At 55.0% G+C, this 136,972-nt stretch overlaps 7 protein-coding genes across 17 annotated transcripts in view; 3 read left to right on the top strand and 4 right to left on the bottom strand.

Moving 5' to 3' along the window:
• The window catches only part of CD300E (CD300e molecule), a 7,244-nt gene extending 4,150 nt beyond the window's left edge, over nucleotides 1-3,094 (bottom strand). The window contains exons 1-2 of one of the 2 annotated variants that reach the window (XR_013961172.1): nucleotides 2,912-3,070; nucleotides 384-731 (exon numbers count right to left, since the gene is read on the bottom strand). Coding sequence is in view for 1 of the 2 variants with exons in the window: in XM_080679659.1 (XP_080535785.1) it covers nucleotides 384-731; nucleotides 2,912-3,032 (469 nt within the window). In the remaining variant the exon portion in view is untranslated. Of the gene's footprint in view, nucleotides 1-383; nucleotides 732-2,911 lie in introns of both variants that reach the window. The other variant, XM_080679659.1, reaches the window with a different exon arrangement.
• Nucleotides 3,095-16,789: 13,695 nt separating this feature from the next.
• On the top strand, nucleotides 16,790-73,369 carry RAB37 (RAB37, member RAS oncogene family). Of its 5 annotated transcripts, XM_080679936.1 has the most exons (11): nucleotides 17,829-18,142; nucleotides 62,091-62,201; nucleotides 67,522-67,632; nucleotides 68,583-68,624; nucleotides 69,117-69,183; nucleotides 69,261-69,313; nucleotides 70,640-70,705; nucleotides 71,310-71,366; nucleotides 71,445-71,521; nucleotides 71,707-72,654; nucleotides 73,168-73,369. In XM_080679936.1, the coding sequence occupies exons 1-10, from the start codon at nucleotides 18,071-18,073 to the stop codon at nucleotides 71,810-71,812; spliced, it is 762 nt and encodes a 253-aa protein (XP_080536062.1). In that variant the 5' UTR covers nucleotides 17,829-18,070; the 3' UTR covers nucleotides 71,813-72,654; nucleotides 73,168-73,369. The 5 variants fall into 5 exon arrangements, with proteins under 5 accessions (XP_080536061.1, XP_080536064.1, XP_080536062.1 ...); XM_080679935.1 differs by having other exon boundaries at nucleotides 16,790-18,142; nucleotides 71,707-73,369; XM_080679939.1 differs by lacking the exon at nucleotides 17,829-18,142 and adding an exon at nucleotides 41,878-41,911 and having other exon boundaries at nucleotides 71,707-73,369.
• Nucleotides 27,330-38,690, bottom strand: LOC308254061 (CMRF35-like molecule 1). Its single transcript, XM_080679934.1, has 7 exons — nucleotides 38,536-38,690; nucleotides 35,498-35,827; nucleotides 34,058-34,181; nucleotides 31,781-31,893; nucleotides 30,843-30,865; nucleotides 30,399-30,548; nucleotides 27,330-29,937 (listed from the first exon to the last, which is right to left on the bottom strand). Exons 1-7 carry the CDS (start codon nucleotides 38,582-38,584, stop codon nucleotides 29,782-29,784), a joined length of 945 nt encoding a protein of 314 aa, XP_080536060.1. The 5' UTR covers nucleotides 38,585-38,690; the 3' UTR covers nucleotides 27,330-29,781.
• On the bottom strand, nucleotides 46,991-55,700 carry LOC308254158 (CMRF35-like molecule 1; the record flags this gene model as incomplete). The annotated part of the gene is made up of 7 exons (XM_080680092.1): nucleotides 46,991-47,146; nucleotides 47,610-47,759; nucleotides 48,062-48,084; nucleotides 49,735-49,847; nucleotides 51,525-51,588; nucleotides 52,853-53,182; nucleotides 55,658-55,700. 7 exons carry the CDS (start codon nucleotides 55,698-55,700, stop codon nucleotides 46,991-46,993), a joined length of 879 nt encoding a protein of 292 aa, XP_080536218.1.
• Nucleotides 73,370-74,386: 1,017 nt separating the features above from the next.
• Nucleotides 74,387-90,660, top strand: NHERF1 (NHERF family PDZ scaffold protein 1). Its single transcript, XM_080680524.1, has 6 exons — nucleotides 74,387-75,072; nucleotides 85,231-85,392; nucleotides 86,194-86,347; nucleotides 88,545-88,585; nucleotides 89,676-89,765; nucleotides 89,995-90,660. The coding sequence occupies exons 1-6, from the start codon at nucleotides 74,611-74,613 to the stop codon at nucleotides 90,181-90,183; spliced, it is 1,098 nt and encodes a 365-aa protein (XP_080536650.1). The 5' UTR covers nucleotides 74,387-74,610; the 3' UTR covers nucleotides 90,184-90,660.
• A 1,557-nt stretch (nucleotides 90,661-92,217) lies between these two features.
• Nucleotides 92,218-96,453, bottom strand: NAT9 (N-acetyltransferase 9). Of its 3 annotated transcripts, none has more exons than XM_080680525.1 (7): nucleotides 96,330-96,450; nucleotides 95,729-95,814; nucleotides 94,745-94,854; nucleotides 94,073-94,216; nucleotides 93,413-93,472; nucleotides 93,100-93,194; nucleotides 92,218-92,999 (listed from the first exon to the last, which is right to left on the bottom strand). In XM_080680525.1, the coding sequence occupies exons 2-7, from the start codon at nucleotides 95,803-95,805 to the stop codon at nucleotides 92,739-92,741; spliced, it is 747 nt and encodes a 248-aa protein (XP_080536651.1). In that variant the 5' UTR covers nucleotides 95,806-95,814; nucleotides 96,330-96,450; the 3' UTR covers nucleotides 92,218-92,738. The 3 variants fall into 3 exon arrangements, 2 of the variants coding, with proteins under 2 accessions (XP_080536651.1, XP_080536652.1); XR_013961227.1 differs by having other exon boundaries at nucleotides 92,221-92,999; nucleotides 93,100-93,222; nucleotides 96,330-96,453; XM_080680526.1 differs by lacking the exon at nucleotides 93,100-93,194 and having other exon boundaries at nucleotides 92,221-92,999.
• Nucleotides 96,454-96,559: 106 nt separating this feature from the next.
• Nucleotides 96,560-136,391, top strand: TMEM104 (transmembrane protein 104). Of its 4 annotated transcripts, none has more exons than XM_080678721.1 (10): nucleotides 96,560-96,673; nucleotides 97,288-97,406; nucleotides 101,572-101,693; nucleotides 104,356-104,437; nucleotides 104,896-104,992; nucleotides 105,574-105,654; nucleotides 109,013-109,112; nucleotides 109,503-109,608; nucleotides 125,878-125,971; nucleotides 133,976-136,390. In XM_080678721.1, exons 2-10 carry the CDS (start codon nucleotides 97,362-97,364, stop codon nucleotides 134,734-134,736), a joined length of 1,488 nt encoding a protein of 495 aa, XP_080534847.1. In that variant the 5' UTR covers nucleotides 96,560-96,673; nucleotides 97,288-97,361; the 3' UTR covers nucleotides 134,737-136,390. The 4 variants fall into 4 exon arrangements, with proteins under 4 accessions (XP_080534847.1, XP_080534846.1, XP_080534845.1 ...); XM_080678720.1 differs by having other exon boundaries at nucleotides 109,500-109,608; XM_080678719.1 differs by lacking the exon at nucleotides 125,878-125,971 and having other exon boundaries at nucleotides 104,896-104,988; nucleotides 133,976-136,391.
• The last annotated feature ends 581 nt before the right edge of the window (nucleotides 136,392-136,972 follow it).

Raw genomic sequence — 136,972 nt, 5'->3', positions numbered from 1 at the left:
GCAGAAAGGAGGGAAAAGAGAAATGGTGGCAGGTGGAGGAGGCTGCAGGATTACCAGCTGACACATGTGAAAGGCCAAGGCAAAGAGCAGTGATGAGGAAGAGGCTGGGGAGAGGGGAGGGTGTGGATAATGGATGGAGAAAGGCTATGGATGGCAAAGAGGGGATTTGGCCCACGGGGATGGGAGGCAAGGAGCCATGGGGTGAGAAGCCAGTCACAGGATTATTGCTCTTGAACTGGAGGAGAAAACTTTACCCTCAACCTAAAAGAGAAAGAGGGAAGACTGGGTTAGGCTGCACGGAAGTGTGCAGGTGAAGAGGAAAGAAATCGAGAGTGAGTCTGATAGCCCATGAGGTCTACTGTTGGAGCAAGGGGAGCTCTTACCTGGGGAAACAGACACCTGAACCTGGAACGAGGGGTCACGTGACCACTCATCCAGGATCCACACTGTCTGAATTTTACACCAGTAGGATCCGGCGTCGCCTGCGTGGAGGCTCTCCATGGTCACTGTGAGGGTGAGGTCAGCAGCGTCATCTCTGATGGACACACGGCCATTTCTCTCTTCTCTCTCTGTTCCCTGGGTCTCCACAATCTTGTCACAGTCGGTGTCATACTGTCCTCGGCACCAGTATTTATTATACCCCTTGTAATCCTCCTCATACTGACACTGTATGGTCAGGGAAGTCCCCGTGGTGCCGGTCACAAATCTGGGACCCACCAGGGACAAGCAGCCTGGAAAACACAAACCACATCCCAGGACTCCATCCTGATGGCCCCCAGTAACAGCAGCAGCAGCAGCAGCTGCCTGAAAGCCCCAGGGGGAAGGTGCCAGGGAGGTGTGGACGGTTCTGGGCTCGGGTGTGGCGACCTGGAAGGACACCTGAGCTTAGACCGAAGCCAGAGGGTCTGGGGACGGCAGTCAACAGGAGGAGGAGAAGCCTGTGCTCTGGGTGCCCAGAGACAAGGAGTAACCACACGGGACCCTGTCCCTTGGGGACAGGCAGAGTTGCACCACAGCTGGAGGTGGGAGCAGAGAGAGCTGGCTGTCCTGCCCTGTGCTTAGCCTGCAGCCTCTGCTGGGAGGGAGGGGGGAGATTCGGTCATCACCCAAACTTCCCTTTGGAGTGAGGCCTCTGCATGCTGGGCTTCCTGCAACTCGGACCTGTCCTTTAAGAGTCCACATCTGTTTACTCCACTCTCTGTGTGTCCTCGAGGGAGGAAAACTAAATCTCTGGCTCTCCGGGACTCTCTAGGGAGGATCAACACACTCTGTCACACCCCTGGCCGCTGAGAAGGGGCGGGTCCCCAAGGAGGCCCTATTAGGCTTCCTGACACAGGTTTGGGGTGTGAGCTGGTCACCCAAAATCAGGGTCCACAGGGCCTGGAAAGACAGGAGCGGGGATGAAGAAGGAGACTGGACATGTAAGTCTGTCCAAGTGACTTTGAAGTTTTCATTTGAGCCCCAGCTGCAAAGGGCCCTGGAGGGAAAGGTGAGCTTGTGGGGTTGCGGAGGTCAGCCAGCTGTGCGCGAAGGGGTGGGACGTGCTTTCCGTCATCCGTTTCACTGCACCCAGGCTAGGGCACTTAGGTAATTTTATCTCATTGAAGCAAGTAGATTAAAACAAGCAGTGACAAAGCTGATAACCAGCTCTCTGCAGGGGAAGAGGGAAAGAAGGCCTGATTTGAAGCATTGACCGATTTCCCTGGTGTAAATACTCTCACTATGACTGATTTCAAGCTAACCACATGCTGTCACTGAACATGAAGTTGGGAAAACACACTCATCATCGACTCTCATGAGCCCGTGCAAGCTGGCTCCAGCCAAGACTGCTCTGCGTGCCCATCCTGTCCACAATGGTGATTCACAAAATGTCTATCCATGAACATCATTGTCATCATCTTTTAAGACATTTCGAGCACCTCCCAGGTGTACGGAAATACATCTCTTTGAAATGTCGTTCTACGTCTAAGACTTGGATTATGAGGGCCTTAGGACACCTCGAAGGTCAGCCAGTCCACTCATTCATTCCACTTATTAGGAAACCACACAAGGTCAGTGTCACCCAGCTGGTTTCTTCTTTGAAATCTCTGCCTTCCCACCCAGTTTCTGAAAGAGTCTGTCATTGTGTTGGGCAGGTTCTATGCTTCGTAAGGAAACCCAACCATAAAATTATTCTACAAACATGAAGACTGCCCTCTCATTTTTATTCTAAACTTACTTCCCACAGAGGGGAAAAAAAAAAAAGTGCCCTCAGGCATTTGCAATAGCTTATCTAAGAGTTGCTCTTCTAAAAGTCCAGCCTGAGATGAACAATTTCATTTACTTGCTTACATCACACCACACCTTGACTCTAAAAGAAAATTTAAGGTAAATGCTGAAAATGGCATTTTAGACCCCCCATTAATTCTTTCTAGCAAATCTTTCCAACTCCTTTCAACTGGACTCCAACAAAACAGAACCACTGCCAATTCTGAACCTTCCACGATCTCTCTAGCGCCACATTTTACGTAACCTAGTCCCCTTTCCACTCATTCTTCAAGACCAACGTCCAGTGAGGCCTTGGCAAAGTCTAGTGTCCTTCCAACAGGAGAGTTAGGGGTCTCTTCTTTAACGGGTTCCACGTTGTTTTGGAACTACTTGACTTCCTCATTCTACCATGAGCCCCTGAGTGCAGAAAGTGTTCTTAATTACAGCATCTGGAACAGTCCTGGCACTCAGTTGGTACTCAATAAGTGTATGTAGGATCTGGCGACAAATGTTTAAATGCATAGCAGAATATTCAGGTGGATGGATGGATGTGTCCTTCCCATTTCTGCTTTTGCTTTGCCTCTGGCTTGAACCCAGGGCACACCTTCTACCTTCTGTCCTGCCTCCTGTAATAGCAGGCTCCCCAAGCCCCAGGCCCGCTCACCTGGGAGGCAGAGAAGAAGCAGAGCTGGAGGCAGCCACATGGTCCTATATCCCTGGCTGGTGTCCCCTGCAAATCCAAGTCCCAGTTGGAATTCAGATGTTTGCAACAGAGTGTGGCTCATCAGCCCTCTCCTCCTTCAAGTTTCCTATGTGTTTCTGTGTCATCTGCTTCCTTTTCAATCTCTAAGCTACTTCCTAATTTGAAGCCTTACTTAGAAAAATGGGAGGAGGGGCAAGAGACATGCCAGAGAATGGACTAAGCACAACAAGGAAAATCTGCTGACTTTTTCCCCTACTTAGTAGCAGTATAATGTTTGGGCCACACCCTGAACCTTCATGAAAGTCAATCCCAGAGAAACCAAGATGGCGGCATAGGTAAACACCTAAGCTGCTGCCTCTCACAACAATATCTAAACTACAACTAAAAGACAAAATGGACACCATCCAGAACCACAGGAAAGCTGGCTGAGTGGGAATTCTACAACTAGAAGAAAAGAGGAAAGCACATTGAGACTCAGAGGAGCTGCAAAAGGCTGAGTTATGGAGGCTCGCACGCAGAGAGGACGGCTGTGTGCATGGGCGGCTGAGTGCGCAGCTGGCTTTCTAAAGTGGGAGGGAGATGGAAGTTCCCGACTGCACTGAACTCCAGTCCTGGGCGAGACGCTGGGAAACCAGACTCATTCGGGGGGAATCTGGACAGTCAGGAAAAGAGAAAGCACACTGAGACTCGGGAGCTATGAAAGGCAGAGGTCCAGAGGCGCGCACATGCAGAAAGGACTGACTGCTGAATGCATGGGCGGCTGAGTGAACAGCTGGCTTTCTAAAGCAGGAGGAAGACAGAAGCTCCCGACTGCACTGAACTCCATTTCTGGGCAAGTTTCTGGGAACCCTGACTCATTCAGGGAGAAACTGGACTGTCTGGCAGCGGGTGAAACTCGAGGGCAGCTTTCTTTCAGAGCTGCTTGCAGCGATTACCGAGGGACACTGAGACCCAGGGGCTTCATAGGGCAGGGCTGATGGGAAACCAAGGCTGTCTGCTCTGCCCTGAAACTCCACCCCATCCAAGCTGAGCACAGAGGCTTTTGCAATTTTGCAAGTCTTGTCTCATAAGAGTGTCTTCAGCACAGAAGTTCTCCCAGTGTAGACACAATTGGCCTGGAGGTCAATTCCTCCCAGTGATACTAACAACAGTCAAGACTTAACTACAACAAGGCTGAGCACACAGTCCACAAAGGGGTGCACCAAGAGTGTCCACCTCAGGTAACTGGGGAGGCTGAGCCACTGGGCCCTATAGGACACCTACCACACAAAGCTACTCTACCAACTCAGGGAAGCAACGAAAATGCGGAGACAAAGAAACAGATCACAAATGAAAGAAATGGAGGAAAGCAAATGACTAGATATAGAGTTCAAAACCACGGATATAAGGTTTTTCAAGAATTTCCTAGAAAAGGCCAATAAAATTTAGTGAGACCCTCGAGGATATGAAAAAGGACCAACTAGAAATTAAACATACACTGACTGAAATAAAAAATATTATACAGAGACCTAACAGCAGACTAGAGGACCACAAGAATCAAGTCAAAGATTTGAAATACAAAGAAGCAAAAAACACTCAACCAGAAAAGCAAAAAGAAAAAAGAATCCAAAAATTTGAAGATAGTGTAAGGAGCCTCTGGGACAACCTCAAGGGTACCAACATCCGAATTATGGGGGTGCCAGAAGAAGAGAGAGAGCAAGATACTGAAAACCTATTTGAAGAAAGAATGACCAAAAACTTCCCCCACCTGGTGAAAGAAATAGACTTACAAGTCCAGGAAGTGCACAGAACCCCAAACAAAAGGAATCCAAAGAGGACCACACCAAGACACATCATAATTAAAATGCCAAGAGCAAAAGACAAAGAGAGAATATTAAAAGCAGCAAGAGAAAAACAATTAATTACCTACAAGGGATCACCCATACGATTGTCAGCTGATTTCTCAACAGAAACTATGCAGGCCAGATGAAGAAATATTCAAAGTGATGAATAGCAAGAACCTACAACCAAGATTACTCTAACCAGCAAAGCTATCATTCAAAATTGAAGGTCAGATAAAGAGCTTCACAGATAAGAAAAAAGCTAAAGGAGTTCATCACCACCAAACCAGTATTATATGAAATGCTGAAAGGTATTCTTTAAGAAGAGGAAGAAGAAGAAAAAGGTAAAGATAAAAATCATGAACAACAAATACATGTCTATCAACAAGTGAATCTAAAAATCAAGTGAATAAAAAATCTGATGAACAGAATAAACTGGTGAATATAATAGAATCAGGGGCATAGAAAGGGAGTGGACTGACAATTCTCGGGGGAAGAGGGGTGTGGGGGTGCAGGAAGAGACTGGACAAAAAGCGTACACCTATGGATGAGGACAGTAGGGGGGAGGTAAGAACAGAGGGTGGGATGGGAACCGGGTGGAGGGGAGCTATGGGGGAAAAAAAGAAGAACAATTGTAATAATCTGAACAATAAAGATTTATTAAATTAAAAAAATAAAACTCACACTTGAAAACTGAAAAAAGAAAAAAAAGGAAGTCAATCCCAATTATGCAAAACCTCGCACAGAGGAGATCCTGTGTCCCCCGACTCTCTCTTCCTGTCTGGGACTCTTTCTTGACCTAATCAGCTACCCCTTCTCTCTGGCTGCCTACTTCTACATCATAAAGCACCCCACTTAGAGACCACCTCCAAGCAGATGACCTCATACCTCTTCCTCAAACCTAATCTCCTTCCTAAGTTCCAGACCCAATTTTCCTTCTTCCCAAGGGGCCACTCCTCCTAGTTGTACACTATTAATCTAATCCTATATAATAAAAGTTTAATATGCTAAGTGTCCAGTCAACCATTCAACCAATCAAAGCGTAATATGCTAATGATATGCTAAGGCCGCTCAACCGCTCGCTATGATGTGCACTGGCCACCAGGGGGCAGATGCTCCAACCTGTAGGTTAGCTTGCTGTTGGTGTCCGGCCGATTGGGACTGAGTGAGGTGGGCCAGACACGCCCTGGAGCCCTCCCAAGATCCCTCCCCAGCTGGCCAACTTCCCGCATCTCTCCCTGGCCCTGATCCTGCACTGGTGGGGTCCCTCAGCCTGGCCTGCGCCCTCTCACAATCCGGGACCCCTTGGGTGATGTCAGAGAGCTGGTTTCAGCCCAATCCCGCAGCCCAGGCTGAGGGACCCCACTGGTGCACAAATTCATGCACCGCGCCTCTAGTTCAGTGTTGGTTAAGAACATAGATTTGAGCACAGACTAAAATCCCATCTCCATCCTTTACTAACCATGTGCCCTTGGGCATGTTGCTAAATCGTGCTCATCCTCAGTTTCTTCAGCCATAAAACGGAATAATAGTAATCATTCTTATCTCGTAGGAATAAATGAGTGAACACAAGTCAAGTGCTTAGCACAGAGCCTGGAACCTAGTGACTTCTCAGCAAATGCTAAATATCTTTGGAATAGTCGTGGACATGAAAAATAGCTTCTCATCTGGTCTCTCGGCCAGTTATACATTCCCTCCACTCCAGCTTACATATCGGAAGTGTGTTTTTCTCTAGGACACAGGTGCCTGAAAATATAATCCAGTGACGAGCCCCGTCAGTGGCTTCTACTTTTCCCTCTATTTCCTCAGAGATCGATATTTATAGCCTTAAACTTCACTCTCTTTTATAACTCTCTGCCCATTCATCTGCCATTTCTAACTTCTGCTGTAAGGCACGACTTCTTATCTTCCCTCTTTCGCCATATCTGGTGAAAGATGGTATGTAGGTTGAGCCCTAGACCCAACAACAAAGCACATGGGTACTGACAGCATGCTATTTCTTGACCTCATTGGTAGTTATATAAACACGGCTTCAAAATTATTCTGCAAATACATGTGTGTTATATGCTGTCTTCTCTAGGAATTATATATTTTATAATTAAATGCATACATGTGTGTACCTGATATACTATATGCAATTAAGTAGACATATATATGCAATAGAGTAACGTCTATGGTATTTTGAAAGAAAAGAATCAATGCCCAAGAATGTTATATCTCATAGAGAAAAAGAGACATTTTAAAAATGCAACGACTCCAAAGGTACACCCTCCATGTACACTGTCTTTTCTTAAAAATGACTCATAGCCCTTGCCAATGTGTTCAGTGGTTAGAGCACCAGTCCACACACCATTCACAGGTTCAATTTCCAGTCAAGAGCACATACGTACATACGTATGTGGGTTGCAGGTTTGATCCCCAGACCTGGTCAGGGTGCATGCAGGAGGCAACCAATCGATGTCTCTCTCACATAGATGTTTCTCTCTCTGTGTCTCTCCCCCCACAACACCCCCCAGCCCTGCTTCCATTGTCTCTAAAAATCAGTGGGGAAAAAACATCCTCCAGTGAGAATTAACTAAAATTACTCATAGTACTCCACCCAACTGAGAAATCAACCAAAGAATTCACATTTGAGGAAGATGTGGTATACAGGCAATAACAGTGGAAAAAACTAGTTAAACTTTAACATGTAAACTTTACTTTTTTATCTTTACTGTTGAGACTATTACAGATGCTCCCTTCTTCTCCCCCTTATTGCTCCCTTTCACCTCGTTCCCAACCCGCCGCAGGACTTCACCACCCTACTGTCTGTGTCCATAGGTAAGATCATTGGTTAATCTCTTCCTACCCCCCTCCCCACTTCCCTCTGAGATTCATCAGTCTATTCCATGCTTCCATGCCTCTGATTCTATTTTACTCACCAGTTTATTTTGTTCATTAGATTTCTTGTGTGTAGGAAACACCCCTATGGAGCAGGACTTGCTTCAGTGGGGCTTTGGTGCTCACTGAGTCTGCCTGTTGAGTGTGTTGCTCATGAATGTGTAGAGTTGTAATCTGCTATGGTCTGAAGCTGTCCACGGGGTGCACTGGCTCTAGGGCCTCCAGGGAGGTGCAGTCAGCCACTGCCTGGGGCCACCCTGCAGGAGCTATTCGTATTGGGCTTGGAGGCGCCCAGAGGAGGCCCAGCTGGGAAGCAAAGCAGGCTCGTGCTAGTGCCGGGTCTTGGGCCTTTTACTGATAGGCTTGGGGCACTCTGACCCAGCTGCAGCTTGTTTAGAGATTTTAGCAGTCTGAAGCCGGAGCAAGGACAGGCCATTAATATGCAAAAGCTGCTGCAAACAGGTTGGGTGAGGCTTCAAATCAGATGGGGCTATAAATTGGATGGGGCGGGGTCTCAGGGAATCACTAGGGCAGAGCAAACAGAGATGGCTGCCAGTCAGCCCTGGGACCAGGGAGGTCCCAGAACAGGAGCAATGACCCCAGCAAGCACCTCCATTTTGGAGAAAGCCCCCCGGAGTTCCTGCCCCGATGCCAGACAATCCAGTTCCTTCCGGTATGTGTCTGGGTTCCCCAGAGCCTCGCCCTGGTGCTGGAGCTTAGAGGAAGTGGGACCTTGTAAATTGAGGATGTACGCCAGTCCTTTAAAAGGAACACCTGTGTCTCTAGCAACCTCCACGTCACTGAGCCCCAACCCCCGCTAGTTTTTACAGTTAGGGGACTTTTCTTCCCAGGGGGTCTGGTATGGGGCTGGGACCCCTGGCTCCTCATGGGCGGCCTCCGCAGAAGTGATCTCCCTCCCGTTCAGACAGCTTTCAGGCAGTTCTGAATGATGGTTGTTCTGTATTTTAGTTGTAATTTTGATGTGGTTGTGAGGAGTTGCGGTGAGTTCAGGCATTTACCTACGCCACCACCTTCTCCTCTCTTAAAATGTAAGCTTTAAAATGAGGTTTGGAAAGAGGCTTCTCCTGCAGGGGTATGTGGGATGAACTGAAAAGAGGCGAGTCTAGTAATAAAACTCCAAATCTTGAGAGTGGCTATGAGAATTGACAAAACAAGGAAAATGTGAGAGCTACGAAATAAAGGTAGAATTGACAAGATTTTTGATCCCTGGGAGGTGAAGAATAAGGAGCTAAAAATAATCTAGAACATCGAGCTTTGGGGCTGGGGACACCATGAACTGAGTGAGGGAAGCCAGGGAGAACAGGCTGGGAGGGAAATGAGTTGGAGGAGCTTCAGAAATGGTCATGAAAAGATCTCCAGGTCGAGGTCCAAGAGAGAGGTGGAAGGTTGACACACTAATTGGAGAGTTTGACAGAGGGGCTTAGTAAGACCAGTAGAATGGATGAGACAGTGGTGAAAAGAATGTTCTCCAACTTAAGTGTATGTACTGCTCAGAGAATCTGTACTGCAGACCAAGAAGAAGACAGGAATGTTGGAGGACCTGACATTTAAGGGGTTGGCTGAGGAAGAGGAGTCAATGAAGAAAAACAAGAAGTTAATTTCAGAAAAACAAAAGAACCAAGGGACATGATATGGCGAAGTTTTCCAAAGGGAGCAGCCAACAATGGCAAATGAGAAAGAAGGGAAAGTTGGCCTTCGGGTGCAGCAGGAGGATGTCGCGAGAGATTTTTTTTAAAAATATATTTTTTTATTGATTTCAGAGAGGAAGGGAGAGGGAAGAGAGAGCTAGAAACATCAATGATGAAAGAGAATCATTGATTGGCTGCCTCCTGCAGGCCCCATGCTGGGGATCGAGTCAGCAACCCAAGCATGTATCCTGACCGGGAATTGAACCATGACCTCCTGGTTCATAGATCAGTGCTCAACCACTGAGCCACGATAGCTGGGCGTCACTGGAAATCTTAATTTCCAAAGGTCGCTTCAGCTCCTCAGGTCCCACAGCCTTGTCCCACACTCAGGGTCACAGCGGTCATTTGACCTGGTCCCTCCAACCCTTGTTGTTCCAGCCTGTGATGCAAACCCTGCCTGGACCCACCTTGTGGAGGTTCGTACTGGACAGTGTTGCTACTCCTTCCTCCACCTCTGCTTCCATCAGGATATCCCTGGACAACTTGGAACATGGACACTGGCCTCTTTCCCCACCCCCATGACTTGATTCCTCCCCAGAGGAGCTCAGCAGAAGAGGAAGCCAGCAATGCTGAAATGTGGCACATTCCCACACTCTGGTTTCTGGTGGACTCCTGCAGCTCCTCACAAGCCCAATGTGCCCAAAAACTAAACCCAAGGCAAAGGTTTATGTCCACAGGCTGTCCCGGGGAAAACATCTGAGCCACAGCAGTTCCAGATATCTCTGGGCACATGTGTGAGCAGCCCCTGCAGATCCTGCTTTTCCAGTTGGTGAACCCCATAGAAGAACACATAAAATGCTCACATTCAAATACAAAGAGCTTTCACACATTCCCACTTATGTTCACATACACAGTCCACTAGTCAGCAAGAAAATGACGAATACAAGCTTCTAACTAGGAGTCAGTCACAAAGAACCACACAAGCAATAACTCTTAGAAACTGCCCAGCATTGCACACTTCCTGCTAAACTGACTGCAGTTTCAATTCCTAGATTCACAGAAGTTTCGATGTGAGCTCATAACATGCATAAGGGCAAGTGTCCCAGAAAACTGAGGGGTGTAAACAATGGGGAGATGCAGACACAAAGGCAGCTCAAGGCTTCCTGTGGTCATTGATTAAGAGGTTGCAAGTTAAAGAGTGTGTTGTTCCCCTAAATCTACAGGCGAGACTAGACTAAGAGATCATTGAAACTGTTTAGATTCACTGCAGAAGGTAAATGGAACTTAGCCAGTACTACCACTCGCCCAAGGTAGCACAGAGTGGGGCTGAACTAGCCAGTTGCAACCTCTTTTGAGGAGAAAAGAGAGAGTAGTGAGTGAGTGTCCAGCTTCACCAGCTATGGGGGACACTGCTGGAGAAACCCGGTTTCCTTCTGCAGCCACCAGAATATTGAGGCAGAACCTCCATGACTGGAACAAGGCAGATAAGAATATCAACGGGCATTAAAGAAATGGCATTCAGAACTCCAGCAAGAAACTCACTCATGAGCTCGTTGGATAACCTCATCCAAGGATCCTCCAATCTGGCCACCCCCAATGGCCCGTGTTGAGCCTACACCTCCCCCAACTCTGCAGCCAAATCTTTGTGCACGTGTTGAGTGTGGTGGCAATATACAGTCTGGTAGACAGGGAAGGAGTGTGCTCAGAAAACAGGCCGGGCTCTGTGGAAAGGAAAACCACAAACTTGAGCTATAGCACCACCTTCTGGAAAACAAAAGAGGCTCCCAACAGCCAGCCTACTAAATTGTAAGGTAGAGAGAAAATATACAAGCTTAAGAATTCTGCCAAAAGAGGGAGCAAAAAGCAGATATATTCATACAAGGTTGGAGAAAGTTCCAGATATAGACAAAACCAATGAAAAATATCTCCTACTTGAAGCCAATTAGTAAATATTGGAAGAGGTGACTTCTACTTCAAATGCAAAAACAGAATGCAATATGTCAGGGAACATGAAGAATCAAAGAACCAGGATATCACACATACAAAAAAACTAATAATAATCTTCTGGTAAATAAACTCAAAGACATAAAACTTTGCAATCTACCTGATAAAGAATTCAAAATAAATGTTTTGAGGACTCAAAAAAAAAAGACAATTTAACAAAATCAGGTAAACTCTACATGAACAAATGAGAAATTTAATAAAGAGATAGAAATCACAAAAAGAAACCAAATAGAAATTATAGAACTGAAGAATTAAGTGAATAAATTTTTTAAAAAATGTTATAAAGAGCATCAGTAGCAGAATAGACCAAACAGAAGATAGAATCAGTGAGCTAGAGGATAGGAATTTTAACATAATCTGGTCAGAGGAGATCAAAGAAAAAAAGAAGGAAAAAAAGCAAAGTAAGCCGACATGATCTATAGGACACCATCAGAAGTACAAACATCAGAATAATTGGAATTGCAGAAGGAGAAGAGAGGGAGAAGAGGGCAAAGTTTATTCGAAGAAATAATAGCTGAGAACTTCCCAAACCTGGGGAGAGAGACTTGGACATGCAATTTCCAGAAGCTAATAGATCATCATTATCTCAATGTGAAATGATCTTCTCCAAGACAAATTATAATAAAACTGTCAAAATTTGAAGACAAAGAGAGAACTCTAAAAGCAGGGAGGGGGAGAAAATATTGTAAACTACAAAGGAATGCCCATTAATTTATCAGTGGATTCTTCAGCAGAAAGTCTACAGGTCAGGAGAAAGTAGGATAGTATAGTCAACATGTTTAAAGAAAAAAAAAATGCAGCCAAGACTACTCTGTCTGGCAAAGTTATCCTTCAGAAATGAGAGAGAAATAAAGATATTATCAGACCCAAAAAAAGCTGAGGCAGTTCAACACCACTTTCAGCTGAAAGGAGTACTTCAAGCTGAAATGAAAATATGCTAAGTAACAGCATGAAAATATGCAAAATATATAATATACTGGTAAATGTAAATATATAGTTAGATTTAGAAAACCCTAATTCTGCAATATGATGGTGAGGTAACCATTACCTATAGTATAAATGTTAAAAGAAAGGAGTATTAAAAATAACTATAACTACTGTGTTTTTTTTAACAAATACACAAAATAGCAGGTAAAATGTGACATCAAATCCATAAAAAGGGTGAAGCAAAAGGGTAAAGCTTTTGTATGTGATCAGAGTTGAGTTGCTATCCGCTTAAAATGGACTGCTTTGTCTATAAGATGTCTTATGAAAGCCCCATGGTAACCACAGGCAAAAACACTATAGTAGGTTCACAAAAGATAAAGAGAGGGCAATGACAGCATATTCACAAAGATAAGCAGAAAGAGAGGGGGGGAATGAAAAATAGAAAACAGCCAGGAAGCAGTTAATAAGAAGGCATTCGTAAGTCCTTACGTATCAATTCTTACTCTAAATGTAAATGGATTGAATTCTCTAATCATTAAGGCATCGACTGGCTGGCTGGATAAAAATACAAGACCCAACTACATGCTGCCTACAAGAGATTCTTTCAGGGCACACATAGGCTCAAAGTGAAGGATGGAAAAATATATTCCATGCAAAGGGAAACCAAAAGAAATCGGGGGTAGCTATACTTATATCAGACAAAACAGAGTTTATGCCAACAATAGTAGCAAGAGTCAAGAGGACATTGTAAATGAGGCTAGCCTTCAGGGAACCCCTGCTTCAATTAAGACTGCTTCCAGATTAAATTTTATTAAACAAGAGGTCCTACGACTGAAAAAAAAATAGTGTTAAAATATTTTATACAAAACATATATACCACCTATAAATAAATGATAAAGAGTAATAAAATGCACACCTGTGTGTGCCCGCCATCCAGCTTAAGAAAGAGCATTTCTTGTTTTTTATAAATTTTGTTTCCTGGTTTAAATGCATATTTTCTATATTCACTATAGAAATTTTGCAAGCTCCAGAAGACTGAGAAAATAAAAATTACCACAATCTCTTTACCTTACTACTAATGTGCTGGTAACAATGCTTCCCTTTTTATTCCGAATGTATCGTCTACATCTGAAATTGATGCCTTCTTATACAAATTGTCCCCTTTTCTCATCATGACCATTTTCCGTGGGCCAACTCATTTCTTAGTATCCTTCCACCTCCAAGAAAATGATCCTCAGATACACTTATTTTTCGAATTGAGGGTTGTTTTTCCAAAAAGAAGCAAAAGCAGGAATTGATGGATGGGTGGAGTCTTTCTTGTCTGGCTTCTACCTGAAACATAAACTAAATTAAGAGGCTGATAAAGCACATCCTGTGGTGTCTGGCACAGGGCAGTATCTGGAGAGCAAATGTTGATTGATGACTGTGTCTCACGAGGCTAAAAGCATCCCTGGAGATAAGACAGAAAACAAAGGCCAGCGCTTTGGGGATAAACAAAAATGCCAGAGAAACCTTCTCTACAGCCCAAGCCGAGTTCAGGATCCAGGGTGGGTCTCAACCCATATCAGGAGTGTTTGTTTCCTATGCTTTGTCGTTGTGTCTTTACTTAATTATTATTTATCCAGAGGATAGTCACAGTTCTGGGTGTTTTGAGGAAGGCCACAAAGAAGCCAACATGCTAGTAGCGGGTGTGCAGGAAGCAGCGGATCAATGATTCTCTCTCATCATTGATGTTTCTCTCTCCCCCTCTCCTTCCTCTCTGAAATGAATAAAAATATTTTTTTAAAAAAGAGGCCAACATGGCCCTAGCCTATTTGGCTCAGTGGATAGAGCATCAGCCCGGGGACTGAAGAGTCCCGGGTTCGATTCCGGTCAAGGGTACGTACCTTGGTTACAGGTTCCCAGTCCTGGTCGGGGTGTGTGCAGGAGGCAACCAATCGATGTCTATCTCTCACATCGATGTTTCTCTCTGTCTCTCCCTCTCCCTTGCACTCTCTCCAAAAAAAAAATCAATGGAAAAATATCCTTGGGTAAGGATTAACAACAACAACAACAAAAAAAAAGCCAACCTGTGTATTGCTCTCAGGGAGTTAACAATCTAGTGGGGAGGAAGGACATGCAGACAAATGACTCTAGGTTAAGAGCCTCTTTGTGGCCCAGCTCCCTGTACACAGTAGGTGTTCAAGAACACTCTATTACACAGTGGCAGGAGAATCACAGAGCTCTACTACTGGAAGGATCTGAGAGTAGAAAGAGACCTCAGTGCAAGTTCTGACTCTTACTTTTACTAGCAATTTGTTAAATGGGACCAACCATCTGTGTCTCCTTTGATGTTATGAGGAGTAAAAAGGATAATGAACATAAGCTATAAAGGTCTTCCCAATGTAAGGTGTCTGGGAAATATCCTTCTCACCCCACCCCAAATCCAATTTGAGCAATGGGGAGACTGAGACTCAGAAGAGAAATGACATGTCTTGCCCAGTACATTGGAGGCAAAGTAAATATTGGAATTCTGGTTTCTTAACCTCCAAGCCCAGAGTGAAACATTGGGTGTACTTGCTAAGAGCAGTAGATGATCCTTGGCTCCTACCTAACCCATCCCAAACTCATGTACTCCTTCTTTCCACTACTTCCTACGGATCTTGCTCCTGGCCCCTTGGATGGGCTACTGCACCATGGAAGCCAGGATAAACCCCAAAGGGTCAAAAAACGCTTCCTTAAATGAGCATTGGGGCTGTAGGTCTCCCACCACTCTACCCAACCTCATTGATCATAAGCACTCTACCTGGGGGTGTGGGGTGCTTCTCAGCATACACCTTCCTGCTCTGGGTCCACAGCCAGCTGGAAATGTGCTGCTGGGGAGCTCACTCCCCCAAATGGAGATTCCTGCTAAAAATACAAATGGCTTCTAAAAAGGTTTCCAACAAGTTAGGCACTTTTTAAACTTAACATTTCAAGTGCTTTATGATTTGGGTGGTGCTTGAACAGATGATTGGTTAATCCCCTTAGGACCATGTGTGCAGGCAGGTAGGTTTTGTTGCTCCCATTGTGTGAGTGAGGAAACTGAGGCTTAGGGACTGGGGCTTGATCAAGGTCCCATGGCTTGATCGAGTGTTGGAGTCAGATGCAAATCCAAGCACTTTCTTAGAATCTTCCCCAAAGAAAAATGCTCTCTCCTATGTCTACTGCCCATCTTACCTCCATTCCTACCAAGACTCTCTCCTAGAAGGAAACAAAGACCTATTTGAATTATATTTTCAGGCATATCCATCAGTCTTGAACCAAGCAGAAATCCCAGCAACCCCATGACCTCTTTTTGAAGTCAGATATCCCCTTCTCCATGCCTCATGCTATAGGAAAATTGCGGGGCAGGCAATGAGATCATGTAATGACTGGATATATAACAGACATAGCCCTAGACTGTGGAGATTATTCCAGGTGGACCCTATTTAGTCTCACAGCCATTGCTCACCTGGCAGACTATGAGGCCATCGCTGATAGGACAGGACAAAATAGCTCTGCCACCTGCATCGTCCTCCTGGAAATGGGAAGAGCATAGGACCAAAGTCCCATCCTCAGAGCTTCTCTTGGCAATAGGTTCCCCCTCTAGTTCAGCCACAGCCATGGCCTGGTGACCTCACTTTAAATATGGCTGTGGGGTGTTGAGCTGCTGACACTCACCTGACTGTCACACATCCCTGTCCTTTGTCACACTCTCCCTGTTGAGTGCAGAATTTTTCTCCCCATTTATGCCTGGTTTTCAGACCTTCCATCTGTTCCTAGTTCTAAAATACAAGGTGTAAGAAATACTCTCTTAATTAAAAGCTTTCCATGTGGAACCTTTAACATGAAGGTTGCCCTTGACTCTTTCCTCTCTTCCTTTCTTCTCCTAAAATTCCTCTCCATTCCACTCAACTTCATGTCCACTCTACTCTCATTCTATGTTACCACCATCCCTCTATTATCCATCTCCTTTCCTTCCCACGATCAAGGCTCCAAGAGAGGCACCTGGGGCACAAAACTTAAGGCATGAAGGATCCTCAGAGTGGGGCATTGGGTGTACTTGCTACAAGTAGTAGATGATCCTCAGAGTGACTGTCCCTAGGCACCTATCTTGCCTCATCCTGTTCACCCTCTCCCCACGTCTGCTTTACATATTCAGACAAGTCTCTTTCTCCCATCCTTCCCTACTCTTTTGACCATAGTGTTTACTTTTTATACACAAAGCAACTATATTATTTAGAATACCCACTCAGCTATTGTATTAAAAACCAATGTTACCATGCTATACACACGATGGAAATGTATGTATCTTTGCTCTGACATCCAAGGGTAAGCAGTCCAAGGCTGACGTGGCGGCTCCATGGGCCTCAGATCCCTTGTAGCTGGAGCTCTATGATCCTCAGCACTTGTCTTGCATCTTGGATGGAAGACGGCTGCTCCAGCTCCCACCACCACCTTCACTGGTCGGGGGAACAGGTGGCTGCATGTACAGGCTGTTCCTTCCCTCCTGCGTACTTCTCACTCACGCCAACAGCCCAGAGCCTGGCCAGGGGAGCAGTGCCAAGCCCTTCACTAGAGGAGAAATATCGCTGGGTTTTTAGTGCAAGAAAGGCCATCCCACCTCGCCATTTCATCATTTTATGCAGCATCCAGTCCGCATAGAGTTTATTCTGGATATTTTATTTAAATCCATTGAACCTAGCAGTTCCCTTGTTTCCCATTTGGTACTATGATGAATAGATTACTTCCTGAGGGATCCTAAATGAAACTGCCACTTAATCACCACATGAGGGTCAACTCAAAATTTCAGAATAAAAATAGTATATTGGTTAAAAGGGTGAAATCTGAAGTCAGCTATTCCTTGGTTCCAAGTCCAACTAGCTACACCAGTTTTTTTTTAAAACCCCTGAAGCCTCAGTTTCTATTCCTGTAAAATGGATACACTAGTAACTATCTCATAGAATTATTGGTCAGATTAATGAGATAATGTCTAAAACATTTTGCTTAGTAACCTGGCACAACTAAACCTTATCGGAGCCAAGGTTTGAATCCGGAGTCTGTGCTCTCAACCAACATCATTCTGCCTTTCCCAAGCCAGTTGTTCTTAACTTTTGGGGGGCCATGTGCATCCTAGAGAGTGTAATTTAAGGTCTGGATCCTCTCCCTAGGAAAATGCAGTTAAGGAGAATTTTGCAAAATATTTCAGAGACTTCAGGGGCTCCCTAAAGCCCATCATCTATCAGTCTCAGGCTTCACACCGCTATTTGTCTCATAGATGCTGGAGGGAACTGCCCAGGGAGAGCGGAGAAGCGGCGCCAGCGTCTCAGTACTTCGCCTCTGCAAACCCTGGGGGAGAGCTGAGCTGCGTGGTGTGACGAGGACGCTCGTTCACTGAGAATCAGGAACCGTGAGCTCCCGGACCGCAATGCCCTGCGAATGCAGCCGGATCGCTGAGCCTCCGGAGATCCCATAGCTGAATGAGATACGCACGGGCCACTGGCTAGACTGAAAGCTGGCGTCCCTCCCCGCATCCTGGAGTCACGAGACGGGACTCGGAGCAGACCAGGTGTCAGAACTCTGGTCCAGGGCACACAGGGGCGGTGTCGCTGTTCCTGGTGCTGAAACACAGAGGTCGTGGACCTGAGCTCCAGGTACTCCGCCAGGGCCGCCGCGGGAGCTGTCCAGTGCTGAACCCGGATGCAGCCCGGCCCGACCCGTGGGACTTAGACCCGAGCCTGCAGCACTCAGCTGAGCCTGGAGCCTGGAGCCTGGACCCAGCTTCCGGAAGCTCTGACGCAGAACGCGGGAGAGCGGGAGCAGCGGGCTCCAAGCCGGACATGGACCTGCAGAGACTCGATTCCTACCAGGGGGGAGCTGGCCCTGACTTCCATGAGCATGTCCTGCATAAGGTAAGATTCCCCTCCACGCTGGCGCCCTCACCAGGAGTTCTGTCTGTTCCCCTGACTTGGCTTGGGGACTTAAAAAAAACCTCGCCCCTATCTGTGAACCTAGGGAACCCTTTCTGTTGGATCCTGTTTACTGCTCAAACCAGAGATGCGTGTGCTCTGGGGGAGGGGCCGCCGCCAGAGGCTCAGGTTGTCAGGAGCTTCGTTCATTCATTTAAATCGCCGGTGTCCCTTTCTCATTCACCCCCTCCTGCCTCTCGTCCATTTGAACTCCTGTGTAACCGTTGAGGAGGCTGTTTGTCTTCCCACCCAGGCTCCAGCCCCGTTAGGTCCTATAGTTGTGGTCCAAAGCCTCAATTCCTGGCCAACTGGCTAAAATTAGACACAGAAATGATCTGCAGCAGGGAAAAAAAAATTGTTGTTTTCAAACCAGACTCCCTCGTGACTCCAGAAACCTGCCCTCCAGCCCTTAACTCACTCATAGCTGCCTGAAACTGTTAGCTCACTTCAAAGTTATTCGTCCGTGGCTTCCCTCATGCAAGTTCCTTATGCAACTCAGTCCTCAGTAATGTAGGTCTCCTCTTGAAATGATTATTGGCGAAAAGTGGCAGCCTCGCTCTAGGCGACACTTTTTAATCCAAAATCCATTGCTTTGAAAGAATCAGAACCTTATTTGTAAAGGGGCAGGATCTCAACACACTTGTCTTATTTTTAAAGTATATATAATAGAGCCTAAGGAATTCCTGCTGTTTCATTAGAACACATTGACTAAGGGATGTAGCCCCCACCCCCACCCCCCGCAACATTAGTTGCTAGGAAAAAGGGTTTTTAAATAAACTTTTATTGAAGGAAAAATAAACACAAGAAACAGAAGAAAAGCTCAAATCATACACCCTGATGGATTATTACAAAGTGGGCACCTCTGGGCAACCACTACCAAGATAAAGAGATGGGACCTTTCAGCTTCCCAGAACACCCTCACACATACCCTGTCCCACACACTCCCCCCTTCTTCCTCCCCAGAGGTTACCATTACGAAGGAGGAAGAATCATTTCATGTTTGGACAGAACAGCCAGATGTTATGTCAAATAGTCCTGGAAACTTGTCAGAAAAGAATTGCTGTATGGTGGAAAGAGTCTCCAGGCTTGGAATCAGACAGACCTTGATGTGACTTTGAACAACATCTGTGGGCCTTACTTTATTTACCCACAAATGGGGGGGGGGGGCGGGGAATGATGCCTGGCTTATTGTTTTTGGAGTGAAGCTATTAGATAATGTATTAGTTGTTGACCGGTTTGTTTTGCCAAGTTGAATATTTTCTTTTTCTGGGAAATATAGGAGGTGCGGTGTGGATGCCCTGAAACCTCTCGTTAAAATGTACTTATATGAAACCGTATGCCCAATATCATCCACCTTGCATGGCACTTGCACTTTAGCTGGTCCCAAGAGTTGGGAGTTGACCCAAATGAGCCTGAGTAGCTTTTAGAATATTCCGGGGGGGGGGGGTGGGCTGGAAGCTGGGAACTGCTTGGAAACATTGAGTTCATCCATCATATGCCTGGAGTTTTTAAATAGAGTTGCTGTTGTGCTCACAAATCTGAATATTTTATGCAACTAAATAATTTAAAACATGTGGACAACCTTGCTGCTCTTTCCCTCGGAGATGCCCCACCCGCTCTTGCTACCGGTACAGCTTTGAGAGCCATCAAGGGCAACGATGTGCGTTAGAGGCTCAGGAACAACCCAAGGGTTGGGTTCTTGCTGTGCCAGGCCTGACTGTGAGCTCTGGGAACATGAAGCACAGACAGGGGGCAGTGTTTGCCCAGATGCTAGTGAATCAGGACAAAGGAACTTCCGTTTAAGAGCTGTAACTCACGCCCAGCCAGTGCAGCTCAGTGTCTGAGCATCGACCTATGAACCTGGAGATCACGATTTCATTCCTGGTCAGGGCCCATGCCGGGTTTCAGACTTGGTCCCCAGTAGGGGGTGTGGGGGAGGCAACCGATCAATGATTCCTTCTCACCATTGATATTTCTATCCCTCCCCCTCTGCTTCCTCTCTGAAATCAATGAAAATATTTTTTAAATAGAGCTCTAACTCACTATCACCAGTGCTACAATCAGTCCCCTCCGTAGCATTTCAGAAAGACCAGCACGCGGGGGGCAGAAAGATGTGGACTGTCCATCCGTTCATCCAAGGTTTGGTCCCTGTTGGGAAAAAAAAAGGAATTATTGATGAGATAAGAACTGACAGTGTCTGTCCTACACGCGCTTTCCATTCCCTCTGACTCTGCTCTAACACGTCCTGTCTGTGAGAGGGAAAGGCAAGCAGGTCATCTCTACTTCTCTCCCTCTTCTCTTGCATTTGTCCTTCACTTCCCTCTTGTACTGCTCACCTTGTGATTTCTGCATCCACCAGGAGTCAATGTGCCTCACCTAGTCCTTCAGAAAACCTGTATCGAGCATTTCCAAAGTGTAAGAAACTATGCTGGGCATCATAAGAGAACACACACACACACCAAAAAAATAAAAATAAAAAATGGCTCTCATTCCAACCAGGGATTGAGCCTGAAATCTAGGCATGTGCCCTGACTTGGAATGGAACCGGCAACCTTTCGGCGCATGGAGCCACCCCAGCCAGGGCAAGTGGTGGGTTTTTTAAAAGAAAAAATACATGTAACCAAAATGAGAGCAGTATCTCCACTTGTTGCCACATTTCCATCCTCAGCTCAGCAACTAACAAGAAAGCACAGAAAAGTGAGCGGCTCCACCCCCTGTAGAATGTTTCCGGCAGCTTGTTTTCCTCTTGATGGAAAGCTGGGAGACTTTCAGATAAATAGATGAAGTGCAGGTTACATCACTGGTGATTGCTGGCTTATGGGTCCTGCCCAGACCCCAGGGCAGGCAGCTGGCATGGGGAGTGGCGCTGGCTGGTCCTCCTGGACAGTCTGAGCAGTAAAGGATGGTGACTCAGACCAACCCCCCAACGTCATTTTCCACACTCTGCAGGCTTCCCCCTCTCTGCGCTCCCCTCTCGTGTAGAGTCCCTGGGACCTTTCGTGAGAAAGTTCCTGAAACGCATGACTGTTGGTGTGCTGATGTTTCCTCTTATAAGCTGCTCTGGGGAAGGGCTCTGACTTCCTCCATTTTCAGGGCAGGAAACCCAGCTTGGCTGGAGGTAAACAGCCAGAGGTGAGCACCCGGCGGGGGAAGTGTTGAACAGACACTTGAAGTGGCTCTAAATTTACCCCGGCCTGCTCCTGTCTCCACCTCCCCGCTCAGGCCAGAGAAGCCCTCCCTGGAGCCCACAGGGGAGGATGGAGGTGGCAGCGCCTCTGCTCACCTGCAGAGCATGTAGGCAATGCCCTTCCCAGCTGGGCGCAGCCTGGGTCCATCCTCCCAGGGGAAATAATGGTATAATTGTTGAAATAAGTGGAGCTCCAGAGTCCCCCTAGCAAGTGGTTCCTATTCCCTGACCTTGATGCCAACGTCTGCTCCCTCCTCTTATTTGCATTTCTGCTCATCAGGGACAGCTTTTCCCATCCAGGTGGGGATGTTGTTTAACAACATCTGCTTCCGCAAATGCCTTTACATGGCTTGTATAACTTGTATGATTTTAGCTGTCTTGAACCAAGTCATGTTTAAGCTCATATTTCTTCTTGCTTTCTGCACCTCTGCCCCTGGCTGCCATCAGTACACACACACACACACACACACATACACACACACACACTCACACCCACCTCCTCTCACAAGGTATAAGCAGGGCCAGTGATGACATGTGCTTCCTCTCGGTCCCTCCTTCTCTTTTGTTGTTAAGGGCCTTTTAAAGGCAAAGCAAACCCCAGCGTAAAACATCTGAAGCAAAAAAAAAGAGAACTCATTGGCTCATGCAGCCTGGGGCTGCTTTCCAGTTGGATCTGGTGACTTGAGCAATGGCATGGGTATTGCTCTCTGGGTCTCTCAACCTCGATCCAATGTTCATTGGACTGAAATGCATCACATGCCCAGCCCTGAAGATGAGAGTGGAGGAGCTTGATTTCTGAGAGAAACAGGGTGGTGGTAGCTGTAGGTAACCATGCAGCCACAGCAGCTGCTCCCAGGGTAACCACAGGGGAGGCTGGGTCCCCATATTTTTATATCTTCAATGAGAAGTGACTGAAAAGGAAATAAACTTGTCATTCTCACACCTAAACTGGGCTAGTTGTGTCTCACACATGGTGTCATTTAAGAATGAATAACCAGCCCTAGCTGGTTTGGCTCAGTGGATAGAGCGTCAGCCTGCGGACTGAAGGGTCCCAGGTTCGATTCCGGTCAAGGGCACATGCCCAGGTTTGGTCTCCATCCCCAGTAAAGGGTGTGTAGGAGGCAGCCTATCAATGATTCCCTCTCATCATTGATGTTTCTATCTCTCTCACCCTCTCCCTTCCTCTCGGAAATCAATAAAAATATATTTTTTAAAAAAAGAATGAATAACCAGCCCTGGCCAGTGTGATTCAGTTGGTCGGGCATTGTCCGGTGCATCAAAGGGTTGCCAGGTTCGATTCCCAGTCCAGGCACTTACCTGGGTTGCAGGCTTGATCCCCGTGGGAGCATGCAGGAGGCAGCTGATCATGTTTCACTCTCACATCAATATTTCTATCTCTTCCTCTCCCTTCCCTCAAAAAAAAAAAAAAAAAAAAGACTGCGTAATCAGACTTAGGTTATTAAGAACTGGACTTTAGGCAATGAACTGATGTCACCCTATAAAATTACTGACTTATTGGGGCCCTGGAGCCAGACCTCACCCTTTGGGTGAGAGCAGACTTTCCTGTGGAGGGAATAGATGACCCAACTTTCAACCACCCCAGAAGAAGGTTGATGTGGGGACAGGGGACGAGGACACAGGAGGGGAGGCTCAGGCTAGAACTAGGGAAAGCTCTTTCTCCTCTTTTTGGGACCAGGGTGAGTTGGTGAAGGTACCTGGGTTTTTCCAGTGAGTATAAGGCATAAACAACCATGGTCACATGAAGGCTGGTGAGAAGTGAGGGGGATGCCTGCCAAACAAGGCTGGCTTCACAGGTGTCACACATGGCCCCACATTTAGAAGGGCCCCATGATCGGTTTAACACTCTGGGGTCACCATGTTGGAAATCTTAATAACTTTTGTACAAAGACATCGTGGAATTCTAGCACAGCCCTGGCGACAATCTCAACCTGGCCCAGGACAAACACCGGAGTCCGTGCCAGAGGGGGACACTCGTTCACATTGCAGATTCAAGACTCTGCCTCCGGAGCTGCTCAGATGCCCCTGCAAAGGAGGCTTGATGCAGTGAGTCACCCTTAATTGGGTCTTAGGAGCTGAGCAACATTATCCCCTGGGGATTTGGCTCCATCAAAGCCCAACTGCAGAATTACAGCCCCAGGGAAGCAAGCCAAGATGTACTGACATCAGGACTGCTCAGGGCAGAACCTCCTTCACTTAACCATCACCTGCGCTCACATCTGTTCTCGTGTCTCATCGTATTTTAAGATAAAATGCTTTCTCTCCCAGTTCTGCTTTCACTTGCCATGAGCCACACACAGCAAGGTGTTTCCATGGGAGGACACTGGGTCTCTGGGTTTAGTTCTTCTGCTTCTGTGGCTTATTCTCGTTAAACCTGCAAAGGCTGTGTGAAATTTGAAATGAGTACATCATCTGAACTTTGCAATTCCTTCCAGTGCTTTTCAAGTGACAAACCAGTCACCAGGTCCTTCAATAACACAGACATGATCGGGCATTGGGGCAGGGGGAGAAAAATATTAAAATAAGAAGAACTGCACAGACTTGTCAGTTTAGTACAGACTACCTCAGAATAGCCTGGCCCGCATGGTCCAGTGGTTGAGCATCAACCTATGAACCAGGAGGTTATGGTTTGATTCCCAGTCAAGGCACATGCCCAGGTTGTAGGCTTGATCACCAGTGTGGAGTGTATAGGAGGCAGCCGATCAGTGAGTCTCTCTCATCATTGATGTTTCTATCCCTCTCTCCCTCTTCCTTCCTCTCTGAAATCAATAAAAATATTTTTTAAAAGAATACCACAGCCAAAACCGGTTTGGCTCAGTGGATAGAGCGTCGGCCTGTGGACTGAAAGGTCCCGGGTTCGATTCCGGTCAAAGGCATGTACCTTAGTTGCAGGCACATCCCCAGTGGGAGGTGTGCAGGAGGTGGCTGATCGATGTTTCTCTCTCATCGATGTTTCTAGCTCTCTATCCCTCTCCCTTCCTCTCTGTGAAATATCAATAAAATATATTTTAAAAAAAAGAAAAAGAATACCACAGAATGCAGACCAGCTCATCTGATGACTTTACCCATTAATATGAAGGTGAGAATAGTGGGCCAAGGGCTGCAATGGACTGCTAGAGCTACCTATGCAACCATATTCCTCTTTGGAAGAAGAAAAAAAAGGCACATAATGAGCTGTGTGGCTTCAGTGGTATTTGTAATGTTCCATTTCTTCAGCACTATCCTTTATAACATGTATACACTTTATATAAGTATGTAGTATGCATCAGATATTTTATAACATAAAATGAAAAATTAATAAGCTAATAAATGGTAGGATTGGGGCCATCTGGGTTAGTGGCACAGAAGATAGGAAGGTGACAGGAAGGGATGTAGGAGACCTCAGAGACTCGCCAGGCTGGGATTTTCCCTCAGGGACCTGCAGGGAACACAAAGAAGACTCTCTTCCGCTCTGCTAAGAGCAGATTTTCTGCCGCACGAGGGTTCAGCATGTGCCTTGTCTGTTCCTGAGCCTTAGAAACGGAGTCTTACCCATTCCTTAATTCTGAACCTGTCCCCAGAGGTTCTTCAGCAAAACCAATGAGTCAGTCACCCTGCCTTGATGCAAGAACCCCGCACCCTCAGGGCAGGGCCATGTGAGTTTGAGATCACTGTGGGGAAGGGCTTGTGCTGGGCAGGGGGAATCTGGCATTGGGCCATAGGGCCCTCATGACTGACGGCCTGAGTCAGCATCCAGACGCCCAGGGTTACGAGAGGTGGTGAAGGGAATGCTAGACTACACCAGCTGGGACGTACTGAAGGGAATCAATGTCCAGAGGACAGTATGAATGAGATACACAACGTAAGTCCACATGGCATAAAGTCACCAATTATCTTTTCTTGGGAAACACTGACTGCTATTCTGACTTGGGGTCCTCAAATGTCCTTTCTCTTACGAAATTACGTTCATAACAGATGGTTCAGGGGAAACTTTCTTAACCAATCCCACTCTTGCTAGTTCAACCAACACCCTTTAGTCTCTTGGTGAAACATACTGACTTGGTCCCTGTGGCAAAGGGTAGATTCTTCTGTTCTCACCCCCTTGAGGCGCGCTTAACTAACAAGAGTCAACTGTGTTTGGGCCCAAACTTGCTTAGGCCTGTCGTGCACAGTAATCACAATGGTGTGATTTAATGCCTGCAGCCATAAGCTAGTCAACGAAGAGTATCCACAGAAAGGATACCAATGGAAAAGAGTGTAAGCGAAAGGAGAACTGTTATTTCTACAAAAACTAAATGGAATGCTTTGGAAAGACTCGATAAAAGCTCGTCATTTTTTTAATGCGGTCAAATTAGGAATGAGTGAGAGAACTGTGAAATATTCTGAGTAAAAAACAGGAAAATGAGACAGGGTTTTGCAATCCTATTGCTTCACAAGTGTCTCACGCGTCTTGCTCCACGTTAGACAAACTGGAACTGGACTCCAGCCCCACACCACATGTGTGCAGTTCATGCCACTGGCAACAGCCCTGAAAAGAAAGGCAAAGGAATGGCTCAGGTCTACAGCAAAATACACACTCAGATATTTGGAGTCAAAACAAAGCATTTAGAGAAGAAAATACCTCTTTCATCACTCCCTGATTTAACCAACTCTTTCAATGAACTGACCAATTACCGATTCCAATCACATTGGTGAAAAACGTACCTACTTGGTAAAATAAAAGGCCGGATCAGTCCCTCTGGATCTAAAAAACTGTTGATTACATGAAATCGACTTAGTCCAGCAGCCTGGCCCTCCCAAGGCTAAGCGGCTGCTGTTTTTTTGTTTGTTTGTTTTTTGTTTTAATTTCTTTATTGATTAAGGTATTACATATGTGTCCTTATCCCTCCATTAACTCCCCAACCTCCCCCCCGCCACTCATGCCTTCACCCCCCTGGTATCTGTGTCCATTGGTTAGGCTTATGTGCATGCATACAAGTCCTTTGGTTGATCTCTCCCCCTTACCCCCACCCTCCCCTGCCTTCCCTCTGGGGTTTGACGGTCTGATTGATGCTTCTCTGTCTCTGGATATCCAACACTTGTCTTTGTCATGCATTTTGTCAATCCAGCACTTACCTTCAGCATGCATTTTGAAGGTTACCAGTCCAGTACACCTGTCCCTGTCAACTGACTCTCAGAAAGGCTCAGTCTTCTGAAAGCACATCATTCTCAAAAGAAGACTGTCCAAACCCTACAACTTGGATAAAGTAGAATCTTTAAATATTAATAATTCAAAAGCCAGAGGAGGGAAGCCCAAGGAGCATTAGCCAGGCTGTGACTAATGAGGCCCTCTGCCAGAGTGGAGTGGTTAGATACCTCGGAGTTTGCCCTCACAGAAGTACGCTTTCCCGGAAACCGTACCGCAAACCGGCAAACACCACCGTCACTCACACCAGAGGAACCATGTCTGGACCTTCTCTCGCTTGCAGTAAAGGTGCTAGACCAGCACCCAAAATCTGCCTTAACATATTCATGGAGCAGCCGGATATGGCTGAGACAACACCGAGATGCCAATCTATAAACATTACGAAACAACTTCCTTTCATACCTCTTGCATATGTCTGCTTCCCTTCCCCGCCCCGGGCCCTGACCACTGCCTGACCACGGTCTAAACTCCAGTGCTGGCTTGAACAAATTGGACTGGCTTCGAGGTCGATTCCTGCAGTCAGGTCAACCTAAAGGACCCGGATGCTTCCCAGCAGGACCACAGCCAGCCGTCTGCTCCGTGCCGCTGTAGAACTGATTGGGCGGCTTTCCCAAATGCCATGAGCTAGTCAACCCCGTCTCTGAGGACACGAAAGGTCCCTTTAAAGACAGCCACCAATCCAGCAATATATCTGGTAGCCACCTTTATAAAAGCTTGAATAAAGCAATTGAAAGTGATCAGAGTGGATGTCTTTCTTTTTTAAAAAAAATATATAATTTTATTGACTTCAGAGAGGAAGGGAGAGGGAGAGAAAGACAGAAACACGAATGGTGAGAGAGAACCATAGATCGGATGCCTCCTGCACACCCCATACCGGGGATCAGGGTATCGAACCGTGACCTCCTAGTTCATAGGTCGATGCTCAACAATGAGCCACGCCAGCCGGGCATGGATCTGTCTGTCTAAGCTGGTTTATTTTCCCTCAGCTCAGCCAGGCTGCCAGAAACTTCCATTTCCAGCCTACATCCACTGTCCAGAAAAAAGGCAGAAGCATCCAAAGTCCTCCAGCCAAACTAAACTGAGCCGCATTCTAGTCTCCCCGGTGTTTCCCGATTTGTGGCAGGAGATTCATGGCAGGACTCTTCACTAGTCACCAGAAAGGATGAACTTTGAACTCCATACTACTGTCCGGCAAACCCAGGCACTGCACTGATGGGTTCTGCTTGGCGCTGGCTGCTTAAAAACTCAGCAGTAAAACCACGTTATACACAGAAGTTAAAATGGCACAGCGGTGCCCTGGCCCAAGGCTTTCTATTTTGACTTTTGTTTTTCTATTTTGACTCACTCTGATTTTGCTCGGCGTTGACCTTTTCCATTTAAAGATCTCTCTCTGTCGGCACTTCCTGTTCTGTGAAAATCCTAAAACAGCCGGGGTCACACAGTCTCTCTCTGACCCCAGCAGCATAAATGACCAGCCCAAGAATATGTAAGCTTGTCAGAGCTCTGCAAATTCCCCACGATCGTAAAGCTCTTGTCATGCTAGGGAATTCTCCCAGGAGTGAGAGCAGAATCATGCTGGGATGGCCACCTACCTCCCCAGACCCCTTGGGTGTCCACAGCTGTAAGAGGTGGGCCAGCCCCAGGACGCACTGGTAATAGCCCGCTAAACACTTCTAGGCCCCCGAACCTGAGGCAACCAATTGATGTGTTTCTCCCACATCGATGTTTTCTCTATCTCTATCTCTATCTCCTCCCCCTCCCTTCCACGCTCTCTAAGAAAATCAATAGAAAAAAATATATATCCTCAGGTGAGGATTAACAAGCCTTATTATGTTCCAAGGACAGCAGGAAGGCCCCTGGGATGAAGGACAGCGAGGGGCAGGGAGAGTTGGCAGAGACAGGGTCATAGGGGCAGGCAGGGACCATGGGTCCCGGTGGCCTCATAGGCTGCAGAAGAAGCCACCAAGGGTGATAAGCAGGGAGTGAGCAGGTCTGGCTACTGGGAAAATGGCCACAGATGGAAAGAGGGACTCCAGCCAGGGGACTGGATGGTAGCTTGGATGAGGCTGGTCACCATGGAGACAATGGGACTGGACAGGATTCAGGACATGCTCTGGAGAGAGGGCTACCGGGATTCTAGAAGAAGCATGGTGAGTCCGGAGTTTGTAAATATTCACTAACTATCCCTGTGTGAATGCACGTGCCTACAAACACACACACACACACACACACACACACACACACACACACACACACTATCCTCCCTAGACCCACAGTGCAGGGTGATGGCCCAGACTCTGGAGGCAAAATGCCCAAGTTCAAATTCCAACTCATCCGCTTGCTGGTGAAAACACTGGGTAAGTCACTGAACCGCTCTGGACCTCGACTCTTCATCTGTAAAATGGGGCAGTAATGGAGGCGCCCTGTTGTGAGGATTGAATGCATTACTCTAGGTAGAGCATTTAGGAAAGAGTGCCTGCCACAATAGGGTATCTGTTTCCAATGTTGCTTAATCCATTGCCTCCAATTTGGTGGCTCAATGAAAACATGTACATTTATTCCTACAGTTCTGGAGGCCAGAAGTTCCAAATCCCTTTCCCTGGGTTTAGGTGAGGGTCTTCGCGAGGCTGGTTCCTTCTGACAGATCCAGTCCTTGACTTTTGCAGCTTCTAGAGGCAACAGCTTTCCTTGGCTCCTGGCCGCATCATTCCAACCTCTGCTTCCATCATCACAGCGCCTTCTCTTGTGACCTTCTTGCCTCCCTTTTGTAAGGAAGAGCTTTGTGATTCTATTTAGGGCCTGCCAGGATGATGCAGAATAATCTCCCCATCTCCAAATCCTTCATTTCATTACATCTGCCCAGCCCCTATGGCCATAGAAGCTAATGCTCACGGGTTCTGGAGATTAGTACATACATAGCATTGGGAGCTGTTATTCAACCCACCACACATGGCAGCAATAAATAAAGGTTCGTTGCTATTATTGTCATGATCATCATTATTACTCCAACAGCTGCCACAGACCATAGCCCCAGCCTCTGGGAGAGGAAGGGATATGGGGAGACCCCGTTCCATTTCCCAGAAGCCCCCTGAGACTAGGCTTGGAGCCCAGTTCCGGTCTGGGGACGATGAGAGGACGGGGAGCAGAAAGCAGACGAGGCAGGAACGTGCTGACGGGCCTCCTGTGTGGTCGGACAGGGGGTCCTTAGCACAGCTAAGGCTTCCTGATGGCGCTGTATTGGATGAGCTCCTCCTGGCTCCTGCTGGGAAAGGAGGTGATGAGGTCCTGCGTGTTGATGTAGATTGAGTCCTGATCTGAGGTGTCCAGAGACAGAGCCGCATAGGAAATGTCTGTCCCCAGAAAGGGGGCCTGTAACAAAGACACACACAGGTCAGGGAGGCTGGGGGAGGGGGTGCTCATGAATGAAGAGGCCTCCCTGAGTCTGGGGGACACGCCCCTCAGGAACTCTGAAGTCCACTCCCAGGCCCTCCAGCCCCGCCTCCCTCCTCCCTGCAGGGCACCCTGAGCTCCAGCCACAGCAGGTGTCTCTCCCTCAACTCCATGCCAGGGCAGCACGTTCTGTGTGTGCTCTCAGGTCACTGGGCCAGTCTGGATCTCCACTGACCAGGCTCCCAGTCCCCCATGTGGAGACCTGATATGGAGACACTTCCAAAGACCAAGCGCCTTGGGGAGCTCAGCCGGCAAGTCTTTCAATGGCTGCGATTTTGCCCGGCACCCACCCTCCTCTGTGCCCACAGGGGCGGGAGCAAGTCCATCCTCAAAGCACGATGATGTATCCAAGGCCCACAGCAGCCCCACCAAGTACCCACCATGGTGATGTACTCCACCTCCCCCTGGTCGTCCTGGGCAGAGGAGGAGGGCTGTGTGGGGGCCCTCTTCCTGGGGGAGCTGGGCGAGGCTCCTGTCTGGCTCAGGTTCAGGTTGGCATAGCAGACGTTGTCCTCCGGGGACTGGAGCACCTGGGAGAGGAAGCCCGGGTTCCTCTTCCGCAAAAGGACACCAGCCCCTCTGCTGCCCTGGCCCCCCTCTCCCAGCTTCCCGTGCAGCCCCACATCTCTGTCTCCTTTGCCTTCCCCCTCCCGGCCCTCCACTCCTCTGGCTGTTTCCAGCACCCACCCACCCCCCCATCCATCCTTGCAGCTGGGAGGATCTAGACACTTGGGCACACAGTCTGCCTGATACCTTTGGACCTTGGGGCCCCTGGGAGACGGAAAATGAGGGAAAGGCTGGTCTGACCTCAGGGACTCTCTTACCTGCTCTGGGGATATCCCAGCAGCTAAAAGACAAAAACAGTCAGATTTTTAGTTTCAAAACTCTAGATACTATGGAGCACAGAGAGTACCTATAATGTGAGCCACGGACAAAGCACTTGGGAGAAAAGGTGATGAACAGGGCTAAGCTCCCTCCTCCCAGATTATAAGATCCCCCAGGCTGTGGGGAGGGAGGAGGGCTGGAGAGGACCCCATGAGAGAGAGCACAGGTCCCAGTGGGCTCTGAGAAGGGGACGGTGCCATTATGTGAGGATGTGGAAGTGGAGCCAGACAGGAAGAGGGTTTGCTTGGGGCCAAATCCCCTGTTGGATGATGCTGGCTTATAAGTAAATGGCTGGGACGGAGGAGGAGCAAAAGTAGGTATCTCAACCAACCTTTTTAAATAAAACCCAGAGGACTCTGTGTGTGACGCATATGCAAGCATGCATGTGTGTTTGCATATGTATAATCTCTGTGTGAACATATGGGTTAACTGTGTGTTCGTGTGTGTTGTGCACTTTGTTATATGTGTTCGGGCATGTGTGTGCACATTCCTTGCATATGTGTGTGTTTCTCCCTACCTCTGTGTCAGCTCAGTACCTCCTTGGCAACCATATGAATTTCACTAAGTGTCTGGGTTCTCAGAATGGGCCTATGGTCATGGCTGCTTCTGCCACCCAGAGTCAAGCCAGGAAACAGAGAAGGAGGTGGTGGGTCAGAGAGAAGAGAAGAGCAAGGAGGGGTGTGCAAGGCAGGCAGCTAATGCCCGCGCCTCCTGGGCTCAGCTACCAGTGGCCTTCGGGAAAACAACCCTTCCAAACGCCATGGGCAATCCCTTGGACCAACGGCTCCTGGATGACCATCCCAGCCATTGACCCACACACTCCCACCCAGCCCAGCCCCAGCCCAGCCCCAGCCAGGTCCTAGCCAGGTCCTCTCACCTTCCTTCTGCCGCTTCACCGTTCTCCACACCAACAGTGAGGCTGCCACCAAGAGAAGCAGCAACAGAGTAAGGAGGAGGGGCAGGACGATGAAGAGCTTCAGGGAGACGCCACTGGAAACAACAGAAGACACCTGTGAACCCTGCTCACCTCCTGCCTTGGGCCTTATCCCATCCACCCGGTAGCAGACAGGGCCACACACCTTTTGGCTTGCAGTTTCCAGCCTGGGAACCCCCACTCCTGGGCACCCTCAAAAATGGTTGTTTTTAAAAGAGAGGAGGGTTCCACAAGGGAGTTTCAATGGGTCTAGAAGCCTAAGAGAAGTGGTATGACAACAGGCATCAGAAAAATCTCCCTGCTTCCTCACTGGTCCTCTGACCTGGTTGCATAGTGTCCCCCCACCCCACAATTCATGTCACTCAGAACCTGGGAAGATGACCTATTTGGAAATAAGATCTTTGCAGATGTGATCAAGGTGATGTCATACTGGATTAGGGTGGGCCTAACCCAAGGACTAGTGTCCTTGTAAAAGGAAAATTTGGGCAACAGGGACACGGTCACAGAGACCATGTGACAACAGGGGCAGAGATTGGAGTGATTCAGCCACAGGCCAAGGAGTGCCAAGGATTGCCGGCCACCAACTGCCAAGACAGAGGCATGGGACAGGTTTTACCCTTGAGCCCCAAGGAGCCAACCCTATCAACACCTTGATTTCCGATTATGGACCTCCTGGGCTGTGAGAGAATAAACTTGTCTTATGTTAAGACACCCAGTTTGCAATTTCATTATGGCAGCCACAGGAAACTCATACATCCTCCAACACACACACACACACACACACACACACACACACACACACCCCACACTACAGTTCATCATCAGCACAGCAGCCAGGAAATGCTTTTAACCAAAGTTTCAGCACCTCCCTCCTGGGCTCAAAATCCCATAACAGCCCCATTTCAATCCAAGAAAATGGCCAAGGCTGACATTGGCCTACACTGCCTCCCACCCCCACCCCCCACTCTCCTCATTGCTTACTCTTCTCGCCCTTGCTTGCTCTTCTGGGAGGTAATGCCTGGGGTTCTTATAAGAAGAAGAAGATACTGGGCCACAGAGACACACACAAAGGGGAAACCATGGGAAGACACAGGGAGAAGACGGCCGTCTATAAGCCAAAGACAGAGGCCTCAGGAGGAACCAACCCAGCGACACCTTGACGGAGACTTCCGGCCTCCAGAACTTGAGAAAGTTGTTTAAGCTGACGCTGCTTTGTGATGGCAGCCCGAGCGGATGTATCTAAGGATGGTCTCTTACTCATCACTATTTACAGAAACTTGTAAAATAAACTCATCAATTAATTAAGTAACTCTATTTGGTACATTAATTACCTCTTGATTGTAAGGGCCTGGAGGGCAGACGGACAGCTTGAATTGTTCTGTGCATCTGATATCCCCCTGTGTTCCCTAAATCGGTGCTAGATATGAGGGGGGCTCCATAGCTACTTGTTGAATAAATGAATGCATTATCCCTGAGCAAAAAGCCCTAACTGGTACTTACGCCTGGCTTTGACTCACAAAATGAGAAGCTCCTTGCTATTACTTACTAAAAGCAGTCTGGTAGAAAGAAACTCTCCAAAGAGAAGTCCAATGGGTTAGGGGACTAAGGAGTCCCTGGTGTGGAAAGACTGAGGATGGGAATGTGCGTAGTCGTCCGCAGAGTCAAAGTACAAACAGAATAACAAGACAGGAAAGTCCTCCGTGAGCTGCCAGGGGCTCTAGAGACATGAGGGACTATCGGATCATGGCTGTTGCCATAACAGTAACTGGGGAAACAGGGTTTCCCCAGGCCCTTCCTGTTCTCCCAGAATTTGGACCAAAGGGCCTTGTGGCCCCATGACCCCGTGCCCACACACCCTGGCCATGCCCTCTGCCCTGAATGCCTGCTCCTCCATCTCCCACACTCTGAGCTCCATCGGGATGCTCCATGTCTGTGTGACCAGAGCTCAACACAGTGCCTGCCAAGGGGAATTTAACTCTGTGGAAGTGGGATGGATGCGTGAATGAACCAACAACCTCCGAACTGCACTGAGCTCCAGGACGCAGGATGGGGCGGGGCAGCGGGGGGGTGGGGGTGCTCACCAAGGACACTGTGCGATCTGAGAGCAAGTGGAAGGGCCCCTGGCATCCTGGCTGGGACGAGGGACTACAAAGGGTCTGCACACTGGAGAAGTCTGGGACAAGTGGGCCACAGGGAACTGCAGCATCCAAGTTGACTTACCTGCCATCAGAGTGGTGGCTGGTCACATTCAGGAAGCCTGTGGTGTCTTCTGGGGTGTCTGGTACTGTGAATGCGTTGGCAGTGGAGGTGATGTTGGAGGTGGGGGTCGGCACTGTAGTTGTTGCTTGTCATATAGAACAGATTACATTCGACTCTCCTGCTAACCCACCCGCAGCCCTGCACGTAGCTCGGAGCCGGGGAGGAATGTGGGCTGCCCTGGCTTGCAGAGCCTGGGGCAGGGCCATGGGAAGGGGCCTCCAACTGGACCACTCATATCTCCTTGGCTGTAGGAGACCTGGACACAGGTCCCAGGGGTCATCACACGGGCCCTGGAAGGCTCAGGGGCCCAGGAGTGCCTCAGGTCAATGGCAGCTGGAGTTCAGCTAAACTTTAAACACTCCTGCTGTTTATGGCCGGGCCTCCGCCAATACCTTTCCCATCTTACTCACCCCGCAAGGACAAGAGCAGAATGGGGACGTGCCAGGTAACTAACATACCCAAGAGCTATGACATCTCAGGTCAGGGCCAGCCCTGAGCAAAATCACGATGTTCAGGAAGAGCCTTTCCTTTGGACAAGTTTTTAAGTTTCTGTGATGGGGTAGCTCCTTCTCAGGATCCTTCTCGAGATCCCGTGAGACAAGGAACGTGCTACACTTGGCAGCTATCCAGGCCTCCGGGTTCCAGGTGTGGTGGGGCGCTATGAGTGTGTTGCCTCCCGGCCATAATTGCGCTGTGAGCTGGTGCTGGCTGTCCGAGGGTCGGCAGAAGCAGAGCCCAACAGATACACTTGTTCACACCCAGATGCTCCCAGGAGCGTCTATTCTAGAAGGTCTTAGGAAGAGAATGTCTCTGAGCCCAGATGCATCAATGGCTCATGAGGGGATTTCAGGTGCCCAGAATGCAACTGTTTGGCTGTGGAAGCCTTTCCAGACCTCAGGAGTGAACCACAGCACCCCACCTGTGCTGGGCCCCCTTCCCCCTGAGATCAGATATGGACAAGGGGTAGGAACAGCGGCTATGATCCCGGACCCCAAACTCCAGGAAGAGCAGGGACACCAGGGCACCAGAGGTGCCAGGGAAGCCTTGGCAGGAATGGAGTCTCTGGGATTCGTGGTAGACGGTTCCTTCCACCCATGAGCTAAAACTGGGGCCATCACCGTGGTCTCTATGGGCAATAGACTCAGGCAATGAGCTGTGCAGAGGAAAAATGTGCCCAGAAAGGCTTGATCCCTCCTGGGAAGGTCCTCGGAGCCCCAAGAGCATCTAAGAGAAACCCTGCACCTCCCAACCCAAGTGAGCAGCCGGGGTTCCCTGAGACCTCAGGACCAACCCCCCTCTGTGGCAGTTCATCTGAGTGAGTTCAATCACTGGAGAGGGACCTCAGGGACCAGGGCAGAGCCGGCCCCAAAGAGACACAGCCACACATGCACGTACCCTTACCTGGGTCAATGGTCACTTTAACAGAAACCGCAGGGTCAGTTCCACTTCTCTCAATCCCACACCAGTAAGTGTCTGTATCTTCTCGCCTGAGCTCCTTCATGGTCACGGTGAATGTGTGGTTTGTCTGATCGTCCCTGATGGACACACGCTCCATCACCCCAAATGCTGATCTATTGGTTTTAACAAGGATCTTGCAGCTACCCAATTTAGCCCCTCGACACCACCACTTCAGGTAGGTCTCCCAATATGGGTCATAGCGACACTGCACGGTCAAGACGCCCCACTCCAGACCTCTCACTGCTTCTGGACCCGTGATGGCAACTGATGAGCCTGGAAAACACAAATCCATGTACCTGTCACCTTACCCCCACTTCCCCACCCCGAGACCAGGGCCACAGCCGCCTGCACTGTGAGCAGCTCCAACAAGTCCGAGGCCTGATGAGTGGGACAGAGACAAGGAAGTAATTCACCTTCCACAACACAGACCATTGTCCTTCAAAGTTCCACTGGCTCAGAGCCACCTCAAAAATCACCTAACAGCGCCACTGCAGAGCTCAAGGAAACAAAAGCATTGACTCTCAGCAATAATTAACTCCTATAATTCACTCCCTCCCACTCCCTGTGGCCCGTAAATCTTTGTCCTTTTGCAGCATCTCAGTGTTAAACTGTTCTCATGGGGAGGAAGTGCCAGCGGACCCATTTCCACAGGAGTGTGATTGCTCCTGACCTGCGCTGACGGCCTCAGGAGGTCCAGCTGCTATGAACGTTCATATACACTTTTTTGCTTGGATGTGTGTCTTCAATTCTCTCAGCTATATACCTGGGAATGCAATTGCTGGTTCACAGGGTAACTCTGTGGAACTCCTCGGGCAACTGTTAGAGTTTTTCCTAAGAATTTACTTTTGAATACAGCTTTGGCTATGTTGCCTAAGTTTTGATATGTAGTATTTTCATTTTTCTTAAAACTTAATGAGTCTTTACCTGCCCGGTGTGGCTCAATGGTTGAGTGTCAACCTATGACCCAGGAGGTCATGGTTCAATCCAAGTCATGGCACATGCCCGGTTTTGAGCTTGATTTCCAGTAGGGGGTGCATAGGAGGCAGCTGATCAATGTTTCTCTCTCCCTCTCCCTTCCCCTCCGAAATCAATAAAAAGTATATTAAAAAAAAAAAAAAGAAGAGTGCTTTAAAAAATTTCATCGTATGGACAGGCCACATTATATTTATTTATGCATCAGTTGATGCACATGTGAGTTTTTCCCACTTTAGGGCTATTAGAGATAATGTTGCCATGAACATTTGCACCCAACTTTTTACATGGACATATATTTTCAATTCTCTTGGGTATTTACCCAGTAGTGTAATTGCTGGGTCACATGATAACCACATGTTTAGCATTTTCAAAAATGTCAAATTGTTTTCCAAAGTGGCCACCCCATTTTACATACGCATGAGCAATGCATATCCTCTCTAATGAATGTTAAGAGTCTCAATAGTTCAGTTCTGTGAAAGTAGAAAGATTTGGTTTGGGTGTGGGGTGGTTACAACAATCATATAGCTTTCTCTCCATTAGATACATTCACTCATTTAACTCATACTATTTGTCTAATCTGTACCTGGTATGGTTGTAGGTGCAAAAAATCCCTGCCCTCCTGAAGCTTATATGCAATCAAGGTGCGGGGAAGGGAGGAGACAAACAGGAAAAAAATGATGCAAAAAATTTGTTATTGTAATTAGAGTCATCAATGAAGGACTCCATGAGAAGCAAAGACTTGAAAGATGTGAGGGACTGTGGCTCAAGAGAATAGCAGTGCAAAGGCCCTGAGGCAGGAGTGTGCCTAACATGTTCAAAGAACATCTAAAAGTTCATTGTAGCTGAAGTGGGTTGAACCAGGGGGGGCAGAATAGAGAAGAGACCAAAGCAATGATGTGGTGGAAGAACGCAGATGGCGAGCACCTGGTAGCTCAGTAAGGAGCTGGATTTTTACTCTGAGTAGGATGGGAGGTCATTGGAAGGTTTTGACTAGGGGAGAGACAGGATGTGGCTTACATTGTCAAAGGGTCATTATGGGACAGGAGAGGAGATGGATGTCCCCAGGTTATGTCTGAGCACCTAGAAGGATGGAGGTTCCCAACACAAAGGTGGGACAGCAGGGAATTCAAGGGGGAAGGAGTGGTCAGGTCACATTTGAAATGTCAACATCTGAGTGAAGCTGTTCAATGGGCAATTGGGTAGAAGATTCTGGAATCTAGGAAGATGTCCAGGGACTAGGGATACAGGATTGGGAGTCATCTGTATACAGATAGCATTTAAAGCCAAGAGCGGAGAGGAGATCAAAAGGGAGGGACTCCACAGAGAGAAGCCCAAAGGCCAAGCCCTGAGGCCCTCCAACATTTCAAGACAATCCCCTTAATTTTTCATCAAACCGGTGGTATCTATCAACTTCAAGTTCACTTCAACCCTCTGTCCCCCTCCTTTCCTCTTCACCCTACCAAGATACCTCCTCCTGATTTTTCCAGTCCCTCGGCAACTTCTGCTACTTCCTTCTACCTCAAAGACCTGGAATCACCTCCTCCTCCCTGTCTGGCAACCTCCCTGCTTTCCTTCCCTCAAGCACCTTCCACCTTCACTTCTTTCCCAACGCCTCCCTTGCTTCGAACACAGTCACGAAGGTCCAGGAGCAAGCATCACCAGCAGCCAGAGCTCCTCTGCTTTGACCAATGGGCCCCATCCAGCTGTCCATCTTGAATTATCAGCCCCCGGGGTGGTTAGGAACTATGCCTTCTGCTGGGCTCAGTGTGAAAGCCATGCTGCGTATTTCTTCGTTGGCAACTGTAGCCCCTGAAACTCTGGTGATGAGCTGAGTGGATGAGCCGCACAGGCTCATGGCTTGGAGGATCTACTTAGAAATGGGGTCCACTTCTCAGCAGGACACCTTCTGGGCCCTTTTCTCTTCCTGCTGCCAGCCAGCTCCTCCTGCTGCCACCTCCTCCTGCCCATAAGCTTTTCCCACGAGGTCAGACCCAGATCCCACTCACCTGGACCCCAAAAGAGGAGGGGAAAGAGCAGCAGCAGGTACATTTTCATCCTCGCACGGGTCCCCCTCAGTCAAGCCCCTCAGCAAGACCAAACTACAGGCTCGGCTCCTTCATCCTCCAACCCTTATGCTTGCACTCACAGTCACTCTCACACTTCCTCCTCCAGCCACTTCCCATGCTTGAATAGAACTAAAAGAGGAAGTAGGTGTACTGGGCAAGATGTCATAGTTATTGTGAATAAGATTTTAAGTAATACCTCCCTGCCCAGAGCCACGAGAGTTCTCTAAAGAGAGAACTTGCGGTGCTGCTTGTCTTCTAGAAATTGCAGACACAAACCCAACAGCTCAGGTTGGCTCTTACTCAACCCTCTGGACTGGAGGCGGGGAACCCAGCTCCAACAGAGAGCCAAGCATTGGACACAATATCCTAAACCTGGAATTTCAGGTGTAGCCAGATTCTCAGGAGCCCAGAAGGTCAGGAGTTCAACTGGGTGAAGGAGGACTTGGGGCCAAAGTCAGAAAGTCAGGGGAGAGATTCTGGACCAGAGATTGGGATGAAGATCAGGCCGAGGGGCTATCAAAACCCATCCTGCAAAGAAAGGGGCTCAAAGACAGGGCTCCTGCTGTCCAAGGGGCAAGGGGGCCTCTGTCCTGAGGACATCCCGGAAACTCACTGCTGTGCCCCCACCCTCCAGGTAAGGGCCCATGGATATCAACCCCAGCCTGAATCTTCCAGAAACTTGTCAGTAATGCCAAGGGCTCCTTAATGAAGAAACCAGTTCATTGTGCCCTGGCCGTTGGCTCAATTGATTGGTCTCTCTCTCTCTCTCTCTCTCTCTCTCTCTCTCTCTCTCTCTCTCTCTCTCTCTCAAAAGCAATCAATAAATAATTTTTTAAAAAAGGAAAACAAACCAGCACATTGCTCTTGGCCATCCTCTCTCGCTCCTCACACCCCCACCCATTATAAAACCTATTGCTGTTGCTTCCTTTAAGACACATTCTGTAGGTCTTACTCCCTTTTTCCTGCAACTCGGTGCCCATACCCCAACTTCCTCCCGCTTTGGGATCCCAGCAAGCCCTAGGTGGGGCTCAGAGTTTAGGAAAAGACAGAGCCTTTCTCATATTTCACTCCTGGAGCCACTTTTGCCATGTGCCACACACACCCTGTGACATCTTGAGGAGCCACGGAGTCCCAAGGTGAGACCTACTGCCTTCCTACCCTAATCAGGAACAAATAGGAGAGCAGGGGGGTTATTTGCACAGAAAAACACAGCAGCTGACTAGCCAGGGCTTTTCCAGGAAGTGGCCAGAACTGGCCTTTCACTTCACAAGATCATCTATCCAATTGGGGTGAGAGCCTGCTCAGCCTTGTGGCCCCACTTCTCCGCAAGCACATCCTCTGCCCAGGGTCTCTGAAAACAGGGAGAGTGTTTAGTTTCTAGGGAAAATGGGGGCCCTGAGAAACCAAGGGGGCAGGAGCTTTCCTTGCCTTTCTTGGGCGTGGGAGCAGGGAGTGAACAGCCTCGGAGCTGCTCAGGGTTCTGCCTGTGGCCTGGCCCCCTGATCCTGGGCCCTCCTGCCCCCGCCCACCCGAGGAGGCTGCTCTTGGAGTCCAGAGCCGGGAGTTATTATGTGGTTGTCTCTGAGTGACGGCAAGACTGTACCTGTGTGTAAGAGTGTGTCTCTGTGTATCAGCCTACCCTCTGTCCATGTGAGCATCTGTGTGCATCTGTGTGAAAGTGTCTGTGTGTGGGTTTGTGTGTGTGCGCGCACATGTGTATGTGTATTTACAAGGAGCACACTGTCCCAGCCACAACACCATCTCAGAAACCTACTTCACACTGCAGCTCCCGCCTCTCCGTTGCTCCCTTCAGACCATCCTGGTGGGCGACAGTGGCGTGGGGAAGACATCTCTGCTGGTCCAGTTCAACCAGGGCAAGTTCATCCCCGGCTCCTTCTCGGCCACTGTGGGCATCGGATTCACAGTAGTTGTTCCCAGCCTCTGGGGCCCCGGTTTGCCTCTGTCAGGGTCCCAGCAGGAAGCAGGTGGTCATTCGCATTGGATCTTTCAAGGAGGTTTAATAAACAGACTATTGACCAAGGTGTAGGCAGGGTGCTGGGAAACCAGGAGGGATGATGGTGCAGTGTTTTGGGGTTGTTACTGGGCTTCCATCCCCCACCCTACTCCCCAGTCTAAGAGAGCTGAGAGGAGGGAACCATCACAGACCCAGGGACCAAGAAGGCTGTGTGCAGGGGGCTGGCGGGCAGGAGCTGTGACCATCAGTGGAGGAACACAGCAAAGCCTAGTAACCCTCCCCCCACACTGCCCTCCTCCTGCTCCCCCCATATCCTATGGGGCTCCCCATTGATGGCACACAACTGGAAGCTGGAAAGCAAGGGAATATATTGATACAGATTGTTCAGAAGGCAAAGTCATGGCTTGAAAGTTTAAAAACAGTGCAATCATGCCCGACCGGTGTGGCTCAATGGTTGGGTGTCGACCTATGAACCAGGAGGTCATGGTTTGATTCCCCATCAGGGCACATGCCAGGTAGCAGGCTCTATCCCCAGTAGAGGGTGTGCAGAAGGCAGCTGATCAATGATTCTCTCTCATCATTGATATGTCTCTCTCTCCCTCTACCTTCCTCTCTGAAATCAATAAAAAAATATTGAAAAAAATAAAAACAGTCTAATCATAGCATTGTGGTCCTAGGGCACTGGTAGGTCGAAGGTTAAAGTTCCGTTTTTAGCCCTTGGGCTCTCCCTGGACACAGCACGGGGACCACTGAGATTAGGGAAGCGGTCCCAATGTCCAGGGAGAGCGGAGAAGCAGCGCCAGGGTCTCAGGACTTCGCCTCTGCAAACCCTGGGGGAGAGCTGAGCTGCGTGGTGTGACAAGGACACTCATTCACTGAGAATCTGGAACCGTGAGCTCCGGGACCGCAATGCCCTGCGAATGCAGCCGGGTGGCAGAGCCTCCGGAGATCCCATAGCTGAATGAGATACCCACGGGCTGCTGGCTAGACTGAAAGCTGGCGTCCCTCCCGGCATCCTGGAGTCATGAGACAGACCAACCAGGTGTCAGAACTCCGGTCCGGACACACAAGGGCGGCATCGCTGTGCTGAAAGGCCAAGGTCTCAGACCTGCGCTCCAGGTAACCTCCACGGTGCCGCAGGAGCTGTCCAGTGCTGAACCAGGATGTGGCCGGGGCCCATGGGACTTAGCCCCAAGCCTGCAGCACCCAGCTGAGCCTGGACCCAGCTTCTGGAAGCTCTGACTCAGAACGCGGGAGAGCGGGAGCAGCGGGCTCCAAGCCAAACATGGACTCCTACCAGAGGGAGCTGGCCCTGACTTCCATGAGCATGTCCTGCATAAGGTAAGACTCCCCTCCAGGCCCCAACCCCCGTCCTAACGCTGGGAGAAGGCACCCTCACCAGGAGTTCTCTCTGTTCCCCTGACTTGGCTTAGAGACTTAAAAAGAAACTCGCCCCTATCTGTGAGCCTGGGGAATCCTTTCTGTTGGATCCTGTTTACTGCTCAAACCAGAGATGCGTGTGCTCTGGGGGAGGGGCCGCTGCCAGAGGTTCAGATCGCCAAGAGCTTCGTTCATTCATTTAAATCACCGGTGTCCCTTTCTCATTCACCCCCTCCTGCCTCTCATCCATTTGAACTCCCGTGTAACCGTTGAGGAGGCTGTTTGTCTTCCCACCCAGGCTCCAGCCCCGTTAGGTCCTATAGTTGTGGTCAAAGACCTCTCATGTGGCCCATGAAAACTTTCACTTCCAACTTAGTTAAAATTAGACACAGAAATGATCTGCAGCAGGGGAAAAAAATAGTTGTTTTCAAACCAGACTCCCTCGTGACTGCAGAAACCTGCCCTCCAGCCGTAACTTGCTCATATCCTCCTGAAACTGTTTGCTCATTTCCAAGTTCTCATTCATCCGTGGCCTCCCTCATTCAAGTTCCTTATGCAACTCAGTCCTCAGGAATGTAGGTGGACTCTTGAAGCGGTTGTTTAGGAAAGTGGCAGCCTCGCTCTAGGCAACACTTTTACATCCACCATCCATTGCTTTGAGAGAATCAGCACCTTCTATTTGCTGCAAGAAGTCACTGTGGATCCTCATTCCTCCTTATTCCATCCTTACCGTTTCTACTTTGCTAATATCACTTTATTCGTTGGTCCCCGGAGAGGCTGTGCATTGTCCTGTACTTGGAGATTTTTAAAAATCAAAATACCCTTCTGAAAATTCCATGATGCGCGCGCGCACACACACACACACACACACACACACACACACACACCCTTCCCTTGTTGCACAGTTTATATTTGAGGAAACTGAAGTCCAGAGAGCCAAAGTGACTTGTCCAAGGAAACCAGGTAGAACGTGGCAGAGCTGATACTAAAAGCCAGGAATTTTGACTCCGTGTCTAATATGTCTTCTCTGTACAAGTCCATAGAGCAGCAGCATTAGCATCGCCTGAGAGCTTGTGAGAGAGCTGAAACCTCAGTCTCCTCCCCGGATCTGCTGCATCTGCATCTGTAATTTAACAGGATCCTTAGGAAACAAATATAAACATTAAAGTTTTAGACGCTCAGCCCTGTGTCATGCTGGCTACTTCTTTTTTTTTAAATATATTTATTGATTTTTTACAGAGAGGAAGGGAGAGGGACAGAGAGTTAGAAACATCGATGAGAGAGAAACATCAATCAGCTGCCTCCTGCACACTCCCCACAGGGGATGTGCCCGCAACCAAGGTACATGCCCTTGACCGGAATCGAACCTGGGACCCTTCAGTCCGCAGGCCGACGCTCTATCCACTGAGCCAAACCGGTTAGGGCAATGCTGGCTACTTCTGACACAGATAAAGGAAGATTGGTTATTGGAAGGAGCAGGTCTATAGATTTGAACAGTCCATGTGACTTCTCCCTCCAGGCCTCTGAACCCATGGGGTATAGAAGAGGAGAATTTATAACAACTGCCCCAGTCTGAAAGTTTTAAAACCATTACAGTTTGAAGTAAACTATTACCAAATCTGTGTTTTTTGAGGTTATGCGTCTAGCCCTTATAGACAGTGTATGCAAGCAAAGGAACATAATTACCAGTCAATTACAAAAGCATCCTGGTGACCAGATATATGGGTCCAAGCTTAAGCCACTTATAAGGATAGAAATATTCCTTTTGAAAGGTTAAGACTTGGAGGTCACAGTTTTCAAATTGTTGATCAAGTAAGGTCTTTCCCACCTCAGTTACTCACACATGAAATGTGGGACGTGGCCCATGAGAACTTTCACTTCCTTTGGGCTTACTGATCAACACATTGGGAACTATCAACAAACTGCTAATAAATGCCCGGTGTTTTCAGCTTGGGTGTGAGCATCTTGAGAGAAGAAGCTGGCTTTAAACCTTCTGGGTGCCCAACAGAGTGACATATGTGGGTAGAAAGTTTTTCTTCCTGTGATAATGCTGACTACCTCCGCCTAATATTATTTCATTATTGTGCATGACTTTTTTTATTGTCATCCGCTTAAAAATCCATTTGTAAAAGGGGCAGGGTCTCAATGTATTTGTCTTAATTTTTTAAGTTTCCTGTATAGTAATTCCTGCTGTTTCATTAGGATGCAATGACCATGAGAGGTAGGCCCCCCTCCAACCATAGTTGCGAGGAAGAACGGTTTTTAAATAAACTTTTAATTGAAGTATAGCAACCACAAGAGAAGCTCAAATCATACAAGCACACCCTGATGGATTGTCACAAAGTGAGCACCTCTGGGCAACCACTACCAAGATAAAGAGATGGAACCTTCCAGCTTCCCAGAACTCCCCCCACATACCCACTTCCACACACTCCCTCCTTCTTCCTCCACAGAGGTTACCATTATGGAGGAGGAAGAACCATTTCATGTTTTGACAGAGCAGCCAGATGTTGTGTCAAAGAGTCCTAGAAACTTGCCAGAAGAGAAATGCTATATGGTGGAAAGCCCAGAAAAGTGAGCGGCTCCACCCCCTGTAGCATGTTTCCATCACTCCTTGTAGAATGTTTCCGGCAGCTTGTTTTCCTCTTGCTGGAAAGCTGGGAGACTTTCAGATAAATAGATGAAGTGCAGGTTACATCACTGGTGATTGCTGACTTGTGGGTCCTGCCCAGACCCCGGGGCAGGCAGCTGGCATGGGGAGTGGCGCTGGCTGGTCCTCCTGGACAGTCTGAGCAGTAAAGGATGGTGACTCAGACCAACCCCCCAACGTCATTTTCCACACTCTGCAGGCTTCCCCCTCTCTGTGCTCCCCTCTCGTGTAGTCCCTGGGACCTTTCGTGAGAAACGCATGACTGTTGGTGTGCTGATGTTTCCTCTTAGAAGCTGCTCTGGGGAAGGGCTCTGACTTCCTCCATTTTCAGGGCAGGAAACCCAGCTTGGCTGGAGGTAAACAGCCAGAGGTGAGCACCCGGCAGGGGAAGTGTTGAACGGACACTTGAAGTGGCTCTAAATTTACCCCGGCCTGCTCCTGTCTCCACCTCCCCGCTCAGGCCAGAGAAGCCCTCCCTGGAGCCCACAGGGGAGGATGGAGGTGGCAGCACCTCTGCTCACCTGCAGAGCATGGGGGCAATGCCCTGGGGGCGCAGCCTGGGTCCATCCTCCCAGGGGAAATAATGGTATAATTGTTGAAATAAGTGGAGCTCCAGAGTCCCCCTAGCAAGTAGTTTTTATTCCCTGACCTTGATGCCAATGTCTGCTCCCTCCTCTTATTTGCATTTCTGTGTGTGTGTGTGTGTGTGTGTGTGTGTGTGTGTGTGTGTCCCCATCTCTTCCACTATCTCTAAGAAAATCAATGGAAAAAAATATATGTCCTCGGGTGAGGATCAACAAACAAACAAAATTCATGAAGCAGCACATGCTATGAAGGAAGCGAAGCAGGGCAACGTGACAGAGAAAAATCAGAGGCATCGTGTGGACTACGCCTGCTAGGGTGGTCAGGGAAGGCCGCTCGGAGAGGGGACACTTGAGCTGAGATGTGATGATGAACAGTAGCTAACTATTCATCCAGCTGCAAGAAGAGGATTCTAGAAAGAAGGGCAGGCACCTGCCAACGCCCTGAGATGGGAACAAGCCTTATCCTGTTAGAAGGACAGCAGGAAGGCCCCTGGGATGAAGGACAGCGAGGGCAGGGAGAGTTGGCAGAGACAGGGTCATAGGGACAGGCAGGGACCATGGGTCCCGGTGGCCTCATAGGCTACAGAAGAAGCCACCCGAGGGTGATAAGCAGGGAGTGAGCAGGTCTGGCTGCTGGGAGAATGGACACAGATGGAAAGAAGAACTTCAGCCAGGGGACTGGATGGTAGCTTGGATGAGGCTGGTCACCATGGAGACACTGGGACTGGACAGGATTCAGGACATGCTCTGGAGAGAGGGCTATCGGGACTCTAGAAGAAGCATGGTGAGTCCGGAGTTTGTAAATATTCACTAACTATAGCTGTGTGAATGTATGTTCCTGAACGTGTACACACACACACACACACACACACACACACACACACACACACACTATCCTCCCTAGACCCACAGTGCAGGGTGGTGGCCCAGACTCTGGAGGCAAAATGCCCAAGTTCAAATTCCAACTCATCCGCTTGCTGGTGAAAACACTCGGTAAGTCACTGACCCTCTCTGGTCTGTAGAAGGGGGCAGTATGGAGGCGCCTGGTAGGGCTGCTGTGAGGAGGGAATGAGTTACTGTAGGGGGAGCACTTAGGAAAGAGTGCCTGCGGCAATAGGGCACTTGTGTCCAATGCTGCCGCATCCATTAGTGGCTTCATGTAAACAACGTACATTGATTCTCCTACGTTCCGTTCCGGAGTCAGGGTCTCCGCGAGGCTGGCTCCTTCTGACGGATCCAGTCCTTGACTTTTGCAGCTTCTAGAGGCAACAGCTTTCCTTGGCTCCTGGCCACATCATTCCAACCTCTGCTTCCATCGTCACAGCGCCTTCTCTTGTGACCTTCTTGCCTCCCTTTTGTAAGGAGGAGCTTTGTGATTCTATTTAGGGCCTGCCAGGATGATGCAGAATAATCTCCCCATCTCCAAATCCTTCATTTCATTACATCTGCCCAGCCCCTATGGCCATAGAAGCTAATGCTCACGGGTTCTGGAGATAGCACACATAGAACCATTATTCAGCCCACCACACACAGCAGCACTAAATAAAGGTTGGTTACTATTATTGTCATGATCATCATTATTCCTCCCTCAGCTGCCACAGACCATAGCCCCAGTCTCTTCCCAAACTATGAGGGAGAGGAAGGGATATGGGGAGACCCGTTTCCATTTCCCAGAAGCCCCCTGAGACCAGGCTTGGAGCCCAGTTCCGGTCTGAGGATGATGAGTGGACTGGGAGCAGAAAGCTGATGAGGCAGGAATGTGCTGACAAGCCTCCTGTGGGGTCGGACAGGGGGTCCTTAGCACAGCTAAGGCTTCCTGATGGCGCTGTATTGGATGAGCTCCTCCTGGCTCCTGCTGGGAAAGGGGGTGATGAAGTCCTGTGTGTTGCTGTAGATTGAGTCCTGATCCAAGGTGTCCAGAGACAGAGCCTCATAGGAAACGTTCGTCCCCAGAAAGGGGGCCTGTAACAAAGACACACGCAGGTCAGGGAAGCTGAGGTGGGAGGGGTGCTCATGAATGAGGAGGCCTCCCTGAGGCTGGGGGACACGCCCCTCAGGAACTCTGAAGTCCACTCCCAGGCCCTCCAGCCCCGCCTCCCTCCTCCCTGCAGGGCACCCTGAGCTCCAGCCACAGCAGAGACTCTCCCTCAACTCCATGCCAGGGCAGCACGTTCTGCGTGTGCTCTCAGGTCACTGGGCCAGTCTGGGTCTCCATTGACCAGGCTCCCAGTCCCCCATGTGGAGACCTGATATGGAGACACTTCCAAAAGCCAAGCGCCTTGGGGAGCTCAGCCAGCAAGTCTTTCAATGGCTGCGATTTTGCCCGGCACCCACCCTCCTCTGTGCCCACAGGGGTGGGAGAAAGTCCATCCTCAAAGCACGGATGATGTATCCAAGGCCCATAGCAGCCCCACCAAGTACCCACCATGGTAATGTACTCCACTTCCCCCTGGTCGTCCTGGGCAGAGGAGGAGGGCTGTGTGGGGGCCCTCTTCCTGGCGGAGCTGGGCAACGTTCCTGTCTGCTTCCAGGGCAGATTGGCATAGTAGACATTGTTCTCCGGGGGCTGGAGCACCTGGGAGAGGAAGCCCGGGTTGCTCTTCCACAGAAGGTCGCCAGCCACTCTGCTGCCCTGCCCCCCCCCTTCCAGCTTCCCCTGCAGCCCCCACCTCTCAGTCTCCCACACCTGCCCCTCCCTCCTGGCTGTTTCCAGCACCCCCTCCGTTCATCCAGGCCTTGCAGCTGGGAGGATCTGGACACTTGGGCACATGGTCTGTCTGACACATTTGAACCTCGGGGCCCCTGGGAGACGGAAAATAAGAAAAGAGGGGGAACATGCATCTGGTATATCCAGTCTGACCTCAGGGACTCTCTTACCTGCTCTGGGGGTATCCCAGCAGCTAAAAGACAAAAACAACTAGAATTAGAAAGCTCATCCTGAGAGTGGGAGGGTCCCCACTCTCCTCCCAAATTACAAGATCCCCCAGGATGTGGGGAGGGAGGAGGGCTGGAGAGGACCCCATGAGAGAGAGAGTGCAGGTCCCAGTGGGCTCTGAGAAGGGGGCGGTGCCATTATGTGGGGGATGTGGAAGTGGAGCCAGACAGGAAGAGGGTTTGTTGCGGAGAGAAAAAGAAAAGAGGTGAATGAGGCTCCAGAAGGGAGACCTCGTTCCAATTCTGACTCTTCGGATGACACAGTCTGTGACATGGGGCATTCCCCTCTCTGGGTTTCCATTTCTCGACTTGAAAAACAAGGGGACCTCAGCTCCTCTGTTCCCCTCTTCACAGAACTGTGACATCAACTGATTGGGGGGCCCAGCCAGCCATCAGCGTCCTGGGATTGTTTGCCTCACTGCCATCCCAGGATCATCCTGTAATGTCAACCAGAAGCTCTGCCTCTAATGCTACCAGGAGCTCTACCTCATCCATCATTCACACCGACCTTCCCCAGCCGCCCGGCTGTCTGATCCCCTCTCCCCAGCTCTCACGGCACTTGCTGTATGTCTGTCTCAGTGCCTGTGTCCCACCGAATTCTGGTTAGACTTCAGGTGGGCTGTGGGCTGCTGGGCGGCTAAGCCTGCCCTTCCTGGCATGGCCGGCGCCTGGCTGTGCCTGACACATGGGTGCCCATCAGTAAAAGTCATCTGTGGAGACCCAGGGGTGCTCAAGCTGGGTCAGTACCAGATGGACCGGCTTTCAGGTGTTCGCTGGTTCCTGTTTCTGTCTGTCCTTTGGCCCTCCCCTGGCCTCCCAGCTTTAGAGACAACAAAGAAACAAGATGTTTCCCCCCAAATTTTTAGCTTCAAACATCTAGATACTGAGGAGCCCAGAAAGTACCTACAACATGAGTCATGGACAATGCACTTGGGAGAAAACATGATGAACAGGGCCAGGTTTCCTCCTCCCAGATTACAAGATCCCCCAGGATGTGGGGAGGGAGGAGGGCTGGAGAGGACCCCATGAGAGAGAGAGTGCAGGTCCCAGTGGGCTCTGAGAAGGGGGCGGTGCCATTATGTGAGGAAGTGGAAGTGGAGCCAGACAGGAAGAGGGTTTGCTTGGGGCCAGATCCCCTGTTGGATGATGCTGGATTATGAGTGAATGGCTGGGGCAGAGGAGAAGCAAAAGTAGGAATTTCAACCAACCTTTTTTAAAAAAAACAACAGAGGACTCTGTGTAAGACCCGTGTGCATGCACGCATGTGTGTGCATACATGTAATCTGTGTTTACACATGTATGTGTTATCTGTGTGTGCACATGCCATGTGTTGTGTTGCATGCGTGTGTGTGTGCTCATGCAGGTGTGTGCACATTCACGTGTGTATGTCTGTGTGTGTGTGTGTGTGTGTGTGTGTGTGTGTTTTTCCCAACCCCCATGTCAGCTCAGTACCTCCTTGGCAACCATAGGAATTTCACTGAAGTGTCTGCGCACCTGATATGGGTGTGAGGTCATTGCCATTGGTCCACACACTTGAGCTCCAGGGAGCCAACCCTGTCGACATCGGCCCACACACTTCCACCCAGCCCAGGCCAGCCTCTGCCAGGTCCTCTCACCTTCCTTCTGTCGCTTCACCACTCTCCACACCAACAGTGAGACTGCCACCAAGAGAAGCAACACCAGAGCAATGAAGAGGGGCAGGGAGATGCAGAGCTTCAGGGAGACGCCACTGGAAACAACAGAAGACACCTGTGAACCCTGCTCACCTCCTGCCTTGGGCCTTATCCCATCCACCCGGTAGCAGACAGGGCCACACACCTTTTGGCTTGCAGTTTCCAGCCTGAGAACCCCCACTCCTGGGCGCCCTCAAAAATGGTTGTTGTTTTTAAAAGAGAGGAGGGTTCCACAAGGGAGTTTCAATGGGTCTAGAAGCCTAAGAGAAGTGGTATAACAACAGGCACCAGAAAAATCTCCCTGCTTCCTCACTGGTCCTCTGACCTGGTTGCATAGTGTCCCCCCACCCCACAATTCATGTCACTCAGAACCTGGGAAGATGACCTATTTGGAAATAAGATCTTTGCAGATGTGATCAAGGTGATGTCATACTGGATTAGGGTGGGCCTGACCCAAGGACTAGTGTCCTTATAAAAGGAAAATTTGGGCAAAGGGACACGGTCACAGAGACCATGTGACAACAGGGGCAGAGATTGGAGTGATTCAGCCACAGGCCAAGGAGTGCCAAGGACTGCCGGCCACCAACAGCCAAGAGAGCGGCATGGGACAGATTCTATCCCCACATCAGCTCAGTGCCTCCTTGGTAACCATAGGAATTTCACTGAAGTGTCTGTGCACCCGAAATGAGCCTAAGGTCATTGCCATCGGCCCACACACTTGAGCTCCAAGGAGCCAACCCTTTTGAAACCTTGATTTCAGATTATGGACCTCCTGGGCTGTGAGAGAATATACTTGTCCTGTGTTAAGCCACCCAGTTTGTGCTATTTCATTATGGCAGCCACAGGAAACTCATACATCCTCCAACACACACACACACACACACACACACACACACACACACACACACACACTACAGTTCATCATCAGCACAGCAGCCAGGGAATGCTTTTAACCAAAGTTCCAGCATCTCCCTCCTGTGCTCAAAATCCCATAACAGCCCCATTTCATTCTAAGAAAATGGCCAAGGCTGACATTGGCTTCCACTGTCCCTCAACCCCCACCCCCAGCTGCTCTCCTCATTTCTTACTCTTCTCGCCCTTGCTTGCTCTTCTGGGAAGGAAATGCCTGGGGTTCTTATAAGAAGAAGAAGAGATTGGGACACAGACACACACAAAGGGGAAACCAGGCAAGAAAGTCCTCTGTGAGCTGCCAGGTGGTCTAGAGACCCCAGGAATTGTCAGGATCCCCACTGTTGCCATAACAGTAACAAGGAATTCATAACAGAAATAGGGCTTCCCCAGACCCTCTCTGTTCTCCCAGAATTTGGACCGGGGGGCACTGTGGCCCCATGACCCTGTGCCCACACACCCTGGCCATGCCTTCTGCCCTGACTGCCTGCTCCTCCATCTCCCACACTCTGAGCTCTGCATGGGACGCTCTATATCTGTGTGACCTGAGCTCAACACAGTGCCTGCCAAGGGGAATTTAACTCTGTGGAAGTGGGATGGATGCGTGAATGAACCAACAACCTCCGAACTGCACTGAGCTCCAGGACACAGGATGGGGCGGGGCAGCGGGGGCGGGGGTGCTCACCAAGGACACTGTGCGATCTGAGAGCAAGTGGAAGGGACCCTGGCATCCTGGCTGGGACGTGGGACTACAAAGGGTCCACACACTGGAGAAGTCTGGGACAAGTGGGCCACAGGGAACAGCAGCATCCAAGCTGACTTACCTGCCTTCGGAGTGGTGGCTGGTCACAGTCGGGGAGCCTGTGGTGTCTTCTGGGGTGTCTGGTACTGTGAATACGTTGGCAGTGGAGGTGAGGGTAGGGGTGGGGGTCGGCACTGTAGTTGTTGCTTGTCATACAGAACAGATTACATTCCACTCTGCCTGCTAACCCACCCGCAGCCCTGCACGTAGCACGGAGCCGGGGAGGAATGTGGGCTGCCCTGGCTTGCAGAGCCTGGGGCAGGGCCAAGGGAAGGGACCTCCAACTGGACCAGTCATATCTCCTTGGCTGTAGGAGACCTGGGCACAGGTCCCAGGGGTCATCACACAGGCCCTGGAAGGCTCAGGGGCCCAGGAGTGCCTCAGGTCAATGGCAGCTGGAGTTCAGCTAAACTTTAAACACTCCCGCTGTTTATGGCAGGGCCTCCGCCAATACCTCCCCATCTTACTTACCCCACAAGGACAAGAGCAGAATGGTGATGTGCCAGGTAACTAGAGTACCCAAGAGCTATGACATCTCAGGTCAGGGCCAGCCCTGAGCAAAATCACGATGTTCAGGAAGAGCCTTTCCTTTGGACAAGTTTTTAAGTTTCTGTGATGGGGTAGCTCCTTCTCAGGATCCTTCTCGAGATCCCGTGAGACAAGGAACGTGCTGCACTTGGCAGCTATCCAGGCCTGAGACCAGATATGGACAAGGGGTGGAAACAGCGGCTATGAGCCCGGGCCCCAACCTTCAGGAAGAGCAGGGACACCAGGGCACCAGAAGAGGCTTCCTTCAGCCCATGAGTTAAAACTGGGGCCGCCCTGACCGGTTTGGCTCAGTGGATAGAGCGTTGGCCTGCCGACTCAAGGGTCCCGGGTTCGATTCCGGTCAAGGGCATGTGCCTTGGTTGCGGGCACATCCCCAGTGGGGGGTGTGCGGGAGGCGGCTGATCGATGTTTCTCTCTCATCGATGTTTCTAACTTTCTATCCCTCTCCCTTCCTCTCTGTGAAAAATCAATAAAAATATATTTTAAAAAAAAACAAAAAAAACTGGGGCCATCACCGTGCTCTCTATGGGCAATAGTCTCAGGTACTGAGCTGTGCAGAGAAAAAAAAATGTGCCCAGAAAGGCTTGATCCATCCTGGGGAGGTCCTGGGAGCCCCAAGAGTGTCTAAGAGAAACCCTACACCTCCCAACCCAAGTGAGCAGCCGGGGTTCCCTGAGACCTCAGGACCAACCCCACTCTGTGGCAGTTCATCCGAGTGAGTTCAGTCACTGGAGAGGGACCTCAGGGACCAGGGCAGAGCCGGCCCCGAAGAGACACAGCCACACATACATGTACTCTTACCTGGGTCAATGGTCACTTTAACAGGGACCCCAGAGTCAGATCCACTTCTCTCAATCCCACACCAGTAAGTGTCTGTATCTTCTCGCCTGAGCTCCTTCATGGTCACGGTGAACATGAGGCTTCTCGGATGGTCCCTGACGGACACACGGTTCTTCTTCACCTCCTCTGATCCATTGGTTATAACAAGGATCTCACAGCTAAACCAGTCATGCCCACGACACCACCACTTCCTGTAGGTCTCCCACCCTGGGTCATAGTGACACTGCACAGACAATGAGTGCCACTCCTGGCCTCTCACTTCTTTTGGTCCCGAGATGATATACGATGAGTCTGGAAAACACAAATCCATATATCTGTCACCTCCCGCACCACCGCCTCAGGGTCAGGCGGCAGCCTTCTGCACTGTGAATAGCACCAACAAGTCTAAGGCCTGATGAGTGGGACAGAGACAAGGAAGGAAATCACCTGCCACAACACAGACCTTTGTCCTTCTAAGTGCCACTGGCTCAGAGCCACCTCAAAATCACCTAACAGCGCCACTGCAGAGCTCAAGGAAACAAAAGCATTGACTGAGCAATAATTGTCGCCTATAATTCACTCCCTCCTGCTCCCTGTGGCCCGTAAATCTTTGTCCTTTTGCAGCATCTCAGTGTTAAACTGGCCTCATGGGGAGGAAGTGCCGGCGGACCCATTTCCACAGGAGTGTGATTGCTCCTGACCTGTGCTGACGGCCTCAGGAGGTCCAGCTGCTCCACCCGCTCCCCTGGCTGTGCAGAGGCTGCTCCTGGTGGGTCTGGTGGTTCCATAGCAAAGCACCCCGGCTGCAGGGCCTTTGACCTTGACCAAAGCAGTGATGCCAACTACGGAATCCATATCACACTGATCCCATGTTCTCCATTGAATTGCTTTGGTTTCTTTTTCAAAAAGTAAATATATGAGTTACTTGTAGATTTTCCTTGCTGACCCATTGATCCCTTTGTCTATCCTCATGTTAATCCATTGTATGGACAGACCACATTTTATTTATCCATCAGTTGATGCACATGTGAGTTGTTCCCACTTTAGGGCTATTTGGGATGAACATTTGCATGAACTTTTTACATGGACATATATTTTCAATTCTCTTGGGTATTTACCCAGGAGTGGAATTGCTAGGTCACATGATAACCATATGTTTAGCATTTTCAAGAATGTCAAACTGTTTTCCAAAGTGGCTGCACCATTTTACATACCCATGAGCAATGTGTGTCCTCTCTAATTAATGTTAAGAGTCTCAATAGTTCAGTTCTGTGAAAGTAGAAAGATTTGGTCTAGGGGTGGGGTGGTTTCAGCAGTCATATAGCTTCATTGCCATTGGATACATTCACTCATTCAACTCACTATTTGTCTAATCCATAGTTGGTATGTTTATAGGTGCAAAAATCCCTGCCCCCCTGATGCTTATATTCAATCAAGGTGGGGGAAGGGAGGAGACAGACAGTGGAGAAAAATGATGCAAAAGGATTGTTATTGTAATTAAGGTCATCAATGAAGGCCTCCATGAGAAGCAAAGATGTGAGGGACTGGAACCTGTGGCTCAAGAGAATAGCAGTGCAAAGGCCCTGAGGCAGGAGTGTGCCTAACATGTTCAAAGAACATCTAAAAGTTCATTGTAGCTGAAGTGGGTTGAACCAGGGGGGGGCAGAATAGAAAAGAGACCAGAGCAATGATGTGGTGGAAGAACTCAGATGGTGAGCACCTGGTAGCTCAGTAAGGAGCTAGATTTTTACTCTGAGTAGGATGGGAGGTCATTGGAAGGTTTTGACTAGGGGAGAGACAGAATGTGGCTTACATTGTCAAAGGGTCTTTATGGGATAGGAGAGGAGATGGATGTCCCCAGGTTTTGCCTGAGCACCTAGAAGGATGGAGGTTCCCAACACAAAGGTGGGACAGAAAGGAGTTGAAGGGGGAAGGAGTGGTCAGGTCACATTTGAAATGTCAACATCTAAGTGGAGTTGTTCAATGGGCAATTGGGTAGAAGATTCTGGAATCTAGGAAGATGTCCAGGGACTAGGGATACAGGATTGGGAGTCATCTGTATACAGATAGCATTTAAAGCCAAGAGCGGAGAGGAGATCAAAAGGGAGGGACTCCACAGAGAGAAGCCCAAAGGCCAAGCCCTGAGGCCCTCCAACATTTCAAGACAATCCCCTTAATTTTTAATCAAACCGGTGGTATCCATCAACTTCAAGTTCACTTCAACCCTCTGTCCCCCTCCTTTCCTCTTCACCCTACCAAGCTACCTCCTCTTGATTTTTCCAGTCCCTCGGCTACTTCCTTCTACCTCAAAGACCTGGAATCATCTCCTCCTCCCTGTCTGGCAACCTTCCTGCTTTCCTTCCCTCAAGTACCTTCCACCTTCACTTCTTTCCCAACGCCTCCCTTGCTTCGAATACAGTCACGAAGGTCCAGGAGCAAGCATCACCAGCTCTCCTGAGCAGCCAGAGCTCCTCTGCTTTGACCGATGGGCCCCATCCAGCTGTCCATCTTGAATTATTAGCCGCCGGGGTGGTTAGGAACTATGCCTTCTGCTGGGCTCAGTGTGAAAGCCATGCTGCATATTTCTTCGTTGGCAACTGTAGCCCCTGAAACTCTGGTGATGAGCTGAGTGGATGAGCCGCACAGGCTCATGGCTTGGAGGATCTACTTAGAAATGGGGTCCACTTCTCAGCAGGACACCTTCTGGGCCCCTTTCTCCTCCTGCGGCCAGCCAGCTCCTCCTGCCCATAAGCTTTTCCCACGAGTTCAGACCCAGCCCCCACTCACCTGGATACAAGAAGAACGGAGGGAAGACCATCAACAGGTACATTTTCAGCCTCGAACGCGTCCCCCTGGGTCTAGCCCCTCAGCAAGAGCAACCTACAGACTCACTTCCCACGGGTGAATAGAACTGAAAGAGAACTTGCAGTGCTGCTCGTCTTCTAGAAATTGCAGACACAAACCCACCAGGTCAGGCTGGCTCTTACTCAACCCTCTGGACTGGAGGCGGGGAACCCAGCTCCAACAGAGAGCCAAGCATTGGACACAATATCCTAAACCTGGAATTTCAGGTGTAGCCAGATTCTCAGGAGCCCAGAAGGTCAGGAGTTCAACCGGGTGAAGGAGGACTTGGGGCCAAAGTCAGAAAGTCAGGGGAGAGATTCTGGACCAGAGATTGGGATGAAGATTAGGCCGACGGGCTATCAAAACCCAGCTTGCAAAGAAAGGGGCTCAAAGACAGGGCCCCTGCTATCCAAGGGGCAAGGGGGCCTCTGTCCTGAGGACATCCCGGAAACTCACTGCTGTGCCCCCGCCCTCCAGGTAAGGGCCCATGGATATCAACCCCAGCCTGAATCTTCCAGAAACTTGTCAGTAATGCCAAGGGCTCCTTAATGAAGAAACCGGTTCATTGTGCCCTGGCTAGGTGGCTCAGTTGATTGGAGGGGAGTTCTGATATGCCTGGATTGGGGGTTTGATCCCAGTCAGGGCATATACAAGAGGTAACCAGGGAATGCATAAATAAATGAAACAACAAATCGATGTTTCTCCTCTCTCTCTCTTTCTCTCTCTCTCTCTCTCTCTCTCTCTCTCTCTCTCTCTCGCAATCAATCAATAATCGTTTAAAAAATAAAAGAAACCAGCTCATTACACTTGGCTATTCTCCCTCACCCCGCCCCCCCACCCCCTATAAAACCTATTTTGCTGATGTAGGGAGAGAAAAAGCACTGGTTCTTCAGGTCTTACTCCCTTTTTCCTACAACTCGGTGCCCATCCCCCTATTTCCCTCCCCCAGTGGGATCCCAGCAAGCCCTCAGGGTGGGGCTCAGAGGTTATGAAAAGATAAAGCCTTTCTCATATTTTGCTCCTGAAGCCACTTTTGCCATGTGTCACACACATCCTTTGATATCTTGAGGAGCCATTGAGTCCCGAGGGGAGACCTCAGGCCTTCCTTCGGAATCAGGAACAAATAGGAGAGCAGGAGGGTTCTTTGCACAGAAAATCGCAGCAGCTGACTAGCCAGGGCTTTTCCAGGAAGTGGCCAGAGCCCGCCTTTCACTTCAAAAGATTAACTACCCAATGGGGTGAGAAACCAAGGGGGCAGGAGCTTTCCTTGCCTTTCTTGGGCATGAGTACAGGGAGTGAACGGCCTCTGAGCTGCTCAGGGTTCTGCCTGTGGCCCGGCCCTTTGATCCCGGGCCACCCGGCCCCCACCCACCCGAGAAGGCTGCCCTTGGAGTCCAGAGCCGGGAGTTATTATCTGGTTGTCTCTGAGTGACGGCAAGACTGCTCCTCTAACCAAGTGCCTCTGGGGACTCCAGGAGAGGTGGGCTATGCTGGGGCCCCTGTGTCCTCAAAGACCCCTTTGAGGCCCTAGTTCAGGCTTGGCCATTGACTTCCCCAGGAGTCAGTTACCTCTGCAGGCTCACAGGTTCCCACAAAAAAGGAATGGAACGGGCCATCTGAGAGTCCTCCTGCACTAAGCACCTACGTGTATGTGTGCGTGCATGTGAGTGCTTGACGGTGGAGCCCCTCTCAGCTCTGCCCCGTGGCCTTCGAGCTTCCTACTTCTCTGTGAAAGTGAGGAAGAGGCAGATGTGCCCTGAGGCTGATGGAGCTTAACGGTCAGGTCAGCACTCCTCACTGGATCAGGCTCTTTCAAAGCCCCGTATCCAATGTTGTATTCATGATGTAGGTCCTCTTTCCTAAAAAGCGGCCTCAACATTGTATAAGCGTCAGGCCTGTGATAGATGGCCCCACCCTCTGCTCTTTACTCCATCTTTGTTGGCACTGAAGGGGAGGTTCTATCCCCTCCCCGTCGCACTCCCATCCCATCCTTGAGTCTGGACCAGACCTGTAACCTACTTTCCCAAGAAAACCCAGAAGTACCGGTGCACCAGTTCCAGACTCAGCCTGCGGAGGCCTCCTGGATTCCCTCTTGCTCTCATTCACCTCTGCCTCTGCCGTGACGACACAGGGGCTAGTGTTGGGTGGATGGAGACACATGTTGAACAGAGCCAAGCTGCCCCAGCCAACAGCCAGCCAACCCTCAACACCCAAGGGTGCCCGCCTGAGCCCAGAGGCACCACCCAGATCAGACTGCTCCCTCACAGACTCACTCTGTGCCCCTGTGTTTGGGACGGTTCATTGCAGCCTTCTTGTGGCAACAGAAAATGTAGAGAAGATCCTGCAAAACCTAGACCCGCCCTTCAGCAGCTGCCTCACCCTCCACTCTGCCCCTTAGCTGCCCCTGGCTTCGGTCCACCCAGCTGCTCTCTGCCCCTTTGACTTCCCCTCCCAGCTCCTCCAGGATGGCCCCCCCACCCACACCTCTTCCTCACATGTGGTTCAGAAGAGAACAGACCTTGTGTTACCGGTGGGGAGAGGTCCTCGTCTCCTCTCATTGCTCGTGGGAGTGAATTTTTTGCAATATCCCAAGAAAAGGCATTTTCTGAGACTTGTGTGGGAGAATGAGTGGTTTTTATTTGCATGGAATTAACTCCCAGAGTTTCCAAGGTCTCATTTCCCTTTGTCCCACCAAGGAAGAAGCGTAGCTGTGGCTTCCATTGCGCTGGTGTCCAGAGGTTCCTTGCTGGGTGCGTGCAGTGCAATTCAGAATCAGGCAGGCTTAGCTCGCGCTCCCCCTGCACCCATCAGTCCATTGCATGTGGGGTCCGCATGGTCGTGGGCCATACAGGCGAATGCAAGGAAGCCTAGAGCAGCAAGAGCCAACAGTCACAAGAGCCAACTCCTTTGCTAAGGGATTATGTATTCCCAAATTTTCCTGGGCTTGCCTACTGTGCCACCATCAAATTCCCCGACTACTGAGCCAGCCATGGAGAAGTTAGAAGACAACAGGACACTGTGTTCCTTGTGGATGTCATGGCCAACAAGCACCAGATCAAACAGGTGGTGAAGAAGCTCTATGGCATTGATATGGCCAAGGTCAACACCCTGATCAGGTCTGATGGAGAGAAGAAGGCATATGTTCAAGTGGCTCTTGGCTATGATGCTTTGATGTTGCCCACAAAATTGGGATCATCTAACCTGAGTCCATTGCCTAATTCCAAATATAAAAATTTTACACTGAAAAAAAAAAAACTAGCTAATTACAATGGTATCACTTGGACCACTAGAACCATCTGTGGCTTGTGATTCAAAACAAGAAGTTGGTCTAAATTACAAAAGCAATACATGTTCAAGTTAGGAAAATAAATTGTGAAACACACTATGAACAACTCTATTCCAACAAACTACTGTTGGAGGAAATGGACACATTCCTAGAAAAACACAACCTTCCAAAACTCAATCAGGAAGAATCTAAACATCTCAATAGGCCGGTAACTATGGAAGAAATTGAAGCAGTCATCAAAAAGCTTCCAGCAAACAAAAGCCTGGGGCCAGACGGCTTCACAGGGGAGTTTTACCAAACATTCAAAGAAGACCTAAAACCTATCCTCCTCAGACTATTACAAAAACTTCAAGAGGAAGGAACACTTCTAAGCTCATTCTAGGAAGCCAGCATCCCCCTAATACCAAAACCAGATAAAGACTACACAAAGAAAGAGAATTACAGGCTAATATCCCTTATGAACAACGATGCCAAAATCCTCAACAAAATTCTAGCAAATGAGATCCAACATTACATCAGAAAGAGCATACACCATGACCAAGTAGGATTTATCCCAGGGATGCAAGGATGGTACAATATCCGCAAATCAATAAACGTGATACATCACATAAACAAACTGAGAGATTTAAAAAAAATTGTGAAAATACAGATAAGGTAAAAAAAAAAAAAAAAAGATTTAATTGTCTCTAATCTCACCACCCCAAGATAATCACTTTTAACATCTTTTATCTCTTCCTGCAGAAATGCATGATTATTTCAGAAATCAAGCAGCGTCGCTGATGTGTTACATGAGTTCATGTCACTCATTGCTCAATAGATTTTTGTTGTCAACTTTGGGGAAAGATGTCCTATAAACAAATATTGTCAAGGTATTTGTCTCGGTGGAAATGCATACAGCGACTGCAAGCCCACACTCCTCTCGGTCAGTGTAGACTTGCCAACTACAGCTAAACTGCTATCAGAGCCCATTCTCTCCATAGGGGACGGAGCCTGGTTAGTTGCATCTCCTCCCACTCCGGATTATAGGGCTGTATCCCCAGTGGCTAAAACCACATTGGGCACATAGTAGTTGCTCAGTAAATAACTGATGGAAAATGAATGAACTATTTTTACTGCGTTGTTATTCTTCCCCTGGATGCTTGCCTTGCAAAGTAACTGTTGCCCATTTTGAAACTAAGGCATTTATCCACTCATTTATGGTATTCGTCCCTTCATTCACTCACTGAGAGACTGCTGGGTACCAGCCCTTGGGTGTGTGTACAGGGTGAGGCAAAAGTAGGTTTACAGTTGTGAGTACACGAAACACAGAGTTTATTTATTATTTTATTTTATTTATTTTATTTTTTTAATATATTTTATTGATATTTTACAGAGAGGAAGAGAGAGGGATAGAGAGCTAGAAACATCGATGAGAGAGAAACATCGATCAGCTGCCTCCTGCACACCTCCCACTGGGGATGTGCCCACAATCAAGGTACATGCCCTTGACCGGAATCGAACCCGGGACCCTTCAGTCCCCAGGCCGAAGCTCTATCCACTGAGCCAAACCGGTTTCGGCTATTTTATTTTTTTTAATCCTCACCTGAGGATATTTTTTCTATTTATTTTTAGAGAGAATGGAAGAGAGAGGGAAAGACAGAGAGAAATACTGATGTGAGAGAAACATCAATTGGTTGCCTTCTGCACAGAGCCTGGGCCGGGGAGGAGCCTGCAACTGAGGTACATGCTTTGGATGTACCCTGAGGCTTAACGGTCAGCACCGTTAAGGGACCCTTTGGTCCGCAGGCCAACGCTCCATTCCTTGAGCCAAACTGGCTAGGACCAGAGTTTATTCTTGTACTATTATTTATTAATTATTCGGCACCTGAACCTCCACCCTAATTCACTCCACTTCTTCGTCCCAGTACAATGTGTCCTTCCCCTCTTTTCCCAAACTCAGCTTCTCTTTGAAATGTTCTCCCCGAGGTCTTTGCCAGGGCCAAGTGCAAACTCCTTCTTCCCACGGCATATGGCCTGACATGCTGATCTTTCCTGTACACTCTTATTTTTTTAATATATTTTTATTGATTTCAGAGAGGAAGGGAGAGGGAGAGAAAGATAGAAACATCTGAACAGCAGGCTGTGTGGGGCGACAATGATATAGAGAATCATTGATTGGCTGCCTCCTACACGCCCCCTACTGGGGATCAAGCCCACAACCCAGGCATGTGCCCTTGATCGGAATCGAACCTGGGACCGTTCAGTCCAAAGGCCGACACTCTATTCATTGAGCCAAACCGGCTAGGGCTGTACACTCTTGTTTCAGACTTCCCCTTACCGAGGGCGCGCTGTGCTAGTCCAGGTCTCCCAGGAAGCAGGTGTGGAAAGGGAACTCAATGTGCAGGGACGGTATTAGGGGAAACACCAGGTAGAAACCAGGAGAGGCAGGGAGAGCCTGCAGACCATGGTCTGACCCCAAGTGAAGGTCAGAGGCCACCAGGCAGTCTCCCGACGGTTCTGTAAAACCATGAGGAGGTCCCCCAGCCGAAAGCAGTTATGAGGGGGGGGGCGTAGAGCCTGCTTCCGAGTCCCTGCCATGCTCCGCCTTTGGCTGGGATTGTCTGTGTGAAGTGGCCTCCGTGCAAACACACCAATGGTGGATTGCAGGGCCAGCGGCGGGGGATGGGGGGGAGGGGGCCGGGCAGTTATGCCCCTGAGGTTAGGAGCCTGAGAGGCACCTTCTCATGGTCACCTCAGACGTTTCTTAACTTGGGGTGAAACAACATTCCCTCTATGCTTTCCTGCCTTCTTCAGCAAATGTGCATCTGTGTGTATGAGTGTGTCTCCATGCGTGTGTGTGTTTGTGTGTGCACCCTATGTATGTGTATCTGCGTATAAGAGTGTGTCTCTGTACATGTTGAGTGTATGCACATACCCTCTGTCTATGTGTACATCTGTGTGCATCTGTGTGAATGTGTGTCTGTGTGTGGGTTTGTGTGTGTGTGCACACACGTGCATGTGTGTTTACAAGGAGCCCACTGTCCCAGCCACAACACCACCTCAGAAACCTACTTCACACTGCAGCTCCCGCCTCTCCGTTGCTCCCTTCAGACCATCCTGGTGGGCGACAGTGGCGTGGGGAAGACATCTCTGCTGGTCCAGTTCGACCAGGGCAAGTTCATCCCCGGCTCCTTCTCGGCCACTGTGGGCATCGGATTCACAGTAAGTGCCCCCCACCTCCGGGGCCCGGGTTGGCTCTGTCAGGGTCCCAGCAGGAAGCAGGTGGTCACTCGCATTGGATCTCTCAAGGAGGTTTAATAAACAGACTATTGACCAAGGTGTAGGCAGGGTGCTGGGAAACCAGGAGGGATGGTGCAGTGTTTTGGGGTTGTTACTGGGCTTCCATCCCCCACCCCACTCCCCAGCCTAAGAGAGCTGAGAGGAGGGAACCATCACAGACCCAGGGACCAAGAGGGCTGCGTGCAGGGGGCTGGCGGGCAGGAGCTGTGACCATCAGTGGAGGAGCACAGCAAAGCCTAGTAACCCTCCCCCCACACTGCCCTCCTCCTGCTCCCCCCATATCCTATGGGGCTCCCCATTGACGGCACACAACCGGAAGCTGGAAAAACAAGGACATGTGTTGATAGATTGCTCATGTCCACCTCCCAAGGCAATAAGAACCTGGAGAGGCAACGGTGTGGCTTAAAATGACAAAAACAGCCCAATCCTGGCATTGTGGTCCTAGGGCACTGGGAGGGCAAAGGTTAAAGTTCTTTTTTTTAATACTTGGTCTCTCCCTGGACACAGCACGGGGGTGGCTCCGATGAGGGAAGTGGTCCCAACCTGTAGCCCCTCGTGGGCCAGGAAGGCCTCCCTCCACCCGTCGCCCTCCGTCCACTCTCACCAGGACTGTGGCTCTCAGTAACCGCTGATCCTGGGAAGGCCTCCGAGGGGACTTGGCTCTGGGCTTGGACTGTCCTCAGGAGCTGCAGGGCCCTTCCTTGGGGTCTCCGGAGCCCTGGGGAGGAGCACATGGCATTGCTTGGGCGGCGTGGGCGTTTGGGAGGCCAGCCTCTGGGAGCGACAGAGCACAGGCCTGCGAGGCCACTCGGCTGGGACGCAGCAGAGTCACGCTTGTGGAAAGAGACAGGGGAACCTCAGACACTGAGCTTGCCTGGGTCACAGGGCGGAAGGCCAGGGCCACCACGGACAGGGCTTCCGAGTGAGGCTGAAATGGGAGCTCGGTCCCGGTGCAGAGCCCAGAATCCAACCTGACACACCAGTGCCCCCAGCTCCCCAGCCACTGGGAACAGCTGGACTCCGGAGTGCAGGGCTGAGCCCCAGGAGGGCGGGGCTGTCCTGACAGCGCCTGAGGCCTTCCACGAGGTGAACCAGGCTGGCTGGTGCTGGGCGTCCCCCACCCCGGGCACATGCCCCGCCTGCCCCCTCAGCACACAGGGCACACGGTGCCCTCATAGTCACACTCCCCGCCCTCTTCCCACATGTCAGACTCAGAGGGCAGAGTGTGGGCTGGGCATGGGTGTGGCTAAAGGTGCACAGACTCTCATTCACGCTCCTCAGATGCAGAGTGGGGCCTCCAAGTTTTGCCCCTGGCCTGTGAGAAGGAGGGAAGTGTGTGGTTCAATTGAGAGCCTGATGCTGCCTGAGACAGGACACACTTTCCTGGATGTCCCCGAGACTCTGCTCAAAATGCTTCACAACTTCATGAATTCATCTGATACCAAACGTTTAGGGCCTCCTAATTGCCAAAGGCGGAGGGCCACGCGGGAGAAGGCCAACCCTGCCTTCAGGAGCGCCACCTTAGACGCAGCCACAAAGGCACTGCGTCCCGGGAGTCCCAGGGTCTCAGGGCAAAGGGCGCGGGGAGGGGTGGCCCTCAGAACCCGCACAGGAATCCCCAGCCCACCTCGCAGGGCCCGTGAAGGGACATTCTGGAGGCAGCCCAACAGGTGAGGGAGAAATGAGAGGCGGTCTACGCTAAGGGTCAAAGTTCAAGCACCAACCAACGAGGGCCCGTGCGCTGCAAGGTGCAAATCGGTCAGTAACTAAAATACACTCCCACGAGCTCGGGCTGGGCTGGGCTGCGTCAGTAACAGTGAGGCTGCCTGGGCTATTTCCTCCGGACTCCAGCCCAGCACCGCGCAGGTCAGGGGGCGTCCCAGCCTCTCCCGGACCCCGCACCCGGGGCCACCTGTGGGCCGCCAGCTGGCGAGGCTCGGGCGCCGCCTGCTGGCCGCGCTGCGCAGCGACAGCGGAAACCCCGGCGCCGGTGCGCGGGCCCCAAGGATGCCAGACCTTCCGTACCAGGCCGGGTCCACAGGCACCGCTACCCGTGCGAACTTAACCCCGACGGCTGGCGACTTTGGGAAACCCGTCCTAGGGGTGGATTTGGCCCCTGCCTCAGAGCAAGAAGCCGGGTCAGTGTTGCTTCGGGGTCCCGCTGCCCCTCGGGCGCTGCCCCTGCGGAGCTGCGCGCCCTGGCGGGTGTGCGGGGTTGGCGGGGCAGAGGGAGGAGCCTGGCGGGGTCCCGGCAGGGGCGGGGGAGGGTAGAAGGAGTGGGTGGAGCGAAGGCGGAGCTGTTCCTGCTCCGTCCGTCGCGCGCCGCGGGCCCCAGCTCACCGCTGGTGCAGGACCATGACCGGCACGACCCGGGATGGCGAGGCCCCCGAGCTCTCGCCGCCCTGCAGCCCGAGCTACGATCTCGCGCGCAAGGTGGGTGGGCACTGCGTCCAGCGCTGGGGACTCCTGTGCGGGTGCTGAGGGCCACCCCTCCCCGCGCCCTTTAACCTGAGATCCTGGGGCTCCCGGGACCCTGCGCCTTTTCTGGCTGCGTCAGTCCTTCCCCCCAGCCAGGCAGCCGGTGTCCCCGAGTAGAGAGGGAGGGCCCATCCCAACTTCTAGGTATCTGAGCTGGCTCTGCCAGGCCTGGGAGAGGAAGCTGGGAAGTGACTCCCCAACCCAACTTTCTTCTGCCACACCCGGCTCATGTGAGTTCCCGGGGACCCCCATGCTCCTCGCTAAGGGTCAGCTCTCCTGGACGCAGGCACCCACCCTGGGTGCTAGGAAGCAGGATGCCCGGACACCCAGAGAAGCCGGCCCCTGGCGGCGAGCAACGGGGTGAATGCCCTTCTCCCAGCTAAGCGCTCAGCTGAGCCTTGACATGGGTTCCTTAGGCCCAGAACTCCAGCCGCCCCCAAGTTCTACCTCTTCCCTTCCCGCTGCTGCCTCGCACCTTCTTCCAGAACGCAGGCCCAGCCGCGGGTTACAGAACCTGAGCAAGATCTCAGTGATTGCTCATGGGTCCCCCCACCTGGCAGAGTGTAAGTCCGCTCTCTGGGCTCAGGGTGACGCGTACAGAAGCAGGTGAGGGTGGCAGTGGACGCTGGTCTGTGTGCCCTCCTCCTGGGCCCTGGAAGCAGCCGGGTACCAGGGACTCTGAAAGAGGTGCGAAGGGAACTCAGCCTCCCAGCCTTCCCCCAGGCTTGCCGCTAGGTAGGGCGAGGCGGGTGTCCTGTCTCCGGATGCACGGCCTTGAAAGAGACCCACTCTTTCTGTGCCTTGGTTTCCTCCCCACCTGCGGGGCTCACTCTAGCCAGGAGCGGGGGCCTCCACCCCCATGGTTTCAGAGGAAGCCACTCCGCAAGTCACCCGCCCAGAGCCGTTGAGATAGGCGTCCTGTGTGGGCTCTTGGCAGGAAATGGGCCCCTGGGCCTTCGGTGCGAGGGAAGCTGGGGAGAGCCAGCCCCAGGCTGGGGGGGGGCCCTGCCTGACCTCCTTGCCGGACAAGCCAATGAGCTGTTTGCCTAGGAGGTGGCAAGGTTGGGCAGCTGTTTGTGTTTAATGGTAGGTGGCTGGCAGCGTTTGCTCAGGGCAGCTGTGATCTGTAAAGTACACAGGAGCTCACCCTCCTTCTCTCCTCCTCGGGGCTGGGGCCTGCGAGCCCAGGAGCAGTGTGGCTACAGAGGGCTCCCAGCGCCTCCATCTGTCCCCGGGGCCAAGCGGCCTCCACCAGCCTGCGCGCCCCAGGCCTGCCCAGGAGACTGGGTCCAGGACAGCCTGGCAGGAGCCCCTGGGGCTGCCTTAGAAGGGGGGGGGGCTGCAGCAGGCAGTACCCCCCTGCACCCACTCTTCAGAAGTCTTGGGTGGTTCATGCAACATGATAGGTCCTGGCCATTAACAGGCTCTAGAAAGGCCTCAAAGAAAGTCCCCCTCCGTCCTTCTAGCCATGCCACAGTTCAGGAATCTTCCCAAAATCCCCCTTCACAAGTAAGCCCTTCACAAGCCGGGACCCAGCCTTCATCCACCTTTGGCTCAGCCCCCTTACCTTCCAGCAGAGTTAGCTCATCCCCGTATCCCACGTGCACAGCCTTTGTCAAGGTCAGAGCCTCAAGAAGAAGGCAGGCCTAGTCCTTCTCCAACCCATTAAGCATCTAATGGGCCAGCTGGGAAAATTCCAGCTTTAGGTCCAGACCTCTGTTCTCCAAGATTGAGGAATATCCGCCCAGGGGGCTCGCCTCCCCGACCCCTTGTGCTCCCCAGTGAAGATGAGCAGAAACTGGCCTAGCGATAAAGGGGCGGACGAACCCCTCGGCCCCACACCCCCTGCCCTACAGTGACCCACTGACGCCAATTTGTGGCCACTTGTCCCACTTTGAGGTTTCTGCTGAAAGAACTTCAGACTAAATGTCTCCCCACCTCAGTATAAAGTTGAATCTTTCCTGATTCATGCAATGTTTTTTAAAAAAAAAAATTTTATTATTTTAAAGAGAGAGGACGGGAAATAGATAGAAACATTGATGAGAGAGAAACATCAACTGATTGCCTCCAGCACCTCCCTTACCAGGAATCGAGCCTGGAACCCGGGCATGTGCCCTGACTAGTAATCAAACCGATGACCTCTTGGTTCATGGGTTGATTCTCAACCACTGAGCTACGCTGGCCAGGCCATGCAACCTTTTTATAAACATGTAACATCAAATAAAGAAAAGGAAAAAACAACAACATGTAACACCATCAGAAACTTCCAAATAAATGTGGGGACCAAGACAATAGTAACTTGAGAATGTGCCTTTGCAGACGTGGTGCCCCCGCCCATCAGATGCTGACACCTCCCTTGGCTGGGAATCCTGTCCCAAGTATTAACACTTCCTGATTTTTTTTTAACGTTTATTGCCTGCTTCCCTGCCCACGCATGCGCGCAGGCACAGCTGGAACACGCAGTGCGAGGGATGTGGGCACGGTGAGACAGATGGGGTGGTTCTCCAGGGCCAGGGAGCACATCTGGGGACCTGATGGTGCTGAGGTCTCAGCGCAAGCTTCCAGAGCGCTGGGTGAGGACCGAGGTCAGAGGGAGAGCCGAGAGGCGAGAGTGTGGAGGGAAGAGGCAGAGCAAAGGCAGCAGCAGCTGCCCCATGTCAGCATCCTCCCCTCGCCCTCTGCCCCTCTGTCCGGGGCTTCTCTCCCTGGAAGCCCAGAAATGCGCCCCAGCTCCCCATTAACTGCCTCTGCCCCCATCTCCTAGGTGATGCTTCTGGGAGACTCGGGCGTCGGGAAAACCTGTTTCCTGATCCAATTCAAAGACGGGGCCTTCCTGTCCGGGACCTTCCTAGCCACCGTCGGCATAGACTTCAGGGTGAGGTGGCCGCAGGCTCTGCCTCCCGCAGCGAGCCGGGCTGTGGCTCAGGCCTGGGCACTGCCCTGTCCCGCCTGTCCCGCGCTGCAGGACGGTGGCTCACTGCCCAGAGGGCGCAAGGGCTGTCCCAGGGAAGGGCCACTGCGGTGGACCCTGTGCGGAGGCCGGGCCTGGCTCCTGCCCGCTGCAGGCTGTGAACACTGAGAGACTGTCTTCAAGCTCGGCCCCCAGCGGGGCAGACACATGCCACGGCGTGAGCCCGGCTTCTTGCCCTCAACCCCCTTGCTCGGTGCCCCCTCGCCTGGGCCCTGGGCGAGGCCTCCGCCAGGCTTTCCTGGGGCTCCAGGTGGAGGAGCTGGGCTGGCCGGGCGGGGAGAGAGCAGCCTGCCAGGGCCCTCTTTGAGGATCTCACCTTCAGGGTCCTTCTTGACAAATCCACATCAGGACGCTGAGGCCTCTGAGCGCTGCTCACCCAAAGGGTCAGGGGAGTGAGGGCCCAACCCTGGCAGGGGTCCACCAGAGGTGGGGCGCCCCCTCCCATGGAGGGGAAGGAGGTCCACTTAGGAGGATTGGGGGGGCAGCCAGAGGAGGTCCCCGGGATGCTGGGGCATCTCATCTCTAAGAGCTTGGTTGCAGGATGGGACCCAGCTCCTGGAGAGGCAGATGGAAGAGGGGGAGGGGCGGGATCCCCAGTTCTCAGACCTTAGGCTCCCCTTAGCCACGTGTTGTGAGAAGAACAGATGGAGAAGAGAGGGCTCCTCAGAGGGACTCTCTGGGGACAGGGGCCCACGGCCCTGATGGGGTGATCTGGCTGCGACAGCTCTGAGGCTCACCACACCCCCTCCAGTCCTGGGGAGCGACCAGGACAAGACGCTCGTTCCTCGTAGGACGTCAGCAGGAGCCGGGGCTGCCCTGCCCTCTGGCCACCTGTGTGCCCTTTTCTCTTTCAGAACAAGGTGGTGACGGTGGATGGTGTGAGGGTGAAGCTGCAGGTGAGAGGAAGGCTTGGTGGGAGGGAGGGAGGGGAGGGGAAGGAGGGATGGAGGGGCCTGCGCTTGCTCTTCACCGAACCACAGGAGGCTGTGGCCCTGCCCCCTGCCCTCAGCCTGGGGCAATTTCCTGTGGGGCCCACAAGAAGAAACGGCGGCTTTTTTTCCTTTGATGTCTGCAGAAAAAGCAGTTCCCAGGCACCCTCTCTTCTAGCAAAGGCAGCTCAAGTGCTTCAGACAGGCTTCGGCTTGCTCCCTCCTCCCCTGCCTCCCGGCTCCCGGCTCCCATCCCCCGGGCTGGGGAAGGGGCCACAGCACTGAGTGAGCTTCAGGACCTGTCACAGGCAGGCATCGGCAGGTGCCAGGAGCCCGTGAGAAGCAGAGGAGCAAGGATGCCGCCTTCCCACACATCTCTCGCACCACAAGGCGGGTTTCCTCTGCCCACCACCGCCCCTGCGCCTGCCTCCTTCTGACCCTGTGCCCATCCCTTCCTAGATCTGGGACACGGCCGGGCAGGAGCGGTTCCGCAGTGTCACCCACGCTTACTACCGAGATGCCCAAGGTAAGGCCCTGGTGCAGGCCAACTCCTTCCCCAGCCCGCCCCTCTGCCCCCAGTGTGACCTCTCTCTCCCCCTGCAGCCTTGCTCCTGCTGTATGACATCACCAACAAGTCCTCCTTCGAAAACATCCGGGTATGTCGCTGTGTCCACCACCGCAGCAGCCAGGCAGGGCTGCGGAGTCCAGGGCTGCCTCCTGCTCTGGGGGGAGGGGGCGGGGCACAGAACACTGCTGCCTTCGCAGCATACCTGAGCTGTGACTCAGGTGCAATAAGCTGCCTCTGGGTATGTGATGGGCATGTGGGCATGGAGACTAGGCAGTGCTCAGCCTGACGGTGATTCATGAGCGCGCTTCGTGACAAACGTTCAGAAAGTACCCAGCTCCGCCCTGGACAATTAGCCACAGGGGCCAAGGGGAGAACAAGCAGAAAAGTTAGTCCAAGTTGCAAGGAAGTGACTCAGGTAGACAGAGTGCGTGGCTCTGTCCTCACAACCACACTGTTGAAGAAAACAGACGATCACTCAACAAATATAAGCACTGACCCCGTGTGCAACCCTGGAAAGGTTTCCCATGCTCTCTGACCCCAAGGGGTCGACAAGCAAAGTGGGGAACAAGACATACGGATATAAGACAGCTTATAAAGAGAATGGAGCCCTGGCGGGTGTGGCTCAGGCAGTACCAGAAGGTCGTGGGTTCGATTCCCAGTCAGGGCACATACCTAGGTTGCGGGTTCCTCCCCCGGTCAGGCGCATATGGGAGGCAACCAGTTGATGCTTCTCTCTCTCTCTCTCTCTCTCTCTCTCTCTCTCTCTCTCCCCCTCTCCCCCTCTTCGCTCCCTCTCTAAATTCAAACAAAAAAAGAGGATGGCACCCATATTGCCACTTCCAACCCCATGCTCATGGCAGACATTACTAATCAATCATAGTATTTTTGATCACTGAGCCCTTATGTGGCCCTAGAATCCTCAATGGGAAATTGCTGGTGACTACCAACTGATTTCTTTTTTTTTTTAATATATTTTATTGATATTTTACAGAGAGGAAGGGAGAGGGATAGAGAGTCAGAAACATCGATCAGCTGCCTCCTGCACACCTCCTACTGGGGATGTGCCCGCAACCAAGGTACATGCCCTCGACTGGAATCGAACCCGGGACCCTTCAGTCCGCAGGCCGACGCTCCATCCACTGAGCCAAACTGGTCAGGGCACCAACTGATTTCTGAGACAAAGCTTCTGCCATCTCTGTAGAACTAGGAGTCGCACTGTATGGGGTTTGGAGCCACTTAGGACTGGAGAGGCCAGAACAAGGATGCCGATAAGAGAATGAATAGGGCATCGGGGTTGGAGGGGGCAGTGAGTAGCCCAGGATAATCAAACAGGGCAGGAGAAGGAAGGGCAAAAGGGAGGGGAAGAATGGCCGGTGCGCAGCCTGCGCCCGGCTCAGCGCACCCTCTCCCACAGGCCTGGCTCACTGAGATTCATGAGTATGCCCAGAGGGATGTGGTGATCATGCTGCTAGGCAACAAGGTGAGTGGTCCATGGCAGGACCAGCCCACCTGCACCTCCTCTCCCGCTGCCACAGCATTACCTGCGCCCAGCCTCATCACTGCCCGAGTGTTAGCTGGCCATCCTTCCAGCAAAGGACTCTTCCCAGTCTCCAGTCCAGGGGGCGGACTGTCCTGGCGGCTCAGCCCATCTTCTCTGTCCTCCTTACGCTTTGGAATGGTCCTTGTGTGGAAAGCGCCAGCTGCTGCTTGTGAGATCCAAGGCTGCCCAGCTGCTCGGCCCCGATTAGATCATAGTAACCAGGGTCACGGATGCAGAGCCAAGAGCAGAAAGCTTAGCCCCAGCTACTGTCACCCCTCTGAGGCTGGGTCTCCGCGCCCTTGCCAAGGAGAGTTACCCACCTCCCCAAGAGGGAGGGAGATTCCAGGGCGGGCAGCTGGGGAACTCCTCCTGAACCAGGCGGAAACCCTGCCCGGTGCCAATCATACCGCCTGCAGTCCCCCAGGTCACCAGCAGAGGGCGGGCAGTGCCTACTCCTGGGGCAAAAGATGGGCCAGAAGGGGCTGGAGAGGGGCGGGCTGGGATCAAGGCTTCCTTCCCCAGAGTGACCCACCTGGGCTTGCAGGCAGATGTGAGCAGTGAGAGGGTGATTCGCTCGGAAGATGGAGAGACGCTAGCCAGGGTAAGTGGCTGCCTTGCGGGCAGGGTGACGGGTGGGGGCAACCGGAGGCTGGCCCTGAGCACACGCTCTCCCTGGCAGGAGTACGGAGTTCCCTTCCTGGAGACCAGCGCCAAGACGGGCATGAATGTGGAGTTAGCCTTTCTGGCCATTGCCAAGTGAGAGCTGAACGGGGAAGGGGAATGGCGCAGGGCCGGGTGGCACCCTCTGGGAATCCAGTAGGGCTCGGCCCCTGGGCTCAAGGGCACCTGCACTCTGAGGTCCCTTTGCCCCCAGCCCTGGGAGAGGGGAGGATGCTCCACGCCTGGCTCGCTGCCCAGCCCATTGCCTCTTCCTCTTCCAGGGAGCTGAAATACAGAGCCGGGCAGCAGGCTGGCGAGCGCAGCTTCCAGATCCGAGACTACGTGGAGGCCCAGAAGAAGCGGCCCGGCTGCTGCTCCTTCCTGTGAAACCCAAGGGGCTGAGAGACGGCTCCCGAGGCCCACGAGGATGCAGCCTTTTCCCCAAGACCGGGTTGATTCCGAGCAGCTAAGCCAATGCGGGGAGAGAGGTGGAGGCCTAATGCACAGCCCCTTCCCAATGGGGGGCTGTACCCCCACCCCTACCTTAGTTCCTGTAGCTTCCCTGCATCGCCAGGGAGGGTAAAATATTTGTATTTCACTTTAGTGATACCTAATGTAACACACACCCCTACACAAAAAGGGGGCACCAGAAAACAAAGGTAGGGACCTGATGGCCTTAGCCTTCCACTAGATACTAGGACTCGGGGGCTGGGCCTCCCTCCTAGCCATGAGGAGGCAGTAACGCTCCGGCTCACTACCAAGGAGCATGCGCTCCTGGGGCAGGAAGGCAGGCAGTGACCCTGTTCCCACCCTCAGTTCAGCTGGGGAGAGGCTGAGCAGACCCCAGACTTCATTTCCTCCAGCTCCCCAGGGAACAGTCTCCCCCAGAAGATCGGCCCTTGTGCTGGGAGCGAGACCAGAGCCTATCTCTTATCAGGGAAGATAAGAAACGTGGAGATTGGGCAGGGCTCCGCTCCCTCCCGGGGAGGGGGAGAGAGGAGTAGCAGAGATTGGGTCTGTGTGGCTACCTCCAGCCTTACCAGCCCCGCTCCAGGAGGTGCCCCTTCTCCTCCTGCTCACAAGCACCACCACGGGGCACTTGGGAGCCTTTGCTTGCTATTCTCTGGGCCTCCCCGGATCCCTGGTCTGACTTTCCTTTCTGCTATGCCGCCGGACACCTGAGGTCACGGTGAGGGAGAGCTGATTCTCTGGTCCCAACCCCTCGGCAGGTATGCAGCCCGCAGGCTATTTCTTCAAACAGCTGTAGTGCTTCTACTGGGGGAAAGGCCAGTTAAAGAGAAACCCCCTAACTCCAGAGCAGGTGGGAAGCAAACCTGAGCAAACCTCACCCCACGTGTATTCTCCTAAAGCCAAGTGCTGCCTGCCTCTCCCCTGACAATGCCCTTATGTTCTCAAACAGACCCCAGGGTCTCTCCACCTCCCCTCCTCCTGAGACAGGCTGGGGAAGGAAAGCCCACCCATGTCTGGGTTAACCAGAATGTGTGCAAAACAAGGTTGTGTGGGGAAGACTGGGGTGGGGGAAAGGGGCAGCAAGGAGTTTATGTGGGGCCGGGTCACACGTCTCCCAAAGCCCTGACCCCAGCAACTGGAAGGGGACAGGAGGCACGCGTGTCCCAACCTAGAGGCGCCTGTGCTCTGACTCTCTAGGCCAGGGGCAGAGGAGAGGGGCGAGAAAGAGGTGTGCACTGGACATTTCTGAGGCCGCTGCATTTGCTTTCAAGGCAGAAATCTCGCTGTCCCAGAGCAGAGTCAGCAGCTCCAACTTGGGCCCTGATAAGGAAGCTCTCCGAGGCCTCTCCCAGGCAGAGCAGGGAGGAGCCTGACCTTGCCCAGGGCAGGTCACTGGGGATCCAGTCACTCCGGCTGCTCTGGGCCGCTAGCATTTGTTTTTTTCAGAATTAAATTGCAGTATTTTGGAAAGTACATCCTGTCCGCTGCTTCTCTGAGATGCGCATGGGAGCGGGGATCATGTTGAAAGGAGGGTTCCTGCTGATTGGAGGAACTGCCCTTCAGTGCCAAAATCATTTGATCCTCATCCTTCAATGGCCCCAGCAAGTCACCTCACCCTTTAACAGACTGCCCAGCCTCTGTGACCAGCCTCTCCTCTGTGAGGAGCTGAAAGAAGGCTTATCTTAGGGTCCTAATCAGGTTTTCTTTATCGAAGAAAGCCAGGGCTCCTTTCCCTGTAGACTGTACTGCGGTTGGTTACCTGACTCTGTTCTGCCTGCCCCCACCCCAATTCTCCCGTGAAGCGCCCGAGGCCAATGCCCATGCCATTGCCCTAGCTGGCCTCTCTCCAGTGGGCAGTCCCGTGAAGTCCCTCTCCTGAGTCCTCACGCCGTCCCAGTGAGGATCAGAGCTCGCACCCCTATAAACAGGTCCTGGGACAGCACGAAGTGACTCCACCAGCCGAAGACCTCGTTATTCAAACAACTGTTGAGTCCGAGGTGGATCTCAGTCTTTTTTTTTGTAAGACCGCTGAGACCTCGCAGCCTCGTTCCGGAACGGAATCGGTTTCCCCAGCAACAGCCGCTCCCCCTTCCCCCCTCCTAAACCCCTGAATTGAAGCTGCACACAGGTTTTAGCTAAAGGCTGTTTAAAACGTTAGGGTCCCGGATTAGCTCTCCTCAATCCCCGCCACACACGGGTGGGAGCAATCAGAACCGAGCCAGCGGGCCCTTCGGCCCAGGACCGGGAACTCGCCCCGCCCCCGCCTCAACTCCGGCCACTTGGTAACAAACACTTCCACTTCCTGAGCCTCTTTCTTCTCCCGCCGCCGAGCGCCGCGCGGAGCGCAGGGTCCCGCCCCTGCGCGTTCTCATTGGCCAGCGTCGTTCACCCGGCCAGAGCGCCCCCTGCCTGTGGTCCCTGATTGGCTCAGGGTGCTCCACACCCTCGGCGCGGCCCCGCCCCCTAGAAAAAGGGGTCGGGGCGGGTGCTGGGAAGCTCAGACGCCGGGCGGGCGGGGATTGGTTCGCTCGCTGGTAGTTTAGCTCCCGGAGGTACGCGGCTGCCTTTCCCGGACCACCTGCTCACTCCGCCGGCGCGGAGAGTCCTCGCGGCGCTCCCTCCAGCTTCCTCGTCTGCGGGGAAAGGGCTGGGTCGTCCCGTCTCCGGCCCCCGACAAGACCCCGCGTCGAACCGCTGAGCCGTCGCAGAGCGAGATGAGCGCGGACGCGGCGGCCGGGGCGCCCCTACCCCGGCTCTGCTGCCTGGAGAAGGGTCCGAACGGCTACGGCTTCCACCTGCACGGGGAGAAGGGCAAGGTGGGCCAGTTCATCCGGCTGGTGGAGCCCGGCTCGCCGGCCGAGAAGGCAGGGCTGCTGGCCGGCGACCGGCTGGTGGAGGTGAACGGCGAGAACGTGGAGAAGGAGACCCACCAGCAGGTGGTGAGCCGCATCCGCGCCTCGCTCAACGCCGTGCGTCTGCTGGTGGTCGACCCGGAGACGGATGAGCGGCTGCAGAAGCTGGGCGTCCAGATCCGGGAGGAGCTGCTCCGCGCCCAGGAAGGGCCCGGGCAGGCCGAGCCGCCGGCCGCCGTCGAGGCGAAGGGGGCTGGCGGCGAAAATGAGCCGCAGGCCGCCGCGCCGGAACCCCGTGAGTCCGAGAAGAGCCATCCCGAGCGGGTAAGTGGGGGCCCGGGCCGGGCGTCGAGTCTGGAACGGGGCGAGGGGAGGGGAATCGGGGAGAGACCCAGGCGCCCGGACGCCCAGCCCCGCGCCCGCCTGGTCTTTTGGAAACTCGATCCTCGAGGGGGAAACTGCTTCCGCCCGCCTACCGGGCGCCCGGGCAGTTGCAGGCTTGGGGCTGCTTCCCACGACCCCCACCCCTTCTCCACACTGGGCTGGGACTCAGCTTTCTTTGCCACTTGTTCTTTGGCCTTGGGAAGCGGGAGGGAGGGCGGGCGGCCCAGTCCCCTTTTTCCTCTGCTCTGTTGGTGGTGGCTGCTCCCGTGTTTTGGGAAACCTCTAATCCCGCCCATCCCGGGGCCGGCTTCTCAGCCACCCGATTCCCAGCCTGCCCAGAGGTGCCAGCTTCCTCCGTGGCCCCAGTGGGTGGTAACGAGCTGGGATGAAGCAAGTGGGACCCGCGGAGCCCGGGCGCTGGGAGGGGAGGGGTGGCAGGCAGGGCTGTCTCCGCGCCTCCCCTCCAGCCCTGGGATGTGTATCACCAACTTCAGCCGGCTGGACTTCATCCTCCTCTTGAAGTCCGGTGTGACTTCTAAGAAAATTGAGGAAGCCCCACCAACCATGGGCGCTGTGGGGTGGAGTTCGGGGAGGAGGTGCAGAGGTCTCTCGGGGATGGTGGCGGCGGCTCTGCCTCCGAGGATTTATGATTCTCAGGAATGTGAGGAGTAAGCGCTAGCTGGTATCTGAGCGCGGGAGGGAGGATCTTGGAGGAGGAGAAAGATGGCTGGGGGAGGGAGGAGAGGGAGCGGTCCGTGGCACTGGGCCATGCAGGGGCCAGCAAGCAGCTTGGGGTAGGTGGTCCTGCCCAGGCATCCGCCTCACTCCAGTCCCCGGACGACAGGAAGTCTTAAGTTTCCCCAAACGATCCCAGCCTCGGTCAGCTGCACCATGAGCCGTGGCAAAACTGGAGTTGTGCTCAGCCTCTGTCCCCAAAGACTGAGGGGGGAGGCTCAGGGTGCAGACTGGGGGGGGATCAGGGCCTGGGCCCATTTGGTGGCTCTCCACCTGGTGGCAGCATGTGGCACAGGTGTTCGTGGTGCCAGCAGGAGCCTCTCCTGGACAGAGAAAGGGCACAGTTCAGCCTAAAGGTAGAAGGTGGAGCCAGAGAGGACCAACTGATTCAGTGGAAGTAACGGAAGTGAGGTCACTCAGAGCCCTGTCCAGCGGAGTGGAGTGCCAAGAATGCCAGGGCCACCAGGCTCCCATTTCCTGCCATTACCAGTGAGGCACTGGCAAGGGTGGAGCAGGGGCCAGAGCACCCCAGACAGGAGTCAGACACCAGGGAATTGGAGCCCGTGACCTCTGGTCCCAGGCAGAAATCTAGTTTGCTGAGTGCATCGATTTGCCATTCCCTTTTTTCTGGACTTTGGCACTCGCACAAGTAACCCGCCAACCCTCACCCCCCACCCCCGAAGTTGCATCAGGTCAAGCTCCTCCCATTACCCTTTTGTTTTTGCTGCCGGGTGTGGGAGGGCCTCCGGGGAGGACATGCCTCCCCTCCTCCCCCGTGCCATCTGAAAAGCAGCAGCGCTTGGCTTCCTGCTGGGGGGGGGGGGGGGGTGAGCACAGAACCCGAGTCCCCCAGGTGGTTTGTGTGCATCGTGTTAGGGAGGAGAACCAGCCCCCAGTCCTGGGGACACCGTCACCAGGCCTCTTGGGGTTTCAGGTCAACAAGCAAATCAGAACTTCCCTGAGCCTTAGTTCTCCCATCTGTAAAATGGGGGCCTTGGATTACATGATACCTGTCCTCTAGAATTCTACAAATAGCAGGAAGTCCTTGCACCTTTATGGGATGCTGAATTGAGCTCCTTTAGGCCCAGGCATTTGAATCCCAGCGCTAGGTAGCCACGGCCTTAAGCCTTGTGCACAGCCAATCAGCACCGGTAAATCCCTCCAGTAGGAAATTACCATGAAATCTGGCGTGGTGGACTTAAAGGTGACCCACCCTGTCACTGCAAAAATGTTAATAAACATCGTAAATTGTTTTTCCTAAAAGGCCTCTCTGTGGGGCTGTTTCGGTCTCTCCATTAGTTCTCATTCGTGGAAAAGCTGTTCCTTGGAAAGGGGAGTGGGTGGCAGGGGACATCTGATGGGGAAGGCGAGCCTGGGGCAGGAATGACACCGGCAGAGGGCGAGGGGGCCTGTCGCACTGTGTGGAAGGAGGTGGAGGTGTGCTTCCAGCTCTGCCCCCCTTTGTTGGTGGCTTTCCCCACCTCCACCCCCAGGGAGAGAGGCGAAGTCACAGGATGGGACCCAACCCCTTGAGCATGGCGCGCCTGGCACATGGACTCACAGCAGCGAACGGGCAGGCCTAAGCCAGCTCCATTGTACCGGTGGGGCCACCTCCTAGCCTCGCTAAGCCTCCATTTCCTCTTGTGTAAGTTGGGGGCGACAGCAGCAGGCTCGAAGGGTTGTCAGGATTACTTAAGGGTGTGTGTTAAGCTCCATGCCTGGCACCTAGTCGGTTGTTGGTATACGCATTAATAAATATTCCACGGCAATTGTTGCCCCATCCATGGGGCAATTAGCCCTGGATCAGCCTCCCGCGTTAGGCAAGTGCAGCTGCAGCCACACCTGGCCCGAAGTATGTGCTCAAGTAGGGGTGTCGCTCTTGTTGAATAATCACGTTCCACCACAACCTGGCAGCCTTCTCTCCCCACCTCCCCGCTGGTGTCCACCCAACCACACCAAGGGTCCAAACTCCCCGCGAGCACACCATGCTCGCTTGGCCTTTGAGCCTTCACGCCTGGTCCCCTTCAGCCCCTTCTCCACAGGGCACCCTCTCCGAGGCCGCTCGCTTCCCCAGGAGCCCGTCCTCGCCTCCTCCCACTCCCTGTCCTCACGTCTGTCATTGCTCTGGAGGTGCAGGATTTGAATTCTGTTTATGATCTCCGTCACTGTGTGGCGACGAGGCCCCAGGGCAACACCTGCCCTTATTTGTGTTTCTGTCCCCGGCCTTGTGCCTCGCACAGGGTAGGGAGGGGCTCAATCAAATTTTTTGAATTAGTGAATAAATGCCTAACAGTCACCGGGGACCTTTGTCCTAAGTCATCATCTCATTCCAGTACACCTGGGCCTGTTTACGCCCCAAAGCCTCTAACACACCCAGAGATCGGAATTCCAGAAGAATTTACCCACTCCTTTTTCTTGCCTTCTAGCGGCTTCCATTTTAAAATTAGAACACCACAAGTCAGGGCTTTGGGGTCAGATCTGCCAGGCCACTGGCTCTGGGCCCCTAATTGTCCATTGTTCCCTGAGAGCCTCAGCTTCTACGTCTCTGAGATGGGATGCCAGCACCCAGGGCTGCTGAGAGGGTTCAGTGGTGGGGTGCGGCTGTGTAAGTGCCCAGCTTGGGGTGGTTTCCACCAGACCTGACCCTGACCCCAGAGGCAGAGATGGTGCGGGCACCCCAGCTAACAAGGTGGGTGGGTGGGCTCAATTATCTGGCAACCTAGCAACCTCTCCCCATTTCCAGGAGGACGGAACAGGGTTTGAGCTGCAGGATGTTTGGGTGTGAAATGGACAGGGTGTGTGACCTTTTTGTGTAGGTTCCTCCTTCTAGGTCATGTTTTCGGGGTCTCTTTCTCCCCTAGGGTAGCCCCTGGCTCTTACTTTCAGGGGGGGGTGTCTTGGAACCCAGCTTGCTCTGACTCCAGTGTCTGCCTGCATATCCATTTGGCCACACCTTTGGATTGTGCTTGGGGGCCTGGCTGTCCAGCTGGTGTCTGCCCGTCACAGTGGTACAAATCCAGGCTGCTTGGACCATCTCCCTGCAAGGGTCCAGGTAGCTGAGCCCTTTGGGCCAGGACTTCCAGGTGCTCCTGTCCCCAACAGTGTCCTTCAAGCACCTGATGGAACACCTCCGCCCAGAAAGGGCAGACTCCTTGGACCCATCCATCCCTTCTCCTGAGATGGGCTGGGTGGGGAGTCTGGTGACTAAGTCTCTTACCTTCACCCTCGGGTCCTTAGAATCCACCCTTGCTATCTCTGGGCTGTCCTGAAGTACAAAGGGCTTCCCTGGAGGCTGATCTTGACTATTGGCCTTGGCCTTCCTTTCCCCATCCCTAGGCAACGGACAGCTCACCACGTCCCCAGACCCCTAGGCCATGTTTAGGTTCCTGCCCTAGAAAAAGACAAATGCTGCCGATTCCCCGAGGTCCAGGTTCAAGGTGCTGCTCTCTGCTGTGTGACTGAGCTCCCATCTCTCCTTGTGCCCTGTTATAAGGTCATGGGTGGGGATCTGGAAGTGTTTGGGGCTGACAGCCAAATGGGTGCGGATCTAAGCAGGCCATTGCACTGGCTAATGTGTGGCTCCTGGTACATGAAATGTGCTAGTCCACATTGAGAGGTGCTGTAAGCGTAAATGCCAGATTTTGAAGACCCATAAAAAGATGTAAAATAGCCCATTGCTAATCTTTTAAATGGATTACATGTTGAAATGTTGTGTTAAATAAGGTATTACAACTCGTTTCTCTTGTTTCTTTTTACTTTATTTTTTTAAATATATTTTATTGATTTTTCACAGAGAGGAAGGGAGAGGGATAGAGAGCTAGAAACATCGATGAGAGAGAAACATCGATTCAGCTGCCTCCTGCACACTCCCTTACTGGGGATGTGCCCGCAACCAAGGTACATGCCCTTGACCGGAATCGAACCTGGGACCCTTCAGTCCGCAGGCTGTTGCTCTATCCACTGAGCCAAACCGGTTAGGGCTCTTTTTACTTTTTAATGTGGCTAATAGAAAATTTTTAATTACCTCTGTTAAAAAACAAAATTCAACCAAGTAAATTTGAAGATCAAATGGGCTTTATTCGGTGATTCATGGGGTCATGACTACAAAACAATTGTATACAGGTGACGCATTATACAAATATACACCTGAGACCGATAAAATTTTATTTACCGATGTAACCCCAATACATTCACTTAATAAAACGACTCATCCCAATAGCAACCGGCAGGCTCACTGAGGGGCCATACAAAACGGAAGGATTTTATAGGAAGAAGGATGCGGCAACGGAAAGGGTGATTTGGGGCCTGCCATCTTTTCTTCGGGAAGGGTTTTTACCCTGCAGATTGCCTCTTTCTATGGGGAGAGGGCCCGAGTGACCGATTACCTTACTGGTGTTTGTCCAGAAAATTCCAGACTGATGATTAAGATTGTATTTCTTGGAGAGGGTGAAACTGCAGTTAGACCAGGTAGTATGTCTAGGTGTGGTGTCGTGGGTTATTAGCATGCGTGATGCCATATTGGGCCTGTGGTATGTTTTTTTCTTTAACGCCTAGATGACTGGCATTATATTCCTCTTGGATAATGCTGGTCTGGGTCTGATTTTGGAGCCTGCTCTCTTTGAACCTGAGTTTCTTCATCTGTGAAATGAGGGCAATAATACCTCCCTTGCAGGGTTATAGTCGAGTTTTAACGAGAAAATACACATAAAGTCCTAGTGCCGTGATAGGCGCATAGTAAGTGCTCAGTAAACAGTAGCTGCTCTGTGCTATTTCAGTCGAGCTCCAGTTTCACAAGCTCCCTGAAGGTTCTTACAAGTAACCTCATGACACAGCTCACAGGAGTTAAATCCAGCCACTTCTCTGTGGGAGAAGGGTGAGGGATCAGGGGGGCTGATGGTGGAGTGCCTGCTGGGCCGCGGGCATGGGGTGGCCAGCCTGGAAGGTGGCCAGCTAGACAGCAGCCCACGTACCAGCCTGCTCCATCCCAGCCTTGCCCAGCCCTGGGGAGACCTGAGCCAACCTCTCCCTCAGATGGGTCCCCGGACAGCACTGGGAGGAAAGAGCCAGAGGGGGGATCTGGCTCAGGGCCCTTACTGGGGGGTGTTGGAGAAGTGGCCGCCACTTTAGCTTATGTCTCCCTCCTGGATCCCACCCTGCTGGGCTCCCGAAAAGTTCCTCTCCACGGAGAAACAGCAGGAAGTTCAGGGTCAAGGGCTAGGAGCTGCTCGCTTTTTGCGAATGGAGGTGTCTGACATTCCTTAGACGGGAGGTCCTGTGGGGTGAAGTGGAGCCACCTCAGGGCATGCATGAGCCAGTGGCAGCCAAGTCTCTCCTCTCCTGGGGTGAGGAGAGGATCCATGAGCCTAGAGCTGTGGACACTGGCCAGTGGTCCGAGCTCCTGGTCACTTCCCAGCCTGCCCTGAGGACAATGCCTGCATGTTCCCCGTCACACGTCACCCCAGGCAGGGCCACCAGCTCTCCAACCTGGCTTCCTTGAAGAGCACCGAGCTGCTTCCCTGAGCAGCCGGGGTACTTAGCCCAGCACACCCTCTACCTACCCCACCAGAACAGCCAGGCCCTTCTCCTGCCCTGGGCTGGGCTCATTTCTCTGCGGGAGGCAGCTGGGCACCAATCTTACCTGCATAAACAGGAGCCCTGGGCTGGGTGGGGCTGGGGTGGGGGTGGGGGGATGGGCAGCCCTGGGAGGTGAGGGTCACCTCTATTGTTCCCCTAGCCACCTGGTAGTCTCCCCTCCTGCAGCCCGCCCCTGGCAGGAAGCTGCCTGCTGCTCTGTATGGGCTCTTCACCATGGCACCGGCCAGGGAGGGGCCAGGCCCAACGGGGCGTTGGCCCCCCAGCCATCCTCCCCTGGGCCTGATCCCCAGAGACAGTCGCTGGGATTAGGGTATCGACTTTCCCCAGCTTTCCAGGTGGCTGCTGGTGGTGCCTATTGAATTCCGTGCCCGCCATCCGCTCCCTGGGCTGCGGGGGTGGAGGTGACTGGGCGGCCACTTGGGGTGGGGCTGGGCTCCCTGGGAGAGAGGGGGGCAGGCCTGGGGCAGAATTTGGAGCAGCCCGAGAACCTGATGGCTCCATGAGTCTGGAGGCAGGTCTCCTGGCAGGGTCTTTTCCAGAAAGTGGGTCTGGAGTTTTCTGGAAGTGACTCAGGCTCATGCCGCGCCGCCCCAGCCCACTGGCCACCATTGCCTCACGTTCCTTCCTCTCACTGCGGATCCCTGCCAGTCTCCTCACTGAGCAGATCCTGATTTTCACTTCTGAGCTGTGCTCCCTGAGGCTCTGAACACCCTGAGACCGTGTTCCCGTTGTAGTGACCCCCACCCCAGCTCTGGGCCCCTCAAGCACCAGCACAAGGCTCCCCCTGAACCCGAGGCCACACCACCGGCCGGGGATGGCTTGGACTTGCCACTTCCCCCTCTCCCCAGGCCCTGCCCAGCTCTGGGGATACAGGCCCAGGAGCCACGGTGGCCAAGCTCCAGGCACCTGACCCCTCCCTCTTCTCTTCTCAGGGCCCGGCCAGCCCCAGGACCCCCAGGGAGGCTGCCCCCAGGGACTCCTGTCAGCACCAGCCTCCACCCAGGATGGGCTGGGCTGACTCAGCAGCTGGCGCTGACACCTCCTGGAGACAGCAGGGAGGGGGGGCGGGGAGAAACAAGCCAGTCTCCCGGGAAGAATGTGAAGCCTGCAGCTGGCCCTGGGAAGGAAGGAGCCTCTCTGGGGACCTGGGAAGGAGGGTGCGGGATGGGGCTCTGTGGGTGCCGAACACTTCAGAAGGGGTTTCCTGTCTGCCTGCCCAGAGGGCAGTGAGCAGGTCCCGGTGCAGAGGGAAGGGAAGAGAGCAGCAGGGCCCTGAGCCCCTCTGGCTGGGTCCCTTATTTCTTCCATCCTCGTGGCTCAGTGCGGCCCTCCGGCCTTAAGGACAGGTCACCAGGCAAGGCTCGGTAAGGGGAGCCTGCGACACAGAGCCCTGGGCAGCCCTGCGGCCGTGCCAACCTGGAGAGCACCCACGCTGCCCCCTGCCCCGCCCAGGCCCGGCCCAGGCCTGCTCCCTGTCCCTGTCCTCGCCTGTCCCAGGCCCAGGCTTCGCTCTGGCTGCAAGAACCTTTCGCGCACCCGGAAGGAAGGCTGTGGTTTCATCAGCTCCCAGGCCCCTCCCCGCAGAAGCTGCAGGCACCTCGGGGAGAGGGCTCCAGTGCTTGTGACCCTGCTGAGGCCCCAGCTCGAGGGTGGGGAGGGGGGTGCGCACCTCCCCATCTGAACTTGGGTCTTCAGGTGCCAGCCCACAGATGGTGGGAGGAACACGGGCTCCAAGTCAGAGACAGGGTTGGGGTTCGGGCTCCTCCCCTGTAAAGCCGTGTGACGTCGAGCAGTGGTCATGGCACTCGAGTCTCAGTTTCCCCATCTTGAAGCTGGGGGGCGACCAGCCCCGGCCAGGTTGCTCTGGGAAGGCTCTTTGGCGTGAGGGCAGGTGGGGAGAGGCAGAGACATAGGAGCACCCCCCCCACACCACGTTCTCAGGGCCGTGGTGGAGCCTGGCTGGGCAGAAAGCTGAGCCTGCCCAGGTGGCGGCAGCTGGTCAGACCTGTTCTGCTCACCTCGCCTGGGGGAGGGCGGCCGACAGCTTTGCGGAGGGATTAGCTTGAGGGGAGAAGCGTTTGTCTTACACCCGGAATGAGATCCCAGATCCCAGAGGGCTGTGCTGGCCGGATAAGCAGGCATCAGCTAGGCATGCTGGCGGGGCCCTGCCACGAGGAACGAGGCGGGTTGGGGGGAGAGGGGATGAGAACTCGAGAAAGGTGGCCCGGGCCTCTGGCCCAGATTAGGGTACCCGCAGGCCCAACTGTCAGCCCTCCTTCCTGTCTTGGCCTGTCCACACCCCCCACCAACATCCTGAAGCACAGAAAGATCCGCCCCAGCACTTAAAGGAGTCAAAGTCACCCTGAGAATGAGGGGTGGGGACTGAGCCTCGAAGCTCACTGACGGTGCTGCCTCCTGGGCTGACATGTAGGGACAGGTGGCCTGTGATCCCTCCTCACCTCCACTCCCAGCTGCCTACCGGGGTTTCAGAGCAACCTGGCCCCCCTCCCCAGAGCCCCAGAATCTCACTTCTCACTTTCGTTTGACTGTCCGTGCGTGTTCACAGCAGCGGGAAAGTCTACTCGGCTCAGGGGGACTGTACACTTGTCAGGTGCCCCCTTGTATGTTAATTGCCTCAGTGAGGAAACTGGGCCTCTGAGAAGGACACCGCTGCCCCGGGTCACACAGTGGGGCAGCTGGAACCTGGGCCAGGGCCTTGACTTCAGCCATGGCTCGTGGCCTGGTGTCCAGGGGTGACCCAGAGCTCAGAGGCTGGCTGCGGTGGCCCTGCCCCAGGCCGGGGAGGAGGGGGAGAGGGGCCCCAAGTCAGCCTGGTGCTCGGGCTGCAGTGTCCTGCCCCCTCACGCCCGATGCCCTGCATCATGTCCACGCATCTGGGGCTGCAGCCGCGAGCTCAGCTGCCTACGGCGGCCCGGGGATGGCGAGATGGTCCCGGCTGGTGTCTGTGTGCTCCTTGGGGACCAGCAGGATCTCTGAGCTTCTGCGAGACCATTCTTGGCTCCGCTGGTGGGGTTCTTATCCTGTCCAGGACCCCCGGCTGTGCCTTACCCGGGTCTGCGGTCATTGGCCACTCGGCTCCCTTTGGCTGGGCCACTTGGCTTGGCAGGGGAGAGACGGCAGCCCGCGTGAGGAACCTGCGTGGGGAGCGGCTTTACTGTAAACATGCTGTCAGCTTTCAGTAAACACGGGGCCTGCCTCCCTCCGCAGACAGGAGCCTGGGTGGCGAAGGGCCCTGGAACGCAGGGCTGGGCTGAGGGAACCCGTGTGGCTGCGGCCATGGCCGCCTATGAAAGGGCACGGGCAGAGCTCTTGTACTGAACCGGCTCTCACATCTTCTACAGAGGCCAGGGTTCCCCTCCCATGTCCGGTACCCACATGTCACCCCCCAGGAGGGCCAGACTGAGCCGCTGGTAGGAGGAACAAGGTATCAATCAAAACGACGAACCACAGAATGTCAAAAGGGGAGCGACTTGAGCTACTCGATCCCTATTTCTCATTTGCAGAAGAGGAAACTGAGGCTCGGAGAGGAGCCTTGTTGCCCAGGGTCACCCAGGCATTTCGCTGCAACGCGGCGTCTCCACACGCAGTGTTGGGAGCCCTGGGCCAGCGTTCTCCCCGGAGCGGGGTGGGATCGCAGCAGATTTGCCTATTATCAGATCTTCCTGGTGGGAGCCGGCGCCAGGCACAGGGCAGGGAGAGGGGGGACAAGGACACTAGAACGACACGGACTCTGCTTTGTCCCCACAGCGTGAGCTTCGGCCTCGGCTCTGCGCCATGAAGAGGGGTCCCAACGGCTACGGCTTCAACCTGCACAGCGACAAGTCCAAGCCAGGCCAGTTCATCCGGTCAGTGGACCCAGACTCGCCCGCTGAGGCCTCAGGGCTCCAGGCCCAGGACCGTATCGTGGAGGTAATGCCTCTCGCCTTCTCCCCAGGCTCCTCCATCCTGGCTACCTCCCTGAAGATACAGACAGCTCCTGGGGCGGCCATCACCCCAGCAGCTCCTTGGTTAGCCCCTGATGGGTAGATGCTGGAGGGAGGGATGGTGGGCGGGCAGGAGGGAAGGAAAGAAGGAAAGGTGGTGGTAGGCAAAGGGACCGACTTCCTCCCCGCCCCCACCTCCCCCGGGTGCCTCTTCACTGAGCAGACACACTTGGCAGTTCATGATTCACCCACCGATCCAGGTGGACATCCGGGGCCACCCCCAGAGCTTCCTGCCACCTGCGTCCTCCACGCCAGGCGCAGGGATGGAGTGCGAGGGCGAAATCCTTCTCCCCGGAGAGGCTCTTAGGCGGAGAGGAAACGCGAACCAATGCCTCGGGCAGGTTCCAGAATCTCAGTCTCAGAACCTTAGAGCTGATCTGCTCTCCGAGACTTCTCATTTTACACTGAGCAGGCCAGGGCCAGAGAGGGAGTCCGAGGGCAGGTCCACAGAGAAGCTGGGGCCCAACCAGGCGCCAGGCCTTGCCCGTCCGTCTTCCCCGCTGTTTGCTTAGTCTCCCGGATATTTTCCTTGGCTTTTCCCATGGGTCCTGTCTCCCATCTGACGATCCAGTGGAAGGACCCCTTGCCTCGTTCAGGACTCTCTGGGCGAGGGGGGCTCCGTGTCCCTGGATTGCCAACTGGCTGAGGACGAACAGGACCACTTGTACCTCCTCGCCCCACGCCCCCAGAACTGAGACCTGTGCTGGTAACCGTGCCCCGCCCACAGGTGAACGGCGTCTGCATGGAGGGCAAGCAGCACGGCGATGTGGTGTCTGCCATCAAGGCTGGCGGCGAGGAGACCAAGCTGCTGGTGGTGGACAAGGAGACTGATGAGTTCTTCAAGAAATGCAAAGTGATCCCGTCTCACGAGCACCTGCATGGTGAGCTGGGCGGGGTGGCTGGAGGCCCCCAAGTCAGGGACGTTGGCCAGAGTTCTGGACGTGACTGTGTCCCAGGTGTGGGGTGACAGCTTCCTGCTGCGATGCTCCCACCCTCCCCTTCAGCGGAGGCCAAGGGGTGTGGGTGGGGAGGGAGTGGGGGCCGAGCTAGTATCAACAGGAAGCAGGGGTCGGCCTTGGGTTTCTGAGGATGGCATATGACAGGTAAGCTGGCACAAGGGATGGTGAGATGGGACGGAGCTGCTGTTCCTGGGCCAGAGTGCAGCCCTAAAGGAAACCCAGCCCCTTCCCCCCACCACGTTCTCAGGGCAGGGCTGATGCCAGGAAAGGGTTAACTCTGGGGCTGCCGCCTGGTCAGATCAGAGTCCAGTGACAGGGGCCCAGTGCCTCCCCCTCCCTTCTCTCAGGTTGTCTTGGAAACCCAGGCTTGCTGGTTGGAGAGAGCAGTGGGTTCCCCCTTGGTCCCTGGGCCCCTGTCCTCCCCACCCCCACGGTCACCCTGCCAAGCCTGGCAGGCCCCTTGCTGGAGCCCAAGCTAAGTGGGGGCAGGGCTGCTACGCGGGGCAGGGAGGAGTTAAGCAGCGCTCTGCTCCCTGGTCTGCTCTGCTCCCTGGTCTGCGTTTTCTCCCTGGGAAGATGGCTGGAGGAGGGGGGAGGGGGGAGGGGGGAGAGCGAAGGGGGAAGGAGGGTCGGGTCAGGGATAGAATCTCTATGGTCTTTGCAATGGGCGGCCCCTCCCTGAAGGTGTCAGGGTTCTGTTTGTAAGGGGGGGTTCCACATGAAGGACATGACTTAGGCTTGGATCCCTGGCTGGAGGGGCTGAATGGGGAGGCCCCATCCTATCTAGCTCAATCTAGGGTGCTGGGGGTGCTGGAGTCGGGGGTTAACTAGAAATCCCTAGCAGACTCTTCATGGGGGTGGGATGCCACCTCAGCCTGTCTCAGTGAGGGGAAACTGAGGCCCAAGAAGCCCCAGCCTTGCTCTTGGGGACATGGCATGAGGGAGACACAGCAGAGGTCTGGATTCCTCAGATTCCTTCCCGGCCTCCTCCAGCACCTTCTCCCCTCAGTGCCAGGGCACCAGCCCGCACCTCCCTCCCTCTCTGTCTGGCTGGGCGGGAGGGGCCTCGAACAGGGTGACTGCAGCCCCTGCCCAGAGGACCTGCACTATGAGAGGCCCTGGCACAGGTCTCCGCAGTGTCCCTCCTGGTCTCTCCAGGATGGTGTCTCCCACCCGTTCAGCTTGTGGGTAGTGGGAGTGAGCGTCCCCGCGTCCTAACAGTCCCCTGCCGGCCACTGTGGGAAGGCCGAGGGTATTGGGAGGAAAGGGGAGAGTCCGGTATGCCTGGCTGTCCAGCCTGTGGTCCAGGGCGGGTGAGGGGATGTACATTGATGTTAAGCTAAGTTCAGAAGACATCCGCCCAGACTGACCAGTCCCCAGAGATGGAACAGCTCCCCCGGCAGCCACGTGGGGCCTCTGGCCTGAGTGAGCCCAGTGAGGGTGACCCCAGGCAGCGTCCGCTCCCTCTGACCTCTCCGGCCACCTCCCTGTTCCCATTGGCTGGGACACTGCCCTGAGCCCTCCTGTCCTCTCATCTCCACCTTGGCCAGTAGGCTGAGGCAGGGGCAGGTACTAACCACAGCCTGGCTGTGGTTCTAGTTCCGGTGACACCACCGTCTCCTAGGAAGCCTTTGGAACATTCCGATTCCCGGGCCGCTTCAGCCCCACTGGACCAGAGGCTCCGGTGCCAGAGCCCAGGAATCTGTACTCTTAACCAGTTTCCCTGGTGATTCTTGGGCGGGCGGCCGGCCTTTTCAGCCCTAACCGGGACAATGCTTTGCTCAAGCAGCTGATTCTCCATCAGCGGCTCGTGCGATTGTTTAGTAGGCAGAGACCAGCACATTCATTCTAAGGAAAGTGAGTAGAAAATGTCAGTGAGCATTGTGAGGCGCGAGGGAAGGTGGGGTGTGGTGAGGGCAGGTTGTTCATGAAACCTCTGTTACACTCACGCACAGGCTGTGTCGGGTCATCAGAAGGCAGCCGCACTTACAGTGGTTGCAGTCAAGAGACTGACTAGGGAACGAGATCGCTCCCAGCCCCACACCTCGTCCTCCTCCACGTCCCACCCGCCCGCGTGCCCAGAGCTTCTGGACTCACCTCTGCTTTTTCCCTTCACTAGGTCCCTTGCCCGAGCCCTTTACCAATGGGGAGATCCAGAAGGTAAAGGCGAACCCCTAACTGCTTCTCTGGTTCCTAGTCTGGGGGCTGCGGGAGGAGGGTGGAAGGGGGTGCGGTTGGGAGGACAGCCAGCTGGCCCAGGTTGAAACTCATTTCTGAGCTACTCCCTCCCGAGTCCACACTGTATACCTACTGGTGTGCCCTCGACCCCTGCCTGGGACCAAGGAGAGGCCTGGCACGCCCCTCTGCACCCTGCCATCCTGGTGACAAGCCCCGCCTCCAAGTCCCCCACACAGAAGAGGCCATTCTTCCCCCCAAGAACAGAGCAGCAGTGTCTGGCCGCCTGCTGCCCAACTACTTCCAGTCTGGGTTGGAAGAACAAAGCCCCCCGCGCCTCCTCCTTCCAGGCAGAAGGGAAGGGAAGGCAGTGGAGGCCGGAGCCGAGATGGCAGGGCCCGGTGCCAGCCCGGGCCCCAGGAACCCAGGCAGGGGCTGAGCGCCAAGCTGAAGGCCTGGCCAAGGCCTTCGCTCTGGGGTAGACTGACCACGGAGCGAGGCTCTCTGCAGGGTCTGCTCAGTCTCCTGCCAGGGGACACAGCAGGGGGCGTCCCTGGACCACCTGTCACTCCATTTGGGGTGCAGAATCTCACGCACCTTACTCCCTACTCCAAAGCCCTTTTTAGCTGCTTTGGGGCTAGTTTTAAGATTACTGGGTCAAATCCAACTAATTAGGTGGGCAACAGGAGATTCGGGGAGCATCACAGGGGTTTCCCACGCCAAGTCGAGGCCCCCGGTGTCCCCACGCCCCAGGAACCTCTCCTTGGTCACTGGCCCAAAAGGCAAGGCAGTCCTGAAGGCCTCCCTGGGAGGACTGGGAATGGGCAGTTCAGCTAATAATCCCCGGATGGTCCTCCCAGCCTGCACCCAGGCTCCCTCTGGTCCTTGGAGGAAAGTAACAATGGAAGTGCCCTGAGGGCCGTGGGCAGGCTCAGCCGTGGGTTCTGGGGAAGATGGCAAGGGCTCAGGTGAAGGTTCTCAGACAAGGCACCTGTCTTCCCTGGAATCTCCCTTTCCTGCTCAGGACTTCCCCAACCCACCCCCCGCCAACCCATACCTGTCCTCTCTCTGCCAGGAGAACAGTCATGAAGCCCTGGCCGAGGTGGCCTCCGAGAACCCCAGGCGAGCCCTGGCACGATCCACCTCCAGTGATACCAGCGAGGAGGTAGGCTGGCGGGTGGGCAAGGGGCGGCACTGGGTTAGTGGCACCCCATTCTCAGGCCATGCTCGTGCCTGGCACACCAGCCTGTCTCGAAGGTCACATGTTGAGCCGCTTTCTGTTCTTGTGACCTGGCTTCCCTGGGCACTGCCCCAAGGAGCCACCTCTCCGAGGCTGAGGACCAGGATGCCTCGCCTGGCACTGACTCCGGCTCTGCCTTCCCCTCTTCCTTCAGCTGAACTCCCAAGACAGCCCCAAGATGCAGGACTCCACGGCACCCTCGTCTACCTCCTCCTCTGACCCCATCCCAGACTTCAACATCTCCCTGGCCGTGGCCAAAGAGAGGGCCCACCAGAAGCGCAGCAACAAACGGGCCCCGCAGATGGACTGGAGCAAGAAAAACGAACTCTTCAGTAATCTCTGAGCGCCTCCCCGCGCCACCCAGCAAGCTGGAAGGGCTGGGCCCACACCCCACCCGACCCCCTCCCTACTCCCCACTGACCCCTGAATGGCAAACAAATCAGCACCAGCAGCCGCCTCTTGGCAAATGTGATTCTTCTAAAGAACTGTTGATTGATCAGGGACTGGGATTGCAGCGGCCACAGCATTTCAAGCGCTGTGGGTTGGGTATCTTGTTTTTGTTCATTGTTTTGTTTGGTTTTTTTTTTTTTTTTTTGAGTGCAGAGTAGAGGGATTTTTTGTCTCCTGATTAACATGATTTTTCAGGTTGCTGCATCCAGGACATAGCAGCGGCCTCAGCCTTAAACTTTCTTGTTTCTACTCCCACCGCCGGAACCCTGGCAGGTGGGGGAGGGTTTGGCCACTCCCTGGCCAGCCCTGAGCCAGGCACCACCATTGTAAGGAAACTCCACCAGAAATTCAACTGGTTTCTCCAAACCGCCTCAGCCTCTGTGTCTTCTTTAGAGCTCTGTCCTCCTGGCCTTGAGAGGTGGCAAACCTGTGTTCCCAGGGTAGCCTCTGGCTGAGAGGGTAGGGCACCCCAATCCTGGGAGTGGGAGGGTCCTGGGCCTGTCTGTAACTGTCCGGTGGCCCCACCCACCCAGTTCCAGGTGCTTCCCCTGGTGGTCAACTTGCACAGGCATGTTCGTCCCAGGAACTAGGGGCCCAGAGCACATGCTGAGGTCGCCGAGCCTTCCTGAGTGCAGGAGCTTTGGGGTGTGAACCCGCTGGGGGGGGCCTGACTGGGAAAGTGAAGACGTGGCTTTCATCCTCCCACCCTCAGCCGATGGGGTGCAGGATTCCCAGGAGTGACCTGAGCTGGCGCCAAATACTCTCTTATCTGGCCCTGGCCCTGATTGGAGGGCAGTTCCCAGGCCTCGGCGAAAACAAACGGCCCTCCGGGGCCCCAGGATATGCCATGTGGCAGGTGGGTGGGCGGACTTGCCAAGGGCGAAGTGCCCTGTTCCTCTACAGGAGACCCAGGTCCTTTATGCCTCTGGCTCTGGCAGCCACGTCCTGGAGGTCTGCCAGGTGGCCTGAGAGCCGAGGCTGCCGGGCCAGGAGCTTCCAGGGCAGGTGCTCAGAGAGAAGGAAGGGAGTTGGCCCCAGGCAACTCTCCACCCCACCAGGAAGCCTCCGAAGCCAGGCTCCTGGGACTGAGAACGGGAGACCGTGAACCAGGTAGGGGGCCTAAGGAGAGAAGAGCCAGTCACTCTGGCCATCTTGGCCGCTTGTTTGGGTTTAGGGCCAAAATCCTTTCCCACCAATCGCCCCAGGCCCCGCTCAGCTGGCCTGGCCTGCCCCCACCCCACCCTTGCCTCTACACTTGGACCCCTGATGGAGACCCCACAGGTGAGCAGGCCTGGGGACTGCCCCACTAGGTCACCTGCTGGGTGGGGAACCCTAGGGACCTTTGGCTGGTTAAGCAGAAGACAGGTGGCTCACAGGAAACCAGTGATGGTGGGGCTGGAGGCCTGGTATAAAGGCGGCCCAGCAAGTGGAGTTTCTATCTTGGTTTCAGGCATGTTTTAGGTTCTGTTTTTACAGGATCAAGGGAACTGGGAACCGGGAGGCCTCAGCATTAGTTCAGACTCTGCTGTCAAAGCTCAGGCCTTAGGCAAGCCGCCCGAACTTGCCTGGGGCTGTTCCCTTACCCTTGAAAATGCCCTAGGTGCCCTCCAGAGTCTCTTCCACAACTGTGCTTTGAAACCTGACTGGCTTTCCTTGACGCCACTGCAGATTATGACCGGGGGGACCTGGGCACAGTTAGAAGTCAATGGGTGTCCCCCTCGCTCTGAGGTGGCCAGACCTGGCCCAGCTCTGTTAAGCACAGGTTGCCCGGCAGCCATGCCATCCCAAACTGGTACCTCTGGCGCCCCCTTGTGGCCTTGACAGGTGCAGCGGCTCCCAGAGGTGAGGGATGGAGTGGAGGGCAGGCACAGGGGGACACCCATTGAGGCCTCAAACTCAGCAGAGGGGTGCGGTCCGGCCACAAGGAGCTGTATCCAGAACTAATTTACTCAAAACTGGCTCCAAAGAAGAGAAAGGGGGAGCGAGGATTCTCACCCATTTTCCAAGCCTCCTAACAGGGCCACCCTCCCTCATTCGTTTCCTAACTTCTCAGGGCCACGCCCAGCCTGCTTGCACAGGATGACAGACAGGACTGGGCTGCCCTGTCGCTCCCACGCTGGACGGGACAGATGCTGCAGGGGGCCTCCTGGCAGCTCACCTCCACACAGGCTACGCTCACCCAGGCTATGGGCAGTGAGGCACGGAAAGCTGGCCGTGCAGTGCACTTTACTCAGGCCAGGGCCGCAGCCCCAGAGTGGCACCGCTGGCCTTCCAGGAAAAGGGAAGTCCAGCCTGTTGAACAGGCTCCTCCCCAACACACCCCCCCCCGCCCCCGTTATCTTCAGCTCTGCCTCTACCCTGCCTCTTCCCGTGGATTCATGCCGTCCACCCCAGGTTCTCAGAGTGTAAGTCCAGGTTTGGCCGGGAGGAGGGGCTCCCTGGAGTCGCTCAGCTCCGCTGCCAGTCTGGAGGCGGAGGCCAAGGCAAGTCCTGCCCCGAGTCTGAAGGGCCCTGAGACGAGATCCCCAGCCCGGAGAGGGTCGGCCCAGTCCGTTCACTTCCTGGTGCAGGGCGCTCAGCGGGCTCCCAGGACCCATCTCTATAGGGCTTCTCTTCCACGTGGCTGGTCTGCTCCAGAAGCCACTGCCGCTCCGGCTCACTCAGCGTCAGTCTGAGTGTCACCTCCTGGAAGACGCTGCTCACAGCCACCTAGGACAGCCAGAGAGATCGAAGCTGCAGCCACAAGTCCTAGCACCAGCGGGCCCTCCACCCAGACCCGGGCTTCACCTCCGGCCAGCCTCATCCTTACTTGCTCAAAATGAAGTTTCTGGAACATCCGGAGGCTCGGTTCATTTCCTTGCCCAATTTTAGCCTCAAACTTGGTCAGACCTAGCTTGGTCGCTCCTCCCAGAGGAGATCAGAAAGGGACAAGCTGCAGGAGGAAGGTCGCTCCAGCACCCTCCGCCCCACCTGTCCCAGTGTGCAGTGCAGGTACCCGTCACCCGTCTTCCCCACTCCCCCGCCTGCACCTCAGACCTGAAGAAGGCTCACTCCCCACATGCACTAGCCCTCGCCTGCGGCCTGGCCGCCTCTCCCCACGCGGTCTGCTCTGACTTCCTTACCGTAGGACATCATCATGAGCGCGGCCTCGGTGCCGAAGCCCCTGCCCCTGCAGCTGGGCTCTAGGAGAAAACGACAATCGTGGACACCGTGTGCCAGGCTCCAGGGCAGGCACAACAGCCGCGATCTCATTTAATCCGCACAATCCTGCCAAGTCCGTAAACACTATTCCCATTCTGCAGGTGAGGGCCAGAGGCACACGGAAGGTAAATGACTCCCCAAGGTCTCAGTGTGGAGCCACCCAGCAACCTGACCCCAAAAGCTGACCCTTTAACCTCAACGTGCTGCCTTGTGAGGAGTCGCACAGCCTCTTAGGAGAAGGCTCAGGACCAAGAAGGACACAGAGACTGCAGGGGCTCCTCCCAGCGCCTGGGAAGATGCTCCAGGGAAGATCAACTATTTTAGAGGATTCCCCCAGACCACCCCCAAAATAGGGGAGAGTGAAGTTCGGAGACCCTAAATCCAAAGGTTGGGTTCACACCCACGCAGAACACAGGAACAGAGTGACCCACAGGCTAACGGGGTGCCAAGTGGCAGTCTGCCCCAGCCAGGCGCTGGGCTCCCCAATGCCAGAGCCTCCCATTGAGGCCCTGGAGGTCCCTAGGCAGCTTCGGCTGCCTTAAGGTTCAGCAGATCCATGGCCCAGAAGGGAGGAAACGAACCTGCAATCATGACCTCAATCTCCCCCAAGGTGGGGTCCCCTAGATCTGTGAGGAAGAGGTTCACATCTCCCGCCATGCAGCTCTCTTCGGTGGTGCCTGGCTGGGCCTGCCACTTCGCTGCATCCAGCACAATGAAGGTACACTCTAAGGAGGGAGGCACAGGGTTATCGACATGCCCAGTGAGGCCAGTCTTCCTACCCAAGCCAGAGAACGAACTACCAGCGTCTCGGAGTCTGGCAGGAGAAAGGGGGGGCCAGAGCTAACTACAGCTGATTAAAAAGCCCTAAATCTGCCTCTTGCAGGAAATGGTGGCCTTCTCCAAACAGCAAGTGTATTTTCAGACAGCAGGGGACTCAAAGAAGAGCAGTAATCACACTGGGCTTGCAGCAAAGGATGTGAGGGGCCAGGGCCTCAATTACAACCACAGCCCAAAATACTTCCTTTAAATCCTCCCACGCCTGGCCCAGGGAGTGGGGGAGAGGACAAAAGTGTCCGCCACAGGGACCAGCTTCAGTGGCATCAGAGTGTGAGGGTTGCAAGCACCTTCCAGGCTTTTCACAGGTTTCTAGGCCTCAGCAGGGCTACAGCTGGGAAAGAACGGGAGGGACCCTGGAGGCTGCCTCTGGAGTCAGCCCTCCCACTCCCAGCCCAGCCCAGGATCTCGCTTCTCACTGTCCGCATCTTCCCGCCAGCTGCGCTGCATCGAATACTCCTGCTCCAGGGTCAGCGGCTCGGAGGCTGTCAAACGCTGCAGCTCCTCTGATTTCATCCACTCGTGGTACCTGCAGGGACAGAGGGGCGGCCTTCAGCAGGCAGGACTGACTCAGGAGCCCTGGGTCTGACACTGTGAGATGAAGAAACAGATGGCAGAAAGGAGAACCCCATCGGGCTAACTCAAGGGCTCAGAGAAGACCCAAGAAAAGGCGTATAGTTGCTCCTAAGGCAGAAGGCCAGAGGCACAAGACCTAGAGGCAGGCTAGACCTACAAGAGAACAGCAGGAGGGGTCAGTTCTATCTGTCCAGTTCCCCATCCTGTCTCTGGGGTCAGTGTGGGGGAGTGGTCTAAAGCCAAACATTCCTCGAATTCCTGAGGGGAAGACTATGGCAAGCTGACCGCTGCAAAGAAGGCTGGACAGATCTCCACAAAGGCTGGGCACAAGGAATCCCCAAAAAGAAAACTACCAGTAGAGAATACACCCCTACACCACCACCATTCCAGGCTACCAGACTTTGCCAACTGCCCTCCAAATAGCCCCACCCTGCAACTCAGTCCTGGCCTTTCAAAACAGGAGACAGGAAACCACCTCATCAGCTCAGTGTATGACAAGCTAACTTAAAGTCTCCAAGAACAGAATATTCACGGGCACCAAAGGAATGTCACTACTTCCCAATCAGGCGAGAAGACAATTTTGTTCTTACATTTAGTGTACATTAACTCATTCCTTGCTGAGAGGCCAAAAGAAGCTGAGAGGGCGAAAGGGAACAGCGGGGACAGGTGACTTCTTCCAGGGACGTCAGAGTCCTTTGCTTCACTGTTCACTTTTTCCTGCATGTCATTACCTCTCACACCAATGCTTCTCCTCGGAGGAGAGCCTCTGACATTGGGGCTGCACCTTGGAGAGCTGCCTTGCACCCATGTCGGGTGGGAACGGTTACCTGGGCACATGCTCTGCGGTGTAGGGTACCAGCACCACCTTCTTCCCCAGGAGCGAGACGTTCTGATTTAACCTCATGGTAGCAGCCTGAGGGAGGGGAGGGCAAAGACTTCAGGACCCTGAGTTTCCTCCCACTTAGGGTGGGAGCCCAGGCTCTCAACTCGCTGAATGCCTCCAGGGGCCGAGGTGTCCCGAAGAGCCTTTCCTTCGAAAGACTGCAGAGAACAGGGGCTCTAAACCCTTTGCGAGAAAGGCAGCCGGCTGGCGTCTTAAAGAGCCAAGACTGAGCTGCCATTCTGGCGGGTCCCTTCCGCCCCACCTCCCAGAACTTCGAAGCCTCCAACCCAAAGCTCCCATCACTAGCCCAGTCCTGAGACCCCGCCCCAGGATCAATTTCCAGCCTTGCCCTTCAACCTATTTCCAATCACCCTACTGGTCTCCGCCCTCCGTCTCCCACTTCCCAAGCCAGGTCACCAGGCCACTTCAGGGTAGGCGAACTCAAGTTCTCAGCCCCTTCCCCTATGTGCGGAGCTACAGGATACTCTTCTGTACCCTCACCCCGTACCCCAGCCACCGGGGTCCCCGGGCGGCCAAGTTCATACCCACTTCCCTCCAACGACAGCGTCCCTAAAAGAACGTGGGAGCCACCTCTTCCAACTAGCCCCGCGTCCCGACCCGGCCGACGGGCGCCCCGCCCGCACACGCTGGGCGCACGCCCCGCCCACTTCCGCCACGCAGACGGCAGCCGCCGGGGCCCAATCCCGGTCCCGCCCCCACGAGGCGCCCAATCAGCGCGCTGCACCCCGCCCGAAGCGCGCGTCAGCCAGGTGGGCTCCCGGCGCCGGCGCATGCGTGCTGTGGGCGCTGGTGCGGGACAGCTGGCGCCGGCAGCTGCCCAGGGGCTGGAGGCGGCGGCCGCGGCGGCCCGGAGCGCGCCACGCTGCAGGTAAGGGGACGCGCGCGACGGTGGGTGGGCTGGGGTGGCGCAGATTCCGGGTTCTCTCTGGAGGGAGGAAGAAGTCGGGGAGAGGCTCGGAACGAGGGCTCTTGAGAAGAGGGGGAGGCTTAAGGGTGGGGAGCCCTACGGCAGGGAGGGCAGAAAGCAGGTTAGGGGTTCAGGAAGTAGAGGCCCCATTAAAAAGGAGAGGCTTTGAGGCAAGAAGTTGGGTTGGAGGGCGACCTGGGAAAGCCCCCAGCCCCTCGTCCTAGGCGGAGGAGGCAGACAGTGACTTGGGCTGCCCTGTGCGGTAGTGAGCTCGCTGTTCCTGCATTAAATGGGGAGCAAGCGTCCAGTGTGGCAAGGGGGCGCTTGTGGTGGGTGAGGCTTAGTGGCTTCGAAGGCCTCTTATATGACTTGGGGTCTGAGCGGCATGGAATACGTTCCTGCCCTGCACAGCAAGGAAACACCAGCCAGGTGGGAGTCATCCCGGGAGACCTTCCCTCCGGCTGCCTTGTGACAGACGTGGAGACCTGGAGTATCTAGGGGGAGAGGGGTCTGCAGACCTGCCGCCACCTCCATCGAGGTCCCTCCGAAAGCTGACGTCTGCTCTTGTGCCTTAGGGAGCCGCAGCAGCCGCCGCCCCCGCGAGGAAGAAAGCTCCGCCCCGCCGACGCTCCCTTCCTCACTTTTGGAAATGGCGGGTGAAATCACAGAGACCGGGGAGCTCTATTCTCCCTACGTGAGTTTTACTTTCAGAACCCGTTTTGCCCACATGAGTTGCCCCTGGCTTCTGAGAAGCACTCTGCTCGCTGTGGACTGGCCTGGCGCGTGCCTAGACCCTGGGGAGAGCCGGGTGGGGGACCTCCATTCAGCAGCAGCCTTGTGTGGCTCAGTGTTAATGAGGCTCAGGTTTGTTCCCTTTTTTTTTTAATATATTTTCATTGATTTCATAGAGGAAGAGAGGGAGAGAGAAAAAGAAACATCAATGATGAGAAAGAATCATGGATTGGCTACCTCCTGCACGCCCCCTACTGGGGATCAAGCCCGCAACCCAGGCATGTGCCCTTGACGGGAATCGAACCCAGGACCCTTCCGTCTGCAGGCCGCTGCTCTATGCATTGAGCCAAACCGGCTAGGGCAGGTTTGTTCACTTTTTAGATGTTGATCAGAGAGTGGTCAAGAAAACTAAATTGACTTGCTGACCCTATTAATATTGACCTCAGGGCTGCTACCCCTACGCACGGTGCTGCCTGTCCTTCAAATGGACGGTGATTGACAGCTGTTGACTGGGTTTTGCTCATCTCAGCGGTTTGAAACTACTTGGGTTTTTAGCTGAATTTTAAGTTGCACAACGTTTATAGTCTTGGATGGCGTAAGAGGCAGAGAAAGCCCGCAGATGCTTCCAGTTACAGTTTGGTGGAGTCTGTAATTAGAACAACTGACATGATTGATTTCTCCGTCTTGGGTTTGTGTTACCCCCTACCTCGCTGCTCCCCTCCCCCCCACACACATACACTCAGTTTATCTTCTTTGTGTAATATAAGATTGGTCATGTTTACATCATGGAGTGCTCTTGCCTGAATAAGTACCTGGAGGATGGGAATAATCACAGGATTGACTCACGTTGCTACCAGGTATCAGGGAAAGCAGCACCGTCTTAAGTAGCGAGAGTTCTCTTTCTAGCCCTAGCCGGTTTTGCTCAGTGGGTAGAGCATCAGCCTGCAGACTGAAAGGTCCTTGGTTCGATTCTGGTCAAGGGCACATGCCTTGGTTGTGGGCTTGACCCCTAGTAGGGGGCGTGCAGGAGGCAGCCAATCAATGATTCCCTCTCATCATTGATGTTTCTAGCTCTCTTTCCCTCTCCCTCTCTGAAATCAATAAAAAAGTATATATATTTTTTTAAAAAGAGTCCTCTTTCTAGAACTTACCTAGCCTTTAACAGGCGCCCTGCTTTGCACTGCCCTTCCCAGCCTGGGAGGCGTGCTCTGTTCCTGTTAGCGTCCCAGCCTCTACAGCTGGTGTGATGGACGAGGAGGTACCTCTGAGAACAGCTGGAAAAGCCTCCACAGCAGGGTCTTCCCGCTGGCATGTGCCATCCGTGTGCAGCACGGAGGGAGCCTTCTTCGCCTCAGCAACGTCCCGGGGGGAGTCTGTCTTGAACTTGGAATGAACTGAGCCGTGTCCCTCTCATCTGAGCAGCTGTCCCGGCACACAGCCTTCTTTTGGCACCAGCAGGGAAGTGTCCACACTGTCCATACAGGTCATCAGGGTCCCTGCTGCTGCTCAGAACGTCCAAGAGCTTAGAGCTGAGTCATGTCTGTGACTGAGTTTGAGGAAGGAAAAAACTGATATGCTCACTTTTCTTGTGTCTCCAGCTGAAATGTAATCATTTCACATGTCAGCATGTGCCCACAGGACATTGGGCAGTGAAGCCTGAAGGCCTCCGTGGGTTCTGCTTTTTTAAAAATATATGTTTCTATTGATTTTAGAGAAAGAGGAAGGGAGATGGGATAGATGGAAACATCGAAGAGAGAGAAACATACATCCAGTGGTTGCCTCCTGCACGTCCCCTACTGGGGATTGAACCCACAACCTGGGCACGTGCATGGAATGACCCTCAACCACTGAGCAACACCGGCTGGGCTGCTTTTTTATATCTTTTTATCCTTCATTTCCTTTGTGTTCGGGGGTTTTTGAGGGCCTATTCTGGGCATTTGCCATCAACAACTGTGTGTATTCTCTTATCCTACGGGTAGGGAGAGATGGCCTGTGTTGAGAATGAGGTGGCATTTCCAGGACTTAGTGGTCAGGGTATGAGGAGAGAACATGCCTTCTTGCTGAGGTCTCCTTCACCCCGTCATCCTGGGAGAACAGTTCTTGATCCCCTGTGAGAGCAGGATCTGGGCTCAGTGGATAAGGAACCTCACAGAAGGGTGTAGGGGACAAGGCTCCAGCCATCTGGACCACACCGGCCAGGGCAAGGGTTGCTTCTTATAAAAGTGACAGAGAACACAGCTTCCGGGAGATCAGATGTTAGGCCATCCACGGGGCCTGGTCTGTTAGTGTCCTAAAAACCCTGCACCACGTTGAGTCCCCGTCACGTGCCCCAGGGCCCACGCCGTCCCACTGCCTGGCTGTGCTTCAGCCCGACCTGCCTTGACCGTACCTCCCTTCCCACCTCAGGCCTTTACCTAGAGGTTCTGCCCTGGCCCTGGGCCTGAGCGGCTCCCTCTCATCCTTCAGGTCCTGGCTGGAGTGTCACCACGAGCCCTTCCTGAGTGTCCTGTAGTTAAAGTGCTCCCGTCATCCTTTGTCACCGCGCCTGCGCCCTGCTTCTTTCCTTCAGGACACTTCTGCGAGGCGCTCGTCACTGTTCTCCTGTTGCCTCCCCCCCGACGTGAGGTCAAGGGCCCTGTCTGTCTGACTCAGTGTCCTCTCCCCAGCTCCTAGCACAGAGCCAGGCCCCTGGGAGGCTCTGGGAAGTGGCTGAATAGACGAGAGAATGAGCAGAACTGAGCTAGCTAAGGGCTCATTCCCACACTGGGATATACCAGCCTCGGCGCATTGAAATCAGCCAGCAAGAGGAAAAATTAGTGTGTCCTGCACACTCAGAGTAACTTGTGAAAAGCCAGCTCTGGGAACTTCCCGTTGGGAAGGCCAGGTGGGCTGTGTGTCCTGTTTCTCACCCGGCTGCCACCCTCGGGTTCTCCCGAGTGCACCCTGGGCCAGGGCTCCCAGCCGGGCGTCACATGGCAGTGTGTGGTGGTCCAATCAGGCGCCGTGGAAGACGAGCCAAACTTGTGTTCACCCTTCTGGGATCTGTCCATAAGATCACATGAAGACAATGATGCTTAAAACCAATGAAACTGGCTGAAACCGGTTTGGCTCAGTGGATAGAGCGTCGGGCTGCGGACTGAAGGGTCCCGGGTTTGATTCCGGTCAAGGGCATGTACCTTGGTTGCGGGCACATCCCCAATGGGAGGTGTGCAGGAGGCAGCTGATCGATGTGTCTCTCTCATCGATGTTTCTAACTCTCTATCCCTCTCCCTTCCTCTCTGTAAAATATCAATAAAATATATTAAAAAACAAACAAACAAACAAACAAAAAAACAATGAAACTGTCGGACTCGTGTCCGAGAGAGCCTGAGCGAGGTGCACGCACCCCGCTGAGGATTCCTGTCTTGAGGCTGTGTGCCAGGCCCGAGGCGTGAGGAACAGTTGTAATTAACGGAGCTGGAGTCGGGTTGGCGTGAATTAGAGTTGAGTTTAAACCCTGACGGCAGTGACCCTGCGCTTGCACCAAGGTTGGTTGCCAGGGACTAGCAGGAATGGGGAGCGGCTGCAGGTGGGGGCAGGGTTCCTTTTTGGGGTGATGAGGGGGAATTAGATGGTGATGCTGGTTGCACAACCTCATGAATACAATGAAAACCACTGAACTGTGTGTGTTAAAGGGGTGGATTTCGCGGCACGTGAATTCTATCTCAACTTTTTAAGAAAATCCCTGACATTCGTGTGGGAAGGAAGACAGGGACGGGGAAGCAGCAGGAATGTCGGGGTCCCCAAGGACGATGGCAGAATGGGTGGAGCGGAGGCCTGGGCCATGTGCCCAGCGAGCTAGGAAAAATGGAAGACCACGGTCTGGCTGGGCAAAGAGCTAACATCTGTGACGCAGCTCTGGATAACACGAAATGAGAGGTGGGATGTTGGCGTCTGGTCCCCAACATCCGGGTGCAGAGCAGGCCTGGTGAGCACCTGGGTGGAATGCTCCCTCCTTCCCTGCCTCCCTGTCTGGAGGCGGGCCTCCTGGCCGCCGTGGTCTTGCTGCCCCTGGGTCGTCCTTGGGCGCCGTTGCAGGGAGAGGTTAGTTCATGTCTGGGCTTGACTGTCGCTTCTGTGTGTCCCAGGTTGGACTGGTGTACATGTTTAACCTCATCGTGGGCACCGGCGCGCTCACCATGCCCAAGGCCTTTGCCTCTGCTGGGTGGCTTGTCAGCCTGTTCCTGCTGGTGTTCCTGGGCTTCATGAGGTAAGAGGCCGTCACTCGGGGCCGGGGGCCGGGGCAAAGCTGAGCAGCCTGTCCAGGAAGCGCAGGGAGGTGGGGAAGCGTCCTTGGGGGCAGGAAGATGTGGTGATGAGTCTCCAACAAGTTGCCCTGCGGGCGGGGGGTGGGGGGTGGATACAAAGGTCTCCAGTGCGACCAGCTAAACGGGAGACTGGAATGTCTCACGTGGTTCCTCCCCAGCCGGGGCGCCTCCCCTCATGTACATTCTTGAGAAAACACCACTGAGCCACAGGAAGAGAACCTGGCAGTTGTTGAAGGTGGCGGGGAAATCAGTTTGGGATGTAGAATTTGCTTAAGACAGTTCACGGAGTAAGCGGTGAACACACAGCACACGGGTACCCGGGTGTTGCCCTCACCTGCCTCGTGCCCGGCAGCACCCAGGAGGCCGGCGCCTCCCAGCCTTCCGGGGTCCTGCTCCCGGAGCCGCCTGTGGGGTGCCGGCAGGCAGGTCTGAGGCTGGTTAGCCCGTGCCCAGGCCGCTGAGGGACTCAGGACTAAGCCCTCTACCCCAGGTGGGAATCCACAAGCTCTAAAAAAGAGGTGGAAAGCCGAAACCGGTTTGGCTCAGTGGATAGAGCATCGGCCTGCAGACTGAGGGGTCCCGGGTTCGATTCCGGTGAAGGGCATGTACCTTGGTTGCGGGCACATCCCCAGTGGGAGGTGTGCAGGAGGCAGCTGATCGATGTTTCTCTCTCATCGATGTTTCTAGCTCTCTATCCCTCTCCCTTCCTCTCTGTAAAAAGTCAATAAAATATATTTAAAAAAAAAAAAATGAGGTGGGAGGCACCACCCGTAAACACCCCGGAGAGGTGACACCCGGTGACACCCGGTGGTTCTCAGGTGCTGGAACCCCGCTGAGCAGCACGGAGCCCTGCCCCGCCCTCCTTTCTGGTGGGAGACAGGCAGTGAGCAGTAAGATAATAAATAAGTAAACCACAGAGTAAGTTAGAAGGTGATGTAGTAACAGTGAGACAAAACCCCACAAACACAGTGTGGGGAGGCGGGTGATCACAGTTTCAGGTCAGTACTCGGGGGTCACGGAGGGCGGCACTTGAGCAGAGTGGAAGGAGAGAGGAGTGGAGGGAGGAAACATTGGTAGCTGAAGCCGACTAAGACCTTGAAGGGGCTCAGTGGGGTAGGAAAATGCCCGAGGTTTTCAGTTCGTTCATGCATTTTCTTTAGGGAGGTTTGGGGGCCAGCCTTGGTGCTGTTGGCTCCTAATTACGTACTGTGAGCCTTGGCCGCCGAGAGCCCCAAAAGCCCTTGTCCTTCTGTGACTCTGCTGTCCCTTCTAAAGGCCCTTCAGCACCGGCAGCCGTCTGAGTGGGGAGTGATTATTGGGGGCCACCATGCTCCCGCCATGCTCACCCCATTTATATTTGAACATGATCAATGAGTTGGCTTTGTGCAACCGTGAGAAGCCTCTTCACGCCTTAATGAAGATTGATTTTGATTTTGCTTCCAAAAAGAAGGGAAAATTCTAAAGCCTTAAAATGGTCACTTAGGCAGGATAATGAGAAACCGTCCTAGGAGATGCCGGGCTGGCTGCCACACCCTCCTCCTCCCCCCCTCCCGCACCGCCCCACCCCGAACCTGGAGTGGATGTGGATTTAACTCCTATTGCCCCTGCCACCTGACTGCTGGGCTGAGCAGTCCGCCTGGGGCAGGCGACAGCGCTCGGAGGGCTCAGGGTCCAGTCCAGCGGCAGAGCCGTGCTGTCCAGGTGGTGGCAGCAGGGACAGAGCCCTCCCTCAGGTCTGTGGCGGGAAGGCAGCCTCCCCTGTGCCTCCTGCCGACAGAAGCATCCGTGCGTCCCAGCTGTCGTCTCGGCCTCTCCGGTTTCTTTACGAGGAAGAGAACGGGTGATTTGTCACTGTAGTCTGACTTCTCAGCAAATGTCTGGTGCCGCCTCCCAGCCTCCCTTTTGATTGAGGCCATAAAAATGCAAGCTTATTTTCGTATTAGCCCGGTTATTAGGAAAGTCAAAACGCTCCGCCCCAAAAAGGGCGGCGAGGACAGGTTCCAGAGCCAAGTGATCTTTTTCAATTATCCTGCCTGTGCTCCGTCCTCAGCGTGTGTCATTGAGACTTGACCGCTTGCCTGTGTCCCAGCAAGGAGAGTGGAGGCTGCCTCTGCCCTTCCCGGCACCTTGCAGGCCCGTGAACCTGCCTCCTCTTCCTGACCGGGAGCACCAGGCGGGGTCTGTCCTCCCACCCCTGCCCCCAACAGGCCTCTTTTTGGTGTGTGGTACTGCATGGCCCTGTGTCGCCTCTCCCGTGCATCCGAAACACCTTTTACATGGGGACGGGGCCATCGAGGCAAGCACACGAGGCAGCCCATGTACACACACACACACACACACACACACACACACACACACTTTCGATCAGGCCAGACACACACACACACACACACACACACACACACACACACACACACACACACACACTTTCGATCAGGCCAGACCCATCGTGAGAGTTTCCCAGGAAACGGCTCCAAGGAGGGACAGTGCTTCGGTCAGGTTGTTGGTCCAGTCAGGTCTTTGAAACAACTTTTCCTTTTTCTTTGTCCTTCCTCCAACCCTCCTGCCTGTCTTTGGCGATCAACGCGTGGCCTTCCCCTGCAGCTTCGTGACGACGACCTTCGTGGTGGAGGCCATGGCCGCAGCCAACGCGCAGCTCCGCTGGAAGAGGATGGAGAACCACCAGGTGCGCCCATTGCCCTTGTCTCCGGGCCGTGCCTCCGTCCACTTGTGTGCCACTCATTGGCCAGTCCTTGCCCTCCCGACGCGTGGAGGACCCGTGTCCCCAGCGCTGGTAGGGACCCTGCCCCAGAGCAAAAAGCGTAGCGGCCACCTAAGCTCACAGAACGCCTGCAGCCTCTGCTCTTTCCAGTTTGCCTCCCGGGTCCTCCCCGCCCCACCTTGACCTAGCTCAGTCCCGCTGAGCGTCTGCACCAGGATCTGTGCTGTGGCCTCGGACCCGATGTCCGAGTGTGCCTGCGCCTTCTAATGTGACAAAGTGGACGTGTTGAGAGCTTCCCGATCAGATACCTTCCAGAAAGAAATAGCAAAGGAGGCAGGTGCTCTGTTGTCACGGGGTTTCCTGCAGTAACGGACTCCCTTTCCTTTGCTTGTTCCCCTCCTCCCTCCCGCACCCCGTCCTAGGAAGAAGACGACGACAACTCCTCCACAGCCTCTGACAGTGACAGTCTCGCCCAGGACAACTACGAGCGGGCAGAGAAACGGCCCATCCTCTCTGTGCGTAAGTCCTGGGGTTCCTGGCCAGCCTGCACTCCCCTGTGGCCCCAGGGTCCCTTTCCCATGGAGAGGACTGGGGGAGTCTCTGCAGAGACCCCGTGGCCGTTCTCCTTGCAGGCTCAGCACTTAGTGACACTTGCAGCTTGGGCAAGTTGCCTGACCTGGGCACCCCACCTTCCCACCTGTGCTGCCGATGTGGAAATAATGAAATCCCTGTTTCCGTGCTGGTGCACACTGCAAGTGCGAGTAAATCAAGGGTCTCTGAGTTCTCTCCTTCCTCCCGTCCCACTACACACACACACACACACACACACACACACACACACACACACTCGCACTGCACATGCCCGAGAGTCTGATCTCTGCTCTGGCCGAGCAAGGGCTAAGCGTCCTCCTTCTCACCCCACAACCAGCATCCCCCTGAGATCCTTTTCTAGGTATTTCGAACAATAAGCATTAGGAAAAGTTTTCTCAAGAGTTTAAATCGCGGGGATTTCATTATTCTGGAGAATTCTGAGCCCCGTAGCCCCTTCTAGAAGCCAAGTGAACCGACCTCCTCCTCTTCCTTGTCCTCTGGCTCCACAGAGAGACGCGGATCTCCGAACCTCTTTGAAATCACAGACCGGGTGGAAATGGGACAGATGGCCTCCATGTTCTTCAGTAAAGGTATACGTTATTTCCAAGGTGGGCGAGGGAGGGGGAGCTAGCACTTCCTTCCGGCCCCGGGCGCTTGGAATGAGGGTCCCACCTGGACCGTGGGATGGGGCAGGCGATGGGAGGAGCGATTGCTGACCCGCTCCCAGTGCTCCCAGTGCTCCGAGGAGCCAGCTTGCCGAGAGACCTGGGCGGCTTCAGGTGGTTGCCTTGGATTCCTCTTGGTCATCGGCGTTAGGAATAGAGAGGCGCTGCTTGTCTTCTGCTGGACATAGGTCGGCGGTCCTAAGCAGCTGTCCAAGGAAGGGGACCCACGGAGGCCGGCTGGTCACTTTGTGCCTCTTGCTTGATTGCCTCTGACTTGTCTCTCTGCTTCTGGACTCTTCTGTGTGGAACAACCCAGCGGTAGGCTTTGCTGCGTGTGTTTCTGTCTCTTCCCGGTGGCCAGCAGAGGGCGCTAGGAGCCCGTGCACAGGGCTTCTGGCTGGGATCTGAGCGTTTTAGAACCTCTCCCCACGCTCTACCTGCACAAGTCTGGGGATTCCTGGCCCTTCCCTTCAGGGGCTTGGCTACAAGCTGACGGGATCCAACCGAGCTCAGGTGCTGGCTTGTTGGGTGTTTCACCGAAACGTCTTACACCTCCGTGGCAAATCTCGTTCTTTCGGAAGAGGAGCAGTGTAAGCGTTTCGTTTTTTAACGCTCAGACCTGTTTTTCCTTCGTAGAGTCAGACACATCTGAAATCCTTGCCTTTGCAGTTCCCCTGGGAGGTTTTCTGCCCCTTTGCCGGAGCCCCTGGTTGCAAAGGGGGGCATCGCCACCCGTTCTTTGCCGTTTTGAACGTGGCTGTATAACGTAGAGCTGGGGTGGGGGTGGGACTGTAGAATCTGGGAGCTTCTTGCTGCTCTTTAGGACACTGAGTGTTCTCTTTCCCACTGGTGGTGTGATTGGACTGTCTAGTGCAAAAGATTGTCATCCTCAGGCAAAGGTGGCCCGAGCGTCTGCTCCCATCCCCCGTGCCAGCCTCACAGAGGGTTTCCAGGATTCATGAAAACCAGATCGGTCGTGTCTGCCCACTTCTGTGTCGATTTGTTCCGTTTCTGCCTCTCCCCGCCTCACTAGACTAAGATAAGAGATCATAATTACGTCTCCCCGGGAACCATACGCGGTCTCCTTCCAAATGCAAGCTTTTGAAATAAAATGCACATTAGAGCCTGGCCGGTGTGGCTCAGTGATTGAGTGTCAACCTATGAACCAAGAGGTCAGGGTTCAATTCCGGGTCAGAGCACAAACCCGGGTTGCGGGCTCAATCTCCAGGCTGGGGGTGTGCAGGAGGCTACCAGCCAATGATTCTTTCCCATCCTTGATATTTCTCTCTCTCCCTCCCTCTCCCTTCCTTTCTGAAATCAATAGAAATATATGTTTTAAAAGCACATTGGAGGGCCGACACTTACTTTTAAACCTCCTTTCTGATTTGCGTGTTTGGTAGTCCGCGCTGACTTCTTTAAGAATTCTAGGAACTCGTGGTTTGGTTTTGTCTTCCCGCCCCGTGTGCTAGGCTCCTGGTTTACCTCAACTGAGTAGGAAGTCAGCACCTCCGTGTGCGAGCAGCGCCCACTGAGAGGACTGTCTCCGTCGGCTCCGGTGTCCATTCGGCAGCGCCGTCTGGGCCAGATCACCCTTTGTCAGGGGCCTGTCCCGTGCGTAGCGGGTGCTGAGTTGCGTTTCTGCCCTCTGCACACTAGTTGCCAGCAGCCCCTCCCCGTTAGGACATCGTCAGATGCCCCTAGTAGGGGTTGCAGGACAAAATTGCGCCCCCCCCCCCCCCCGTCGAAAACCACTGCTCTGCTCTATCCCAATTCACAGAGTGTCACTACCACCCTCACCAAAGGCCGCCACCCCCCTCAGAATGAGCCCAGCCTCACCTCTGTCGTTAGGAATGCCTGGCCTCGTCATTGCTGTCCTCTCAGGAAATTCATTGATCTCCCAACATTTTGTGTCTAGTAATGAAATTCATTGATCAGGGAGGGCCAGTGGCAGTTTATAAACAGAGCTGACCCCGGATTCGGTGGCAGGTGAAGGAGAGGCTGGGGTAGGGGGGCCTCCCCACAGAAAGACAAGCTGGGGCACAGGCTGTCCTTGGAGCCTGGGTGTGAGTGGCAGGCGGTCCGCGGGGGCCACTGAGCTTGGACAGTGAGGCTGTCTGAGGCCCTCCTGGGCTCTTTCAAGGTCTGTTTTTTCCTGGTCTTTTCTCCCCACCCCCCCAGACTCCTAGGAGCAGAACTGACCTCAGACAGCCCAGGAGGAACATGTCCCGGCTTTCCCCTGGGGGCCCCGGAGGCTTTTCTGAGCCGCCGGCATCAGGAGGGAGCTGTCACTTCATTTTTTCTGTTTCCCGTGAAGCCAGCCGCTTGAGATCAGTAACATCAAAATGAGCCGTCAGTCTGAACGGAGGTTGAGACTGGCTGTCGGGCTGTGACCCTGGGGCTGCAGGGCCCAGACCTTTCTTCCGCGTCTTAATAGCTGGAGGCACAGCGGGCGTTGGGTGCTGGTGGAGTCCTCACTGTACGGGATTGGAGGCCATCAGGGTGTTGGGAAGTGAGACCAATGGGATCAGGACCAGAGCCTGCACTCCCAGCTGCAGGACGGGAGACCAGGGTTCGCCCCTGCACAGAGAACCCCATGCGCCCTGCCAATGCCAGCATCCTCCCTGGCGACATTTCATAAGGAGAGTGGCCCACCCGGACCACCGCTCCTGCCGCTGCCTCTCTCAGCACCTCTCCTTGCACGCCTGGCCTCTCCGCCCCCATCCCTCCCCTCCCCCTCCGGGGCTTGGCCATTGGTCTTTGGAAATCGAGGGCTTTTACCCTCTCGATTGTAGCTTTAGCAGCAGGGCCTTCTGTTACCTTCTCTGCTTTTCAGTTCCTTGGTCGCCGTCTTCTGTCTCAGAGCCTGGGCTTGGCTGTAAAGGGGGCCCTGGCCCAGGGGCCTCACCCAGGACATCTCTTCTCCTTCTCCTCCCTCTCCTCCCTCACCTCCCTCTCCACCCCTTCCTCAGACACCCTGTCCCGAGCCTGAAGGGGCCTCTGGTTCCTCCCCAGCCAGTCCACGCCTCTCACTCACCTGGCGCCTGTCTGGATCCGGAGGCTCTCCAACCTTCCCAGCCTCACCTAGCCCCTCTCGGGTGAACGTTGTGAGCAGATGTGTCTCCTGCCTGCATTCCAGTGTAGCTTTGGGGTCATTTTCTCCTTCTTTTTGGAGAGAATAGGAGCCAGGAGAACCCAAAGCTATGGGAGGGGGAGAAGCTGAGTCCTCAAAAAAAGAATGCAGATGCTCCTGTGTCTGCCTGACCGGTGACTTTGTTCCTTCCAGTGGGGGTCAACCTGTTCTATTTCTGCATCATCATTTACCTGTACGGGGACCTGGCCATCTACGCTGCCGCCGTGCCCTTCTCCCTCATGCAGGTGTCCTGGTGAGTGTCCCCCTCGTGTCGCCACATGGGCTTCCTGGGGCGGTCGGGGCAGGGTTTTCAGGGTACAAACACAACACCGAGTGAATCCGTCAGCATGACCCACCCAGCTATGCATACTGTCCTTCAGAGACCCACTCCACAGCTGTCCCCTGCCCTGCCCCATCGGGAAGGTGGCGGGGAGTCCCCTGGGGGGTCCTGACGGTGATGCATGCCCTAAAACCCAGGAATATGCCATTTGTGAAAAGTCAGATTGTTGGACCAAAAGCAGCTGGGGGGGGGGGGGGGCGGGGCGGGGGCTCAGTGGTTGCTGATGATTAATAATGTGACCTTCTGTGTGCTTCCAGCCAAGCAGGGAGGGCCACTCTGAGCCACTGTTCTCTTTATCAGCAGCGCCACTGGCAACGACTCCTGCGGTGTGGAGGCCGACACCAAGTACAATGACACGGACCTGTGCTGGGGGCGCCTGCGCCGAGTGGACGTCTACCGCATCTACTTGGTGAGTGGCCTGGCGCCTGCCCGCGGCTCTGCCCTGCCCGGGCGTGTGGGCTGCCTCTAGCCTCTGGCACAACCCTCCCGGGAGAATGGTCTGCGTGGCTCCCCACTCTGCTCATTCCTGGGGCCTCGGTCCTGGGCAGAAAGTGGATCGTGTCACTAAGACTCTGGCCCCAGAGTGTCCTGGCGACCAGGCCTCCGTCGTACGTGGTCCGGAGTTGGCATTCCAATCATGGCCAAGTCCATGGCGGCGAGCGTAGCTCGGGTTTGGAGGGGCAGTCTTAGCAAAGCCCCGTCGGAGTGAGTGCCAGGGCGACTTTTCTGGAGACGTCCATGCTTTGACCTCCCTCCTGGCCAGCCCGGGAGCATACGGTGGACACCAGGTTTCCCGCGGGCAGGCAGGCCGGAGCCATGCTAACTGGCTCTCCAGGGGGACCCCGGAGGCTTTTCTGAGCCACCAGCCTTCCCTGCCATCTGAGCTCCCCGTCTTCCCTGCTCCCCGCTGGCTTCCCTGCTCCCCGCCCCCCGCCGACAAGGGAAGATGATGAATCTCCAGGCTCCTTCTTGATTGCTTTGTGCCATGGGCGGGGGCGGAGGGGAGGAGAAGTAATAAGATACAAAACCAGACAGTTATTTATCTCTGCCTGCTTTGCGGGCGGGACTCAGAAATGTTTCTCTTTGCCTTTTGCAGTATCTATTAATATTCTGCTTCCTCTTGGTCCTCAGCCCTGACACAAATTTAGGTGTGCTAGGTGACACACAGTTTGACACGTGGCCACTTAGCTGATTTGGAGAGAGCTGAGCAGTTCGGGGAGCTGGCCTCTTAACTTAATTACGCCTACCCTGGCGAAGGTTTGCGCAGGCCCTGCCAGCTGTGTCGTTCGGGTCTGAATTCGTTAACCGCCCCCCCCCCACCCCCCCGGGGCTGCTGGGTGGTTGTCCTGCCTTCCCCACCCCCACCCCAGAGACCTACCAGAGGAGTCCTGTGGCCCAGACCCTGAGAGAGAAGTTTTCCCCTCTGCATTTCTGGAGCCGGCGGGTGGTCCGTGTTTCTTCTCTCCCACATTCGGCTCTGGCTAGGAATTGATCTTTTAGGGGAAATGCATCTGAGCTCCCCCTTCCGCAGGCCTGCTGGTAATTTGGTAGCGAACTGATCTCCTACCCCCCTTCCCTGCCTTCCCACCTTGGGGGTGGGCAGAGGAACTGGGTGGGGCAGCCAGGAGAGCCCAGGTCTGTTAGCCGCTTAGCATTACAACGGACAGTGATGGATAACATTAGCAAAAGTACCAGGAAGTGTAGCAAGCCATCTGGATCTCTAACTGGCACGGGCAGGCTCACCACAGACACGGAGCACCTGGGCAGAGGGAGCGCATGGGCAGAGGGGCGACGCAGAGCCCCTCGGGTGGGTCTTCCTAGGAGGCCGCTGGCCTCTTGTGCGGACTCTGCCCGGCACATCCCCCTCCCACAGCAAAAGAGATACGGAGCCTGGGAATCTTGGCTGCTGCCATTGGCCGGGTGAATTATTTAGAAGCATCGTTACTGTCTTCCTCAGTTGTTCCTTCACGTCTTCCTGTAAACCTTCCACGTGCTGGAAGCCTCGCTCCCTGAATCGCAATAACTCTGACCGAACAGAAGGAACCTTCAGGAAAGCAGACGGGCATTAATTACTGCCTTCACCGCCCAGATACGTGCTTATAGCTCCTACAGCTAATTGCCACCAGGCCGGCAAAAGCTGTGGAAACAGGACGGGGAGGGCGAGCGGACATGGCCTGTTCTCTCTGGGCTACTGCTACCTCCCTCCTTCCCGGCTCACTGCCGGGGCTCGGGGCTGCTCGAAGGTCTGCAGTCCCCCGTGCTCTTTCCCCGCTTTGGAGAGATGCATGGCAGGTGGGCCGTGCCTTCGTCTGCAGAGTCACTTCACAGCTTTGCGTGTGACTCCCAGGTCCCTGGCTGCTGCAGAACAGTGTCTCCCGACCCCAAGTACTGGGTGCTCTGCGTCCCTTTTTCTGAGATGCGAGGGGCAGAGCAAGTGGAGAAGGGGTTGGCAGGTGTGGGTTCCTTCTTGGGTCCTGGGCTCTCTGTTGCCCATAATAATGGCATCTTCCCCCGCGGCCTCTTTGGATCATGGGGGACCGAGGTCGCCCTTCCCCTTGCCCCCAGTCACCCTCGATCAGGAGGTTGTCCTTCCCTTCCAGAGACGCCTGTGCCCCTCTCTACCAGCTGTTTCCGACTTTGCTGCCAGCCAGGCTTCACCCAAGTGTCAGGCAAGGCAGCGAGTGAACTTACAAGCGCCCTTCTGACCCCGGCACAGCCCTCTCTCTGTCCTGGGCAGACGGTGCACCTGTCTGGGTCTGCATGTTTGAAAGGGCCTCCTAATGACCACTTCTTCATTGCCATTCCGGGACAGTATGTTCCGGGGGATAAAGGTACAGGCTTTCATTTTGCGGTTTAATTTTCAGAGCCTGCTGCGGTGCACGTGCAGAATGAGAATATTGGGGTATTAACTCCGGGTGCAGCGTCAGGACCACACAGGGAGGGAGCTTTCTCTCCCAGCAGCTCCCAGTCCCCTCTCCAAGCCCTTGACCTTAACGAATGGAAAATTCCTCCTCCCCTCCCCCACCCGGCGACCTCCGCCCACGTCCTTTGGGTGCAGTGCAGCCGACATGCGTCAGTCTCTCCCTCTCCCTCCTCGGAGTGGCCACATCACAGGGTGCTGGGAGGTGGGGGTCCTGTGAGTCACGTGTGCTCCCCAGGGTGCCCCAGCAAGTGGCCGCAGCTGGAGCCAGCAGTGACCTGGGCACTGTTATAAGGACCCATGAGAACTGACATCAGGACCTACTTTCCGGCCTCGGCCGTCTCAGGACCCCACCCGGCGCCCCTCCTGTTCCTTTGAAGGATCAACTAGCAAAGTGCTCTTTCATACCCGCAACCTTGCCTCCGGGCTAGGGTATCTTGGGATGCTTTCTGCAGAGCTTCTGCGGCTTGATAGCAAACAAAGCCAGAATTTAGCATTTCATTTCTTCCTCTGCAGTGAGCAGGGGCCGGGGACCATGGTGAAGTGCTAGGATGGTACGTAAATCAGTCCCGTCCAGGCTCGGACTGCCCTCAGTGCTCGGGAACCAGAACATGGGTCGCAGTCCCCGAGAGTCAAGGACACGGCCAAGTGTTCCTGTTTCATTTCCTCATACCCACAGTGCTTCCCAGCCGGCTCTTCACCGCCTCTGCCCAGGGCCTGGGCCCCGTCACTGCCTCCGCCTTCACAGTGTCAGAGGAAAGCCTAGGGGGACAGTGGGACTCACCCAGTGCTGAAGGCTCCTGGCCATTCACAGGAGCGGCATCCACCATTCACAGGTGGACAGGGGCTGCTGGGTCACTGGCAGCCCAGCAGGCACAGGCCGGGCAGAGCTGGGAGCGCAGATGGCAGAAGGGAGCTCATCCCGGATGGAGACCCGGCCGCACTGGGCGGTACTGAGCGGGGGGCCCTCGTAGGCTGCCTTGGAACTGGGCAAGGTCACCCTGCCTTGAATGCAGGAGCTGTGAGACCCACCTTCAGGGCATGGGCGAGCAGGGAGAGAGATGCAGCCTGCAGGTACCCGGCCAGGGACCCCGCCACCCTCTGCGGGACAGAGGGGTTCTCCCCAGACTCCCTCCAGAAATGCCCCTGAAGAAGCAGGGTGTGTGTTGGGGGCCGAGGGAAAGTTCTGTCTGCTGGACTCTCTTCCTAGAGCAGATAGTCTGGGAACCGGCCCAAGGTAACATCGGAAGGGTCCCCTGGCCTTCCCTGAGAATCCTGGATTCTCTTTCTCTGCCAGGAGGCGTGTCCCCTGATTCCATCTTGGGTTCTTCTTACTTGGCGACACTTGGCACTGTCCACTTGCAACACTTAAAACAGTGTGCAGTCCGTTTTTTCAAACCAGCTGGTTTTTTCCCAAAACAGTGCTGTTTGAGGGGAACACATCCTTGGGGGCGTGTCTAAGGGAGCAGTGCACCCTGGGCAGTGAGTGGTGTGCCAGGCCGTGACTGGTCCTTCCTGCTGGGGTTTGTCTTGCATTGGCGTAGCACGTTGCCAGCTACCTTCTCGTTTCTGATTTGGTCCTCGGGCCATGCAGTAAGGTCCGTGACATCTCATCCCATTTTACAGCAGAAAAAGCTGAGGCGTGGAGGCTGTGACTTCCCCTGGGGCCACGGAGCTGAGGCAGAGACCGCGGCCCAGCTCCCTGGCCTCTCAGCCACGTCCTCTGGCCCGGGTGACATAGACCTGCTCAGCTAGCAGGGCAGCCCCGCTGCCAGGCCCAGGTTGGAGGGGGCCGGTCGCACCTGGGCCTCAGCCCTTGGCGCTTGACGTTTGTGGAGGGCTGGGGCGACGCTGCCCGAGGACGGTGCCTGTGCAGTGATCCGCGTCCGCACATCCTGTGTGTCGCCGGATTGATTAGCTGTCGCTCCTACCGCCCCTCGCTCGGCTCCTAGATAGTGACGCGGCGTTGGAATAGAAGGCGCCTTCCCAAGGACGTTTCCCTCCCTGCCACGTCTCCCTCTGTTCTTTCAGCACCGCCGCCGTGCCCCGGGGCTGTGACATCTGCTAAGAAGTGGGTCACCGCTGCCATCACTTGAATGTGTATTCTTACTGGTTATGGGGCAGAAGGTGGCCTCGAGGCCTCAGGACCAGTGAGGGGGAAGGTTTGTGTGGAACAGGTTTCGGCAACGGCAGTGACTTCATAATTCGTGGAGACTCGGGGATACTGCTGTACACCTGCGGGGGCAGGTGCCCCAGAGCACAGCTCCAGCAGGACACGGCATGAATGCTGCCCCTGTTTGCACGGTGTCGGGGACCTGGAGTGGAATGAAGCCCCATGAGCTAGAAAGGTGCCCCCCACTGGAGGCTAGCAGGACTGGCAGGACAGTGAGCTGTCCTCATGGGGGCATCTGGTGGGGTGGCTGAGTCTGCAAACAGCAGGATCCTACGCTCAGTGAACGGCCAGGGCCGGTGGCAGCTTCCCTCTCTTGCTGGCAACCGCCCACCCCCCCCAACATGAAGCAAGCCGAGAGGAGATTCCAGGCTGCCTGGGGCTGGAGGGTGTTGCCTACAGGGGCTGGGGCATCCGAGCACCTCCTTCAGAGGGTGCCTGTTTGGGGACCTCCCAGGGAGGCCCACCGTGTTTCTTGCCCTTCCATTCCTTCCTCCCACAATGCACTTCTTGTCAGCTCCTCCTCGTTCAGTTCTGGAGGCTCCGGAGAGGGCGGTGTGGTCTTGCCTCTCACTCTTCTCCCCACTTGCCCGTGGGAAGATGCCAGTCACGCCGGGCGGCCACTGCAGGTGTGGCAAGCGGAGCGGCTCTCCTGGCCGCGCGCCTGCCTGGCCAACCCCAGGAGCGGGCCTGCAGTGTCTTCTGCCAGCTCCTCTGGCCTGTGTGGGCGTGACCTCTGGGAGGACCCCCGTCCCCGTGTGCAGCCCCCCCCGCCACTTGCTGACCCTCTGCTTTCATCTCATGATCCTGGGTCTCCAGAAGAATGAATTTCTGCCCACACCCCAAAATGCGTGCACCCACTACCCAAACAGTCCACTCTGGTGTTGAGTGAACTCGAACTTCAACCAGCGACCAGCACTCAGATTGAAATGATTGACGTTAAAGGATTAGCTGGTCTCTTCCTTTTTCAAGAAAATCAATAATACAGGGACAGGCGAGCATTTTTCTTTCTGTCTGTCTTTTTTTTTTTTTTTTTTTTTTCCTGTGGAGCTGTCTGTATATCGTCCCCGGAGTGGCTCCTTGTGGCTCGGTGTGCTTCCCAGCCCCCGCCTTTCCAAATGAAATTCCGACTGCTCTGTCACTCACCCCAGCGCCGGGCTTTGTCGAGCACACTCTGGCCAAGGGACCTCTTGAGTCCCCACTATCTCATCACCCCACTGCTGCTGCTCGGTGGGTCTGGGCACCGCCGCCAGTCCTTCCCCGGTGCCTGCCCAGCTGCCGCCGAGCATTGCTCTGGACCAGCCCCACCTTTCCCAGGAAGCCAGGGGCGCACCTCCCTGAGCCCGTCACCACCGTCTGGGCGCCTGTGGGTGTTTAGCCCTCGCTCCCTCCAGCTCAGTGAGAGGTTGTTCTCTGCCATGGTCGGTACCTGCCACACCAGCTTAGAGGACGATGCTCAACCCCCGCGCCCCTTTCTCCACGCTCCCAGCAAAGACACCGGGTTATGGGAACCTGGGTCACAAGCCCGTGGGCGTGGTTTCTGCTGGACAATCCCCCGCCCCTCCCCCAGGCCTCAGACGCTGTCCTTTGTCCTGAGTGGAGGGCCTGCTGGGTAAAGGAAACGTGGTTCTGGCTCCTGAATTTTCTCCCAGACCCCGTGTAAGTGCCTCCCTGTCTCCGTTGTCTGGAAAGTAATGAGGACACCTTGCAAATACCACGCGCCTGAAGCAAGCCGGCTTTATTCCTGAGCGCATGGGGAAATGTCCGTTTGACTTGTCTAGCTTCTCACCCTTCCTCCTGTCCCCATCCTTGTGCCATAACCTTGCCGCCGCCCCAGGCATACTCAGCCTTACTCAGCGACGCTTAATAAACCCCATTATGTGAATATCCAAGTGCAGAAAACAAACTAGGGGGGGTGGTGATTTGTTACAAGATGATTCGTTACTTTATAGAAGGGCTCGCCACAAGTTCCTCTTCAGCACTTAGTTCCCCTCGTGCGTTTAAAATGTTATTCTGTGGAAATGGAGCCTTTATAAAGTGGACGCTCAGAAGCCCGGCTCTTGTCCAGGGAGGTATCCACATGTTCATGCGCAAAGCTGCAGAAACCTGAGCCCCCATTCCTGCAGAAATAGGCATCGCCGGCAGCCCGCCGGCAAGAGAGCGCCGGGGATGCACGCCCGGGGCCGGGAGGGCTCCGTGAGCCTAAGGACACGCCCACGGCCACGGCCATGCTCACGCACAGGCCAGTTTGGTTGGGAAGCTTCCAAACCAGTCTCCGTGGGGAGTGTCATCCCTGCGGAGACCTTCTGCGCTGCGCTTTTTCACAGCCGTTTTTATCGCACTTCACACCAGTCCCAGGCAGCCCGGAGCTTGAGGCTCGAGCCTTCCCGATCAGGGAGTCGGCCCGTGGGGTGCAAGCCTGGTGCTCCTGGTCGTTGACCCGTGCGTGGTCCGTCTTTTCCCCTCGGAAGCTGCTCCAGGGTCACTCCTGCTGCGCTGCCGCCAGGCTGTCTCCCCTCGGCGGCCCTCCGCTTCCACGCCTCCCGTTCCTGGGCCGGGAGCTAGAAATGGCTTTGAAGGAAATGTCCTGGTCGTTGCTTTCAGATCCCCTGCTCCCCTCCACACACACACCCCTTTTTTTTGCTTTATTTTCCCCAAAATGCAGGGAAAAACTATAGTCTAAAAAGGATCCAGCAGCCTCTTCGTAGTTCTAAGTCATCTGGAATGTCCTTAAATATTTTGTGCTAACTAGAATGAGAACGATGCCACGCCGTTTCCCTCCCCCGGCTCCGTGTCTCTCTGATGCTCGGCTCTGTGGATGAGTGCAGGGCCCTCGCGAAGGCCCTGCAGCGTTCCGTGGGGCCGTGCCGCTCCCCGAACGCAGCGCGCTCTGCCTTCCAGGGTGTCTGTTAGAAGCGGAATCCGGTGTCTTTCTGAATGGTGCCCCAGGGCCTCGGCAATAATTGTTTAATTAAATAAAGCACTCATTCCAAAGTAATAACCGTGCCCCTCCGTGAGGCTGGCTTCCTAGCCAGCAGCCTGCCTTGCAGACCGTGCAGAGAATAAAAGTGTCTCTGGGCACGTTCTCCAGTCTGCAGGCTGGCCCCGAGGGCACAGCGGAGCGAAGAACCCCAGAGGGTCCACAGGAGCTAGCAGGAAGGTGCCTGGGGCGTGGGCATGATGGGCATGAGGCGGAGATGAGCAATTAGGGTGCATATTAATGACTAATTGCTGATTAATTAGCATGAGCTCCGGATGCCGTGTGGATTAGCCGAGAGTAGACCAAGGTCCATTTTAAAAAGCCTGCAAGAGCAGAGGGAGGTGCTGCGGGGGAGTTGCTGAGCAGATGCTCTGTGGCAAGTGTGAACCAGGGGCACGGGGCGCGGCAGGGCATGGTGGGTTTGCCAGGGGGAGAACTTCCTGGTGGCGCGATTGAGATGTTCTCTGGAAACCGTGACAAGATCAGGGAAGAGGCTGCGGGGCCAGGTGCTGGGTGCTGCCCGGGGCTGGAGGACACACACACACACACACACAGCCTGGGGCATCCCAGCAGTTCTGGCACCTTCCTCCTCACCAATGCGGGCGGGTCACCGGCCTCAGGAGCCCGGCCCTGCTCTTGCCCTTCCCCCAGGTCAGGAGTAGGAGCCTCCACTGTGTCTCAGAGTTTGGTTCCAGGACCAACTGGCATGAGAACACCTTCAGGCTCTGGTTAGAAGTAGAGATTCCGGGGTCTCCCCCCAGGCCCCAGTGTAGCAGAATCTCAGGCTGCAGGGCCAGGAATCTGCGTTTGGACCAGTTCTGAGGAGGGTCCCCTAGAGGACCCCTCGCAGGTGTAAATGGTCCTGTCGGCCTGGCTTCCCTTGGAGAAGGCCTGGCTTCCCTTGGAGAACGGCTGCCTGCCGCAGTGTATCTGTGAAGGCAGCGGCCAGAGGCCTCCTGGGCCTTGCCCCTACCGGGACAGACGGTGGCCGGGCCTCCAGCCTGGCGTTACTAGTAACCCCTGGGGTCCATGCCTCCGGCACTCGGTGCAGACAGAACAGCTTCGCCTGCTCCGATCAGACGCTTCCAGATGGCGTGTCCCTAGAGGAAAGGGCTCCAGCACCATCCCTTTGGCAGTAGCTGCCTTGGTACCTGGGATGGACAAGTCCCTCTGGGGTTCCTGCAGATGGTGCTCTGGTCACTGCCCATCCACAAGGGAGGAAGCTGGGGGCTGTTAGTGGAGTGTCTTGTAGCCACTTCCACAGAGCAGTTAATCAGCTGGCCGGCGTGCTGTCTCCTGCCTTCCCACCTCCAAGGTTACTCAGTGCCGGCAAAGACTCCTGTTCCAATCCCGCTCTGTTTGGGTCTATTTCGAGGTCGCACGTCAGCGGGGGAAGGGGTGGAGCCAGCTGGGCTCCTGTGTTCTGGGCACCTGACTCCCTTCCCTCCCTGCCCCCAGCTCCAGCTCGGCACCCCCACCGCCACCGCCCTTCCCGCACAGAGACAGCGGTAGAGCTAGAGCAAGTGAGGAAGGGAAGGAGCGAGAGCATCTGCAGCGATCACCTGGCACCTCTCCTCGAGTGGCTCCAACACCAGGCAGCTGAGGTGACAGAGAGCGATGGCTCTGCCTCCTCACAGACACCACAGGCAATCAGATTCCTATGGGAAACTAGAGATGCAGACAGACAGCCCTGCAGGCTGAGGCCCATGGGGCGCCCACACCGCTCATCCCCAAGATGTCTGAGCAGCGGATTCCTGGCAGTCAGGTGGTGGCGAGGGGCGGGGGTGGGGGAGCTTTTTTCCAAGGGGACTGAGGGGCAGGATTGATGGCCCAGAGGCTCCCCACCCCACCCCCCGTCACTCATGACACAGTCCATGGGGTACAGAGCGCTCCCCGACCTACCTGTTCCCTAGTCCTGTTGTTCTAAGGACCAGCTGACCCCCCACCCCGCGGCCGTTCCCAGCCCCGAGTCACGTGGCCAGGCACGATGAATTCCTCCAGCTTCCTCTGTGCAGGGCAGCCACCCACCTCCTCCCAGGCCAGCCCTCCAGGAACAGCCCTGGGGGGCAATCCGTGGGCCCATGCTCTCCCTTGGTTGGCATTCTGCCTAAATAGACCAAGACACGGCTAGTGTGATTCTCCACGCAAGGTTTTAGTGGCTAAAAGTGAGAGCCAGTAAACCGAGCCTCGGTCCCGGGGAAGTTTCTGTCTTTGCATCTGCTCCCTCGGCCCATGGAGGGGAGCGAGGTCGCTGCTCTCTCTGAGCTTCCAAACTCCCCGCCGGGAAAGTCCAGCCTCCCCTACAAGACCCGTTTCCTTTTGCCACAGAGGGTTTATCACCGCCTGCCCTGGACATGGCACCTTCCTTGCTCCGGTCCCCTGGGGCTGGCTGCAGGGACTTGAGGGCGTAGTCACTCATTTATCACCGCAGCCCAGCTGGAGGGACTGGCACGTTCTCTCCGCCTCCCAGACCTGTGGCTCAGAGGACGAAAGTCCTTTCAAACCTCCTCCCGTCAGCAGAGGACCCCCACGCAGGGGATGCACAGCCCTGCTCCCTGGCGTCCGCCCTGGCCCCTCCCAGCAGGAGGATGGCCCCGAGGTCGTGGTATTTCATTCTTTCAGCCCTACTGACTCCAGTACATCTGACTGTCATGTCCCTGCTCAAAACCCTTCAGAGGCGCCTCTGTGCAAGGCAGTGTCTGATGCACGTGGCACAGTCTGCTCCATTCTCCTTCTGGAACTTTCTCTCACCACTGCCCCACCCTCGCTGGCAGTGTCCTCCGACGTCCTGGGCTGTTCTACAGCAGCGCGCCCTTCACGTGCCTTGCTTCCTGCAGACGGAGCTCGGGGCCCCGCCCGAGACGCCTGCAGCACACGCCTGTCCCCTCCCTTCCTGGGATTTGTTCATGGGACCTGGGTGCGCATTCTGCTGCTCTGCCTCACTGAGAGCTCATGGGCAGGGCTCTCCTTATCCACCTTTGTGTCTGGAGCCAGCCTGGGGCCTCACACAGCGACTCGCTCCGGGAATGGCTGAGTGGACGAGACCGCCCTCGGGTGGCCTGCCTCCGCTGGGTCTGTGGGCACGTTCTTCCGTCAGCCCTCAACCTGCTCACGGCCAGGGCTCACCACAGCTGGCAGCCACCACTCCAGCCGGAAAACTCCATGTCTAGCTGGCCCCTCCTTTCCTGGAGGCCCGGGTCACCCTCTGCTCCGCACTGCAGGACAGGAGCCACCCACCCTCAGCAGGGGCGTAGGGACACCCTGCCTTTGGGACAGGAGGTAGAGGGGGGCTCACCACCCATCTGTCTCTCTGACATCTCTTTGGTGCCTGCAAGGTGAGCAGTGAGGTACTTGAGCAGGTGTCAGATCTGGTTCTCTCGGCAGAGCCCCCAGCCTCCCGCCTTCCACCTGTTTCACCCCACTTCCCACAGCCTCAGGCACACGCACCCCAGCGCCTTGTCATGTCCTGAAGTCCACCTCGTTCAAGTCCAGCCTGTCTTTTCCCCTGGACATGGGGTGTGGACTCAGTCTCTCATGCCGTGAAGAGCCCTAACCCTCAGTCTCTCATGCCGTGAAGAGCCCTAACACGCACCCCAGCGCCTTGTCATGTCCTGAAGTCCACCTCGTTCAAGTCCAGCCTGTCTTTTCCCCTGGACATGGGGTGTGGACTCAGTCTCTCATGCCGTGAAGAGCCCTAACCCTCAGTCTCTAAGAAGAGCCAAGCTGTCCTTTATAAACCCCGGTGGCTGACAGTCATTCAGTGAGTGACTGTGTGGGTTTTCCACAATATTTATCTTTTCCACCCAAACCACAAAGGTTGCAGTTTGGGCATCAAATCCTTGGAATTCTGCCCACCATCGGGTACCATCTGGCCTTTCAGCTGGAAAAGAGACAACACAGACCCACAGTCTTGTCCAATAAGAAGGCCAGGGGGACAGCAGCGGTGCCAGGCGGCCGCCTTTGGGCCAGCCCAGCCCCCGAGGAGCCTGGGGGGATAGACCCCCTCCAGGGCATACTCACCGCCTTTGGGCAGGCAGGGACGCGCCCTAAAGAGGGACTGGGCAGGGGGCCCTGAAGCCCGTTGTCCCTCCCGTGTCCTCGCTGCCTCGGAACTCGCTTCCTTCTTTTGGATGAAGCCCCAGACGTTGTCACTCTTGTTGGGAAAATAAAAACTCCCAAACCAAGATGTTCAGAGCCACTTGAGAAGTAAAAATAGAATCCTTGAGCATGTCTTCACTGCACTTCAAGGACGCGTGGAAAGTTCAGTTCCCGAGGCGGGATGGGCTCCCGCTGAGTTGCCGTTAACCCCAATTAGCTCTTAACCCCCAGCTCCCCACAAGGACAGCCCTGTAGTCTGGGCATCAGTTTCCTTTACCCCTTAGAGTAACCTCCGGGGGGGTCCAGACCACGCAGCTGTGCCATCGCACCACTGCCCCCTGCGCCCCAGCTAGCCCCGACCCCCCAGCCTGCCTCGCCATGTGTCCGGAGTCAGCGTCAGCCCCCACAGGTCAGCACTCGCCATGCAACCTTCCTCATCGCCCTGTGAACAGAGAAATCCGAGCCCCCTGCCCTCGAACGGAAGGCGCTAAGTGGCCTGCTGGCCTTTTATGCTGAAACTCCAGGGACTGGCAGGGGGTGTGAGGGGAAGCCAAGCCTGAATTCTTGGCTCCTGGAAGCTCCATCTCACGACTCGGGAGCCACAAACAAACCCCAGAACCCTTTACTTTCACAGGGAAATAAAAACTGGCCATCGAGCAAGTCAGCCTCAGATTTATTTACCTTTAATATATTTTTATTGATTTCAGAGAGGAAGGGAGAGGAAAAGAGATAGAAACATCAATGAGAGAGAATCATTGATCGGCTGCCTCCTGCACACCCCCCACTGGGGACCGAGCCCACAACCTGGGCATGTGCCCCTGACCGGAATCAAACCCAGGACCCTTCAGTCCGCAGGTCGACGCTCAATCCACTGAGCCGAACCGGCTAGGGCCAGCCTCAGTTAGAGGCACCACGGGAGCAGTGCTTTGCGCCTCATGGCCACTGCTGGCCTCATGACCGTTGGCTTTCGTCCCCAAGGATGCCGCCCTTGGCTCACGTCTAGGTCAGGGGATGGGCTGGGAGGGATCCCCGGCTGACGGTCCTGTCTTCTAGAATATTCCCTCATGGTTACTTGTTGCAGAAGGTAATTGGTTACCGTTCTTAGGACATGTGTCCTGTGTGGTGGCCGTCACTGTAGCACGTCCTTCTCTTCTATCTTCCCTTTCCTCCAAGAACAGTGCGTTCTCTATCACCTCCCCGCTTGAGGGGAGAGAAATGGACTGCGTACAAGGGGACCTGCAGCCCTGGGCGGCGACGTGATCCGGGACAGCGTGGATGCGGCGGGTGGTCAGCAGGAGCAGCTGGGGAGACGAGGCCGAGGCTGATGCGATGGATCCGCAGGCAGAAGGCAGGGCCCCGAGGGTGTGCAGCCTGTTCGCTGGGGTTCAGTTGGGGATTAGCTCCTAATTTGAGTTTCCATTTTGTTTCTCTGACCAGGGAAACATGCAGAGAAATCTGGGGATGAGGAGAGAGGCATCGATCTGCTTTACTTTTGTGCTGATGTTGACACGCGCACCCCCTTCCCCATTTTGTGCAGTTAAGCAGACACAGCGCGTGCCTGTCCTGGGCTCCGGGTGTGTGACAGGACTGAGTGGCTGGAGCTTTGCCCCCGAAGTGCGGGGGGGCTGTAGGGTTAACACTCGAGGGGTCAGAGGGGGGCCGGTGGGGGACACAGCTCCGTCTCAGCAGGTCTGAGCTGAGCCCCTGACTTACAGATCCGTCTCTTAAGGAGCACCGCGTGGGCTCTCCCCTTCCCTGGCTGGGTGCTGGCTTTTTATTTCTTCTTTTTTAAAAAGGCAAGGGCCCGCACGTGGCTGTACTGCGTTCAGAGATGGATGCTGGGGCCCCTTTGTCTCCTGTGCCCCGCCCCCTTTCTCCCCAAGACCCGGCAGCCCCGCGCCACTGCTCTGAGTCCTCCGTCCTTTCCCAGTCGGATGCAGCCCTGCAGGTGCCGAGTCGGCTCTGGCTCATTTGCAGAGGACACCTGTTCCACCATGAGCCCCAGCTTGTGCCCTGCGTCTGGGTCTGCGCGCGCTCAGGTGTGGGAGCCAGCGGCCGCGCGGGCGGGCGGTCTGGGTGCACTTCCTCCCAGTGGCCCTGCACCCCCCCCCCACGTGGCACAGTCAGTCTGTGGTCCTGAGCATTAAAAGAAAAAGAAACCACATCCCAGCTGCCGCCCAGCCATGGACGTCGCAGCTGCTGAGCAGACAGGGCTTCCAGAAGAGCCCTTACCACCTGCTCCCACTCGGAGGCTAGAACTGGACACAGAATGCCGGGCGGGGCGGGGGAGGACGAAGGTGGGCTCGCCAGGAAATGGCCTCCTGGAGGAAGGGCCTGTGCAGCCTGCGGAGGCGGACTCCCCTGCCTGGGGCTGGCTCTGCTCCCCCTCCCCTCCCCCCGTGTTTCCATAGCGGGACTTTCTAAAGCCCAGTCCTGCGCCTTCAGAGACGAGAGCTGACCTCCCACGTAGGCCACCCCCGGGAAATCCCCAGCACCCACAGCGGAGCGCCCGTTTCAGTGGGAGGCGTCGCAGGTCGGAGGTGAAACGCTGACCACCTCGCCCCGGGCACGGTAGGCGTCCAAGTCCGGCCACGGTCACTTGGGGACGCTGGTGCCCAGTGGCTTCCTATGTGTCTTCCACATGACATCCCCGCTCCCGTCCCTCCGAAGGGACCTCAGCGGCGGACAGTCTCCCTGAAGCGGTCGTCCTCCTAAAGGACTTGCTGGCGATGCTGCACACAGACTTGCTCGGCGAAGCGGGGGTGATTCTGCCCCTTCATGGCCCCCTCCCTGGCCTGATGAGACGCTTCTGACCCCCCCACACCCGCCCCAATCAGAAGCAGATCTGGTGCTAGGCCCCAGCAGAAAGCCCTTGCCAGAAGCCTCCCAGCCCCATGGACCTCGACCCCGCTAATTAGAGCCTTCTCAAGCCGCCACTTTAGTCCTTCCTGTCATTCATTCGCACAGTGATAATGGACTAGGATAAGAGGTCACAGCTTGTTCCACATCCTGCTCTCCGTGCCACGGGGGCGGCGGAGGGGCGGGCTCAGCCCCCCTTCTGTGGGGCTCCCGCCTGCCTGGCACAGGGCAGACCCCGCAGCTGCGAAATGTTCACCCAGGTCACAGGACCCGGCCGGCTCCCCGGGGTGGGCCCCGCTCCCCACACTCGCCTTGGGAGCCGGCTGGCTGCGTCTCTCTGGCGAGTGTCATTAGCATTAACGTGGTAAAATGGCACCGTGTAAATGTTAATAAGGTCTGATGCCGCCGCCGCTTCCGAGTGGCAGATTGGAAATGGTGCCATCAGCGCAACGCCAACCAGCGGCGTTTAATTCCTCTCTCCCTGAGCACCCAATTTGGCGTGGAAATCCTACGCTTCCCGCCTCCCAGCCCCAGGCTCCGCGGTGCTGAGTTTACCCCATTTTCCTTTGCAGAGAGGATTCGAATCTCCCGTTTACGACAGGCTTTGGATTTCTTCACTTTTTCAAAGTAAACATTCACTCTCCTGTTCTCCGAAGAGAAAGAGAACCGAGGAGCCCGCAGTGCCCCCTCGGGCCGGGCTCCCCACTCCCAGACTTTCCACGCCCACCCCACCCCCGTCCCCCAAGGTGCAGCCCTGCTCTTCTGGGGCTGGGGTCCTTCTCTTAGGAGTTGCCCTGGAAGCCACTGGCTCTATTCTCCCTGCTTCCCCTCCTCCTCTGTCAGGTAAAAACATTGCTGGTGGCCTGGCTGGCGTGGCTCAGTGGTTGAGCATCATCAACCTATGAACCAGGAGGTCACAGTTGGATTCCCAGTCAGGGCAGATGCCAGTAGGGGGTGTGCAGGAGGCAGCCGATTTGTGATTCTCTCTCATTATTAATGTTTCTATCTCTATCTCTCTCCCTCTCCCTTCCTCTCTCTGAAATCAGTAAAAATATTTTTTTTAAAAAACACACACAAAACATCGCTGGTTAACGACCTTCTGATTGATCCTTTCCTCTGAAGCCTTCAGAAGGGCGCCCCTCCCCTCCAGTGTGTTGTCAGGACGCTGTGCCCCCTCCTCCCTGTGTCCTTTCCTCCCTGGAAGCCTTGAGTGCCCGCGGCGTGGCTGGTGCTGCTTCCCACCCTCATCTGCCTGCCGTCTGGCACCCGATCCACGCTCGTGCCCACTCAGTGCCAGGCTGTGCCTCCCTCGGCAGTGTTTGCTGAAGCGAATGGGTGATGTTCCCAGGGTGTCGCCTGGGACTTGCCTGGAAACCCCTTTCCAGAGTCTCAGGACAGTGAGTGGAGGACGGGCGGAGAAGCGCGGCTCCGGCTCCTGTGCGCATGACGCAGGAAACTCACACGGATGCCGTCTGACCCCGGGCGCCGCTGCCAGTCCAGCGCACCTGGGTCAGGACTGGCCCGGCCCTGGGCAGAGGCTGCGTGAACGGTGTATGCTCCCCGCACACACGTGTGCGCACACACATTCACACACGGCGTGCCCAGTGCGGCCCGGCCTCGGTGTCCCCCTCACTCCTGTTTTGTCGCCCAGGCTGTCTTCACTCTCCTCCTGGGACCCTTCACCTTCTTTGACGTCCAGAAGACCAAGTACCTGCAGATCCTGACCTCCCTGATGCGATGGGTCGGTGAGTCTGGGAACAGCTCGCTCTCTCCCTTCCTCCCCTCGGCCCTTCCTTCGCCCTCCAGAGACAGCCAGGAACCGGGTGCGGGTTTCTGTGGGCTCCCGGGGGCAAGGAGGAGGCCGTGCTCCGCCTGCCTTCCTGCTGGTGGGGAGATTCAGTCGCGAAAAGTTAAGTCACTCCACGATCACGTAGTGGGGGCGGAGCTGGAGCCAGGCCTGGGACTGCGGAGTCTGGGACCAGCCTCTTGCGCACGCCCGCGCCGGTCCCTCCCCACTGACCTGGCCTGGCCTGGAGGCTGGACACCTGAAGGCCTGGGTCAGGGCCCTGTTCCCTGCGGGCATGAGAGCTGTGCCATAAACCAGTGGGCATGGCGCCCCCATCGCATCCCCAGCCACCAGGGTGTGAAGACCCCTCGTCCACAGTGCCCTCTGCCTGCCTGGCTCCCCTCTGAGCAGGAGCACTGCTTTCCTGGGTGGGGGTCTCTCCCCTTAAATCAGGTGTGGGGTGAGGTGCTCATTTATTCCCCCACTCCATCCTGCCAACCACCCTGGCGGCCCCGGCTGCTGACCACCTGGACCCAGGACAGCTGGCACGTGCTCTGGACCAGTTGCACGCTTGGTTTTTTTTTGTTTTGTTTTAATATATATTATTATTATATAAGAGAGGAAGGGGAAGGGAGAGAGAGAGAAACATTAATGATGAAAGAGAATCATTGCTTGGCTGCCTGCATACCCGACACTGGGGATTGAGCCCACAACCTGGGCATGTGCTCTGACCGGGAATCGAACCCGTGACCTCCATGAGTTGACACTCAACCACTGAGCCACACTGGCTGGGCTGCATGCTTGTTTTGATCTAAAAGCGAAACCTGCTGTTGCTGTTCTGGTGGGGACTCCCCTTTCCTGGGAAAGAGGATGGTTCCAGACTCCCTCTGACCCCCGTCCCCACTCCCTCTCCCAGGCGTCGGCCCCTCATCGCTCTTCATTGCCGCCGGCGCTCAGCACTAGTCATGACGAGCTCACAGTTTCTGATCCAAATGACTTCCAGCAGTTTTGGCACCTGCAGTCCCCTGGCCCCCCACTTGGCATTACAGACCCCAGCGTAAGGGGATGACCGCCTCACGGGAGTCCTGGCTTCTTCAGTTGGAAGGGAGGGGGCCGTCCTCCAGGCCAGCCCCACCCTGCAGCCGTGGGGACAGGAGCTCACGATGGGAAGGCTCCACGCACTCTGAGAGCTGCTCGGAGGGGTCCTTGGTCAGTGCTTGGAGTTCTGCCTCGGCTTGAGCCAGAACCCGAGCCTGTGACTTCTTCCCACCCTTGCTCCTTCCTTGCAAGGCAATGAGCGCGGGGCTGAGTGGTCTGGAGGGTGAGCTCTGGGGCCTCTGTAACTGGATGAGCCTGGCCGTCAGCATCCATCAGGAGGAGGGACAGGAGGACACCTGTGTGCTCTCTGGATGGGCGAGACTCCTGTCTGCCCCGTGCCTGGATCTGAGCTGCCCTCACCGTCAGGGCGCTGTGTTCACGTTTCATTCTCAAGCTCCGAAGTCCTGGGTGAGATGAACGCCATGACCACCTGGGGAGATGAGGACGAGTTGCTTAGAACGTGAGGGTCGCGCTAGCTCCACGGGCACGGTGTTGGCATGGAGCCTCCCTGGGTGCAGGAGGGATTGTGACCAAAAGCCCGGGATCCGTGGCCGTGTCTGAGAACCCTAGTGACCTTCAGAAGGAGTTTTCTCAGGAAAGCAGCGTTGGAAGAAAAGCCTTGTCCCTCCTGGCCTCCCTGGCTTCATCTGCTGCCCCAGCATCCGGGGCCCAAAGTCCTGAAAACCTGGCCCCGCCTGCTCAGGATTGGCTTCCCTGACATGCTTGGCAATGGGAAGGGGCTCTTTAAACGCCGGCGCCCAGCCCCTCTCCCTCATGAGGTGGCAGGAGCAGGGGGAGCATGGAGGGGACGCCGTGCGTTAGCCGGCATGGTGGATTCCCACGCCACCCACGAGGGGCTGGCCGCCGATAAGGACCGTTACCGGCCTCTGCAGCACCCCAGTGCCTGTTCAGTGTGACAGAGTCCTCTGTGTCTGATGAGCAGTACATTCATTAGAAGAGAGACGATTGTAAGAGGGTGAGGAGGAGGTTGACTGGATACGAGGCTCCCCCAGATTCGGGTCAGCACAGCCCCCACCTGCAGAGAGGCAGGCCCTGGGGGCCTCCAAGGGAGTGGAAACACCCTGAACCCCCACCCCCACCCCTCGCTGGTGTCCTCGCACAGAGCGGAGTCGGCAGCTCTTTGCCAGGGCTCAGGCCACCCAGCCTGGGTGACCCATTCCGCCTCTCTTTCTCCCAACCAGGGCCCCTCCCCCAGAGCAGCAGGGTGGCTGCTCGTTGGTGCAGGGACACAGTGGGAATCCTCGGGGTCCCCACACCCTGCAGGCCCCGGCCCTCCCAGGGAGGCAGCCCTGAAGCGCAGCACGGCCCAGCCCGTGGCAGTGGCCTTGAGAGAGAAGGGTTGGAGGCGGAGCCAGCTCGCGAAGGTCACCCACACTCATGCTTGGGAGGTGACATTGTCTGGATGTCGCTGTCTCTGCAAGTCATTTGCCTCTTTTCTCCCCTTGATCCGGGAGATAGTCAGCCAGCCTGTCCTCCAGCAGCGCTGGGTGCCGGCACCGGCATCTTTCTCCGAGACACTCAGACCTCTGGGCTTGGGAAGTAAACGTCTCACGTAAGAGATCGCCCATCAAGTCTAACATGCAGCCCAGCCGAGGGGCCCGTCCCCAGTGGGCACTGCAGCCCCGGGGTGCTTCTCCTGTGGAGCTGGTAGGAGACAGCAGCGTGGCATCGGGGGATCCGGGGACACCAAGCACCCTGGCCAGGCCGTCCACCTGTGGGAGGGGCTGCCTGCCCCCTGGGTGTCTGCAGGCCGATGGAAGGGGGTGCTGTGGAGGGTGTCTCCTCTAGCACCCCAGGTGAGGTTTCTAGAACCCCTCCAAGGCAGTGAGCACCAAAGCCTTGTCTGTCCTCAAGTTGGCACCAAGTTGTCAGTGATAACGAACTTGCTTTTCACGCTGCCTTTGAAAAGCAGCTGCGCGCCGTGGCCCCATGACCCTCCGGCACATGCCCCTCCCTCTCCCGTCTCAGGGCCCAGGCGTCTGACCGCGAGTGAGGCAGGCAGGGTGGCAATAAGCTGGCGTGGGTTCTAGAAAAAGAAGGGGGAAATGAGCAGCAAAGGAACTGGAAAATCATAGACGTACCGAGCCGGAAGCTTTCTTGTGCTTAATTAGGAATTGGTTCTGCCATCTGTTGAAACCCCAGGCGGGAGGATTGCAGCAGCCCGCCCCGAGCAGGCCCCGGAGCTCAGGGCCAGCCCCACCTTCTCTGCACCCTCCGCCCTCCCTCCGCCATTAGCCGGAAGCCCCTCGAGCTGCCTCAATGGGGTTGGGAGGGTTGGGTGGCCTTTTCGAATAGCCATTTGTCGGGGAACCTGTCAGGACACGTAGGGCAGATACCAGTGTTGATGCATTTCTTTTGCTCCCCAAGCGAGTCCTGGGGAGACCAGGCTGGTCGGTCTGGCAGACCCAGGCTGCAAACGCCTCTGAATTCACACATGCAAGGGGGGGCTCCGGTGGCCAGACGGCGCTCACCCCCGGCGGCTGCTTCAGGTCAGCCACAGGCCCCCGAGCACACAGCATGGGCTCCGGCCCGGCTGCCACACCTGCCAGTCACTCCCTCTGTACCTCCCCCCTGTGTGCTTCCTGGAACAGGCCAGCACTGGTCCCGGGTAACCCCACTGCCCTGGAGGAGGCTTGAGCCCCAGAGAAAGGAGAAGCAGCCCCAGCACAGGGATGCCGGAGGCTTCCTCTGTAGCTCCTACTTCTCTCCCTGTCAGTGGCCCGCAGACCAGGGTCACCCAGAGAGACGCAGCCCAAAGTGCTGTCCTTCGTGCCCCCAGGCCCAGCAGCTGTGGCTTCGGAGCCCACGCCCCAAGCCGCTCAAATGATGAGTGTAGACCAAGCGTGTCAAACGCTCGGCCCGCAGGCAGCATGCCTCGTTTATTTGGCCGGTGTTAGCCTTTGAGTTTGACATGCTTGGTATAGACCTTTCCCTCCTGGGACACTCCTTCACTCCCGTTACCAACTTCCCCCAGAGACGCCAGCAGACGCCTCCCAGCTGGGGACATGGACAGCTGGCTCTGCTCAGGGCGCCCCGTTTGGCGTTATTAAAACACTGATTCTTTCTAATAAGCACTGCTCTGCCGTGCAGCTGCCCTCCTCGGTCTGGGTCTGAGCTGCTGGGACCCACAGGGCTGCCTTCCCTCTGATTGTGTATTCAGAGCAACACCACGCACGCTGCTCGTCTCCTCCGCCTCCTCCACTCCAAGTGGGTCAGGCGTCCTCCCCTCAGCCGGCGAGCGTCCGCAGATCAACCGGAGCTGCCTCGGGAAGTTCCTTGGCCCTGCCCTCCTCACCCACCCTGGCAGGTGCCCCATATTTGTCCTCTAGTCCGAGGGGGGTGAGGGGTGGGACTTGGTGGCCCAAGGGGTAGAAGGTCCCCAGGAGGAGACTTCACCTAGGAGCCTAGGAGGGAACGTAAGGGCTCTGGTTTCACCTGTCCCCAGAATTATCTGTGGCCGCATGGCTGACCCCCCTGCAGATCCCGGAGGATCTGGGCAGAGTGTCTCCTAGTGGGACTGCTCTGATCTGTCACCACCAGCCGCCGGGGTCTCTGTCGGGGCCATCTGTTCACATCCTGTTGGTTCCGCAGGCCAGCTTGGTGCACGAATTCCTTCACAGCCTCTCACTCCACGCGTGCTCCTCAGAGGGCAGGGAAGGACCCCCTTCCAACGTGAGGATACCCACCGGCCCCTCTGAGCAGGCCGCCAGGCCTCCCTCTGGGCCCGCCCTCCCTCTGGGCCACCATCCAGGGCTCTCCTGGGCCCTGGAGCATCCAGCTTCTCTGGTCACACAGCCCGTGGAGGGGGTCCAGGAAAACCTTTATGTGTGTATTTCACCTTGGTCTTAATTGTATTCTTGGTTTTCGAAAAGTTCTCTCTGCAAAGGCAGAGGTCAGTTTAAAGGAGAGGAGCCCGGGGTTTCTATCTTAAGGCTTTTGGGGTAGACACGTAATTAAAGTTTGGTGAAGAGTCAGCCTCGTGCCACAAGTAGTGACCCCTTTCCTTAGTGGCAGGACCGGCCTCGGAGCTCTGCCTGGCATTCCCCCACATCCCTCCCCCACCACCACCCCCGCCGCCTCCAGCAGCCCTGGTTGTTGGCAGCTCTGCTCTGTGCGTGGCTGAGACGTGCGCTGATGGGAGGAGGACTCCTGCTCCGCCCGGGACGTTGGCGGGCCAGCTGTCAGGACAGCAGCAAGGGAAGGGAAGATAAGGCCCAGTAGCTGATGGGGTGAGGCATCTGACCAACGGTGGGTACAGGGGTGCCTCTGCAGCGCTGGGCTTCACAAGGGCCTGGGCAGCTGCCCCCTCGGACAGAGTCCTGCAGCCACGTACGTCTGCAGAGCCAGCGTGGCCCACAGCAGGCCCGGAGCCTGGGAATTTACGTTCAGCTCGGGAATCCAAGGGCCGCTCTCATCGCACCGCTTTCCTCATCCCCCTCTCACTGCGTTCTCTCTGATCCAGCGGCTGCTTAAGAGCCGTCTTAGCTCAGGCCGCCATCACACCCCACCACAAGCTGGCGGCTTCAACAGCAGAAGTGTGTTTTCTCAGTTCTGGAAGCCGGGAGCCTAAGATCACGGTGCTGGCAGGGTTGGTGTCTGGGGAGGCCTCTCTTTCTGGCTTGTCGACAACCACCTTCTCGCTGTGTCCTCATGTGGCCTCTCTGTGCAGGGAGAGAGCAGCTGGCGTCTCTTCCTTCTCTCATAGGTCCTGTCAGATTAGGGCCACCCCTATGGCCTCATTCCACCTTCCTTACCTCCTTCTAGGCCCCATCGGCAGGTAGTCACCCGGGGAGTCAGGGCTTTGACACAGAATTGTGGGGAGACCATTCATAACAGGAGGAGCCGGCTGACAGCCTTCAGGAGAGGTGACAGTGCCGGATTTTAGTTTCCAATCTCGGAAGATTAGGCGGCCGGCGGCCAGAGGCCCCTCGGCCCGTCTCCGGCGATGACAGACGGAGCAGGCTGTGACAGCCTGGGGATGAAAAATGGAGACCCTCCCCTCCCCTCCCCTCCCCGGCCCCGCGGGCCACGGCCCACGGTGTGGAGAGTTGAAGGATGAAGAGCCCGAACTCTTGATCCCCCACTTAAGACTTGATTGCCTCAGAGACGCCAACGCCTGCCCTTTATCAACGGCCTCCTCCCCGACACACTCGGAGGGGAGGCTCTGCTCGGAGTCCTTCGGGATAAATAACGCAGCCGCAGAGGAGAAGCTCAGGCCTGCAGCTTAATTATTGCAACATCCTTCTCTGCTTCCGGGTGAGGAGGAGGAGGAGGAAGGTGGAGATGGAGCTGGAGCCCTCCAGAAGCCACAGGGCTGACCCAGCATGGAATACGAGGGGGTCAGGTTCAGCAGAAACCCAAGTGGTCCTTTTTGTGAGTTATTAAAACAGCGAGAGCCGCCATCTCTGAAGATCTTCAGAAACTGCTTCCTAAACTGGTTTATCTGCAAGAAGCAGCGCCCAGCCAGGGCTGCCCAGACAGCCCACAAGCCAGTTTCGCCTGCGCTTCTTACAGCCTCTGGGAGATTCGGGGCCGAGGAGCACGGGCCAGCATCCCACCGGAGAGCATGACTGGGCGACGCTCCCAGCCGACAGCCGCTCCCCGTGCTCACCGCTCCAGGCCCCGCGGCCACGGCCGGCAAGAACCGAGAGGGCTCTGCACTTGCCTCTTTCCGAGTCCGGGCTGACCTTGGCCCAGGCCGGGAGGAGCACCAGGTCCCGAGGGGACACCCCGAGACGGGAGAGGCACAGCAGCATCCGAATCTCGCCTTACAGCGGCTGTCCCCTTTGCTCTGATCCCAGTGCCCTGCCTGTGGCAACAGCCTCAGCTGCAGCCTCTTGAATAGCTAATCACCAGGCAGCCCAGGCCCCCGGTCTCCCCGCTGCAGCCGCCCGCCTGCTCAGCTCAGCTTTATAACCCTTTCTGGCCGAGGACTGACTCCTGGCACAGGAAACTGCACCTCCACCCCCTCCGGCCTTCCCCGTCCCCTCCCCACATCCTGGCCCTGCACGCACCCCCAGGAATAGCGAGGCAGACTGCCAGGGTCCTGGGCATCCTGTGGAGCGGGGAGGCCCCAAGGGGTGTCCTGTCACAGGCCCCCCAACCCCCTCGAGGGTTAAGCCAGAGGCAGCTCCTGGGCTGCCTCTAGAGAGGAAGTGGCTGCACGTTCCCCTTGACTGACCAGAGCTGGCGAGATTTGTGGTGTCCCTGGGGCGGCGAGAGTCGCGGGCCCTCAGTGGCAGGAGTGAGCAGCAGAGACTGGGGTGGGCTGAGAGTCCGAGACAAATCATTTATTTATTGGCCATTTTCACAGGCCTGTCCCCTCGCCCCCTGCTTCCCTCCTGTCCCCGACGGTGTCAGGCAGCTCTGATTTAAAGCTATAGATGATGTCCCCGTCGTCCCGTTTCCAAGTGTCATTGTGGGAAGGCAGAGCGGAGGGTCACCCTGGCTTCCTGTGAGGCCCAGGCGAAGGGAGCCTGGTGTGATGTGGCCTGAAGGGGACAGTGCAGAGACCCCCCAGCCTCCACCTGGGGGAGCCCTGAGCCCCTGAGGGGCCAGCCGGCAGCCCACTGCTCCCTTATGCCTGTCACTCACCAAGAAATGGCAGGTGTCACCGTGGGCTTTACCTGCTGGTGTGGGGGTGAACGGGACATGGGGAGGGGACCCCAGTGCATTCATAAGATCCATAGCAACTGCTGACCTGCTCCAGAATGTGGCCGTCAGGGTCACGTGAATGGAACAGTTCTTGCTCCTGGGGCTCCAGTCCCTTGGGGGCGCCCCCAGACCAGACACTGTCCAGCGGGCCGTCTCCTCTGCTGCTGACACCCTCTCGTTTGTTTTGCAGCTTTCACCATCATGATCGTGCTGGCCCTGGTCCGCATCGGGCGTGGGCACGGGGAGGGGCACCCGCCCCTGGCCGACCTCTCCGGGGTCCGGAACCTGTTCGGGGTGTGCGTGTACTCCTTCATGTGCCAGCACTCCCTGCCGTCCCTCCTCACGCCCGTCTCCTCCAAGCGCCACCTCACGCGCCTCGTCTTCCTGGACTACGTGCTGATCCTGGCCTTCTACAGCCTGCTCTCCTTCACCGCCATCTTCTGCTTCCGCGGCGACAGCCTCCTGGACATGTACACCCTCAACTTCGCGCGCTGCGACATCGTGAGCGTGGCCGCCGTGCGCTTCTTCCTGGGCCTCTTCCCCGTCTTCACCATCAGCACCAACTTCCCCATCATCGCCGTGACCCTGCGCAACAACTGGAAGACGCTCTTCCACCGCGAGGGCGGCACGTACCCCTGGGTGGTGGACCGCGTGGTGTTCCCCACCATCACCCTGGTGCCCCCGGTGCTGGTGGCCTTCTGCACCCACGACCTGGAGTCCCTGGTGGGCATCACGGGGGCCTACGCAGGCACGGGCATCCAGTACGTGGTCCCCGCCTTCCTGGTGTACCTCTGCCGCAAGGACACCCAGCTGGCCCTCGGCCCGCGGGCCGCCAACCAGCACAGATCCCCGTTCCACCACACCTTCTGGGTGGGCTTCGTGCTGCTCTGGGCCTTCTCCTGCTTCTTCTTCGTCACCGCCAACATCGTCCTCAGCGAGACCAAGATCTGATGGCAGGCGTGGCTGCTGACGAGAGGGGTGGGGGCCCCGCCTCGTCCTCCCGCCTGCAGAGACCGCGTCTGGTTGCCTCCCAGGTCTCCACAGGGCAGATGCGGCCAGGCTCTGGGAGGGGACCCTGCACATCTAGCTGGGATCTTGTCCCCACCCCGGCTTCCTTCCACCCAGCCTGCACCTCGCCGCACAAGGCTCTCCCAGACTCCAGGACTGGCTCCCGGAATCAACCCCCTGCTTTACGCACATGCCCCATCACCCCACCACGGGGCGGGCTCCCCTCCCTGCTCCGTGGAGACGCAGCGCTGGCACTGCCACTATTTATACTGGTCACCGTGTCCCCTCCTCCTCCCAGCCCTCCCTCATCCTGGTCTGGGAAACTCACGTCATAGACGCTGCCCCCTCAGGATGAACCCCGGGCCCCAGCCCCCCTCCCCGCTGGGCCTGCCAGTGACTCCTCAGGAAGGGCCTGGCCTGCCCTGATGACAAGAACAGGAGGTGCTAATGGGCACCAGGGTCCTCAGACCAGGGTTGTGAGGACCCTGCTGTGGGCGCCAGCTCCTGCTCGGGGCTCCTGAGCCGGGACAGCATGGAGCAGCCCTCCCACAGGCGCAGCAGCACATACAGATCTAGAGCCCAGAGCTGTGACCCCTGGAAGGGTCCTCTGCTCTCTGACTGCCCTGCTTGGGCTCTGGGGCCTCCTGCAGGGTGGGGAGGAGAGGGGCAGTGTATAAGGGCCAGTAATGGGGAGCTGGCCCCACCCACCACGGCTGCGACTTGGGAATGCCACAGCATGTGGCAGTGTGTGGCCCTTGTGGTTCACCCTGTAGGCAGTCAGGCCTGCTCTGGCACTGACGGTGCCTGCCTGTCCAGCCAGGCTGTGGGTGCTCAGTGCTCACACACTGCATGTCCCTTGGGCGCCATGGGGTGAGGTGGAGCACAGGCCACCGTTCCCATGGAGGGAGGGCCGGGTTCCCACCCACCTTGCCGGCTCTCCCATAACCCCGCCCCGCCACCATCATGCATGCACCGCCGGGCAGCCTCCCCGGGAGCAGGTGACTGATGAACTAACTCTGCATTTCAATGTGCCTTCTGCTTCAGGCCTGGGTTCCTTTCTGACCCTCCTGCTGCCCCAGCCCCGGGCCTGCCCTCACCTGTCCCGGAGCCCCGGCAGCTGGACCAGGAGCTGCTTCTGAGCTGGACTCGCAGGCCCCTGCCCTCTCTTGATTTCAGTGCCTTGCTCAGCCCTCCTGAGGGAACTGCTGCTGCCTCCCCCACATCGCACCAGCTTTGTATCTTGGACAGAGTGGCGACACTGGGTGTCCTGGGGCCCGTGGTGGTCTCGGGGCCGGAAGGACACGTGGGACCTGCAGGAACATGGGAGTCCACGGGCAGCACTATCCCCCACCTTTGGCCCCCACCTGTGAGAACCCTGTGACCCACTTTCTCACTGGTCCCACGTCTTCCGTTCTCATCTTGTCCCCGTGTGTCATCGTTTTCCATTCACCTCCATCTGCCGTTGTGGCTTCTTTCCAGGAGGCCCGGCCTGAGGTGGGCAGAGCAGGGAGAGCCTTGAGGTCCGACCAGCCCCGGGGGTGCCGGGCCTCCCTGGAGCTGCCCCACTGCTGACAACTCAATTAAAACATCTGTACTTGCCCTTCTCCGGTTACGTTTCCTTTCGCTTAAGGACAAAGCAAATTAAGGCACCCTGCTTCCTGGCGCTGCACCAGTTCTGGGGGGGAGTGTGTTAGCATCATATGGCCCGGGGTGATTTATGTGGCAATCAGGAGCCACAGCGGTGGAGTCTGGTGGCTGCGGCCCCCTCCACGCCAGGCAGCCCCGGTCCTGGAGGGAATTGGCCCAAGGTGACCACATCACTGATAGCAAGCTGGGTGCACCCCACTGCCACTGTCTGGGTTCCTGGGCTCTGTCCCGCTGTCTGTCCCACCGGAGGTCAGATGGGGTCACCTCTCTCTACTGAGAGCCACGGGGCCCGGGTGCAGGGAGAGGACACGTCCCAGGTGATGCTTGCTCACCGTGTGCGTCAGGCACATTTGTTGTCACATCAGCTGGGTGGGGTGGGCAGCTGGGTCACACTTGATAGAAGGGCCCCAGGGGGTCGGTGGTGGGAGGGCAGTGGAGGGTGCCCCCCGGCCTGGCCCAGGTGCAAGCTTCCCTGTGGAGGAGGAGGAAGACTCCGCAGCCTTCACGCGACATCCTCTGCCCACCGCCCCCG

This window comes from Plecotus auritus (genome assembly GCF_963455305.1).
Source record: "Plecotus auritus genome assembly, chromosome: 7".
NCBI classification, from domain to species: Eukaryota; Metazoa; Chordata; class Mammalia; order Chiroptera; family Vespertilionidae; genus Plecotus; species Plecotus auritus.
This window is presented reverse-complemented; position numbering and strand designations above follow the sequence as displayed.

Bases quoted from the DNA above. Each gene is read 5' to 3' on its own strand.
- RAB37 (XM_080679935.1), top strand. From the start codon at position 18,071: ATGGACCTGCAGAGACTCGATTCCTACCAGGGGGGAGCTGGCCCTGAC. The intron at 69,184-69,260 runs GTAAGGCCCTGG...CTCCCCCTGCAG, and splicing joins TTACTACCGAGATGCCCAAG to CCTTGCTCCTGCTGTATGAC. The intron at 71,367-71,444 runs GTAAGTGGCTGC...TCTCCCTGGCAG, and splicing joins ATGGAGAGACGCTAGCCAGG to GAGTACGGAGTTCCCTTCCT.
- LOC308254061 (XM_080679934.1), bottom strand. From the start codon at position 38,584: ATGAAAATGTACCTGCTGCTGCTCTTTCCCCTCCTCTTTTGGGGTCCA. The intron at 34,182-35,497 runs GTAAGGGTACGT...CTATATGACAAG, and splicing joins TAAAGTGACCATTGACCCAG to CAACAACTACAGTGCCGACC. The intron at 29,938-30,398 runs GTGGGTACTTGG...TCTTTGTTACAG, and splicing joins AGGTGGAGTACATCACCATG to GCCCCCTTTCTGGGGACAGA.
- NHERF1 (XM_080680524.1), top strand. From the start codon at position 74,611: ATGAGCGCGGACGCGGCGGCCGGGGCGCCCCTACCCCGGCTCTGCTGC. The intron at 85,393-86,193 runs GTAATGCCTCTC...CCCCGCCCACAG, and splicing joins CCCAGGACCGTATCGTGGAG to GTGAACGGCGTCTGCATGGA. The intron at 88,586-89,675 runs GTAAAGGCGAAC...TCTCTCTGCCAG, and splicing joins CCAATGGGGAGATCCAGAAG to GAGAACAGTCATGAAGCCCT.
- NAT9 (XM_080680525.1), bottom strand. From the start codon at position 95,805: ATGAGGTTAAATCAGAACGTCTCGCTCCTGGGGAAGAAGGTGGTGCTG. The intron at 94,217-94,744 runs GTGAGAAGCGAG...CTCCCTCCTTAG, and splicing joins CTGGCGGGAAGATGCGGACA to AGTGTACCTTCATTGTGCTG. The intron at 93,195-93,412 runs GTAAGGAAGTCA...CTCCTCTGGGAG, and splicing joins GCTCATGATGATGTCCTACG to GAGCGACCAAGCTAGGTCTG.
- TMEM104 (XM_080678718.1), top strand. From the start codon at position 97,362: ATGGCGGGTGAAATCACAGAGACCGGGGAGCTCTATTCTCCCTAC. The intron at 105,655-109,012 runs GTATACGTTATT...TGTTCCTTCCAG, and splicing joins CTCCATGTTCTTCAGTAAAG to TGGGGGTCAACCTGTTCTAT. The intron at 109,113-109,499 runs GTGAGTGTCCCC...TCTCTTTATCAG, and splicing joins TCCCTCATGCAGGTGTCCTG to CAGCGCCACTGGCAACGACT.